General features: G+C 45.3%; 3 protein-coding genes across 3 annotated transcripts; 1 reads left to right on the top strand and 2 right to left on the bottom strand.

The window, feature by feature from the left end:
- Positions 1 to 19,227: 19,227 nt before the first annotated feature.
- Positions 19,228 to 21,287, top strand: B3GNT9 (UDP-GlcNAc:betaGal beta-1,3-N-acetylglucosaminyltransferase 9). Its single transcript, XM_063313011.1, has one exon. It carries the CDS (start codon positions 19,425 to 19,427, stop codon positions 20,670 to 20,672), a length of 1,248 nt encoding a protein of 415 aa, XP_063169081.1. The 5' UTR covers positions 19,228 to 19,424; the 3' UTR covers positions 20,673 to 21,287.
- A 22,402-nt stretch (positions 21,288 to 43,689) lies between these two features.
- On the bottom strand, positions 43,690 to 48,890 carry LOC134503942 (zinc finger protein 850-like). The gene is made up of 2 exons (XM_063312916.1): positions 44,828 to 48,890; positions 43,690 to 44,208 (listed from the first exon to the last, which is right to left on the bottom strand). The coding sequence occupies exon 1, from the start codon at positions 48,782 to 48,784 to the stop codon at positions 45,857 to 45,859; it is 2,928 nt and encodes a 975-aa protein (XP_063168986.1). The 5' UTR covers positions 48,785 to 48,890; the 3' UTR covers positions 43,690 to 44,208; positions 44,828 to 45,856.
- A 3,274-nt stretch (positions 48,891 to 52,164) lies between these two features.
- On the bottom strand, positions 52,165 to 95,545 carry PHAF1 (phagosome assembly factor 1). Its single transcript, XM_063313031.1, has 17 exons — positions 95,460 to 95,545; positions 93,780 to 93,905; positions 82,112 to 82,194; positions 75,914 to 75,997; positions 74,435 to 74,478; positions 73,392 to 73,471; positions 69,798 to 69,892; positions 69,084 to 69,181; positions 67,883 to 67,995; positions 66,184 to 66,317; positions 64,923 to 65,006; positions 62,790 to 62,872; positions 61,815 to 61,858; positions 56,866 to 56,909; positions 56,417 to 56,475; positions 55,878 to 55,950; positions 52,165 to 54,541 (listed from the first exon to the last, which is right to left on the bottom strand). The coding sequence occupies exons 2-17, from the start codon at positions 93,841 to 93,843 to the stop codon at positions 54,452 to 54,454; spliced, it is 1,272 nt and encodes a 423-aa protein (XP_063169101.1). The 5' UTR covers positions 93,844 to 93,905; positions 95,460 to 95,545; the 3' UTR covers positions 52,165 to 54,451.
- Between the last annotated feature and the right edge of the window lie 25,791 nt (positions 95,546 to 121,336).

Here is a 121,336-nt window from a genome sequence, read left to right on the forward strand (position 1 = left end):
AGCTGTAGCACTGTTTGTTCTAATTAAAAGTGATTAAAAGGCAATAGTATCAATATTAAAGAGAAGATAACCTGGGTGCCCACTAGAGATTTTAATAAAGGTGTGCTAATATTCAAAATACCAGGGATGCGGTGGCGCTGCAGGTTAAACCGCTGAGCTGTCGATCGGAAGGTCGGTGGTTCGAAACCGCGCGGCGGGGTGAGCTCCCGTTGCTAGTCCCAGCTCCTGCTCACCTAGCAGTTCGAAAACATGCAAATGTGAGTAGATCAATAGGTACCGCTTCGGCGGGAAGGTAACGGCGTTCCGAGTCGTCATGACAGCCACATGACCCGGAAGTGTCTATGGACAGACGCCGGCTCTTCGGCTTTGAAACGGAGATGAGCACCGCCCCCTAGAGTCGGACTCGACTGGACTTTACGTCAAGGGAAACCTTTACCTTAATATTCAAAGTATCTTTTTACCCCCACCAAATCATGGACAGAATACAAGGAGGAAGAGCATAAAAACAGAATGAAACACCCTCATGGCGTAGAAAAATCAATTATAATTCTGCTTGTAGCTCAACAGTGGAAGAATTATTACTTAGAATTATTTATTATCCCCAGCTGGAAGGTTCAACAATTCTCTTCCAGCTGAGTTCCTTGCCACAGATGTGCAGCCTGGCACCCATGGGCATCAGCGTGCCTTGGGACATCTCCTTCCAAGCCCCACCAAATTTGGACTGAAAGAACGACAAGACAAAGATGTTCTTCATTAAAAGAAAGCGTAAATTGGAAGTTGGCCTGCCATAAGGAAAGGCTTCAACCACCAACTTCATTTCAATTTGCAAGATATCCTGTAGGTTGCAGAGCAAACACAGTGGGTCATTCCAGGGGCACATTGTATTGGAACAACCACTGCAGAAGCCATTTGGTGGTGGTGCTTGTAATTGTCTACCCTGTAAGATAGACCAGGTCAAGAATTAGACATGACAAGGATTTCAGGAATGCCACTTTACTGTTGGGTATAATAGAATTTGGAAAGCCTGTCCACTCTTATACTAAACATAATCAAGTGGAGTTATCTTGAGTCTCTTTCTCACACTCCCTCCTTCCTTGGGGCTGAACTGTCATTTACTTTCTCTCAACGGTTCCTGCATTCCTTCATCAAGGTTGTCTCCCCATTCCTCTACAATAACCTCATCAAAATTCAAGAGAACCCAAACTGTTTGGGTTAACTTATGGTCCCAGTATTGCACCAACCCAGAAACTAGGTCAATTTAAGAAGCCAAGTGAAGAGCATTATATGAACACAGTAAATATTCTGCAGAGAGCCAGTTTGGTCTAGTGGTTAAGGTTCTAGGCTAGAAAGCAGGAGTCTGTGAGTTCTAGTCCCGCCTTAGGCCTGAAAGCCAGCTGGGTGCCCTTGGGCCAGTCCCTCCCTCTCAGCCCAAGAGCCAATCAGGTGTGGTATGAGAGTTCTAGTCCCGCCTTAGGCACAAAAGCCGGCTGGGTGACCTTGGGCCAGTCCCTCCCTCTCAGCCCAAGAGCCAATCAGGTGTCGTAGGAGAGTTCTAGTCCCGCCTTAGGCCTGAAAGCCGGCTGGGTGACCTTGGGCCAGTCCCTCTCTCTCAGCCCAAGAGCCAACCAGGTGTGGTATGAGAGTTCTAGTCCCGCCTTAGGCACGAAAGCCAGCTGGGTGACCTTGGGCCAGTCCCTCCCTCTCAGCCCAAGAGCCAACTAGGTGTGGTATGAGAGTTCTAGTCCCGCCTTAGGCACGAAAGCCGGCTGGGTGACCTTGGGCCAGTCCCTCTCTCTCAGCCCAAGAGCCAACCAGGTGTGGTATGAGAGTTCTAGTCCCGCCTTAGGCACGAAAGCCAGCTGGGTGACCTTGGGCCAGTCCCTCCCTCTCAGCCCAAGAGCCAACCAGGTGTGGTATGAGAGTTCTAGTCCCGCCTTAGGCACGAAAGCCGGCTGGGTGACCTTGGGCCAGTCCCTCCCTCTCAGCCCAAGAGCCAACCAGGTGTGGTATGAGAGTTCTAGTCCCGCCTTAGGCACGAAAGCCGGCTGGGTGACCTTGGGCCAGTCCCTCCCTCTCAGCCCAACTCGGTGCGATGTAGACCAGCCTCCTTGTGGTGCACCCCGGGCAACGTGACAAGTCACGGCTAAATAGTCTACACATCTGGCTGCTGGACCTCCCAAGGATTTCCCAGCAAGAAAAAGCATGAACACCGAACTGCTATGCCATATGAAAAAAAAAGTAAGATTTTTTTTCTCATTTTTTTCTTTTCCTTCTTAGTTTGTATTTTTAGTTTGTACTTTTAATTTTTAAATTTTCTTTTATTTTCAGATTAAAGATTGTTTTATTACAAGAAAAAGATTATTAAAAAAAACCTAGACAACCTGTGACTCATTAGGTCATCTTCTCAGAGATATTTCCTTGCCAGATTCCTCAGTGCCTTCAACAATGTCAGAGCTTCCAATGCCCTGCCTTCACTGGAAAAATTCTTAAAAATTCAGGGAGATATTCAGAGATGTGTCTGCCTTGAAATTAGCCCATGTCATTCATACTGAACTGTATAGCACAGTCAAACATCAGGAGCTGATCACAAGAAATGTTGTATGACATTTAGTATGTCATAAAATGTTTTATGATAATTTTTATCTCATGTTTTATAAAATTTGCCAAATTTCTATTCCATAGGAGTCATGTGTCATGACCTCGTTGCAAGGCACAAAGAGCCTCACAACGTGGAGCATGATCATTAAGGAAAAGGGGGAAGGAGATAATCTTTCAGGAATTAAACCAAGCACCCAAGGACACCCACACCCATGATCCCATCAACACCTGAAAGGAGGGACGTCAGAGGAGTGAAGATAAGGAGCACATGGTGCCCCGGAGAACTCAACCGTTGCAGGAAGACAAAGAGGACACCGGGGAAAACGCCCACGCAGCCATCAAGGATCCCATCAAGAGGGATCGGGGCATTGAGGGGTGGGGAAGCCCGGGGCAATACAGGAGGGTATAAAAGGGGCACCCCCACCTACCTACCCCGTTCCCGTTTTTCGTTCTGTCAGCTATCATTCCAATAAACCAGAAATCCTTAATACCCATTAAGTGAGTCTGTGTCTTATTGCGAAGCGAGGCTGGCCCTGACATAAAAACGGGAACCCCAAAAAATTTTTTTCCACCTGGTACCTATCCAACTCGTTTGTGAGGGACCCAGCCAGGCATGGAGAACCAGGAACCGAGGAGGCGCAACCCTTCGGCGCCGGGCGACGAAGCCCCGCTCTCGCAGGGCGGGATGCAGCTGAGGTCCGGGCGATGCAACGCCCCGGTAAGTATGGGACCCAGCTGGGGGGAAGCAGCGGGGGAGGGACCCACCCCGGCGCCCCGGAGCCCGCGAGGCACCGGGGGCGAGACGGGGGGACCCCCTCCAAACCTACAGGCAACCCCGACGGAGGCGCGAGACGAACCGCCACCCTGGGCGCTCGAAGGCGAGGGCGCGCCTGGCACCGCGGCGGGATCGAGGGACGACCCGTCCTCTACCACGGCCAACGGCGAGGGCGAGCGGAGCGGCGAAAACCCCGGCGGGACGCCAGGGATGGCGGAGAGGCTCGGCGCGTTGGAGGAAGGGATGCAGGCGGTGCGGCAGATGCTCCAACAGCTGACGGTGGCACAGGGACCCCGCGACGGAGGAGGCGCAGAGGCAACCCCGGTCGAAAGGCGGCAGGGCGAGTGGGACGGCGGCGACGGCGGCACCCGACCCAAGGAGCCCAACCGACGACCTGAGGCGCACCGGGAGGCGAGGCGGGGTGGAGACCCAGCGGACGGCGGCGACCACGGCGGGACCCGACCCCAGGAGGCCATACAACGAGCGGAGGCGCGCCCGGACGTGAGACGGCGGGACAACCTCGGCGGCGGCGGCGTCCGGCCCCAGGAGCCCACCCCACGACGGGAGATACGCCAGGCTGAGAGGCGGAGGGACGACCAAGCGGGCGGCAACGGCGACGGCGGAGCCTGGATCCAGGAGCCCGACCGAGGGAGAACCCCCCGCCCTCCCCCCCGAGCGACGGGACGAGTACCTTGCGAGGAGACCCAGAGAGAGGCACCAATGCCGCAAGAGAACCGGAGACACCCCGACCCGCAGCAGCTCCGGCAAAACCCGAGGCACGACGCAGAGGGGGCCAGGAGCCAGACCAGGACACCCGCCAAAGACTTTGGCATAAAGTTCGATGGGGACCCCTCGAAACTTTCCTTCTTTTTAACTAACGCGAGGTACTACCTCGAAGAATGGGGTCCCTGCTTCAGAACTGAGCGGGGCAAAATCAATGCCCTGGCTATAAAACTAAAAGGGCGGGCCGCCGATTGGTACGTCCAATTGTGCCAATCCGGCGCCCGGGCGCTGCAGGACAGCACTGAATTCCTGCAGGCACTAGAAAGGCACTTCAGGGACCCCCTGGAGCAAGAAAAGGCAAAAAGGGCGCTAGAGACACTTAGACAAAGCCCGCGCTCCGTGGCTGAGTATGCCATGGAGTTCCAAGCCCTAGCCGGAAAAGTAGACACGTGGTCTCAATCGACATTGATTGAGAAGTTCAAACATGGACTCAATTTAAACGTCCTCCGGTGGGCACTTGGCCGCGACAACCCCAGCTCCCTCACGGGGTGGATCCAGCTGGCAGCGGAAGCGGAGAACGCCCACGACACGTTCCTCCACGCAAGGAGGGAAACGCAACAGATGGCGACGGCGAGACCCCCACGCACCAGCGCAAGGCAGGTGAGGGCGAGACCCCAACCCTGGAGGGAGGAACGGGACAGACGCTTCGCAAAAGGGCAATGTTTTACGTGCGGCAGGGAAGACCACAAAGCAGCCGCATGCCCCAAAGCGACGCCCAGAGAGAGCCCAAGGAGGGCACAAACAGCACCAACCCCAGCGCCGAGAAAGCGACCAGCAGCAAAGGGGGAGTACCGACGCAGACACGACCCCTACAGTTCGGAGGGGGAGGACAGCAACCCAGAAGAGGCGGCGGGAAACGACAACCACCTGGCCTAAGGGGCGCCGAAGGACAGGTGGAGAACACTGACAGGCGCTTCGACAAAGGGGTGAGTGAGGAATGCCCCACCCTCTACGTCCGTGTCACCCTCACCCATCGAAATAAAACCGAAAAGGTCTGGGCACTCATTGATTCAGGTTGCTCCAAAAGCCTCATGCACCCTGACCTAGCAGCCGCCCTCGACCTCCGCTGCTATCCACTTCAGCACCATTTGGTGTTCTCGCAGCTAGATGGATCTGCAGCGGGAGGGGGCCCGGTCACCCAATACACCGGAAAAACCGCGCTACGGCTCGGCAGCCACGAGGAAAAATTGGCTTTCATCGTGGCACCGGTGGGGCAACCCCGACTCATACTGGGGATCCCATGGCTCGTGCAGCAAAACCCAGTCATCAATTGGAGAACCAGAGAGATTAAGTTTGCTGACGGGTGCTACCAAGCACCGTCAGGGGACAAGGTTCCCCGAGCAGCCATGGGGGGGGCGACGACGACTGCAGAACACACAGAGACAGCTCTGCCAGAGGGACTGCCAACCAAATACGGGGAGTTCGCCGATGTTTTCGGTGAGAAAGAGGCGGACAAACTCCCCCCCCACAGAAAGACGGACTGTACCATTGAACTGGTCCCGGGGGTACCCCTACCCAAACCAAAAATATATGCTATGACCCAGCGAGAGCTAGCTACGTTAAGGGACTTCATAGACAAAAATCTGGCGAGAGGTTTCATTGAGCCAGCGAACTCTCCAGTGGGAGCGCCAGTCCTCTTTCGCGAGAAAAAGGATGGGACATTGCGGCTCTGTACAGACTACCGCGGGTTAAACGCAGCAAGCATTTCAAATAAATACCCCTTACCCTTAATAAAGGACATTTTGTCCCACTTGGTGAAGGGTAAGGTATTCTCCAAACTGGACATAAGGGAAGCCTACTACCGCATACGGATAAGGGAGGGGGATGAGTGGAAGACTGCTTTCAATTGCCCATTGGGGGCGTTTCAATATAAAGTACTCCCTTTCGGATTGGCGGGGGCACCGGGGGTATTCATGCAGTTAATTAATGAGGTCCTGCGTGACCACCTTTTTAAGGGGGTTTTGGTTTATCTGGATGATGTATTGATCTACACAGAAACAGAACGTGAGCACGAACGCTTGGTAAAGGACGTGCTCAAGAAACTTCGCAAGGCAGAGCTGTTTATAAAGCTCTCCAAGTGCGAGTTTCACAAAAAACAAATTGACTACCTAGGGTATAGGATTTCTGCTAAAGGGATAGAAATGGACCCCAGCAAGGTCCAAGCCATCCTGGCGTGGGAACGCCCACGCACAAGGAGACAGCTGCAAAGCCTCCTGGGATTCACTAATTTCTACAGGGGGTTCACGCCCAGGCTGGCAGAGACTATATTGCCCCTAACTAACCTGCTAAAAACTAAGGGCTTGGGGGACACGCGCAAATCGAGGAACCCGGGGGCGCTACTGAATTGGACAGCTGACTGTCAAACGGCTTTCGAGAGACTGAAAACCCTTTTCACAGCTGAGCCAGTGCTACAGCACCCCGACCCCACCAAGCCTTTTGTGGTGCAAGCAGATGCCTCCGACTTCGCCATCGGAGCCATCCTGCTCCAAAAGGACTCCGACAACCACCTAAAGCCCTGCGCCTACCTTTCCCGCAAATTCTCCGAGACGGAGCGGAGATGGCACGTATGGGAAAAGGAGGCGTTTGCAGTAAAAACAGCCTTGGAAACGTGGCGACACCTGCTGGAGGGGGCCTCCTGCCCTTTCGAGGTGTGGACGGACCACAAGAACCTGGAGGCACTCAGCACGCCAAAACGGCTCAGCCCGAAGCAGGTGCGATGGGCTCAGTTTTTCAGCCGGTTTAATTTCACGCTGAAATTCATACCGGGCAAGAAAAACTTCTTGGCAGACGCCCTCTCCCGACGACCACAAGACGACACGCAAGCCTCCGACATCGTAGGAACAGTATGGACCGAGAAACAGCTCGGCTGCCCAGCTGTCACGCGGAGCCAGACAAGGAATCAGCGCACGCCAGCACGAACGGCGGGGAGCGATCGGAGGGGACGCTCAATTTCACCGAACTGGCAACAAAGACTCACACAAGCACTACAGCAAGATACATGGTTGCAGAATAACCAACAACATGTATCTTTCAAAGACAATCTCGCCTGGAAGGAGAAAGCTTTGTACGTGCCCGAATCACTGCGGGGAGAAATTTTACACAGAGCACACGATGACAAATCTGCAGGGCATTTTGGGTTTGTAAAAACCCTCCACCTAACAAGGAGGCAATTTTGGTGGCCAAATCTTAGAAAGGACGTAAAAGACTACGTAAGCAACTGCCCCATATGTGCTACCACCAAACGTAAAGGAGGGAAACCCCACGGGCTGTTACAGGCGGTAGCCAGCCCCTCCCGGCCATGGGAAGAAATTTCCATGGATTTCATTGTGGACCTCCCACCCAGCCAAAGAAAAACTGTGATATGGGTGGTAAAAGACTATTTTTCGAAACAGGCACACTTCATCCCGTGCGCGACTATCCCCTCCGCACAACAGCTGGCACGTTTATTCCTAACACACATATACAGGATTCACGGCGCCCCCTACAGGTTGGTGACCGACAGAGGCACACAATTCACGTCAAAGTTTTGGCGGGAATTTTTAAAACTAATCGGAACCAAGCAAGCACTGTCCACTGCGTGGCATCCAAACACGGACGGATCAACAGAGATCCTTAACTCAACACTTGAACAGTTCCTAAGGGCATTCATAAATTATCAACAGGACAACTGGGTAGACCTACTACCTTTTGCAGAGGTGGCCTATAATAACGCAGTACACCAGAGTACTGGCCACACCCCTTTTAAGGTGGTCTATGGAAGAGATTTTGTACCGATACCAGAATTGCCGCAACCTGAAACCCTGCCCTGCTCACCAGACGATTGGGCGGCACAGCTGGCAACAACCTGGCCAGTCATCCAGACGGCTTTAGCAGACGCACAAACAACGTACAAAAAATATGCGGACAACCACAGGGCGGAGGCACCGAACTACAAAGTGGGAGATAGGGTCTACCTCTCCACTAAGTTCATAAAGACCTCACAACCATCGAAGAAATTGGCACCGAAATTCATTGGACCTTTTAAAATCATACAGGTAATCAACCCAGTTACGTTCAAACTGGAACTGCCTTACAATTTGAGACGGGTCCACCCAGTGTTTCATTGTGCACTACTGAAACCAACGAGCACATCCAAATGGCATGCGGAAGAACCTCCACCCCCACCCATAATGATAGACAATCAACAACATTTTGAAGTGAAAGAAATACTGGACTCAAGAAAACAAAGAGGAACACTACAATACCTCGTGAGATGGAAACATTTCTCACATCCAGAGTGGGTCCAGGCACGACACGTCATGGCTAGACACCTAACAAGACAGTTCCATGAGGCATACCCAGAGAAACCAGCACCATAGAACATCTTTGGGGGGGCAGTATGTCATGACCTCGTTGCAAGGCACAAAGAGCCTCACAACGTGGAGCATGATCATTAAGGAAAAGGGGGAAGGAGATAATCTTTCAGGAATTAAACCAAGCACCCAAGGACACCCACACCCATGATCCCATCAACACCTGAAAGGAGGGACGTCAGAGGAGTGAAGATAAGGAGCACATGGTGCCCCGGAGAACTCAACCGTTGCAGGAAGACAAAGAGGACACCGGGGAAAACGCCCACGCAGCCATCAAGGATCCCATCAAGAGGGATCGGGGCATTGAGGGGTGGGGAAGCCCGGGGCAATACAGGAGGGTATAAAAGGGGCACCCCCACCTACCTACCCCGTTCCCGTTTTTCGTTCTGTCAGCTATCATTCCAATAAACCAGAAATCCTTAATACCCATTAAGTGAGTCTGTGTCTTATTGCGAAGCGAGGCTGGCCCTGACATCATGGGTCCCAGATTTTGGATGCATTCTGTAAGTTAGCCCTTTTGAGAGACCTTGGTTCAAAAACTGTTGGCCTCCGACACACCGTTTTGCCCAGTTAAAGGTTACAAAGTATCAAACAGACACAAGAGTTTTAGTATATAGATGTTAAAGGGGAAAAAAAGAGGATTTATATTGCCCTTTGCATGAGAATAGGGTTTACTGTATTGTGGAAATCCGGAAAAGGAGTTCATGAATATTAGACAAACATAGGCAAAATGAAATAGACGTATAAATGTGCTTGTGTATGTAGGTACACCCTCCAACCGCAAATCTCAGTGCTGCCACCGAAGCCATGCTGTCAGGCTCTAACCATTTCCTTTCTGACAAGCAGCTACATTTACGTGATTTTTTAGAGAAAGAATAGCCGAATACTTTGTCCAACTTTGGCAAGGCAATCTAGCAGCAGGTCTGCACACAGAACAAGCCCCATCTGCACGCTCCTCCTGCCAAGTCTTGGTGCTGCTGGCAAACATCTGTACGGGGCAGGCTTCCGAGCACATACGAGCCTCTGGCCTGGAACATCTGCTCAGATGTCATGTGACCAGGAGTTGGAGGCCAGCTGAGCTGCCTGGCTCCAGGCAGAGCTGAGATTTCTTTCATCCGCACCAGGCAGAAAGGCCAGTCTTGGAAAGGCGACTTGGGCAGTGGGGGGGAGCGGGCGAGAGGAGGAGAACAAGCCATGTTTCCATGTAATCCCGCTTAGAGGAAGCAGATCCTTAGTGAACGAAGGAAAAAGAGGCTTTCTTGCTACTCAGCTACAATTCCCAAACTATACATTGAGAGGAATGCCAGGGCTAACAGGATCCAGATGTGCCGACTTGGCAAACTGTGGCCTGAGCGTTACCGAGCAGAGGGGCATGATGGACTTGCTGTAAAGGTAAGAATCAAGCCTTTGCGTCTGATTAGGAGGCTGTGCTCATACTGTGTGGTGGACAGGAGAAGCCCACAGTTTCGTGGACCCTCTGAGATGTCTTGGGAGGGCTTCTCCCCTTGCCTTTCCCCCATTGGCAAATGGGCTCAGAGATGCTACCACCCCCCCGCAAACATCGCCTTTCCCACAGCTTGTGTTTTCCCTTCAAGGGGTGGTGGGACTGAGCTGGTCTTCCACAGGGCAAAGAAAGAACGGTTTATTTTCCGAGCGTTTCCAGATTTTAAGAACACGCAGGCCCAAAGGCGCACCCCAAAACAGCCAGCCCACCCCCCTTGCGCCACAGATTCAAGAACATTGCGTTGCAAATAGCGGGACTGCAAAATAGGTTATACTTATTTCACTCTAATTTCAGCTATGCTAATTATCCTGGAAATTGATGCAAGCATATGCATACAATGGGACAGCTGGAAAAAAAAAGAAAAAAAATGCAGATGTGGCTTTTATGACCAATACTTTCCCCCATATTATCTCTCCTCCCCACCCCCCCATCCGGTCTGCAGGGAAGCAATAAGACACAGGCCTTGGTTTGTGAAAGCTCCCAGATGCAACTACATTAAATTGCAAGGTAAACCAACTCTTAGTTGAGCTGCTGCCAGGGAGAATAGAGTTAGGCATTTTTGGCTGCCCCTAGGACTGAAATTTGGTTTAGAGTAGCTTGTTTTACATTAATGGGACATAATCATGATTTATTCTGCAGATTCTGCTGAGCCTACTGTTTTTAAATGTGGCTGTATCTGGATCAAATTTTCAGGGTGTAGTCCAGCACACCCCTATCTTGCCTCCATTGAACTTGAGCAAAGGTAGACGTGCAAAGGCAGGACGATGTGAGTCCTGTTCAATAGTGTGCTAACACTTAGTCTGGAATCTCTGTTGAATTCCTTCGCTTGGCTCTACAGCGTGCTGAGTGTTCTGAAAGCTTGTGCAGAATATTTACTGTGTTCATATAATGCTCTTCACTTGGCTTCTTAAAATTGACCTATTTTGGGGGGTTGGTGCAATACTGGGACCATAAGTTAATGCAAATAGTTTGGGTTTGCAGAAAACAATCATAACACAATACAACGAACTTAACCTATGGTGTGAGCACAACTCACTGGGTCTAACCTGGTTGAGTGTTTTAAGCTAACCCCACCCCTTTGTAATGTATGGAGAAGCTGCACAGAAGATTGGGTCTGGTAAATAGGGAAGGGTAGTGAAGACAATCTGTGTCTGATGTAGTTTTCTTTACACTGTGTTTCTGAGCCCAGAGACAGCAAACAAAATGGCATCTCCTGAACATGCGTACTCAGCAGAATCTGGCCCCCGCCCAAGAAAAACATCAGAAGGAATTTGCTTTGTTTGGCTAAACATGGAGGGGGGAAAAATGGGCTTGAGGCTTAAAGCCAAGAACCTCTGAAATGAATCTCCACTTGGGGGAAGCATCTCTGTGACGTTGGTGGCCACCTGGCCCAGGTTACAGAGGACAACCCTCCATTTCAAGGCTGCCTCTATTTAGCGGTGGGAGATGCCCGGGGCTGATGGTAGCCACCTCTGGGATTTCAAAGGGATGTCTTGGGCCCTTTCACAAAATGGCTGCCAGGGGGACCTGCCTATTCAGAAAATGGTGGGCATTGTAGCAGCAAGTCATTAAACCAGTGTTTCTCAACCTTAGCAACTTTAAGATGTGTGGACTTCAACTCCCAGAATTCCCCAGCGGGGAGTCCACACATCTTAAAGTTGCCAAGGTTGAGAAACACTGCATTAAACGGTTACCTGCTAGAATGTAAAGGGGTGGGCTTACTCCCAACCACCCCCAGCACCTCTACCTGCCCAGGATATTCCTACCTTTCACAGCTTGTTTTTGTCCTTTTCCTGGGCACCCTTCAAACAAAACCTTGGATTTCAATCACCCCCATTTTTAATTTCTAGGGATTTCTAGCATATAGACGTAGGATTCAGAGCCAGGGTGCTAACTAAGACAATGGTGGAAGCTGATGCTTTGCAGTGTGCTGGTCACTCCTTTTCCATTTTTCAATAAACTTATTCCCACCCAAAGTGACAAGCCAGATGGGGAGCCTGAGAGCAAAAGGTCTTGGCCTAGGACTGGGGAGACCTCCCCAACTATGGAAGCTCCCTGGATGAGTATCTCTCTCAGTCCAACCTCCCAAGGTTGTTGGGAAAGAATAGAAGGAAGTAGTGCAATACTTCTGGTGGAGAATGATTCTAACAAATAAATAAAGCAAACCCCTGGGGCACATTAGTGCCTAGGGCTCCAAGTTGCCAACATCTGATCTAGTTGGAATACCGTCTAGTCCAAGCTTGGTTTACTCATGAATGACCCCAGAAAAGGAGACTAGGTCAAGAACTTCAACACTTAGCAGCATCCAGAGGGCAGGCTGAGCGTAGCTCACCAGTGGCTTCTTCACAGTCTTCCTTCCTGTGGTGGATTGTCCTTCCTTCCCTTTAAAATAGACTTGCTGTATTTAAACTGGGAGCTATACAGGTAGTCCTCGACTTACGACCACAGTTGGGACCGGAACTTTGGTCACTAAGCAATGCAGTCATTAAGTGAGGCATCATGTGACTGTGCCTGATATTACAACCTTTTTTGCCACAGTCATTAAGCAAATCACATGGTTGTTAAGCAAATCTGGCTTCCTCCATTGATTTTGCTTTTCGGAAACCGGCTTGGAAGGTCGCAAATGTTGATCACGTGACCCCGGGATGCTGCAACTGTCATATATACATGCCAGTTGCCAAGCGCATGAATTTTAATCAAGTGACTGTGGGGAAGCTGCAACAGTCATAAGAGCAAGGACTGGTTGTAAAGTCACTTTTTTCAGCACCATTGTAACTGAACAGTCGCTAAACAAATGGTCGTAAGTCGAAGACTACCTGTATATCTTCAAACTAGCAAATTAATGTATGCAAAAGTCATACAAATTGTGGCAGCTTCAGTCCTCTTTTCACGATGTGCTTTTTCCAGTGATGTGCAAATAGCTTCCTTTTGCCTTAGGCTGTGGAATTCTGTGTTCCCTGCCTCTCCCAAATATCTGAACAGCCCTAAAAAGCCGCTTATCCCTTTTTGCTGTCTGTGGATGTCTTTTTGCTATTAATGTTTGGAAATTCAAGGCAGAATTCCAACTGAAGACCCTGGGGACCAGCACTGGCCATCTTCTCTATTGTTGTTGTTAGTTGCCGTTGAGTCATTACCCCTTCATAATAAGCTTTGATTGAAAACAGCTAGAAAATGGGGGCACAGGCACAGATTGTCTTTCAAATTTGGCCTGAACTTGGCTTCCTGTTTTGCATAATCAGTGCAGATCTGGATCACTTTAAAGGTTGCATCAGATGCTCACCCTTCCATTCTTCCATTCACCAGATGGGCTCTCCCTTCCTTGATTATTTTAATGTGCAACATGGAAGGTTAGCATCCCTTCGCTCATTCTCGTCCTTTTCAAAAGAGAGAAGCATTTTTAGAAGGGGCAAGACAGCTCTACAAATGGAGGATTGTTGTGGCGGAGAACCTTATGAATGCTAGTCTGGCTTTCCCTGCAAAACGTTCCTATTTCTTTGATTTAGAAAACGCTTCGTTCTTCTCTCCTTTTCCATTATTCAAAACAAACCCAACTTCTTCAGGCAGAAACATAATTTGAAAGGAATAGGTGAACTTGTATCGTTCCAAACGGATCACAACCCACCAGCCCAGAGGAAAAAAACAACCTAAAATTATCAGGCAGCTGAAGTCATGCTAATACCTTTCACCCCACCTCCATTTAGAGCGGGTTTTTTTTTTTTGGGAAAAACATGGCACAGGTAAGCCTAATTTATACCTTGTGATTAAAACTGATAATAATTTCAGCCCACCAATCAGGCTGAAATTATTTGCCTCCACTCACATCATGTTGTCACCAGGACAGACCCACTTTGTCACATGGTGATATTTCTTCCCAGATGAGTATGGTCTCCCCCCATCTGAAAAACCTTGGCCACTTCAGTAGCATGGCTTGTTTTAACCATGTTTCATAAACTAAACCACCTTGGCTGGATTCACACCAGGAGTGCCTGTTTTTTGGGGGGGGGTCAAAACATTCAAGACACCTTTAACTTTGTCTATTTTTAGAATGGTTTTTAACCATCTTTTATTTGTAAGCCACTCAGAGTCACTTATATAGTAAGAGGGGCGGTGTATAAATTTGATTAATAAATAAACTAAATGACAGCTACAAGCACACAATGGAAGCTTAGCTCACCTTTTTTACATGTGACATTTTAAAAAAAGGTCAGGGCTTCAACTGCATGATTGCAGCTACGACCTTGATTTTTTTTTGATTCCCCTGTAGATGCTCCAGATTTGCACATCATAATAAGCCTCAATCTGCATTTTGCAAGCCACGATGCCTAGATTCATACACAGTGTAAAAGCAAAACCAAATCAACCAGCAACACAGAAGACATGGAAGACAAGATACACTAAGCCAAAAACGAAGTACATTGGCTAGATTATGCTAAATTATGCTAGATCTGAAGGTATATTTTGAAGGAGAGCCAGTTTGGTCTCGTGGTTAAGGCAACAGGCTAGAAACCAGGAGGCTGTGAGTTCTAGTCCCGCCTTGGGCATGAAAGCTGGCTGGGTGACCTTGGGCCAGTCACTCTCTCTCAGCTCAACCCACCTCACAGGGTTGTCATTTATAAAAAAACAATAAAGGTGGGATAGAAAATAAATAAACAAATATTTTCAACAAATGAGGATTAAAACACACTGTAGCTTAGCACCAGATTTCAACCAAATCTACAATTTATAACATGAATCAAGAAAATTGTTCCTGCTGTTCTTTTCCAACAGGAAGATTTCTAGTTTAGCCTTTTCTTTCTATTTGTTGGTCTTTGCTGATCTGTAAAGGTGGTCCTGGCCACGGGAGAGATTGTAGCCATGGAAAACACTAGGGGTTGGCTTGCTTTCCCACAGTCTCTGAGATATTGGCCAGCAAAATCAGTTAAATCATGGAAAAGTTGGAGTGTCATCTCACACAAAGTGGGTTCCAAGACCTGAGTTTACAGAACTGCACCATGAAGAGGGCCAGGAATCTTATCCAAAGCTGTCATTTGAGTCTTGAGCCAAGCCAAGACTCTGCATAAACATCCTCACTTAACAGGATCCAGGATTCAACATTGCTGGGCCTTGCAATCAGCTGAAAGCATCTTGTGCATTATATTCTCTGGCTGGACTGGAAAAAAAGTATAGGATCATATTCAGAATATTTCCCTTTCGTTAAACAGCGCAGCTCAAATAAGTCAGGACTGACTGGTGATTCCAAGGGTGGGACTCAGTTAATTGGGTGGACTCAAAAGATACTGAAGAAATAAGCAAATACACTTTTGCCTCTCTCTAAAAGTCAAGTCTTCAAGTCAAGCTTGACTTTGGTAAGCTGAAATGCATCATTGTTTTCTTGATATGGAAATAATTTGTGTTCCTGCAGGATGTTCTTTGACTTCTATTTGATCCTACAGCCCTGAGAATTCCTGGTGGTTGCCCTCCAAATGTTAACCACATCTAAACTTACTTAGCTTTTCAGATCAGCTAGATGCTGTCACCTAACTAGGAACATATATTGTACCAGAATGGAAAGTAGAAATAACAGACACACAGCTTTTGTTAGCAGGTAGGATGGGTGGAGTGGGGCATGAGATGTAATGGTATGTGGGAAAGACCTTGGGAGATGGAGCAAAGAGATGCTGCCAAGGGAACAATCAGATAAGAGAGGGCATAGCCCGCAGCTGCATAGGATGGGGTAAGAGGCTCAGAAGGGGCCCTCCCTGGTTTCTCAGGCTGTAAAGGAGATGGGAGAATTATATTTTCAGCCTTGCAAGATTCTGTTAATGTAGCCTTACAATAAACTAGAATTAGCTCACCTGGTTGTTTTTCCTGTCTGGTCTACCTGGTAAGGCTGACATCAGTCTTGCAAGTCTGAAAGTACAATTCTCCCATCTCCTTTATAGCTTGAGAAATTAGGAAGGGTCCCTTCTGAGCTTCTTGCCCTGCTCACTATCCAGCTGCAGGCTATGCCCTCTCTTATCTGACTGTTCCCTAGGCAGCGCCTCTTCATCCAGTCTTCCAAGGTCTTTCCCATATACCATAACGCTAAAGCAGGCAACTATAGTTAGGCTGCAGAAATCTAGCCAAGCAAGAGATGGCAACAAAAAGAGAAGAGTTCTACAATGCTTTGCTGCCACCTAGTGGTCATTTAACATCTTGCAGCCCTGAATTGGTAATCCAAAATTAAGATTAAAATGGACTTCTGTTGAGGATGCCAGAAACAAAAAAAATAAAAACACCCAAAACCCAAAAAAAGAAGAAGAAGCAAGGCCAAAACAATGTTTTTTGTTGTTTTCCTAAAATGTTTCCAATTTCTAAAATCCTAGGCAAAACCTTAATCTAATTTAAATTGAATTTCAGTTTATTTTGATAAATTGACATGATTTATTAAACAGCTGGCAAATCATTACTTTCCCTTTTTCTGTCACATTAAAAATTACAATTTGGCATACCATAAGTGATCAGTCCTAAAGAATCCAGAATTAAAGTCTATGCAGGGAAAAAACCCTCTACCCTGTTCCAATTTTAGTATATATGCTACACCATTTTTTAAAAAAACAACACTGGTTTTAAAAAAAGTCATTGTAGCAGGAGCATCCGCCAGCAGTCAGTCAAAAAAGTCAAGATGGCAGCTGCAAACATATGATTGAACCCATGCACCCTTTTTATGCCCACATGATGCATTTTAAAAAGAACAGGACTTCAGTTGCACAGCCCTAGCCTCCATCTCATAATTTTTTTCCCACCCTGTGGATATCCCATGTTGTAGTCAATCCAAACAGGCACTTTATTCAGATATGAATGTGAATATCTGTCTAGGCCAGTGTTCCTCAGCCTCAGCAACTTTAAGCTGTGTGGACTTCAACTCCCAGAATTCCCCAGCCAGCCCTGCTGGGGAGTTAAAGTCCACACAGCTTAAAGTTGCTGAGGCTGAGAAACACTGGCCTAGACAGTGAACAGTACACTTCCCTTGCAGACCAAGACAGGTAGAAGGGAAGGCCTTGGGTGAATCTTTGTCACTCACAAATCAGAAATTTTCAACAGACTTCATAATCCAGAGAAGCAATTCCCAAGTCCACATAGCTATCCTCATGCACTACTGTATTTTAGATGGGGGTAAGAACTGTAGGATGGCCATTTTGATAGACGACAGTGTTCCAGTTGAAGGTCATTTTGAATAGCAATTATGGGAGTTGAAGTTTTCTTGTCTTAGCAACATGGAAAAAGTACACACATGCACAATTTCTAATTTCCAGATTCCTGACATTCTCACAACATCTCTGACCACACATACCTTGCAATATGAATCCCAACAAGCAGGTGCAAGAAAACACTCTTAGATCTGGTCCATCTTTGTAGCTCCAACCTTGTTAAAGGAACTGTTAAGCAATTGTTCAATTGCTTAAAAACTTCTCCATCTTAATAGCTGTTTCAAAGATGAAGAGTGAGAATTTCAAGGTATGCTAGTAGTTGAGTAGAAATTCCAGGAAAACTGCCTACTCCAATTTGGTTGGTGGTAGATTAAGGAAACAGACCACATCTGAAGAAAACCACGTTGAGGAGGATTAGCACAGGACCTTCACAATAAAGTCATCCAGTTCTGATTCAGGTATTCAGGAGATCATCCCACCAGGTGGCTGCTGAACAAGGACAGACAGCCCACCCTTCCAACAGGATCAAGAATCCATCCAAGACTGATTTCCAAAAGTTCAAGGGCACCATTCATTAAAGACAGCCCTGGAGTGAAGGCCAAGAAGTCAACAAGGGTTGCTGCAATAAAGCAATCAACAACACAGTAGAATTGTCTCACACACCCTATACTCTCTCCAGAATTAAGAGCTTATAAAGCTCTTGGGATACCACCTACATTCCAGCTATCAACCATCCAACTGTTCATCAGAAGCTATGACTCAAGAGTATGGCTCTGTTCCTGAGTAATCCCTGTCTCCTGAGAATCCTGATCTTCAGGGATCTGCTACATTGGGGGCATGTTTTCAGAAGTCCCTAGGGCAGCAGCACATTTGAAAAAGGTGTGACTCATGATCCCACGACATCACTGGAATAGATGGTCCCTTGAATATTCAGCTGTTTCTTGGATTGGGGGTCTGTGGTGGCAGTATGAGGAGAGATTTGGCTGATTTACAGAAAATCTCACTCTAATAAATGAAAAAATAATCTACCACTCAAGCATTGGTTGAAGTCCCTCAAGCACACAACTATTCTTTCTGTGTTTTTAACAGTGGTACTGAAAATAAGTTTAATCTGCCTGATGTGCAAATCCTCTCCTTTAGGTTGCCCACCATATAGTGATCTTTTTTGTACCTGGGAATTTCCCAGAGGCATCTGGTTCCCTGTTTTGGGAAACAGGACATTGGTCTCACGTAAGAGGTCTATTTCTTATGTTCCAATGATGCCCAGATCGATTTCTTCCATCCCTGAAGGTATTTGTGTCTTGAGATTCCTAAGAACCAAAATCCTTTTCTAGAGTAGGGGCTTGTCAGCCCTTCAAGGTAGATCAGACTAGGAAACCAATGCCATGTAGGCCAGTACTACCATTATTGTAAAGCTATAGCAATAGAATCTTGCAAGACTGAATTGCGCATGCCCCTCCCTCTCTTTATCTTTGTGGGAATTAGGGAGGGTCTTGTCTGAGACGCTTTTTCAGGTTACAGTTCTGCCCTGGACTCAGATTTCTTTTATCTGACTGTCATCTTGGTTATGGCTCTTCCTCCTGTCCCTCAAGGCCATTCTCTACATCACTCTGCTATTGTGTATTGAGTACTGTGGACAATTACCCTGCTTCCCAATGATCAAACAGATGTACAGTGGACTCTCAGTTAACTGGCACCCATGGGGATTGGGAGATGCCGGATAAATGTACTTTCTGGTTGCTTGAGAGTTACTATTAAACCCTAATACCCACTAGATGGCAGCAGAGAGACAGATTTTTTTTCTTGAGAGTGCCGGGTTTTTTCCGGTTCAATTTTTTCTGCTGGTTGCTTGAGTTCTGGTTAACTGAGAGTCTACTGTAGTAACCATCAGATGAGTTTGACTTTTCTGTATTACCTATTGAATGTTCAGATGTGTAAATGGGGATAGATGAACTAACTAAAAAATGAAACGAAACTCTTACTTTAAAAAATGTACCTGCCTTTATTAAGTTATTGCTGCTAACTTAGCTCAGAGTCACTGGGAGATGGGCGGCATATCGATTTAATAAATTATTATTAAATTATTATTAATATTCCTGTCCTGAATGGAGGACCTTTTGTAGATTCTGAATGAAGCTGCAAAGCTTGTATTAACCTACAATGTCTCTATTTGCAGATGGACATAACCAGCAAAGTTTTCCCCTAGTACTATTTTGGATATTTCTTTGAAATTCCTGGAAACAATGAAAATTCAACTCAGGAGCGATGCTATCTGCACACTTTGCCTAGTGGTAGCTCTTTTCACCATGCTGTACTCCCAGTTGGGCCACACATCCCATAGAGAAGAAAAAGTAGAAGGCCAGAAGAAGACCTCAACAGCAACACACAGGGATTCCCGTGTTCTTGCCGTTCTCCAGAAAGAGTCAAATGTGCAGACTCAGGCATCGGAGCCTAGAATCATCTTGCCTATGAAAGATGCCAAGTTGGAAAGTCAAGAAGACCAAGTCACCCATCCAGCACTCTTGACACATTCCACATTTGATTTTGGACTTTACCTTAGGAATAAAGACAACAGGAAATTCAAACTTCTCATTAATCAGCCAAAGAAGTGCATGAGAAGCTCAGAAAGGCCTTTTTTGCTCATTGCCATAAAATCGCTGGTTGAGGAGTTTGACCACCGTGAGATTGTACGCAAAACATGGGGAAGAGAAGGCCTGGTAAATGGGATGCAGGTCCAAAGAGTTTTCCTCCTAGGAATTCCAAAGAATAAGACGGCATTGCCAACATGGGAGACCCTGGTGCACCAAGAGAGCCAGCTGTACCGGGACATTTTGCTGTGGGACTTCCTCGATACTTTCTTCAACTTGACCTTGAAAGAGATCCATTTCCTAAGCTGGGCTGATGAATTTTGTTCCAGGACCAAGTTCATATTCAAAGGTGATGCTGACGTTTTTGTCAACATGGAAAACATTGTCAATTTCCTTGAAAGCTGCAATCCTTCTGAGGACCTCTTCGTTGGGGATATCATCTACAACGCACAACCGATCCGAGTCCGCAAAAGCAAGTACTATATTCCAGAAACAATGTATGGACTAGGTATGTACCCAGCCTATGCTGGGGGTGGTGGGTTCTTATTGTCCATCAGTACCTTGAAGAAACTTGCTCAAGCTTGTACTCAAGTGGAACTCTTCCCAATTGATGACGTCTTCTTGGGCATGTGCTTGCAAAGAATCAACCTGAAGCCCACCTTGCATGAAGGGTTCAAGACTTTTGGAATACCCAAACCTTCTGCAGCTCCCAACCTGCAGACTTTTGACCCTTGCTTCTACAAAGATCTCATGGTAGTCCACGGTCTGAAGATAGCTGAAATCTGGCTCATGTGGAATCTCCTGCACAATCCACGGCTCTCTTGCACCCAAAACAAGCACATAAGGAAAGCTTTCCGGTGGAAGAGGAAAACTAAAGACACTGCCAAAAATTATGCTGCCTAAGGACTGGTGGACACCATGGCTGGGTTTTCACAGGGATATCGAATTACCCTTTTTCTGGGTCCATGCAATACATTGAACCATAAAGCAACCAGTGGGATTGATTTGGCACCATGTGCTAGCCCACAAACCAGCCAAGGTTAACACTAATCAAGCTTAGCATGTTGCGTGAAGGCAGGAGCTAAGTCCTCAACTGATCTGGTTCAGCCCTACAGTTTAACACTGAGCCTTGAGGGCTATTTAGTATAGTATCCACAGGGTGAGATATCTGAAACACAACCATCCCAGCTCATCTTTTCTAGCCAATGTCAGACACGAAGCCACCTAGTAATATGAACTCATCTATGCAATTCTTCCCAAAGTAATTTTATTAACCGGAAGTCCTTCTGATTACTCTTTTGGAGACATGACCATCATAAGAGAATTCCCAGAAGCAGACAACCACAAAATGCACCCTGTTGGGTCATTTTTTACCCAACACATTGGCTGGTTTTGTGTTCAATGGGTCTGCTGTTGCTATAGTACTTTATGATGTCTGATGTAATTTATTTGGTAAGCTTGCAGTGATGTGCTCGGGGAAAAGAGCCATGTTGCACAGCCATCATATGCCAGTGAAGAAAAAAAAGAGCAGTTTGCTTCCTACAGCTGCCCGCAAAGATATAGGTAGTCCTCGCTTAAGTGACATAAGAGACTTACAACAGCACTGAAAAACCTGACTTGCGACTGGTCCTCACACTTACGACCATCACGGTGTCCCTGAGGTCACATGACCACCATTTTTAACCTTCCCAGCCAGCTTCCCACAAGCAAAATCAATGCAGAACTGTGTGATTCACTGAATGACCATGTGGCTCACTTAACAACCATGTGATTCGCTTAACAATCATCACAAAACAATTGTAAAATCAGGTTGGATTCACTTAACGACTGCATCACTTAGCGACTTAAATTCCGGTCCCAATTGTGGTTCTTAAGTGAGGACTACTTGTAATTTCTATGCACCTACTATTACAATGGTCTAAAACACTGTGTTTTAACTGACCACCTTGTGCTGTCAACAGAGTAGTCACATTAACCAAATCTAGTTCTTCCTTGGTCAATTCTGCATGCTGCAAAAACCAAGACTCATTCCCAACTTATTTCACCAGGAAGAACAACCTTTTAATGGAGGTATTTATCATATTGTGGGTGCCCACAGTGATGGTGCAAAGTGGGTGGAATGAAAATTCTCTTTTTGTTCTGTTTTTTCTTGAGGGGTGATGAAGGGAAGTTTAGGGGTTTTCTTAAGCCAATTTTAGGGCTTACGCTATATTTTGCATATGGTTCCCACCTCAAAAGTGGCAGGAAGCCACATTACCAACTTCTGATGGCTGTTTCTGGTCCTTTGGATCCATGGACCTCAAGAAAAAGGGTGGGGTGGAAGGCTGCAGGCAGAAGTGTGTGTGTGTGCGAGCACAGATTGCCCAACCCTGATCAAATAAAGAAGCGTTACTCAGCATTGGGCCTTAAAAACAAAATGGGAGTTTATTATAGAACACCCTTCCTCACCCTTTTGACCCTGGAGGAACCCTTGAAATATTTTTCAGGCCTCGGGGAACCCCTGCACATTCAGGCTCAAATATAGGCCAGACGTTACAAAATTATTATATTTGTTTCATGGGTAGGCCTGTATCTATCCATTAACGGTGTTCTTAAACTAAAAATGAAGGATAAAACTTACCTCTTGAATGTGAAGTTGCCCAAATTTGAAATAATTTTTTAAATAAATTGTGATCTCCCAGGGAACCCCAGTGACCTCTCAAGGAACCCTGGTTGAGAAACCCTGGTATAGAAGGTCTACAATTTAGGTGAAGTTAAAAGTGATTTTAAACCTGGGGGAATCTCTCTGGGTATTGGAAAGAGCAGTTTTAAAGAAACGTGTCTGAATGTTGGACCAACCCCCCTTTTGGATCACAGTCTTTGGTCATTTACATCAAAGCATCAGCTTCAAAGCATCAGCTGGGTTCTTCTTTTTTTAAAAAATAATTTTATTAAGAATTACAAATAAAAAATATAAAAACTAATACAAACTACAAAAAAATAGAAATACAAATAAAGGAAAAAAGTGTAGAAAAGAAAAAAAGGAAAAAAAGAAGTAACTTCCCCCTTCATCCCAGCAAGTAAAAACAAAATTTCAATAGCTTATCACCACCTCTTAATACAACATATACCCTCTTCACCCCTTTAATTCATCTCTTAACCAAAAAATGAAATCCAAAAGCCTTGCCATTCATTCTTTGTCAGCAGAAGTCCAATAAGGGAAACCAGATATAACTAATTTTATATTTTAACCTTGATCAAATAAGCCAACCCTGTATCCCTTCCCTGAATTTTTAACAATCTTAATTTTTAACCCCTTCAAATATAGTCCCAGAGTTTGTTTTCTGCTCGTTTTTTTTTTAGCACAAGAATCTTTCAAAACTTTAACAGACCTCTTTTTGTACAGTTGAGTTCTGAGTAATCAGATGCTGCATACACTCACTGGCTGAATCATGCTTTATTAAATAAGCCACAATTGGTTGGGCTCACATAGTCAAATAAATCACAACTGGTTGTATGAAACTCAAGTTAAAACCAAATCTAATTTGGTTTGGCCTGGTGTAGTGTGTGAAATTTTTCAGGACTGTGTGGGATGGATAAGGTGGCTTCCCACATTCTCGTCTTAGTTGCTTCAAGAAGAGGTTTATAATCAAACCTTCAAATTGGGGCAATATATTAGGGAGCTGGTAGTATTCATGACACTGCTTGGCACTGATTAGATTCTGGGTTCCAGAGGAAAGTGATGGAAAATGTGGCAGGTGGACAAAACAGTTGCATCATTGTAAAGATGTCACATCACCAAAGAAGCCCTTTTGAACATTTGCAGAGTCTTCTAGGCCTCTCAGTTGGCGATACCATCCAGTTTTCGCTCAGTTTTAAATTATAAGTAAAATGCTTTTCAGTCACTCAAAATAAAAACCTACCTACCTTTACATCAAGAATTGTATATGAGTCAAAATAAAATCCAGGATTTTCCAGCACAATTGTTTTTCCCTTTGAAATAATGAACTGGAGACACCTAAATAAGACTTTGGGGTGCCATGATTCCTGAGAATACCTCCCTTGGAGCTGGCTGGTTTCTGACCCACTTAATATTTTTTAAACAACTAAGTTTAGGTGTTTTTAATAACCACCACCACCAATTAGTACCTGGGAAGCCGGCAAAGCTGTAGCAACCTTAGAAAATCAGTACTAATTGCTTGAAGCTCAGGGCTTTGTAAGGAAATGTGTCCACCGGCTTTCCCAAGAAACAGAAACAGGCAACATCATGTGGAGAAGGGAAACTAGATTCAGTGGTTAGAAGCAGCTTCACCAGTTTGCCTGGTAGTAAAGGGGTGTGTGAGCATGAGAGTGTTGAAATTGCTCTCCAAATTTCGGTTGTAAACCCCAACTCATGGTAGTTGAGGATTCTGGGCTCAGATGTCATATAGGAGGGAAGTGAGAAAGAGGGGAGAATGGGCATCGTTTGATGCCCACCTCGCTCACAAAGGTATGAGGGATTTATTCCACCACATGGGCCTCCTGCAAGCACGCTATCAAGTGGTACATCCTCCTGTCCAAAATAACATTAATTTACAAAGAAAGAAAGAAATGGACATGGTCATAATCTCAAGGAATAGCAAATTCCTGGAAGGCCTCCTGTGTTCTCAAGTGATATCTCAAGAGGTTTTAGCCAATCTTATTTTAAATTAAAAATAATGTAAATGGTATTATATCAAAAATATTTTGGAAATAAAAATAAACATACTTTGGCAGCTTTGACATTGTGTGTGAAATTACAAGCTGGAACTCCCAACTCGAAAACATTGCTGCCCCATGCTTCATTCTATCTATTGTTATGCTATCTATAACTAGGTAACCTCATTCTTGGTGAACGGAACCATCTCCAGACCAGACCAGACAGCTTGTCCACACACTCAAGGCTTAGAACATCCTGAGGTTTGCTGGCTCGGACTATCTGCCCATCTACTTTTATTTCCTCCACCCATACATCTCTACTTTGTCTATATTCTATCATTTGTCTCTCCATCCTTCTTTCTTCTACTTGTCTTACTATCTCTCTCTCTCTCCATCCTCTCTGTCCATCCATCCATCTTCTATCTACTTTGTTCTATCACCTACCTACCTGCCTACCTACCTACCATATCTATCTCTCTACCTCTCTACCTCTATCTCTCTTTTTTCTATCACCTACCTACCTACCTATCATCTCTCTCATTCTCTCCATCTATCTCTATCTCTACCTACCTACCATCTACAGTATCTCTCCCCACTTTTAACACCTACATGAAACTGCTGAGGGAGATCATCCATCAGCATGAGATTAGGTACCATTGCTATGCTGACAATATCCACCTATGCCTTTCAGCCCCGGGCTAACCAGGTGATGCAATAAAGTGTCTGCATGGAGAGGAACAGAGACTGAATCCTGTCAAGAGAGTTGCTTTGAGTAATCCCTTCTCTAATGGGGTTGTACTTGGAGATGGTTTGTGACTTGGCGGTCCTGCTGGAGTCACAGCTCCTGCTCAAGGAACAGATAGGAGCTGTGACCAGGAGAACTTATGAGCAGCTACATCTTAGGCACCATCTGCAAGCATTCCTGGATCAGGACACCTTGCTCAGGGTCACTCATGCCGTGGTCACCTCCTGCTTGGACTACTGTAATGCGTTCTACATGGGCTTCCCTCAAAAAACATTCAGAAGCTGCAGTAGGTGCAAAATGCTGGAAGGTGTCAACCCTGTTTGATCTGGTTGCCTGGGCAGCAATGAGTATATCCTGGTATCCTGGGTGACCGCACTGCTAAGGGACCTGCATTGGCTGCTGGTTGGCTTGGGGGTGCAATTCAAGGTGCTGGTTTCTACATGACCTGGTTATCTGAGAGACCACCTTCTTTCATCCAACTGGATCCAGTAGGGTCAACTCTCCAGATCCCATCCCTCTGTGACTGCCACCTGATGGGGCCTCAGAAGGAGCAGGCTTTTTCAATAGCCACCCCCACACCTTGGAACTTCTTTCCCCCCGAGATTGGGTCATCTATGCCCCTCCTGTGTGTGCCTTCAAGTTGGTGCTGACTCCTGGTGACTGCCTGGACTAGTCCCTGCAGTTTTCTTGGCAAGGTTTTTTGGAAGTGGTTTGCCATTGCCTCCTTCCTAGGGCTGAGAGAGAATGACTGGCCCAAGGTCACCCAGCTGGCTTTGTGCCTAAGGCAGGACTAGAACTCATGGTCTCCCTGTTTCTAGCCTGGTGTCTTAACCACAACACCAGACTGGCCCTCCTAGGCTTTGGGAAAGTCATCAAGACCCACTTGTTCTGCCTAGCACAGGAAGGGATCCTTGATTGGCAGTGGAGTTGCAAGCAGGTGATTGCCGTGATTTGCTGTTAGTTAGTTTTTAAAATTTTAATTGGCATTTTAATGTATTGTGTCTTTTTCTTCTTTTTAATAGATTTTTAAAATTTTTATGATGAGATTGTTAGCTGCCTAGAACCTTTTGAGACTGGGCAGTATACAAAGAAAACTAATCATCTTCCTTCCTTCCTGAACTCTCTCCTGAAGATGGGGGACTTTTTAAAAATGACCAAATAAACACTGCTCAAACTGGTTGTGTGTGTGTGTGTGTGTGTGCACGCCAGAAAAAAATTGGGGGCAGAATTAAATTATCCTGGAAGAAAACATTATGGTCCTTTTTTTTTTCAAGGTCCCCTCTGATCAGAATTCTTTAAAGAATCATATGATTTTTGTTTTGATTAGCATTTAACAAAAAGGGGGGGAAACTTTAAAATGAAAACTTATTATTTGGCCTTTAAAGGCATGGAAAAGCTGAGTTCACCAGTTTTTGGGAGAAGAGGTTACAGCAAAGGTTTCGTTTTAAGCAGGGCAAGGAGGAAGAAAGAGGAAAGAAAGTTAAAATCACTCTTTGCAAATCAGATCACATCATCTGATTACTTTACTGCAGAAAACAATCTGTTTCAAATTAAGAAGGAACAGACAAGACAGTTATTGTATGGTGCTGATAGAGAGCATTTCTCCAGAGAAATAAACACTGGAGCTGGAAAAAGATTTTCCTCTTTTCATGGCTAGCCTGACCAACTAGTTTAGGAGAAAAAAATGGCAGTATGCGCGAGAAAGTAAGTTTTATTTCCCTTTGTACTTCAGAATGCATGCCATTAATTTACGACCCTTGGTGCTTATATCCAGTTCACATAACCTGGTTCATATATTGTGCCAAGCCACAATGCTTTGGTTCACACCATACCAAAAGGGGTGCGTCATTCAGATCCAAATTTGAGCAATGCCTCAAATTCAGTGCGACACAGGCAGAGTGCCTGCACCAGATCTGAGCACTCTTGCATGCTTCAGCTCTGAAAACCAAACCAACAAGCCACATTACAACTCAGTGCACGGTGATAACTTAGCCAAATTTGTCTTCTTCCAAATGCTTATGTAAATAAGCTGCAGCTTAGCACAATGCATAGCTCCAAAGCAATAAATCAATGCATCATCTTGGGCCAAAGCCAAACAAAGAATATGTTTTGATGCAATGAGTGAATGACAGTCACAGTAAACTTATAGTGAAGGGATTAAAGATGCCCTCTTATCAAGGTCTGTAAATCAAAGGAAAACTGAAGTCAGATCAAAAACACAGTCGCTGTTCCACATAGCAGTTGTTTCACTTAATGACCAAGTTGCTGGTCCCAACTGTGGTCGCTAAATGAGGATGACCTGTATAATTTTCTTGAAATGGAAGTACTTTGGCCCATTAAACTTCCAGAATGCCTTTTCTCACTTCCCAGTTTAGCCTATAAGAGCCAGTTTGGTGTAGCGGTTAAGGCGCCAGGCTAGAAACCGGGAGACCATGAGTTCTAATCCCGCCAAAGGCACAAAACCAACTGGGTGTCCTTGGGCCAGTCACTTTTTCTCAGCCCCAGGAAGGAGGCAATGGCAAACCATTTCTGAAAAACCTTGCCAAGAAAACTTGCGAGGATCGTGGGTTCAGATATCCCAATAGTAAGAAATCTCTCTGGAACCAGTTAGGTTTCAGTAAAGTATTTCATTTATTGAAAGATACAGTACCATCACCCTCTGCATATAAAGACTCAAGTAATTGTATTTCCCCGTCCTCTTCTTTTATCAGACCCAAGTCCCTGCCTTTGTTTGAAATTGAATATTTATAACGGCCTTCGGTTTTACAACATGGGCTTCTGCAACATTCTTCACTGCCCATTGGCAAATAACACTTTAGCCACAGCATTCTGGTGTCAACTTGCCGAATCTGTGAAGTTTCTAATTCTTGCTGGCTCTGTTATGTTTCCAACTCTCACTCACATCAATCAAGTCTCCCCCCCTCCATCCTTTACAACCCATGAAAGAGGAAAAGGCCCAGAAGGGGGTTTTATGACTTCTGGGGTCAAACTTTTGACATACCACCCCGCTCCCTGAAAACAAATCTCCCTCCTCCTGACATACTTCTAGAAGAGAAAAGAAAGAAAGGTTATATAATGTAAACATGTACAGATAAAATGATAAAATGGTTCTCTCCCTACTTTACTACTTTGGCTTATCAGGGTATGTGTTGTGGAAGCCTCTTGTGAGTTTCTTAGCTCTTACATCCTTACTATTAACCCATTCTGATTGAGCAGGAGGGAAATGCTTCCACCTAATTAGATATTATAGCTGACTTCTATGAATTCTGGAATCAAGTATGGAATGTATTTCAAAGTGTTGCTCTCCTTCTATCATGATTTGGGGTGGGGGTTGGTTCAGGATGCCATTGGTTGGACTCTTGGAAAGGTTTCAATAGGCTGCAGTGAAATACTGGTTGGATTTGTTTTAAATTCTTTGGTAGATCCAATCGCACTGTTACAGTATTAATGATTCTCACAATTGGAAAACGGTCCAATATACTGAGGCCCCAGTTTCTTTGATGGCTGGGTTGATCTCAGATGTTTCATGGACACATAAACTTTGTGCCCCACCTTCATTTTCTACTCCGGGTCTTGTTTATGATCAGCATATTTTTTGTAATCTTCCTTCACTTCCTGTAATGCTTTTTGAATGTTATTCCAGCTATCATTTAGTTGTTTGATCCAGCCCTCCATGGACAGTTCCGTAGGTGGTTCTGACGGAAGCTCTGGTATGGCTACAAACTCTTGGCCTGTGGCAACATGGAAGGGGGCAAATCCAGTACTCTAACTCACTGCGTTGTTGTACGCCACTTCCGCAAATGGTAGCAAGTCAACCCAATTATTTTGTTGGAAATTTACATAGCATCTTAGGTATTGTTCCAGTATCTGGTTCCGTCATTCCGTCGCCTTCTCTGTCTGAGGATGGTGGGAGGAGCTTAATGCTAGCTCCACCCCAATCAACTTTAGAAAGGCATGCCAGAATTTGGAAGTGAATTGTGTGCCACGATCAGAGATCACATTTTCGTGACATCCGTGCAAACAATACACGTGTTGGATGAAGAGTCTGGCTAGGTGGGGGGCTGAGGGTAGTGTGCGGCATGCAATGAAATCGGTCTGCTTTGAAAATAGATCAGTCACTACCCAAATGACAGTTTTCTTTTTGCTTTCAGGAAGTTCTACTATAAAATCTATTGCTATTTGCTTCCAAGGGCGACTAGGGGCTGCCACCTCTAGGAGTAGTCCTTTTGGTTTTCCCCCCATGTGTTTTGCTGTAGTGCACACAGGGCAGCTAGCAATGTACGACTCAACGTCTTTTCGCACTGTGGGCCACCAAAATTGCTTACGTACTAAGTGCAACATTTTTTACAAATCCAAAGTGCCCAGAGGCTTTTGCATCATGACAGCATTCTAGTATTTTCTTCCTAAGGGTTTAGGCATAAAAAGTCTCTCTTTCTTCCACCATAAGCTTTGTTGCTCTTTTAACAGTGTGTTTTGTTTCCCACAGGCCATCCAACTGTTTTCAAAGCCTCTTGCAGCTGTGTTAGTAAACCCCCCTCAGTCTCTAAAGGCTTACTGAGACATCTTGTTTGGCTGCGTGTCATCAAGCAAGCTTACATGGGATGATCATGTCAATGACTTCCTCCCGTTGGCTATTATGTTGTGGTTGTTGTTTATTCGTTCAGTTGCTTCCGACTCTTCATGACTTCATGGACCAGTCCACGCCAGAGCTTCCTGTCGGTCATCAACACCCCCAGCTCCCCCAGGGACGAGTCTGTCACCTCTAGAATATCATCCATCCACCTTGCCCTCGGTCGGCCCCTCTTCCTTTTGCCCTCCACTCTCCCTAGCATCAGCATCTTCTCCAGGGTGTCCTGTCTTCTCATTATGTGGCCAAAGTATTTCAGTTTTGCCTTTAATATCATTCCCTCAAGTGAGCAGTCTGGCTTTATTTCCTGGAGGATGGACTGGTTTGATCTTCTTGCAGTCCAAGGCACTCAGAATTTTCCTCCAACACCACAGTTCAAAAGCATCAATCTTCCTTCTCTCAGCCTTCCTTATGGTCCAGCTCTCACAGCCATATGTTACTACGGGGAACACCATTGCTTTAACTATGCGGACCTTTGTTGTCAGTGTGATGTCTCTGCTCTTAACTATTTTATCGAGATTTGTCATTGCTCTTCTCCCAAGGATTAAACGTCTTCTGATTTCCTGGCTGCAGTCAGCATCTGCAGTAATCTTTGTGCCTAGAAATAGAAAGTCTCTCACTGCTTCTACGTTTTCTCCCTCTATTTGCCAGTTATCAGTCAAGCTGGTTGCCATAATCTTGGTTTTTTTTAGGTTTAGCTGCAAGCCAGCTTTTGCACTTTCTTCTTTCACCTTCATCATCAGGTGTAATGATTGCCCTAGCCCAAATACTCAGACTCACAAGAGGCTGCTTTATGAATTCTGATTTATTAAGGAACTAAAGGCAAATACAGAGAAAGCTGAGAATGAGCAAAAGCGCGCCAAATACAAACTTAAACCCTTGGTGCAAACGTATCCCGCCTCCCTCGTAACAGCCCCGCCCGGCACAGGTGCTAGCAATCGTCAGAGTTGCTAGCCTGGGAAAGTAACCTTGAGCGCAGTAGATAATGTAAATACATTCCAAAGCAAAGCCAAAAGATAACTACTCCCATCCTCCCGAGAAAGATGAAACACGCATCCAGCTAATGACATGCGAAACGTTACGATGTATCAAAGACATTGAAACGGCGAACATGACATACCGCCCCCCTAAAAATACCCTTAGGGACCCGGTTTAGCGGGATAGGCTGAGTGGAAACGGGCAACTAGAACAGGGGAAGCCACATCTGGTGCAGCGACCCACTCAGGATGAGGAAAATGTTTCCAGCGAACTAAGTATTGGAGAGTATTGCGAAGGTGTCTAGAGTCCAAAATTTCTTTAACTTCAAAGTGTTGCTGACCGTCAATCATGATGGGGGTTGGAGGTGGAGGTTGGCGGTGCCAGCGGTCAGAAGGAATAGTCGGTTTGAGCAAACTGCAATGAAAAACAGGGTGTAAGCGTTTGAGGTTATGAGGCAAGTCAAGTTTAAAAGTCACAGGGTTAATTTGAGCGGTAATTGGGAAAGGACCCACAAATTTAGGAGCCAGTTTCTTGGAAGGTTGTGAGGACTTTATGAACTTGGTGGAAAGGTAAACCGAGTCCCCTACTTGAAATGCCGGCTGAGGAGCCCGCTTCCGATCAGCGTACTGTTTATAATCCAATTGTGCATCAGCTAGTGCCTTTTGAATCATTGGCCAGGATTCTGCCAATTGCGTTGCCCAATTATCCGGAGTGGCCGATCCGCCGGTAGGTTGCTGTAGATCAGGGATAGGGACAAAGTCTCTGCCTTGGGCCACACGAAATGGGGTTTGGCCAGTGCTTTGATGCACTGCATTGTTATACGCAACTTCAGCAAAAGGGAGGAGGTCTACCCAGTTGTCCTGTTGGTAATTCACAAAAGCTCGGAGGTATTGCTCCAGCGTAGAATTTAAAGCCTCAGTGGCCCCGTCCGTTTGAGGATGCCAAGCCGTGGACAGGGCTTGCTTCGTGCCTAACAATTTAAGGAATGCCCGCCAAAATTGTGAAGTAAATTGTGTGCCCCTGTCCGAAATCAAACGTGAGGGACATCCGTGTAGCCTGTACACGTGTACAAGAAATAGGCGGGCCAACTGACGTGCCGACGGAATGGACACGCAAGGGATGAAGTGAGCTTGTTTTGAGAAATAGTCTTTGACCACCCAAATGACTGTTTTGCGTTGACTGGGTAGTAGCTCAACAATAAAGTCCATGGAGATTTCATCCCAGGGGCAAGAAGGAGCAGCCACCGGCTGCAGCAGTCCCTGGGGTTTGCCCACCTTGCATTTAGACATGGCATAAACAGTGCAGGAGGCAATGTAGTCTTTAACATCCTTACGTAATGTGGGCCACCAAAACTGTCTCCGAACCAGGTGCAAGGTTTTGACAAACCCGAAGTGACCTGCCAGTTTGTCATCGTGTGAACGTAGTAACACGTCTTTTCTGAGGCTTTCAGGGACATAGAGGCGATTAGATTTCCAAGCGAAGCCTCGGTCGAAAGTAACATTGTCTTTATTCGCAAGCAACCAAGTATCCATTTTCAGTTCTTTTAGAAACTTTTGTTGCAACTGGGAGGGAATTGACAAAGCGTTTGGCTGGGCGGCGTCCGCAGTGGGAGGCTGCTGCGCGCGTGTTTGGCTACGCGTCACAGCCTGCATACCCAATTGGGGCGCTGTCCACAGGGTGCTGACCACTTCTGGCGCTGCCCCGGAGTCCTGAGGTTGCCTGGACAACGCATCAGCCAAGAAATTCCTTTTCCCCGGAATAAATTTCAACTGAAAATTGAATCGATTGAAAAATTGAGCCCACCGAACCTGTTTGGGGCTCAGTTTTCGAGGGGTACTAAGAGCCTCTAAGTTTTTGTGATCAGTCCATACTTCAAAGGGATGATTCGCCCCCTCCAACAGATGCCGCCAGGCTTCTAATGCGGCTTTTACTGCAAATGCCTCCTTTTCCCATACATGCCAACGTCTCTCAGTCTCAGAGAACTTGCGGGACAAGTAGGCACATGGCTTGAGGCACCCTGTCCCGTCTTGTTGCATCAACAATGCCCCAATGGAATAATCGGAGGCATCCGCCTGCACCACAAAAGGTTTTGAGGGATCAGGATGTTGTAAAATGGGCTCTTGGACAAAAGCTGCTTTTAGCCGCTCGAACGCCGTTTGACAAGCAGGTGTCCAGCGCAACAGTGCCCCTGGATTCTTTACTCTCCGAGTATCTCCCACACCCTTGGTTCGAAGCAGTTCGGTGAGTGGCAAGGCAATTTCAGCGAACCCCCTTATGAACAATCTGTAGTAGTTGCTGAACCCCAGGAAACTTTGAAGTTGCCTGCGGGTGCGGGGGCTTTCCCAGTCCATGATAGCCTGCACCTTGGCAGGGTCCATTTCTATGCCTTTATCTGAAATTCTATATCCCAAGTAGTCAATTTGGGTCTGGTGAAATGCACATTTAGACAGTTTGGCATACAATTCTGCTGATCTGAGTTTACTCAGTACTCTTTTTACCAGAGCCACATGCTCTTCCATGGTTTCAGTATAAATCAATACATCATCCAAATACACCAATACCCCTTTAAACAGATGTTCATGCAGTACTTCATTGATCAATTGCATAAATACCCCAGGGGCCCCAGCCAACCCAAAAGGTAACACTTTATATTGGAAGGCTCCCAACGGGCAATTGAATGCGGTTTTCCACTCATCCCCCTCCTTGATTCGTACACGATAGTATGCTTCTCTTAAATCAAGTTTAGAGAAGATCTTTCCCTTAGCCAGATGTGACAACATGTCTTTGATCAATGGCAAGGGATATTTGTTGGAAATTGAGACGGCATTTAATCCGCGGAAATCGGTACAAAGTCTCAATGTCCCATCCTTTTTTGGGCGAAATAGAACTGGCGCCCCCACCGGTGAATTCGCCGGCTCGATGAATCCGCGCGCCAAATTTTTGTCCACAAAGTCTCTCAACAAAGTCAACTCCTTTTGTGTCATGGAATAAATCTTTGGCTTGGGCAATTGGGTGTTGGGAAGCAGCTCGATGGCACAGTCCGTCTTTCTATGGGGAGGCAACTGGTCGGCTTCCTTTTCGCCGAACACATCAGCAAAAGTCCTGTAATCCGCCGGCAAGCCTTCCAGAGGAGGGGCCGGGCAATGCGGAGTCGCAGCTGCCGCAACCCCCACCATCTCCTCTGGGGCCCCCTTCCCCTCAGTCGCTTGGTAGAACCCATCCCTAAACGTGATAGTCCGGTAAACCCAGTTGATTTGGGGGTTTTGCTGCACCAACCAGGGCACCCCCAACACCACCAAGGGACCCCCTACTGGAGCCACGACGAAGGACAAATCTTCCCGATGGCTGCCCAGCTGCAAGGCTACCCGCCCTGTGAACTGGGTGACCGGTTTGCCCCCTGCCATGGACCCATCCAGCTGTGTAAAGGCGATGGGTTGCTGTAAAGGGAAAGTAGGTAGCTCCAAAGCCGCTACCACATCGGGGTGCATTAGACACCGGGAACACCCCGAATCAATCATGGCCCATACTTCTACAGTCTTGGTTTGGGAGCCCAACTTCAATTTCACCGTGAGAATGCGGTAACTACCACTCACCGATGAAGGCTCGCGCCCTTCTTCCACCACCTGCCCTGCGGCGCCCTTTAAAGCAGGTGGCTGGCGTTTCCCACCGGCTGCAGGATTTCGGGCTCACCCTCCTCCTCGTAGAACATCGCATCGTCTCCCTCAGTTTCAGCCACCGCGGCTTTCTGCTTCCTCGGCAAGGCAGGGGACTTCGCCGGCGGTTTTCCAAGCCGTTCCTCTCCCTTTGCCTTCGGGCACGCCGCCACTCGATGCCCCTCTTTACCACATCTCAGACACAGGCCTTTCGCATACCGCTTCTCTCGCTCCTCGTCCCAGGGTCGTTGTCCTGGTTTTCCCCCGGTGCTCGATGGGCGGCTGGGCTTCACCTCCCGCCCCGATTTGGCGGTCTTTCGATGGGCGAAGATCTCATGGGCATGTTCAGCCCTCCCCGCCAGCAGGATCCATTCGTACAGCGTATATGGGTCGTCCCTCCCCAAGGACCAGCGCAGCACCTCTGTATTCAGGCCATCCTTGAATAGCTCGATAATGGTGGCTTGGGACCAGTCATCCACCTTCCCAGCCAGCGCTTTAAACTCCAAAGCATAATCCGCCACGGATCTGAACCCCTGCTTAAGTTCCTTCAGGGCTCGCTTTGCCCTCTCTTTCGCCAAAGGATCCTCGAAGTGTTGTTTCAATGCCCAGAGGAACTCATCGAATTTTTCCAGTTCAGGCGCTTCCGACTGGCACATCTGGACATACCAGTCTGCCGCCTTCCCCTTCAGTTTGGTGGCAATGGTAATGATCTTTGCCTTTTCCGATTGGAAAAGCGACCCCCATTCCTCCATGTAGGCTTTAGCATTCGTCAAGAAAAATGAGAGTTTGGTCGGGTCCCCATCAAACTTGACCGGGAAGTCTCTCATCCCGCCTCGCGCCGGGCTGCGCCCCGCCGCCGGTGCTGCAGGGGTTTGTGCTTCCCTGTCTCGCGGCGGCGCGGGGGCCCGGGGCGGTCGCCCTGGCGATGCCGCGATTTCCATCTGGACCGACTGGTCCCCTTCGCGTCTCCGCACTGGCCGTCGCTGCTCCGGGGACTGCACATGGGACGAAGGGGTTGAATACCGTTGGCTTGACTCTTCCCGGACTTCCCGCAACGAGGTCACATCTAAGCTCAGCTGTTTCAGGATAGCTTCTAACGAGTCCATTTTTGACTCCAGCACTCGGATCCGATCCGGGGTGGGAGAGCCCTCCGTTGGCTGCACCTGCACCACGTTGGGGGATAATGGGTATCTCTGCCTCCAGGATGGGCCCCCCGCCACCGTGGCATCCCCTTGGGTCTCATCCCAGGTGACCAGCTCGCCCGGAGAATTTACGGTAGTCTCCGGGGCGGTTTTCAGACCCTCGGCTTCACCCTCCGACTCGGAGCTCGCCTCTTCTAGGATGGCGGACAGCTCCCCTCCCTGGGACGTTCGGTCAGGCCGCCTCACGGTCGAGTCCGGTTCCCCTTCTTCCATCCTCATGATGTCGGGTTCGGTCATCGCTGGCGCTCTCCCTCACAGGGTTAGACAACTTGTCTTTTCCTGGACAGGGGCCAGCGGAGTTAGGATCTTAGATTCTCAGGTTTATGTAATGATTGCCCTAGCCCAAATACTCAGACTCACAAGAGGCTGCTTTATGAATTCTGATTTATTAAGGAACTAAAGGCAAATACAGAGAAAGCTGAGAATGAGCAAAAGCGCGCCAAATACAAACTTAAACCCTTGGTGCAAACGTATCCCGCCTCCCTCGTAACAGCCCCGCCCGGCACAGGTGCTAGCAATCGTCAGAGTTGCTAGCCTGGGAAAGTAACCTTGAGCGCAGTAGATAATGTAAATACATTCCAAAGCAAAGCCAAAAGATAACTACTCCCATCCTCCCGAGAAAGATGAAACACGCATCCAGCTAATGACATGCGAAACGTTACGATGTATCAAAGACATTGAAACGGCGAACATGACATCAGGCTCCTCAGTTCCTCTTCGCTTTCAGCCATCAAAGTGGTATCATCTGCATATCTGAGATTGTTAATGTTTCTTCCAGCGATTTTAACTCCAGCCTTGGATTCCTCAAGCCCAGCATGTCGCATGATGTGTTCTGCGTACAAGTTGAATAGGTAGGGTGAGAGTATAGAGCCCTGCCATACTCCTTTCCCAATCTTAAACCAGTCTGTTGTTCCATGGTCTGTTCTTACCATTGCTACTTGGTTGTTATAGATTCCTCAGGAGGCAGACAAGATGACTTGGTATCCCCATACCGCTAAGAACTTGCCACAATTTGTTATGGTCCACACAGTCAAAGGCTTTAGAATAGTCAATAAAACACAAATAGATGTTTTTAGTGCCACTGTTCAATAGTTTGAGCATTCTTTAGTGTTTCCCTTTTTTGGTATGGGGATATAAGTTGATTTTTCCAATCTGATGGCCATTCTTGTGTTTTCCAAATTTGCTGGCATATAGCATGCATTACCTTGACAGCATCGTTTCGCAAGATTTTGAACAGTTCAGCTGGGATACTGTCGTCTCCTGCTGCCTTGTTATTAGCAATGCTTCTTAAGGCCCATTCAACCTCACTCTTCAGGATGTCTGGCTCTAATTCACTGCCACACCATCAAACCTATCCCTGATCTTTCCTATACATGTCTTCCGTATATTCTTGCCACCTTTTCTTGATCTCTTCTTCTGTTAGGTCCTTGCCATCTTTGTTTTTGATCATACCCATTTTTGCCTGAAATTTACCTCCGATGTTTCTAATTTTCTGGAAGAGGTCTCTTGTCCTTCCTATTCTATTGTCTTCTTCCACTTCCATGCATTGCTTGTTTAAAAATAATTCCTTGTCTTTTCTGGCTAACCTCTGGAATTTTGCATTTAATTGGGCATATCTCCCCCTATCACTGTTGCCTTTTGCTTTCCTTCTTTCTTGGGCTACTTCTAGTGTCTCAGCAGACAGCCATTTTGCCTTCTTGGTTTTCTCTTTCTTTGGGATGTATTTTGTTGCTGCCTCCTGGACAATGTTGCGAACTTCTGTCCATGGTTCTTCCGGGACCCTATCTACTAAGTCCAGTTCCTTAAATCTACTTTTCACCTCCACTGCATATTCCTTAGGGATATTAGTGAGCTCATATCTAGCTGATCTGTGGGTCTTCCCTAATCTCTTTAGTCTGATCCTAAATTGTGCAAGAAGAAGTTCGTGATCTGAACTACAGTCAGCTCCAGGTCTTGTTTTTACCGACTGTATAGATGTCCGCCACCTCTGGCTGCAAAGGATGTAGTCAATCTGATTTCGGTGTTGTCCATCTGGTGAAGTCCATGTATAAAGCCATCTCTTAGGTTGTCGGAAGAGAGTGTTTGTTATGCAGAGTGAGTTGTCTTGGCAAAATTCTATCAGCCTATGTCCTGCTTCGTTTTGTTCTCCCAGGCCATTTGACTGCCCAACTTAGCATTCCAGTCTTCTGTGATGAAAATAACATCTCTTTTTGGCATGTTGTCCAGTAGGTGCTGCAGATCCTCATAGAACTGCTCTACTTCAGCTTCTTCAGCATCTGTGGTTGGGGCGTATATTTGGATCACTGTGATGTTAGATGGCTTGCCCTGAATTCAAATTGAGATCATTCTATCATTTTTTGGATTGTATCCAAGCACTGCTTTAGCCACTTGACTATTAATTATGAAGGCTACTCCATTTCTTCTGTGGTCCTCTTGTCCACAGTAGTAGATCTGGTGGTCATTTGATGTGAAGTGGCCCATTCCAGTCCATTTCAGTTCACTGACGCCCAAAATGTCTGTCTTTAATCTTGACATCTCACCAATAACCACATCCAATTTGCCCTGGCTCATAGATCTTACATTCCAAGTTCCAATGGTGTGTTGACCCTCAGAACATCGGATTCGCCGTTCACCACCAGCACCGTCGGCTGCTAGCTGTCCTTTTGGCTTTGAGCTAGCTTCGTTGTCACATCTGGGGCTAGTTGAACTCATCCTCTGTTCCTCCCCAGTAGCATTTTGACCATCTTCCAACCTGGGGGTCTCATCTTCCAATGGTATACCAACATATCTCTGGTTGCACTGATCCATTTAGTTTTCACGGCAAGAATACTGGGGTGTGTTGCCATTACCTTCCCCAGGGATCGCATTTAGTCTGACCTCTCTGTCACGACCTTCCCATCTTGGGTGGCCCTTCACGGTTTAGCTCATGGCATCATTGAGGTGCTCAAGCTCCAGCACAAGGTAATGATCCTTTGCTGAAGATTATGTTTTGTAGATGGGACAAAGCATCTGCCAGAAAATTCCTCCCTCCTGGAAGGTACTTTAATGTGAATCTCTGAAAGAAATGAGCCCATCTAATTTGATTTGGGTTCAATTTCCTTGGGGAGTTTAATGCCACTAGATTTTTATGGTTGGTCCAGACCTCAAATGGGTGGGGTGCTCCTTCTAGTAAGTGGCGCCATGGGGTTAAGGCCCATTTCAGTGCAAATCCCTCCTTTTCCCACACATGCCACCGCCTCTCAGTCTCTGAGAATTTAAGTAACAGATATATGCAAGGCTGTAATGTCCCTTCGTCCTCTTTCTGTAGCAAAATGGTGCCAATTGCTACGTCTGAAGCTATGAATGGTTGTTGGGGATCGGGGTGTTTTAGTACTGGTTTGGATGTAAATAGCTCTTTTAGGGATTAAAATGCCTCTTGGCACTCAGTGTTTCAACTCAGCCCAGCCCCCGGTCATTTTGCTGCTCTCTGGTCAGTTTTACCATTGGTTTTTAGCAGGTCAGTTAGGGGCAGTGCCATTTCCACAAAATTAGGTATGAACTGGTGGTAAAAATTAGCGAACCCCATGAAGCTGCCTCTGTGTCTTAGGGGCTTCCCACCCCACCACATCCTTGATTTTTGCAGGGTCCATTTCTATTCCTTTACTCGATACTCCGTAGCCTAAATAGTCCAACTTTTCTTTGTGGAATTCACACTTAGACAACTTTACATATAATTGGTTATTCAACAGTCTCGTCAAAACTTCTCTCACTAGGGTTACACGTTCTGCCGTGTTGGCAGTGTAGATTAGAATATCGTCCAGATACACCAATACTCCGTGGTATAGAAATTCATGAAGCACCTCATTTATTAACTGCATAAACACACCTGACACCCCCTGCAGGCCAAACGGCATCACAAGGTACTCAGAGGACCCCAACTGGCAGTTAAAAGCAGTCTTCCACTCATCCCCCTCAAGAATTCTGACGCAAAAGTATGCTTCTCTTAAGTCCAATTTTGTGAATATTTTCCCTTTTGAGAGGTGAGCTAATAAATCTTTCATCAGGGGTATAGGATATTTGTTGGAAGTACACACTGCATTGAGACCCCGATAGTCTGTACACAATCTCAACGACCCATCTTCTTCCGAAACAGTACCGGGGCTGCCATTGATGATGATGACACGGTTCAGATGAAACTGTGCGCCAAATTCTTATCTATGAACTCTCACAAGGCCTCCGTTTCTGCCTGGGTCATGGGATATAGTCTGGTTTTCCATAATTTGGCTCCCGGTATTAGTTCTGTAGCACAATTGGAGCCTCTATGGGGGACAGTTGATCACAGTCGGTTTCACTAAATACTGCTTTTAAGTCTTTGTATTGTGGTGGAATGCTGACTTTCGCCTCTTTGGTCACGCCACCCACAGTCTCCATTAGCCATCCTGTTTGCTCCTTTTTCTTGGGCTGTTCAATTGGTCTCAACCCCGACTAAGTCCCATCCACAAACACCATTTCTCCCAACTTCAATTTGGGGTTGCGATCCCATAGCCACACTAGCTCTAGTACAACTGATTGGCTTTCTATGGGTGCTACCAAGAATCACAGAGTGTCTTTGTGTGTCCCTATTCTCATCTCCACCGGTTTAGTGTAGAACTTAACAGGGCCCCCCTGCATGTGGGATCCATCCAGTTGGGTGAACATTATGGGCTCGAGTTTCCCCACCTTTAGCCCCAGCTCTGTTAGCAGTGAGTGCATCCACAGTCCACCATGCCTACTAGATCTGCTAACCCACCCTGTTAAGAGACTGAATTCTCAATTCTACAGCAATGAGGGGGCAGTGTCCACTTACCAATGGCTCTTTGTGCCCATTGAACCAAGCCTGGCCTTGGGCGCAACTTAGGACAGGCTCCCTTCATTTCCCACCAGTGGATGACTCTCCTCACCCGAGTTCTCAGAGTCACTGCAACAGTTCTTGCAGCTTGCCTCCACGAGGGACGGAGCTGTTCCTTGGCTTTTTCGTGCTAGTGGCTTCGGGTGGTTGCTCTTGGCTTTTGGCTTGGGTGTGGCTGTTAGTCCTGGACACACTCCTATTCAATGTCCCTCCTTCCTTGAAACATAGTCCTCTCTTTGCTCTTCGCTCCTTTTCCACTTCTCAGCCTTGACTAGACTTCCTTGGCGGTTGGAGACCTTTCAGGGGCTGCTGGCTTCCTCCATTCTGGCTGCATGTGCGAGTGGTGCTTGAGTTGGCACTGGGTGTCCTCTACGCCCCTGGCCAAGCAGATCCATGCTTTCAATGTTTCTGGATCTCAGTGCTCCAAGGCCCAACGGAGAATCTCTGGCTGTAGCCCTGCCTTGAAGTAGTCCACTTTCAGCAACTCAGGCCAGCCTGATAGTTTCCCCACTAGTGCTTTAAATTCCATGGCGTATTCCAATACTGACTTCAATCCCTGCTTGATGTGCTGCAAGCTGGCTTTCACCCGGAGTTTCGCAAGGGGGTCCTCGAACTGGTCTCTCAGCATGAACATCAATTTGTCAAGGGCATCTAGCTCCAGGGCTTCTGCATCGCGTAGTTGAATGTACCAGTTGGCTGCTGTGCCTTTCAGCCATTGCCCTACAAATCACACATTTGCCTGCTCTGTGGCAAAAGTGTTCTCATGCTCCTCCATAAACGCCTCGACATTGGTTAGGAAGAATGCCAACCACTGGGGGTCTCCATCAAACTTTATGGGGAAGTCTCAGGAACTTCCCACTTCTGGGTGGCTTGGGGACATTCCTCAGCCTCTTGGGGTGAAACTCCCAACCGAAGCTTGTACATCCGACACCAAGTGCCATTCATAACCTGGCCTCTGTTCTCTCTCTTCATCCAGGTCTCCCCTCACTACTGGGGAGGGTTGCCCGGGCACTGGCTTTGGGATTAGCTGCAGTCGAAGTAGCTGTAGCGATCTCGACACCTGCTGCAGCATTGGTTCCATGCCAGTCACTCTCTCTGTCAGCATGGAAATGGCATGGTCTAGTCGATCCATCCTATCTCGTGATCAGCCCCTCACCCCTCTTGGCTGCAGGTTTACCCATTGTCTGATGGCCGGCTCCATGCCTTCCCCAACTCCTGCTGATAATCTGTATCTGCATCAGCCGGCATCGCCTGGTGGTCTCCATTCCCTCTCTGCTGGCTCGCTGAGGAACCTTGGAGAGATAGGGGACAACACTGGCCCTTGGCTGGAAGTCCCTGCCTGAGGGTTCTGGTGAGCAGCAGGCTCCGTGTCTGTAGAATCAATGAGCGAAACCCCGGGCTCTCCCTGGGGATCCCATGCTGGGCTCTGTCGCTCCTCTTTGCCTTCTTCAGAGGCATAATCCGCATAACCCTCTGAGTCCAAGATTGTTACTTTAAGTTGCAAAGGTTGTGCGGGTGCGTGCTCCTGGGGGGAGGGTGAGCCCTCCAGTGTAGCTGCCACTCTGACTTTCCTCATTGATCAATTAATCAGAGGGTAAAGTTGCCATGGTAGACTTGAGTCTTTCTGTGAGGATTGTGGGTTCGGATATCCCAATAGTAAGAAATCTCTCTGGAACCAGTTAGGTCTCAGTAAAGTACTTCATTTATTGAAAGATACAGTACCATCGCCCTCTGCATCTAAAGACTCAAGTAATTGTATTTCCCCGTCCTCTTCTTTTATCAGACCCAAGTCCCTGCCTTCATTTGAAATTGAATATTTATAACGGCCTTCGGTTTTACACCATGGGCTTCTGCAACATTCTTCACTGCCCGCTGGCAGATAACACTTTAGCCACAGCATTCTGGTGTCAACTTGCCGAGTCTGTGAAGTTTCTAATTCTTGCTGGCTCTGTGATGTTTCCAACTCTCACTCACATCAATCAAGTCTCCCCCCCCCATCCTTTACAACCCATGAAAGAGGAAAAGGCCCAGAAGGGGGTTTTATGACTTCTGGGGTCAAACTTTTGACATATCACCCTGCTCCCTGAAAACAAATCTCCCTCCTCCTGACATACTTCTAGAAGAGAAAGGAAAGGTTATATAATTTAAAGTTAAAGTTCTCTATTTCATTAACTGATTGTACAGAACCAACTACACTGTATCCTTTTAAAGAAAACTAAAAAAAACTATAAAACTCTGAATGTAAACATCCTATTTATCATTACTCCAAGGATAAATGCACATAATCCCATAAAAAAGAAGAAAAAGAAAAATCAATGAACACATTAAGAAATTACTTGGTTTTAAATTTTCTCCCATCATACCCTCATTAAAATTGGTCATGGCTGGCTGGGGAATTCTGGGAGCTGAAGTCCACACATCTTCACATTGCCCAGGTTGAGAAACACTGCCTCCGACAGTCTCTCATAATGGGTTTTGCTAAAACGCCTGAAACACTAAGGGAACCATTGAGAGGGGATCCAACTGACAAATTAAGAGTTTCAAGTATCTGGGATGGTCTGACATGCTACTGGCATTTGGAAAACCTATACAGATATGAAACCATTAGGTCGGAGGAGCTCTTTCACGCCCAAGACAAGGACTATAACCCTGCAGCACTCAAGGTGTTTGAGGCAAAGGCTATGCCCACGTGCTTTACCAAGCACCGCCACACTGTTCTGATCATTGATTGAATAAATCTGGGATGATATTAGTATGGTGAATTGAATACAGTTGCACTCATAAGTTTCTAGACCCATGCAGAATTTGTAAGATGTGGACTATTTTGTAAGAAAACTTTTAAACTTGTTTTAATCTTGTTAGTTTTATTGTAAACCACCCAGATCCCTCTTCTGGGGTGAGATGGGTGGTGGCAAAATTTGAAAAAACAAACCAATCAATCAATCAATAAAAACATGAGCGTCATACAAAACACTTTTTAAAAATGTGTAACGTTTCAAATTAAACAATGAAACAAACCTTAGCAATAAAGAAAATAGGAAAATGGTCGTGTTTAGAATTCTGTATACCCTTGAATTTTGAAAAATAAAAACTTTGTTTTTTTCAAGATATACTTAAGATACAAAGGGAATATAGAACAGATAGAAAACAGAACTAAAGAAAAAAGAACTATAAAAGTGTCAGTAGAAAGAAAACAGAAAAGGAAAGTGAATTCCAACTTTCTCCGATACAGATATACATTTACAAATCTAACCTTACAATGAATTAACCTATCTTAACATTATTTGTATTAAAGCAAACCACTGAATCCCTAAAACCCAAAATGAAAACTTCATTTTTTTCTATTACAAGCAAGTAGTCCAAAAGGGGTTGCCAAATTGATATAGATACAGAAACAGAATGATCTCTTATTAAAGCTGGTAATTTAGCCATCTGAGCCAAGTCCATCAGTTTAACAATCCAATCTTCAACCGTAGGTATTTGTGGATCTTTGCATCGTTGTGCATATAACAATCTTGCAGCTGTGATTACGTATAACAGCAACACTCCGTGTTGTTTCTCTAATTCCTTTTCCATCAATCCCAAAAGAAAAAGTTCTGGTTTTCTTTGTATATTTACTTTAAGAATCTTTTGAACAGTAATACATACTTGATCCCCGAACTTTTTAGCCTTCTCACAGGCCCACCAAAGATGGTAAAAGGTACCTTCACCCTGTAAACATTTCCAAGATGTTAGTACACCATTATACATTTTTGACAACTTATCAGGAGTTAAATACCAATGATACATCATCTGATAGTTTTCTTTCAAATTATCATTCAGCATAAATTTCAAACCTTTCATCCACATATTCTCCCATTGATCCCACACGATACTATATCCAAAATTCTTAGCCCATTTAGTCATGCAGTCCTTAACTTGTTCATCTTCCATACTCATCTGTAACAAAATCTTACGTATCTTAATAACAACATGATCATCATTTATACAAAGATCCATTTCAAACTGAGTTGTTTCATTAACAAATTTATAGTTCTTTTTGTCCAATTTGAAATGCTCTCCCAGTTGCATATAGGTGAACCCATAACATGTATATCCTTCCAACTCTCCCTTGTTTTAATTTTTGGTTCACCCTCCTCACACTTTAACAAATCTTTACATCTTAACCGACTTGTAACTCCCATGTTTTCTCTTCTAACAAATGCTTCCTGAGGTGACAACCATAAAGGTACATTTGGAGTTAGCCATACCTTACATTTGTTTCAGATTCTCAGTATGGCACTCCTGATAATGATTTTTAAAATCCTTGTTAACTTTAACTTTGTCGTACCATAAATAGGCATGCAATCCAAATCTTAATTCCTGTACTTCAAGATGTAGTAGTTTCTTGTTCTCCAAGGTAATCCATTCCTTCATCCAAAGCAAACAACAGGCATCAAAGTACAATTTCAAATTAGGCAGGCCCAAACTGCCTCCTTCTTTGGCATCTTGAAACAGTTTATATTTGATTCTTGGTTTCTTGCCTTGCCAAACGAGTTTAGAAATATCTCCCTGCCATTCTTGAAATGGTGAATCTGTTGACAAAATTGGTAAAGCCTGGAAAAGAAACAACATCCTAGGCAAAACATTCATCTTAATCACAGATAATTCTTCCCATGAAAGACAACTACAATCTTACCAAATCTTTTTGCACGTCATTCCAGATTTTAACATAATTATTTTGGAATAACATACTATTTTAATTGACAAAATTACCCCGATATCTGACCTTCTTTTCGATCTGAAATCCCGTCTTACCCATCAATAAGTCTTGATTGGACAGGGTCTTATTTTTAGTTAAAATTTTCGTTTTTTATTTACTTTAAGACCCGCCAAGGACGCAAATTCCTTCAGTTTCTTCATCAGATGTTCTGCAGTTCCCAGGGGATCCTGTAATATTAAAACTAAATCAGCAGCAAAGCCTCTTAATTTGAATTCCTCTGGTTTAATTTTTAGTCCCTTTATTTGTTCATCACTTCTAATCCCTCTGTTTAAAACTTCCAATACGAAGATAAATAACGAAGGTGATAGAGGACACCCTTGTCTTGTTCCTTTTTGTATCAGACATGGTTCACTTAATTCATCATTCACAATGGTATTTCCCTTTTGTGGTATATAAATTGCCTTAATTCCTTGAATAAGATCCTTGAATGTTTGAATAAAGGGAAAGTATCCACATCTGTGCCTTACTGGATTGTAATTAGTGTCTGTGCATAAACAGTTGTTGAGTTTCTTAGCCCTTGAAAAACCCTTGCGCATTTCATCCAGGGTTGCCCTGATTTTGCTGGTTACTGAAGCACTTTAGCCACGCTGTATCCATTTATACTGTCTTCTGTCCCATGTGGATTCTCTGATGCTGATGGAAATCTCCACCCTCAGTAAACCTCTCTCCACACTCCAGGCATTTATAGGGTTTCTTTCCTGAATGGATTCTTTGATGTCTATAAAGGCTTCCCCTCTGACTGAAGCTCTGTCCACACTCCAGGCATTTATACGGTTTTTCACCTGTGTGAATTCTTTGATGTACGTTAAGCCTTTCCCTCCGACTGAAGCTTTTTCCACACTCCAGGCATTCATATCGCTTTTCATCTGTGTGAATTCTTTCATGTCGACAAAGGTGTCCACCTTCAGGAAAGCCCTTTGCACACTCCAGGCATTTATAGGATTTTTCACCTGTGTGAATTCTTTGATGTTTAGAAAGGTTTCCCCTCTGACTGAAGGTCTGTCCACACTCCAAGCATTTATAGGGTTTCTCTCCTGAATGGATGCTTTGATGTTTAGAAAGGCTTCCCCTACTACTGAAGCCCCTTCCACACTTCAGGCATTTATATGGCTTTTTTCCTGAATGGATTATTTGATGTGTATAAAGGCTTCCCCTCCGACTAAAGCTTTTTCCACACTCCAGGCATTTACATGGTTTTTCACCTGTGTGAATTTTCTGATGTCGAAGGAGGTATTGATTCCCAGCAAAGCTCCTTCCACACTCCAGGCATTTATAGGGTTTTTCACCTGTGTGAATTCTTTGATGTACATTAAGGCTTCCTCTCCGACTGAAGCTTTTTCCACACTCCAGGCATTTATAGGGTTTTGCACCTGTGTGAATTCTCTGATGTCGATGGAGGGATCCATCTTCAGAAAAGCTCTTTCCACACTCCAGGCATTTATAGGGTTTTTCAACAATGTGAATTCTTTGATGTCTATAAAGGTTTCCCCTCAGACTGAAGCTCCTTCCACACTCCAGGCATTTATAGGGTTTCTCTCCTGAATGGATTCTTTGATGTCTAGAAAGACTTTCCCTCTCACTGAAGCTCCTTCCACACTCCAGGCATTTATAGGGTTTTTCACCTGTGTGAATTCTTTGATGTTGATGGAGGTTTCCGCCAAGAAGGAAGCTCTTTCCACACTCCAGGCATTTATACGGTTTTTCACCTGTGTGAATTCTTTTATGTACATTAAGGCTTCCACACTGACTGAAGCTCTTCCCACACTCCAGGCATTTATAGGGTTTCTCTCCTGAATGGATTCTTTGATGTCTAGAAAGGCTTTCCCTCAGGCTGAAAGTCTTTGCACAATCCAGGCATTTATAGGGTTTTTCATCTGTGTGAATTCTTCGATGTATATAAAGGCTTCCCCTCTCACTGAAGCTCTTTCCACACTCCAGGCATTTATAGGGTTTTTCAATAATGTGAATTCTTCGATGTATATAAAGGCTTCCACACTGATTGAAGCTCCTTCCACACTCCAGGCATTTATAGGGTTTTTCACCTGTGTGAATTCTCTGATGTACATTAAGTTGTCCCTTGTGAAGGAAGCTCTTTCCACACTCCAGGCATTTATAGGGTTTTTCATCTGTGTGAATTTTTTGATGCATACGAAGGGATTCCCTCTCCCTAAAACTCTTTCCGCACTCCAGGCATTTATAGGGTTTTTCACCTGTGTGAATTCTTTGATGTACATTAAGCCTTTCCCTCCGACTGAAGCTCTTTCCACACTCCAGGCATTTAAATGGTTTTTCATCTGTGTGAATTGTCTGATGTCGATGGAGTTGTCCACCATCAGAAAAGCTCTTTCCACACTCCAGGCATTTATAGGATTTTACTCCTGAATGGATTCTTTGATGTCTTAAAAGGTTTCCCCCATGACTGAAGGTCTGTCCACACTCCAAGCATTTATAGGGTTTCTCTCCTGAATGGACTCTTTGATGTCTAGAAAGGGTTCCCCTCTCACTGAAGCTCCTTCCACACTCCAGGCATTTGTAGGGTTTCTCTCCCGAATGGATACTTTGGTGATGCTTGAGAGTTCCATTGGTGGTGAAGGATTTTCCACACTCCAGGCATTGATACGGTTTTTCACCTGTGTGAATTCTCTGATGTCGAAGGAGGTATTGATTCCCAGCAAAGCTCCTTCCACACTCCAGGCATTTGTAGGGTTTCTCTCCCGAATGGATTATTTGGTGATGCTTGAGAGTTCCATTGGTGGTGAAGGATTTTCCACACTCCAGGCATTGATACGGTTTTTCACCTGTGTGAATTCTCTGATGTCGAAGGAGGTATTGATTCCGAGCAAAGCTCCTTCCACACTCCAGGCATTTATAGGGTTTCTCTCCTGAATGGATTCTTTGATGCAGATCAAGGCTTCCCTTCTGTCTGAAACTTTTTCCACATTCCATGCATTTATAGGGCTTCTCTCCTGAATGGATTCTTTGATGTACATTAAGGCTTCCACTCTCACAAAAGCTCTTTCCACACTCCAGGCATTTATAGAGTTTCTCTCCTGAATGGATTCTTCGATGGACATTAAGGCTTCCCTTCCGGCTGAAACTTTTTCCACACTCCAGGCACTGATATGGTTTTTCACCTGTGTGAATTCTCTGATGTCGAAGGAGGTATTGATTCTCAGCAAAGCTCCTTCCACACTCCAGGCATTTATAGGGTTTCTCTTCTGAATGGATTCTCTGATGCAGATCAAGGCTTCCCTTCTCTCTGAAACTTTTTCCACATTCCAGGCATTGATATGGTTTTTCTCCTGTGTGAACTCTATGATGTCGACGGAGATTTCCAGGCGCAGCAAAGCTCCTTCCACACTCCAGGCATTTGTAGGGTTTCTCTCCCGCATGGATTCTTTGGTGACGCTTGAGAATTCCGTTTGTGGCGAAGGATTTCCCGCCACTTTCGTCCACGTCTTCCGGCCTGCTGCGTCTCCGTCCAGGCGCCCCCCTTTCGCGGGGCCCCGCTCTGCTCCGGATCATCTCCTTTGGGGGCGACCCTTCCGCAGCCCCGCAGCGTCCACGCCCGTCCCCGCCGCCTCTCGGGGAAGCTGCGCCCGGGATCCGGCAAGGCTCCTCCGCCGGGCTCCCTCCTATCCGCCGGGCTCGGCCGTCCTCCTGAGGGGGCGAAGACGGGAAGAGGGAAGGGGGGGGGCGGCTCGAGGCTTCCGTTCCCTTCGCTGGAGGGGAGTCCGAGGCCCGCCAGGGGAGGAAGGCCGCAGCCTCTGGTCCCTCGCGGCCCCTTTCGGGCGGGCGGGCGGGCGGGCGGCGGACCCTGGCCTCCCGCCCCGCAGCGCCGAGCCTGGCGGACCAGACCTCGGGCTCCCCGCCACTCCCGGGGCCTCCCTTCGCGGGGAGAGGCCCGCAGACCCGCCCCGGACCGCCACGCCCACCATCCCCGGGGCCGTACCTGCATCCGGGAACTTTCTCCGCCGCGAAACACGGCGCTCATTCGGTCACCTGCCGCAATCCGGAAGCGAAAGCGGACCCTCCCGACGCGCCCCTTCCAAGTTCCTCTTCTTCCAGCCCAGGACCCGCCCACAAGGGTACACCCGCCAATCGCCGCCGTTGGAGGGCGAGAGTGGCAGCGCTCTCTGCAATGACCCGCCCCCGCCTCCTCCTCCTGGGAGCGTTGGGGGCAGTCACGTGGCCCCGGGTAGCCGCGCGGGAACCCTGTTTCCTTTCTCCGCCTCGGTTGCCTAGAAACGCCTCGTCGGAGAGACGCTCGCGGGGAGGCCGGGCCGAGCGGCGCCTCGGTGGGGAGCCGCGGAGCCGCCCTTCCTTCGGGCGGGTCTGCCCCTCTGCGCGAGGGATTCGCATCGGGGGCGGCCCTTCCTGGGCTCCGGCGGGGCCTCGCTGCGGCTTCGACCGTCCCCGAGGGATTTCCGGCCTGCCGGGGGGGGGGAAGGGGGTCTTCCCGGGCAGGGCCTGGCGGGGAGGGCGCGCCACCGTGGCCGGCCGCCCCCGCTCAGCCCCGGGAAGGAGGCAACGGCCAGCCGCCTGCGGAACCCCTGGCCGAGGACAGCGCGGGACTCGTCCGGCCGGTCTCCAGGAGTCCGCCCGGACTCGAAGGCGCCAAAAGGAGCCGCCCTGCTTGCTCGGTCTTTTGCTCGTCCTCCCCCCCCCCCTCTCTCTCGTGACCTGTGCTGCGAACGCGGCGCCAGCCGGGTGCCCGAAAGAGACGCCGCTCGTCGTAGCTACGGAAAGCGCTTTCTCCGGCCAGGCTACTCCAGACAGTCCCCATCTACGGCAGAATCCGCTGGGAAGCTGCGCGGATGCAGAATTAGAGTGAGTTCCCAGGGAGGCTTGTAGCGCTTGTTGGGGTTTCCCAAAGCTCTTCGTCCAAATCTTTATTCTTTGCTTGGACTGGCGTGGCCCGCTTGAAGTTCCAGCCTAGGCTTCCTGAAGGTGCTGTTCTCCAGCTGTACTGGACTATCCCACTAGCTGGGGATGATGGGAATTGTAGCTGGAAGATCCGAAAGCAGCAGCATGAAGGCTAGGAAGCCTTGCAACTGTCGACAAATAGGTGGTGGCGGTGAGATCTTGGATTTCGTACTTCTGGCCACAAGCAGGAGCTGTATCAAAACCACATGATGCTCATTTTATTGGCTGGCTTCAGACATTGTGCTAAGCCGTTAACCACGGCTTACAACCCACAAAGGCTGACCTCGCTCCGGGTGTGCTGCGGCATTTCCCAAGCTGGCGCTGGCAGATGTGTTGGCCAGGTGGAAGCTGGAGGCCCAAGACTGGAGGAAGGCAAAGACAGTGTGGTTTTATGACAGTGCAGATATAAAGTTGAAAAAGGAATAATAGCACGCTGGCATGTCAGTGAGAGCGGACCTGCAGGCAAGCACGGTCTTCTGTTTTTAAATGCTTTAAATTTTTACTGTAAAGAGACTCTTCAACTGAACTCTTTTCTTGTGACTTCATGCATGCATCCACTACTTTCTTCTGGAACAGTATTTCCCAACGTTGGCAATTTCCAGGTGTGTGTGTGTGTGTATGAATGATGAATAAGTGATAAAGAATATTGAGAATTACTTGCCTTTTATATGGGAATGCAGCACTGGGCTGAGCTGTGTCAAGAGCCCATCTTTAAAAAAATATGCGAATTGAGGGTAGGTAAAGGGTAAAGGTTTCCCTCGACATTAAGTCCAGTTGTGTCCGACTCTAGGGGACGGTGCTCATCTCCGTTTCAAAGCCGAAGAGCCGGCGTTTGTCTGTAGACACTTCTGTGGTCATGTGGCCGGCATGACTAAGCAGAACGCTGTTACCTTCCCGCCGAAGCGGTGCCTATTGATCTACTCACATTTGCATGTTTTCGAACTGCTAGGTTGGCAGGAGCTGGGACTGGCAATGGGAGCTCACCCCGCCAGGCAGATTCGAACTGCCGACCTTCCAATCCGCAAGCTCAGCAGCTCAGCGGTTTAACTTGCAGCGCCATGTCCCTTATTGATTGAGGGTATGCTAGGTCAAATAATTCAGTGGGGAAATTCCATTGCAGGAAAAAGTTTTAAGCATGAGAAAGTACAGACCCCTGTGGCAGAAACATGGATTCCTGGAATAATTCTGCAGATAGGCAACCTTTCAACGTTTCCTCCCGCCCCATGTTTTTCTTAATTTTTTAAATCTTTCCTCTTGGTTTTCTGAATATATGGCAACTACCGCTGACTTCACTTCTTTATTTTCATTTTACAAGTCAGGACATATTTTTCTAGATTATAAAACCTAATGATCTCTTAAAAGGCTAATACAGGTAGTCCTCAATTTAGGATCATTCGTTTAGCGACTGTTTGAAGTTACGATGGCACAGGAAAAAGTGACGGTCCTCATGCTTACGACTGTCACAGAGTTGCCATGGTCACGTGATCAAAATTCAGGCATTTGGCAACTGCCGCTATGAGTTTATGACAGTTGCAGTGTCCTGGGGTCACATAATCTCCATTTGCGACGTTCCCAGCCGGCTTCCAACAAGCAAAATCAATGGGGGAGCCAGATTTGCTTAACAACCATGTGGTTCACTTAATGACTGGCAGAAGTCATAAAATTGGTGACTCAATGACCACCCTGCTTGGAAACTGGTTGTAGGTCGAGGAGTACCTGCTAGCAATATGGAGATTGATGCAGGGGTCACGATTCACTGCCTACTAAGATATTCCCCAGATGTTTAATAAGTAGAGTGCATACACGTGAGCTCACAGAATGTATTAAGCTATTCCTGGTATTAAAGAGACTTACCTTTGAGTGCTAGGCAAAAAGATTACTCATCCCAACCCTCTTACAAGCTAATCTACTTTACAAGGTAACTGTAAGGGGGAAATAAAGGAATAACCACATCTGCAGGATCTAGATGGCAAGACAAATCAGAGACTCAACCATTTATTGCAAAATACAGATACCCAGCAACTGTACCTGAACACAGCAACTGAGATTTATTTATCCTTTCAAGGTACATGCTAGATTTTAACGCGTTTCAGAGAATTTACAGCAGTTATGAAAACAGAAATTCATGGGGTAAAAAAAACTCTCAGCAAGCAACGGTCCAAGGAAAGACAGGACTTGGAATAACATTTAAGAGTAAAGGAAAACCCTTAAACTTTTTTTTCTTTCCCATTATCCATTTCCTTTTCAGTGGGGCTTCCTTGATTTAATTATTTATTAGTCCAAGAATGTACAGAGGACTAGATGGCAAAAAGAAGGGACACACAAATGCACACTACATTTATCCTGCCACCGGTCCAGGCTTCATAACTTTTCACCCTCTAAAATTCCCCCCCCCTCCATTTGTGGATAAATTTATACCCGCTTTTGCTATACACAGAGTTAAAATTACAAAATGCTTTTGTATTTACAAAATCTGTATTTACACACAGTTTTAAAACTCACAAAAATCATCTCTAATTTATATCACAGGTTGCTACACCAGAATATTAAAAAGGGGATAAAATTATAAACTCTCTCTGTGGGTTTTTTTTTTTTTGAATTCTCTCCGCTGTTGTAAAAAGGATCATCACTGAAAGAAAGCAAGGCCATTTATCATTTTTCAGACAAAAGGCGACAAGAGAATCACATGCGTCCCTTAACCCTTCTTGAAATAATGAGCGTTAAGCAACTTCTCTTTAACTAGAAGCCACTGGATTTGTTTTCCCTGCTGCAGATGGAGGAAGTGGTTCTGCCAAATAATGATCTCTGTCAGTATACCTATCTCTACATGTAGAAATGTTGAAACTAGATTAAAGATCTCTTTGGCTAATAATTTGGCATTAAATTATAAAAAAAAAAAAAAGGCAATCCTCCTCCTGCTGTGCTAAAGGTAGACAACGCAGAAAATTCTCCGGGGCTGGTGTTCCAGCAAAAGTCCTTGGGGAACTCTCTGTGCATTAAGGCTACATGATTTCCATTTCATCCCAGCAGGATATGTGTGAAAAACAGAACCTGGTAGAAATACCCCCAATTTCCCTGCTAACCTTGCTTATAAGACAAGGAAGAGGAAATCAGATGTTCTAATCAGATCCACATCACATTGCGGTTGAGATAAGCCATGACGACGACTCTTCCAAGAATGCATATCGTTACCTGTTTTGCATACAAAGAAAAAAAACGGTATCCAAGCCCCTCCTAAAAGCATCATTCATAGGAATCATCTACTTTGAGTTTTGTTCCTACCCCCCACGCCCCGGAAACGGGGGTTTAGTTAACATGGCCGGAAACAAAAGTTGCTTCCTTGCATCAAGTAAAGGTTAGTGCAGAAAAAGACAAGGTTCTCCCCCACCGTGGTGAACACTTAACTCAGCTGCTGCGTTCCCCACTCGCGCCCAGCACACAGATGCGCCTTAGTAAAGTTCAAAAGGTCTTATCAAGTAATTAAAGTGTATGTAGTGCAAAAAAATATACTAGTCTTTATGTTGCTTTGCCTGTTGTTTCCAACGTAGGATGTCTGAAATTATGGACATGTCTCTGTCTGCTAGTTGAGCCTGGTCAAGGCTCCCAAGCCACTGAAATGCCCATGTCCTTTATTTTATGCGTACGCCTGTACATGAGCTCTGTGTGAGTACACATCCGCCCATATCCTTGTCTTAATTCTTTTTTTCCCCAGAAACAAGACGAAACAAATGAGCACTGTTCTCAATACATTTAACGCAAACACAGATGGGAAAGAAAACAAAATCATACGTATACATACAGATATATATATATATATATATAGGTACAGATATATATAGAGAGACCTGCTTCCAGATGCCCAAGGCTGAGAAACTTCTGCTTCGAAGTCGTGCAGTCCTTGCTGAGCCCTCTCTTCGGAAGCTCATCCTCTGTCCAGCCCAGCAAAGCCGGACCAGTCTTTTTGCATTTATACCGCGCAATCCAAGGGCAAGCGAGATGGGGCATCAATGGGAGAGCCGCCTACTGGGTGCGCCTCCACCACTGGCTCCAAGTCCTGCAACGCACAGTTGCAGAGGATTTCCAGCCTGCGCCATGCAAGCAGCAGATGCCAAGGGGCAGGTTTCCTTATACGCTGGTTTTCTCTCTGCGTCACGCCCCCGCACACCCCACACACTCTCCATCATACGGTGCTTTTCCATACTAAAAGTGGCAGCAACTCAAGGCACGCTGAACTAATTGTGTTGTGCTGTGTTCAATGGATATTGCTCACTGGGGAAGATCCAAGGTCTTGGTCTGGCTGTTGGGTCTCGCTGGGCCGTAGAGGGTGACCGAGGCTATGTGGTTGTTCTGCATCACCTGTGGGAAGAGATGGCCCAGCAGCTTGAAAAAGGATTTGGAGCCAGAGAACGCATCACCTGAAGATCACCCCAGAACCCCCAGGGAAGGGAGGTCTCAGCCAACCCCATGGAAAGAACATGTCAGCCTTGTGAGGTTGTCCAGACAGGAAGCATGCCCAGATGAACTACAGGCAGTCCTCCTCTAGTGACCATTCATTCAGTGACTGTTCGAAGTTACGATGGTGCTGAACAATTGGTACTTATGACCGGTGCTTGAAGTTCTGGCTGTCCCAGCCTCCCCATGGGGATGTGACTGCGATCCAGGTGCTAGGCAACCGGCTCATGCTGATGACGGTTGCAGCATCCCACGGTCACATGATTGCTATTTGCAACCTTCCCTGCCGGCTTCCCACAAACAAAGTCAATGGGAAACCAGCAGGGAAGGGCGCAAGTTGCTTCTTTAAGTCCCTTGCGTTCCCCCACCCCCCACCGGCAGCAGCCAGCCCTGGTCCCACAACACTCACACTATGCCTCCCTGGCCAACCATGCACCCTTCCCCGCCTGGCAGCAGCCAACTTGCCTGCCTTCTGGGTTGCTTGCAAGCCGCCTGGGACTTGCTTAATCACCTGCGATCCTGAGTTAACAATGGCAATGGGGCATTCCATCGCTTAGGGATGGAAATTCCAGTCCCAATTACTCTTGTTACTGGGGGCTACCTGCAATTCTACTTTAGTGTAAGGTTACATCAACAGAATCTTGCAAGTCTGAGAGTACATTTCTCCCCCGTTGCTTTTACAGACAGGCAACTAGGGAGGGTCCCTCCTGAGGCATTTGCCACCCCCCATTCTTTCTGCAGGCTCAGCTGCCTCTTCTCCGACCAGTCCCCTGGCTGTGGCTATTCCTCCTGTCTGCCAAGGTCACGCCCACGTACCATCGCAGAACAAGATTTCTGCTTTCAACTGTAGTCCAAAGGGGTGGGAGAAGAGAGCAAAGCATTTCACTACAGCAACAGCATATTCAACCCAACCCAACCCAACTCTAATTTATTTATTTATTTATTTATTTAATCAAATTGATCACCGCCCATCTCCCAAAAGGGACTCTGGGCGGTTTACAATAAAACATAAATACGAAAAATATAAAACTGTAAAATACTGTAATACAGAATAAAATAAATATGATAAAACCCAATGGCTGAAAGTTCTCTGTGATTTGCAAGCAGAGCAGGGTCCTTCTAAGAGACTAGCCATCCCCAGGAATGGCTACTCTCTCTCCCACCCCTGGCATGATAACAGAACCAGGTCTTTAGCCATTTCCTAAAGTCCAAGAGGTACTTTAATTCTTGTTTTCCTAACCTCAAAGATCATCCGTTGTAATCCGAAACAAAATGTTGACCCGAATGGGTTTGTGTTGTTTGGAGAAGATGACCTGTAAAAAATAAAGAAGCAACTATGTTTACCATTCATTTTGAAGCAAACCTCAGCGAGAATTAGAAAGCCCCCTTTTAGGAACGCTGAATCCGGTTTTTCCACAGGCACTGCTTTTTCACAATGTGTTCTGCTGGCCTTGAACAGGTGTTGTGGACTTGCAAAAATGAAGATGCTTAAATTCTTTGCCATGCTATACATTATTCAACAAGCAATAAATTCTGTCATGATACATGTTACTCAACAAGCCAAGCAATGGTGAAGATGGATTCCCAACAAAGTAATGATGATTACTTTAGGGGTCTCTCCATGACACCCCCCAACCAAGAGTTAGCCTTGCATGACACAAACGAATGCAGAGCAGAATTCTGCAACAGCATTAAATAATTTAGCAGGTCCTTAGCATCATCTTCGGAGCTGCTTTTTTTCCATACCAACTATTTCTTCCCAAAGGACAGCATTTTTACCTGTGAAGAACTACAGGTTTTTCTACTGGATGTCCAAGAAGGTCTTGAATATTATCCCACTACAAGCAAAAGGAAATTAGAGAATGAAGCACTCTGTGAATGTCATTATTTAAAAAAAAATCCAGAAGGTTCTGTGCGCATCTCGTTTTCCAGAATTCAGGTGCCAAGTTGTGTTTTGGAACAGCTGCAAACATGTATAGGTGGTGACCAAAGAGCAGGTCTTCCTTCCCGTGGGCCTCATTTCTGGATGAATCATGAGGCCTGCTCTTTGTTTGACTCTACTGGAAGCTTAAAACTGCGAAGATCCTGGCATGAATCCATCAACCCCAAATTCTTCATAGAGCCCACACAAAAGAGTCCTGCAGCACCCCCTTCCTATCACCCTGGACAGAAAACAGAACGCCTGCAAATATCAGGGCTGTTCTAACAAGCTCCTCTTTGTGATTTACCTTGCTATAAGTTGTGCAGGTTTCCATCTGTGAATCGGTGCTTTCTAGTTTGGGGGAAAAAAATAACAAATATTCTATAAGATTACAATTTCAGTGGAACACCCCTTCTGCAGAATGCCTAAGTAACACCAACAGGCTGGGTTCTGCCTGGACCATAAAAGGAATGTATTTTCGAGAAAGTTCGTAAGGATTTCTTTAGATGAGTGTTTCCTGAAGTTCTGGTTGAGCTGTGGCACATTTTTCTCTGGAAGAGATTTAGGATGCCTAAGAGTGACAATGCCTCATTTTCTACGCAAATCACGCTTCGGGGCAAGACACTTATTGCGAGACGGTTCAACTGGGTCTCAAACAACAAGTGTCTTTGATAACCCTTTAATCACCCAGAATGCAAAAACAGGGCCAAATTAAACACAGAGAAATTGTGCTGACTTTTTATTCATTGTGTTGTGTGTTCTGGCAAATCTGGCTGGGAGGCTCCACTGAGGTCTTGGGTTTATTCCCAAAAGGTGACCCGGGTAAGCCAAACTGGTGATACTACAAGGAAGGAAAACGTTTTGGTTGCTATTCCAGTATATTTAGGTGCCCTAATACAACACACCAGAGCTTGTTGTTGTTGTTGTTGTTGTACTGTTTTTTGGATTTTTAACCTTGTTAGCCACCCAGGGTCATGGCAGTGAGCTGGGTGGCCATATAAATTTAATGAATAAAATAAATAATAGCATAAATAAAATAGAATTGGTAGGTAGCGGCCCGGTTCAGAACCCAGCCGTTGGGTGCTGTTATCCTGGACTTCAGGTTCAAGCATGTGATATAAGCCCACCAATTTTATCTTCAGTAATTAAACTGAAAGCAGACAACAGGACTTTGCGCTGCATATTTCCCATTAAGGTCACCACCTCAATAGTAAGCAACCTGGGATAAAGCTGGGAGGATAACATTTGGTCATCCAAGTTAATTAATTTCTAATAGAAGAGAATCTCGGGAGCTCAGGGATGAACTGTGGAGTCCTTGGTGCTCTCTGAGCTTGGTGGGTGGCTTGCAGACCTTTCATGACCCGAATAGCTAACATCGTAAGTGTGAGGGAGTGCGGGGTTTGCTCCCTGTTTATATATACAGTAGACTCTCAGTTAACCAGAACTCAAGCAACTGGCACAAAAATCAAACTGGGAAAAATCCGGCACTCTCAAGCAACCAGAAAAAAAATATCTGTGTCTCTCTGCTGCCATCTAGTGGGTATTAGGGTTTAATAGTAACTCTCAAGCAACCAGAAAGTACATTTATCCGGCATCTACCAATCCCCATGGGTGCCGGTTAACTGAGAGTCCACTGTAGTAGCTTACCCTGCCAGTTTGGGGGCGGGGGGAGGATTAATGAATTTCTTTTGGGTAGTTGCTGTAATGAGAAATATGGATTCGTTATCCCAATACATTTGATAATGCACAGTATTTGTTTATTATTGGAGAGTATTTAGTACGCAAGTATGTTTTGATCAACCACATTTCCTACCCTAAAAACAGATATGAAATTAATTCAGCCTTGTAGAAGGACTAGCAATTTGCTCGAACTGGAAGGTTAGAAAGAGAGAGAGAGAAAAAAAAAAGGGAGCGGGAGGTGGGCGAGGGGAGAGGCGAAATGTAGAGAAGCTATCGGAAAACAAAGAACAGGTATTTCTAGGGTGATTACCAAAAATACGGGTTTTGAGAAGAGCTTTAGAAAGAAGAGCTATGCTGAAATTTGCCATACATAAGTGAAGCATAACGAACGTGTAAGCAATTTCTTAACATTTCTTAATTAAAAATAAAAATCAAAAGCTGAGATGATGCAAAGCAACACACAAACGTCCAGCATCATTACTTTCAAAACAGTCCTAAAACAGAATGGCATCTCTAGAACCCCTGAATTAAATAAAATATGTAATTAAAAAAAAAGTAAAATGGCTAAAATCGTGCATGTTCTCCAGGTTTTATTATAGGTAGTCCTTGCTTACCGACTGCCCTGTTCAGCTACAGTTTGAAGTTACGATGGCACTGAAAAAGTAGGTTTACGACCAGTCCTCAAACTTATGGCCGTCGCAGCATCCCCACGGTCACGTGATCACCATTTACAAGCTTCACTGCCAGCTTCCCTGAAGCAAAGTCAATGGGGAAGCTGGCAGGAGGTTGCAAGCCGCGGTTATGTGGCATTGCACTTAATGACCTCAGATGATTTGCTTAATGACCACAGAGGAAGTGAGGTCGTAAGTATGACGCAGTCATGTGGTGTTTCACTTTTTTTTAAAAAATAGTCAAGGATTTTATTAAGCTAACTCTGCCACAATAAAGACAATCAGCTGCCTTCATTGTTTAGCTCTGGCAACATCAGCAGTGAAATTTCTCCCCATGAGAACAAGCTTTGGGGATGAAGAATGAATTTACAATGGGATGCAAAGATGTTTAATTAACATTTAAAAAAAAATCTTCCATTGTTTTGAAAACAATTGCTACTCATAGATCCTAAACATGAACTCATGTGATGCTTCACTTAATGACCACATTGCTTAGCGATGGAGTTGCTGGTCCCAACTGCGGTCATTAGGTGAGGACTACCTGTACATTTCTGCAAGATTCCTGCTGAGAGTCCCCAAATCTCATCAGAACTGCTCAACCAGGGCCCCTACTGCAGCATGAGATGTTGTGATCACAGCCGAGACCAGAGGATGCGGATTTGGGGTTTCATAAAGATCCCTTAATCCTCCTTAGGAAAGAAATGGCAGTTGACAGACTTACTGTTTAGAGCTGTTCCCACCTGTCCAGAAGAAGGACAAAGGTGAACTGGGGCGGGTAGAAAGAATCTGCAGAGGTGGGATGTAGAGAACATGGCAGGAAACCTGAACGCTCAGGAGTTGGGTGTCAAGAAAGTCAACACAGCAGCCACAACCATGTTGTGTGTAAAAAGGGGGTGTGACTTTCATCGCGCAGCTCTTGACTTTTTTGAGACCCCTGGAAACCCCTGGGCAGGAAGTAAATGGGTGTGGTAACCATATCCTGTGGCAGCCACGCTCGGACGTGCTCTCCAAACTCCAAATTTGCCCACTGGCTCAAAATACTTCCGTTTATTCTTTAAAAAAAAAGGGGGAGAGCAAAAGGAGTCGCAAAATAATGCCGTGGGTGAGAATGCTCTAGCAGAGCCAAGGCAAATGCAGCCCGTGCTTGCTTACGGCGGTCAGGTTTTATTTTAGAAAATAACACTTTTATGGCTGGGAAAAGATGCGATGCCCGCATGTGCGTGGGCTTGGGTGCTGAAGGGCGAGAAAGCGGTGGCAGGAGTTTGGGTGGGCTTGCCGTGCGAGCAATCCGCAAGAACAGGACCAATTACAACACAGAAATGAGCTGCTGGAGATTAAACGATGTGAAAGAAAATTAAAATGAAGCTGCTCAGATTGTGCAAGTCTGCAGGACAGAATTTACCCAGGCCCAGTTCTTCAAGATGCAGCATAAAGAAAATTTATCCTTGGCAACAGGAAGTGAATTGAACTTAGCAGAGCATCCCTTGGTGTGTGGGGGGGTGTTGGAAACAGGATAATAAAGGAACAGGAAATGAAGGAAAACAGCAGCAAAACAAATTTGGAGTGAAAGAGAAAAAAGAGGACAAGCTATTGTTCAGAATAAAAATATTCTCAAAAGAGACAAATTCTGAACTTCTTAAGTTTAAAAGAGGGGTCCGAGAGTATGTACTGGGGCCAAACATCTGTTTTTCCTTATTTTTCCAGAAACTACTGGAACAGGGCAAGACTGATTTTTTTCTCTCTCTCACTTTCTTGTCTCGTTAAGACAAGTCTCTTCTAATGACTTTGTAAAAGGATTTCTATCAAACCTGGAATCAATTAGAATTCTTTTGTCTTCTGTGCCAGAGAATATTTAATAATTTCCAAGAAATCTGCTCTGAAATAAGAAACTCGCAAGTAGTCTCAGCCTCCCTCCCTCCCTCTCCCCCCCCCTCTCTCTCTCACACACACACACACACACAAATACAAATATAACCAGAGATAAGAGAATCTGAAGTAGCATTAGAGAGCTTTGGGTCAAAGACAACAGGATTCTGTCTTCCCTTTTTTAAATTTCACTTGGGTTGCCTAGAAAATATTTGGATAATAAGTCTATTTCTTCATGTAAAAAAGGGCTAAAATTAGCACTAAGAACTTCAAAATTAAAATTATGACAATAGGTTATTTTAGTAACCAGTTTCCTTTTCTTAATAAATTTAAAGGTTTATTTTTGCTGGTTGTCTGCCTTTCACTGCCCTCTAACAAATAAGAGGTTTGCCAGTACTTAGCCTACTTCTTGAATCACCATATTTGAGTCTAGGCCCTTGGATAATCCATGACTTTTGAATTTTTTAATGCAGAATTCGAACTGAAACAGCATCACCTGCCATTCATTCATTCATTCATTCATTCATTCATTCATTCATTCATTCATTCATTCTCTTCCACAATTTCTTTCTACAAATCCAAATTCTGTCAATCACACTCCTAATAACAAAGCAGCAACTTCTTCAGATTTATAACTTGCTCAGTGAGTAGGTAAGTGGGATTCTCTTCCTATTCATATGCCCACAACAACCTGCTGAGGTAGGCCACTGATATCACTAAAAAGAAAAACTCTTTCCTGCCCCTAAACCATATTTCAGCTTCACTGTTCTGTAGCTGCTCCACATAATCTATTCAATTCTAGTATTTCTCTGTTTCTTTTCCCTTAATCTTACGTAAATCTACCCATTTTATTGGCCATCTTGAGCCTAAAAGCATCAGCTTAATATCCTGTAACTTTGGGCTTTCTCTCAACTTTGGTTGGTTAAAACATTTTTAGAACACATCAGAAAATGTCCTAGAACACACAGGAAACCATAATTCATTCCTGTGAGATGTTTCCATTCACACATACCTTTTCGCAAATATTCCTCTTTCTTACCTCGTTTAATAACTAGTGGGATCTTGAATTCACAGCGGTGGTAACTGCAAGAGTGAAATTGCTCAGTTAAGAGAAAGTACAATCTCAAACAAGAATCCATTTCAAAAGTACTTGATTTTGAATGAATTATGAAATACTGTGCAGCAGAGCTGGGCACTGAGAAAGGAACAAAACCTGTTCTAAGTCGAGCTGTGCTGAATTCACAACACCTTGATTTTCAAGCTCATTCCAAAATGATCAAAACTGCCCATTTCACATTCAGAATTGCTGTTTCAGGCTTGAAAGTGTGTGTGCATAGTCTCACACTCGAAACGTATTTCAGTTTCAAAACGATTCAAATTTGAAATGCACATTCTATATTCTGCGGTCTTGCACAGGCCTTGTTAGATCATCCACTATGCTGATCAGCATCCCTTTTGCAGTAATATTAAGCTGCTTGGGGTTTGATCAGGATAATATCAAAAACTGGAGACAGCACCTGCATTAAATTTAATGTTCTGCTTTCTCCCGTCTGGTCAGAAATGACTTTTCCAAATTACAGACAATTTCTGTAATGGAAAAACGAAGCTTTGGAATTCCAGGTTCTGCAAACATTCAGGATTTACTGGATGCTGTTTGCCTTAGGAAAAGCAACTTCTAGTATTCTAGATGTTGATGAACTACAATTTCTAATTTCTTCTCCATTTCCTGTAGTTTAGCAACTACTGAAATGTCAGAGGCTGCCTACTGTCAAATCTCATATATTTCACAGAGGTAGAAGATAACACTTTTGACCATCTGAGAAAACTCTGGGAAGCTTATAATCCTCATCAAATGTTTGATGAAGCATTAGAAACAATAACTTAGGCACTGTGTTTTTCCACTAGTGAAAATCCAGCAAAGCACAAAGTTTCTGGGCCCTTGCATATCTACCCACTAGCTCATAATTTTTCAAACTGAAATGGAAGATGGGGCACATCAGAGCTCTTTACTCACATGTTGAAGTTATAATGACCAGGATAATTGGTATGCAAAACAAATTTCTTCACTCTATGGGTATTTGCATCAAAAAGGATGTCCTGTGGGAGAAAACAGAACAGGGAAAAGGTACATCCAGATAATACTAAGTTTAAGTGATGAAACAAGTTATCAGAAAGAAAGGTTCCAAAACTTTTTAAAGTGTGTGCAAATGTGGTCATATAACCTTAGAGAGATTATTTCAGGGATGATTTTGATCTGGAAGGAGGGAGAAAATATTTACAGGTAAGGGAATGTGAAGGTCCTGGTTTGGAGAAGTTTCCACGTTTCCTCAGGGAGGACTAGGCAATATTTTTTGCGTTTTGGGAATCCTCTGTTTTTTTTTATGTAGAACTAATGACTGCAAATGGAATACATTTTGGGGCAGCAGCGGCACAGGGATTGAATTTCTTAACGCCAAATAAAGTATTTAATATCATTAAGCACTTGCCATCTTTATCTTTTATTGATTTTATTGTAATTTCTTAGTTCGACTGTTGTGAGCCACCCAGAGTCATTGAAAGTTGAGTGGCACACAAGTTTAATGATGATGATGATGATGATGATGATGATCATCATCATCATCATCTCTGTGGTTTATTAATTTACTATTAAATAAACAGCACCCCCCAAAACTGGCAATTTACTGATGCTGCAGTTGCATAATCCTGGGAGGCTTCAAGGTTGCTAAATGGTGCGGAGAAGTGATCTGCAGATCCCCCAATCCTGCCCTACAGATCAAGTGATTGCATGTACTCTTGGATTGGTTTCTGAGTATTTGGTAACTCTGAATGCCATTTTTCAACTTAAGTCGACTATTAGTGACAGCCCTGCAACACACGTTCCTATTTTAGTTCCCTTCTCTTCAAATTCAATCCAGAGTTCTCATGGCACAAATCAGCAGGCTTAAATTATCCTACTTTGGACACACTATGTGAAGATTCAACTCTCTGGAGAAGGCTCTGATGCTGGGAAAGGTGGAAGGAAAGAGAGGAAGGGGACAACCAGCAGTAAGGGGGATGGACTCAGCTGCAGTGATGGATGTACAGGTGGAAAACCTGAGGGACCAGACCTTCATGAAAAAAGTCTGTCCGTGTGGTCTCCAATTGATGGTACTTCATCCATCTGCCTGTCTGTCCGTCTCTCCTGGACACACAATGCAAAGGTCCTGCTCTCTGGAGAAGGCTCTAATGGTGGGAAAGGTCGAAGGAAGGGGAAGAAGAGGACAACCAGCAGTAAGGGGGATGGACTCAGATACAGTAGCGATGGGTGCACCACTGGAAGACCTGAAGACCAGGCTGGCGACAGATTTTCCAGGAGAACATCTATCTATGTGGTCGCTAAGAGTCAACACCAACTTGATGGCACATAATTAATCAAATGATCCCTTCAAATTACTGCAACGCCCCACATGTGGGGACAGCCTGGAAATTTCAGCTAATTCAAAAATGAGCAGCCAGATCAGGAATCTGCTTTTTCAAGCAGCTGGCATGTTATTTCACACAGTGTCATGGATGGCACCTCCCTTCCTTCCTTCCTAAATTAAAACTACAAAGATCTTACAAGAGCTTTTGCTCTCTCATGGAAGGACCAACTCTTCTTATTTATTTAATGAGTTTATGGAGGCCCTTGAGTGCCATCTAGTGGCACTGCAGACCCTACATCAGCCTTTCTCAACCTTTTGACCCTGGAGGAACCCTTGAAATATTTTTCAGGCCTTGGGGAACCCCTGCACGTTCAGGTTCAAACGTAGGCCAGAAGTTACAAAACTATCATATTCGTTTCATGGGTAGGCCTGTATATATGCATGAACAGAGTTCTTAAGCTAAAAATAAAGAATGAAACTTACCTCTTTCATGTGAAGTTGCCTGAATTTGAAATATTTTTTTTAAGTAAATTGTGATCTCCCAGGGAACCCCTAGGGACCTCTCGCGGAACACTAGTTGAGAAACCCTGCACTAGATTGTGGCCCTGGGACTTTGACCAGATAGGCTGATATGCTGCCAGCGCTCAGGTGACATGGTTCAGCATGTTGGGTGACGCTGGCCAATTGTGTTTTATGGTTAAACAAACATGGCTTAGTGCAGTGCACTAACCCAATCTTTAACTCACCACTCCAAGCGTGAAGTAGTTGAAGAAAAAATCATTGCACTTCGAAGGGACTTGCTTGTGAGGCGAGGGTGAATGAATTTTCATCTGTTTTCAAAAATAAGCAAGAGACACCTGACACTTTGTTTTCAAATTTAACAGTGGTTGGCATTCATTTAAAAAAAGGCCCCCTAAGTTTTGAATGGATTAAGTGACCTCTATGAGAGAAATCAGGAACCGATTCAGCCCCAGCACTCATTTTTGTCCCTGGATAATGGGAGATGCCCAATGAAGATCATCGGGCTGAAGCGGTCTGCAGTTCTGGGGATGAATTTCCTTTGCAATTCTAGGACTCTGGAAAACTCAGAATAAACAACTCAGGATAAACTCTGAATGCAGAAAATTAGCATAGGTGAAAGGCTTTTCTTTTTCAGGAAGACAATGATGTCTAATTTATTTAATTTAATACAGTTAATATAATTAATTCTTCCTCCTCCTCCTGCCAATTACACTCCTTGCAAATCCTGAAGTTGTGCATTCCAGAAATGATTTCCTATCTCTTCTATGGTTTCTCAGAACGACAGCATATATGTGGACAACACATGAGTTTGGGGATCAAAAATATAAGACGCAAAACAAACCAAGCAAGGCAAATTAAACTAAAACAACTATTGGGGTTGGAGAGGAAGATGAGATCTGCCTTGAGTGTTCAGTAGGAAACATCAAGCAATGGAAGGTATTACTTAATATATTTCTATGCCCCTTTCTGTACAGTCATGGTTTACAGTTAAAACCCCCACAAGACTCAATAAATTAAAAACATTTCATTGATCAATGCAAGCAGGAAAAATAAACAAAACAGAGTAATTTATCCAACATTAATATGAGAAAGTCCAGAGTGAAGGCCTCTGCATGCTGCAATTTGGCCAGGCTGCTTATAAAAATGATCTGCATGGATTTTGCAGAGCCTCATGTGGCGCAGAGCGGGAGGTGGCAGCATTGCAACCGAAACTCTCCCCACGACCCGAGTTCGATCCTGGCGGAAGCTGGATTCTCTCTCAGGCAGCCGGCTCAGGTCGACTCAGCCTTCCGTCCTTCCGAGGTCGGTAAAACGAGCACCCGGCTTGCTGGGGGAGGTGACAACTGGGGAAGGCAATGGCAAACCACCCCGCTCTATAGTCTGCCAAGAAAACGTCCTGAAAGCAGTGTCCCACCAAAGGGTCAGACATGACTCGGTGCTGGCACAGGGGACCTTTCACCTTTCACACCATGGATTTTGCCTAACCTTATCTTCTGATTTGTAGAAAACCTTGTGAGGGGACCCCAAAGTGCTCAGTACGTCTTGGCACGAATCGCCGAAATTCACACAGCGTTCAGATACCCGCATCTTGGCATCGGCTAACACGCCAGGACCGCAACCTCAAAAGCAAAGGAGAAAGGAAGATACAATAACTTCAGGGTAATGTTATAGCTCACGTTATAGCTCTGAAGCCTTGAGCAGCTAATACAAAAGTGAAATCTGACAGCAAGAAGAATGATGATGATTCTGGGGCAGGTTTTAGGAATCTTCAGATAAGGAAGCAACTTCGCAAGAGGTTGACGCCACAAAGCAAACAGCGTTGATCCCAACAGTCTTAGAAAATAAAAATGGTTGGTCAGAGAAAAAACAACAAAAACTTTTCTGAAAGACTGGAAACCTGGTATGGACTTTTTGCTGAAAGAAGAAAGAAATGAATTTATGGATTTGTTGGTTGAGAAAGACGTGGATTAAATGAACGACTGAAGGGACTTGTGTAACATCTAAGGGGGACAATAAGATTGTAATTATCTGTTGAACAGAAGGTCAGACATAATTCACATCTATCTACCTGTCATGAGTAAGGATGGCGAGCAGGGGGCTCTCATCCAGACTGTCAAGCGCATGCGTAGCACTGATGAATTGTTCAGCCATTCAAAGAGACACAGATCGGGACCGCCTTAACCCTTGGGGGTTATATGTCTGGGTTTTCCCCACGCTTCTTCAGTTTGTTAGGATTCCTGTTAAGTACTAGCAATAAATATTAGAGACCAGTTCATTGTCTCAGTGTGTTTCCTGGTTGTTAGGACACTACCTTTCTTTTGGTTTCTTTTATTCTATGGATTCTTAATAAATATAATAAAAAGAAGAAAAAAATGGAAAACTGAGTGCGTTCTTTGAAAAACTGCCTACATATCCGGAGAAAACAGCCAAAGGTATCAGGCCTGCTTGACTAACAAGGCCAAACATGGCACAAATATATTTTCCAGGGCATGAAAGCTCCAATAAATAGATTAATTACAGCAAAACTACGAAGCCCTCACGAAAGAACGCCACAACCGCTGCACGTCAAACGCAAGCTTTATTGTAACGGTCAATGTTCAAACCTCTTGTGCCTGCTTCTCCAGCCTACTCTACATAAAGGGCTAGAAGCAAATCTCTCCAGTGGAAGATACGGTTTCTGTTTGTTCCTGTTTTGGTCACAGCCTGATCGGGTTGTTTCCTTCTGACCATGTGAGTGGGCTAGAAAAGCTGGAAGAGACCAACCACACCAACTGGGCCACATCCATTTTCCTGTCTTAATCAATCAATCAATCAATCAATCAATCAATCTTTATTTACTGCCCACCTCATATACAACGACTCTAGGCGGTTTACAAACAATAAAAGATAAACATTTAAAGTATCATTAAAATAGTAAAACATAAATATAAATACATATAAATACAAAAAGTAAAATGTAAAATAGAGTCCAAGATGGTGAAAACGGTCTTATCATTGGCACCATCAAGGTGCCAACCACCCCCACGACTGGCTATTCCCCCTCCCACCCCAAGCAAGGTGGCACAACCAGGTCTTCACCCCCTTCCGGAAGGCCGGGAGAGTGGGGGCCTCCCTTGCCTCCGGAGGTAACTTATTCCAAAAAAACAGGAAAGCCGAGGATAAATATTTCCACCCAGAATTATACCTGCAGTGAGTAATCGTAGTCGTAAACCTGAGGGTCCAGCTCCATCTCGCAGAACATCAATGTATTCAGCATACACATTTCCAAGGAAACAGCTGAGGGGCATCATAGGTGCCCTGAAAAAAGTAAAATAAGGTAAATAAAACGTAATACACTCCTTTACTAATCCTGGATGCTCTATACCTCAAACTTCCTAACTCAAAATAGACACAACAATGGAAGGGCAGTTAAACTGACAGACACAGAAGCTGACTGGAGGATGATGGGAATTGTAGTCCAATACAGGAAAAGGGGAAGGCTCTGCTAAAGGATGGCTGAACTGACAAACCATGGATTGGAGTTTGCCAGCCAATGAAAGCCAGAAGCCATGGTCTACAGCAGTGTTTCTCAATCTTGGCAACTTGATGATGTGTGGACTTCAACTCCCAGAATTCCCCAGCTGGCTGGCTGGCTATTGGGGTTGGAGAAGAATGGCTGGCTGGGGAATTCTGGGAGTTGAAGTCCACACATCGTCAAGTTGCCAAGGTTGAGAAGCACTGGTCTACAGTTTGGTGTGATATTTGAACTGATCAACCAAGTTCTGGTTATTCAGTGTGTCCCCACAGACCACTGCATTTAGAAAAAAAGGCAGAATTTAGGGATGGTTTGCATGCCAAGAAATCAATGTGTGAGAGACTCTACTTTTTCAGCATGGAAACTGAAATAGTTTCCTGAACTAAACAGCCAGAAATACAGCTTAAGCACAAAAGAGAAGATGAAATACATCTCAGTGAAAGACTTAATGCAAAATATCCAATCACCCTCAGTATCACATCTAACAATTGATTCACTCTGCTGCCTTCACGATACATTTTCTCTTTTAAGAGCCCACATGCGTTCCTAAACACTATGTTCAGTAATAGTACTGCACACTCTTTTAATGGGTATGCACACTGTGTAGTTTTACTACTCACTCTTTTTGCTAAAAAAATTAACCGCTGCACAAAATTTAGGGGAGTACAAATATCAAAGGATACCTGATCTTTGGCTGCTTTTAGAAAGTATGACTGAAGTATGTTTTCCATTAAAATAAGAACAAACAAATTTCTCCTAAATCCCTATTATAAAATAGGGAATCCCTATTATAAAATAGGGATTATATTCCTGAAAAAGCAATGTTCACAATCAATCTGGGGATATTTTCCACATTATCAGAGTGACATACTTTGTATCCTGCAGACTGTTTCCGCTATAGATGTACATGCGTTTCACAGTTGCACCATGTGGAATTTGCAGAGAGGCCAAGCCGTGCGCAAAGTTTGGCTGTGGAAATTAAAATGAAGTTATTCTGAACACACAATCGACATTTATTTCTTCACACTCCCAAACCAGCATAACTATCTCCACAAAGTGTTTGGCGGAAAATTTAATCGGTCTCTAGCAAAACCAGGATCTGCTTCGTATATCTTGGTGAGCCATAACATGATTTACTTCGGTTCTGGCTTAGGTTACCACGAGAATGCAGCCACCGTGTCTCTAAAATCAAGGTTTATCGTTTAGTGTATAATGTAAACCTGGCAACTGTGGTTTATTCAACAAAACATGGATAAACATGCCATAGTTTGTTGACATGACGCCTACAGCTATGGCTTGGGGGTTGAGCCTCCTGAAGCGGGGCATTTGCTGGGCAGGGGTGAAAAGGTTTCCAGAAGTTCAAGATGGTGGCCACAAGGGCATGATCAAAAGCCCACCTCTTTTTACACACGTCATGCATTCATATGAAAGTATGTATGGTTTCAATTGTGGCCTCCATCTTGGCTCTTTTTACCCTTCCTCTGCTATGTAGTCTCAACCACACATTTTACAATCAAGGAAACGGAGAGAGAAGAAACGAGTCAATTATTTCATTTCGCATCTGTTTATTACTAAGACAGCTGACCTCATACTTTGGAGTTTCAGTCCATGAGTCCAACTGAAAGGAAAAGGACAGTCCCCTGAAGTTTAGATGGAAAAGCTGCTCAGCAGAGTTGTACACTGAAGAAAAACAACACGGCAGCATATAAAAACAGTAACTCTTTTAATAAAATGGAATATGCTTTAATACTAATACAACCAAATATCGCATTCACTACACTCCCATATAATAATCTAAACCAGCCTTTCTCAACCTTTTCACCCTGGAGGAACACTTGAAATATTTTTCAGGCCTGGGGGAACCCCTGCACATTCAGGCTCAAAGATAGGCCAGAAGTTTCAAAATTATTATATTGGTTTCCTGTGTAGGTCTGTATCTATGCACAAACACTGTTCTTAAACTAAAAATAAAGAATGAAACTTACCTCTTTCCTGTGAAGTTGCCTGAATTTGAAATGATTTTTTAAATAAATCCTGATCTCCCAGGGAGCCCCTAGGGACCTCTCGCGGAAGCCTAGGGTGCCACAGAACCCTGGTCGAGAAACCCAGATCTAAACATTTTCCTTCCCAATCTATCCCAGTCTTGAGTGTCTAAAATTTCCAGATCATCTGGTAAAGCAGTAGGAGCTTTAAGATATTGTAGGAAAATTAAATATATGCAGTGAAAAACCCAAGGGGGGGGGCAAGAAAAGTTGTCGTTCATGGGATCACACTATGCATTTTTAGTCTGATGAGAAAGTAGATGCCTCCATTTCTGGATTCTTGGGGCACTGTTTCCTGTGGTGTGCAAGTCAGACAGGATCTGCAATTTTCTACAGTACTAACACAACCTGCCTAACCTGTTTGGCTGTACGTTATAATGGGGCTAAAGACAAAGAAGAAAACAAGGAAAAGACACAGGGAAACACACTACAGGATGTCAGTGGCCAACTCAGTTAAGAAATAAGATATGATGAATAAACAGATATGAGTTTCTGGGCTGAATCAAAACATTCTTCTTGATTTCCTGTCTCCTACAAATGCTGAATCCTTGGAAGAAAAATAGTCTTTAGATGTATTTTTTCCATCCTGGCTTTTAAATCCTCTTGAGTTTTCTTTTGTTGATCAGCTTCTTACACTTTATATCTGGTTCATAATTGACAATGGCACATGTTTAGAGCTTTTTTGCATTTTGACTTTGAAATTTACACCTTTTTTATTGTGAAGAACGGTATACAAATTTAGTAACTGCATAAATTGGATGGTTCACCTTTTAGTAGAACGTTCAGCTTGGTGACTAAGAAAAATACCTTTATCAGTAATTAAAGCAGATTAAACGTGTTTTTTTTTAATCTGTTCAATTGTGTCTGATTCCCGGAGACTGCCTGGACTAGTCCCTGCAGTTTTCTTGGCAAGGTTTTTCAGACATGGTTTGTTTCTTTGAAGAATCTGGTCCACTCAAAAACCACTAAACAAAAGACCACTTCTACTGCAGGACCATGGGAGGTATGAAGCAGCGGGACAGACTGCCTCCCGGAGTGATGGAGGCTTCATCACTGGAAGTTTTCAGAGAGAAGTTGGACAGTATGCTTGTCATGAGTAAGGATGGCGAGCGGGGGGCTCCCATCCAGGGAATGCTAGAAAGCTTCCTGCCCTGGGCAGAGGATTGGACTTGAAGACCTCCAAAGTCCCTTCCCACTCTAGGATTCTATGAACATTGCCAAGAAAAGTTCTGGGGGGTGAGGTAGGGAAAAACAGCAGCAGGGAGTGCCATGTAGGCCACCTTGAGCTCCTGAACAAAAAGGTGGGTCAAGCTCAAACAAGCCAGCAAGACAGCAAGCAAACAAATAAATGTGAATAGATGCAGTCACAGAAGATAAGCCTGACTCCAGGGCATCTTTACCTTCAAAGGAAATCTCACCTAGTACAATATTGCAGTAATCCAGGTAAGAAGTCATCATTGCATGAATTACTATAGTCCACAGGTCTGTAACTTTTCCATCCTGAGGCAACCTTCTCTTTATGTCCTGTCTGGGAGCTGCAGGGAGTCTGAAAGTACAGTTCTCCCCCACTTCTCCTTCACAGACCAAGAACCTAGGGAGGGTCTCTTCTGAGCCTCTTGCCCCGCCCACTCTCCAGTTGCAGGTTATGATGTCTCTTATCTGAGCATTCCCTTGGCAGCGTCTCTTTGCCCAGTCTCCCAAGGCCTTTCCCACACATTACATCCACAGAGATTATGCTCTAGGCAGGCTCTTTGCATTGTAGCAGACCAGCCTCTCAGTTAACTTCTTTTCAGATTAGAAGAATTTTAAAATCAAAGTCAGATGGGACACCAAGGGAGGTGGCTTGGGCTGGGGACCCTGGGAGGCACTCTGGGGGCAACAGTATCAAAAGTCACTAAGAGGTCTACTGTAGGAGAGGCAATGGAAATAAATTCTTCCCATGATGTCAGCCCATTGAGGGAGGCTAAGTCAAGACACAGTCATAGCAGAGATCCCAGGAAGGCAACTTGGTTGTTGTAGGGTCGATTAACAGAATCTTGGAAGTCTCTCTAAAACCTTCCCTGCTCCTTTTTACGGACCACGTGGTCAAGACAGGGCTGTTCTGAGACTCTTTCTCATACTTCCTGCTTTCCCAGGGCTGAGCAACAGTTTTCTCTCTCCACATCCTAAATTCCTCTGCTTGTTAGCCCTTTGAAGTAGGCCAGGTTGGGAATCAGAAACAAAGAATACTAGAACTCTACTTTATTGATACAGGCTAGAACAGTCTTGAAAGCCTGACAGAGTTTCCCCCTCCCTTTCTCTTATGCCAAAGAGAATCAAGGAGAAGCAACCTTGAGTTCCAACAGAAGAGAATCTCTGTAGCTCAGGGTTGAACTGTGGAGTCCTTGGTGCTCTCTGAGCTTGGTGATTTCCTTACAGACGTTTCATGACCCATCTAGGTAACATCATCAGTGCAGTGCAGTCGGGTCATGAAACGTCTGCAAGGAAACCACCAAGCTCAGAGAGCACCAAGGACTCCACAGCCTTGAGTTTTTTTCTCATCCTTTCCTGTTTTCCTGGGCTAACTTCATGTTCTACTAAGTCTCTGCATACCTTCTCCAAAGTCATCTCTGTACTCTTCTATATCTACACATGGTTTTGTCCTGCCCAAGGTCATCTCACAGAGAAACCAAGGGACTCTCCAGCCCATAAAACCCTATTTAAACCCATTACTTTGTGGTCAATCTGAATCTGAAATTAAATGGAAGGAGAAACTCTTTGGGTTCTTCTGGACCAGTCTTTCTCAACTTTTTGACCCTGGAGGAACCCTTAAAATATTTTTCAGGCCTTGGGGAACCCCTGCACACTCAGGCTCTAATAGAGGCCAGATGTTACAAAATTATTATATTCGTTTCATGGGTAGGCCTGGAAATATGCACTAACAGTGTTCTTAAACTAAAAATAAAGAACGAAACTTTCCTCTTGAATGTGAAGGTGCCCGAATTTGAAATAATTTTTAAAATAAATTGTGATCTCCCAGGGTACCCCTCGTGACCTCCTGTGGAACCCAAGGGTGCTACAGAACCCTGGTTGGGAAACCCTGTTCTGGACATAGCCCACAAAGCAAGTTTTGCATCTTCCTAATGCCCCAAACGCACCTCCTGGATGGGTGGCTCCAAAAGACTGATCAATTTGTTCAATGGTGGGAGCGATAGCTTGAGAGTTAAAATGAACACCACTAGGAAAAAAGAAAGGAAGATTAAAACCCATAAATCAAATTCAAAGCTTCCCATACATTCACAAACTGCTACAAGATCCTTTTGTTTTCACTGTTTTTCTGATTTCCACAACCTAAAAAAGTAGAATGTTCCCATTTTTGCAGAGTGGAAACTTGCAGCCAAGACTAACTACCTTGCCTAAAGCTATTTGTGATCTGGGGTTTCAAGTTAAATACTGCATTCTACCCTCGCTTCTAACCAAATATTCTCAAATGTGAAATTCTTGGGCAGAGGTCTCCCGGTAAAAGGCTCAACAGCATATTTAATGACATGTACAAAACGCTTTGATTGCAATGACTTGCTTCAATGGGATGAGAAACGGAATGGTTTTTCGAGCCAAATCTATATTTTCTTATTTTCATCAGATCTTCTGCAATTCCAGTTCTAAATTTGTAAAAATGCGTTTAGAAGTCCAAAGCATTAAAATGCATTGCTGCCAGCTTCTCATCAGATTTAAACCCATTTAACAGCCATTTCTCCCCTGCACCCCCCAAATGTCATTCAAACGTAACACTCAGTATTTTGACCAAGTTTTAAGGTGAGGAGAGCAATCTGTGATCCCAGAAACCTTGTTGATTACTAATGACTGAAATGGGTGGCACGATTTCCTGCCATTCTGAGATTGTGCAAATGCTAAAGCAGATTTATCATGGTTTAAAAAGCCAAGGACTAAGCCTTGCTCCCCAAAATGCAGGAGAGAAAAATCCTAAACAAATCCAGCTCTGCCTGCGTACCGCAACCATGTGACTTGGGCGTGGCGATACGCATAAAAATGGGCAGGGGTTCGGTCATACAGTTGTGGGCGTGATCTTGACTTTTTTGACACACTCCTCCTGTAGACAGCCCAGCTGCAGCAGAATAGCGAATTTTTTAACAAGCATTTTTCATGGCCAACATAGAGACTGCCTGGTCGAGCTACTTACCAGTACTTTAACTTCACTTTAGTCAAGTCATAAACTTCAATCACCTAAACAGAGGAACAAATTGTAAAAACGATGAAAGACTAATCACTGGCCCTTGGAATTACAGGAACGCTCAATTTCTCTCTGTAAGGGAGTTAGTCAGTCAAACAAAAACTCAAATTTAGGATTACATTTGAATAAAACAGAGGAAAAGAATGGTATTTAGTCCCAGTTACTACTATATTTTACTTCAGATATGCTTTTAATGCAGAGTTTTTCAACCTTGGCAACTTTTAAGATGCATGGACTTCAACTCCCAGAATTCCCCAGCCAGCAAGTCCACACATCTTGCCAAGGTTGAAAAACACAGTTTTCATGCCTGGAGCTATGGCCTGGAGATGTGTTATGGAAAGCAGGAAGAATACAAGAAAGAGGAAGAGAAAAGCATGGGTTGGAATGGCAAAGACGCAGAGAAGAAGACAGAAGAAATGAAAGCACAGCCATGGTAGAGGAACACAAAGCTGCAGAGCTGAGCAGAACATCAGCAGAAGGTGACCAGTAGAGACCAAGAACCCTTATGGAGAGTCAGGGCAGAAATGGTGATCACGTGACTGCAGGACACTGCAACAGTCATAAATGTGAACTGGTTGCCAAGCACTTGAATCTTGATCATGTGACTGTGGGGACGTTGCAACAGTTGTAAGTGTGAGGACCAGTTGCAAGTTGGTTTTTTAGCGCCATTGTTAAGTCTGAACGTCGCTAAACCAATGATCGTTAAGTGAGGATTACCTGTATACCTTAACCGCTCCATCTTGCTGGCTCTCTGTCTATATTGGAGTTAATTTTATTAATTATATCTAATACATTTTTGCCCTGGCCCTGCCTGTGTCTGGGGGAAATGCACACTAGATCAGCCCTAAGAAGGCTGGACTCTCCTGGCTGATGGCCTGCTTAAGTCACAAAGTCCCTGTGCTTCTGTTCAATATCAAGACTACCAAACGGAGAATAGCAAAACAGGGCTTGAGGAAAAGAGGGAGCTGTCCAAGGTGCGCAGGAGATGGTGGACATGCTCCACCAGCCAGAATTTGGGGAAGGGAACTCAAGGCAGGTGCTCACCCACCCCCTTCTTTATATTTAACGAATTTGGGAGGCGTCTTCTTTCGATCATCCCCGAAGCTGCTTATCCGAAAGCTGTCAGGTATTCTAGCTGAAACAGCACGTTCAAACCTTGCACAGTGATCTAAAACCAAGACGTTAAATCAAGACTAAAAAAAAAAAAATGTGGATATCAGCATCACTACATGCTTCAGCAGCAGCCAGCCCCATAAACGCACAAGATCTAAATACCAGGAGAAGCAGTAGCCATGGAGACACAGCTGCACAGTTGCTGCTCAGAACATGGTTGGTGTCAGCTTTGCGATAATCCACTTTGGCAATGTGCAGGGACTCTTTGGGTAGGGTGGAGAAAGACAGAACTGCAACTTCTGAATGTGAGATTACCTTCAGTCTTTGATTGAAAGCATCAAATAGCAGTTTGATTCCGTCCTGAGTCAGGTTAAGGATGAGGTCATGGCTAAGAGGAGACTGGAAAACAAATCAAAGAAATTCATTTTTAAATAGCTGGCAGAGAATTTCTGGGGTCATGTTTTCTGAAAGCCAAAAGAAAGAACCTTGACATTGGCTTCTTTCAGTTGGCACAAGGAAAGGTTGCATATTCAGTCGAGGCCACCAAAAAACAGCCACGCCAAGAACTGCAGTTGCCAAATTTCTCTTCCCAGTATTGTTTAAATGAAATATAGGGGCACGAGGCAAGATTCACATTACATTTAAATTCAAAGAAAACTGCTTTCACAGAAGAGGAATATCAGCCAAGTCTCAAGTTTCTGGCTGAGGATGAACAACCAAAACGCACACAAGAGAGACACTTTTATCATACTAGCAACACAACTGCAACGACTGCTTTGAGAAATAAAAAGCTGGAATTCTGCTCCTTTACATCAACTTTTAAATTCCACTTAAAATTTCAAATCCATTCTTATCATTATGATTAATAAGCAGCCACTGCTATTCCATGGCCAACTAAAATGAGGGAGAATGATTCATCAAACTCCTTCCCAGCTTCTGAGGGGAACTGATGGAAGAATGGAGGGTTGACACATGCATGCTAATAGTTTGAAAATCAGAACATCCTTCCAGGTAGTTTGCAAGGAGAATGATGTAATGCTCTTCCCCAGGAACAGAACTGTCAGATCACGCCAAAGCAAAATGTCAGTCCAGTGGGGTGACTGTTTACAGCAGCTGTTCCCAACCAGATGCTCTCCTGAGATACTCGCCTTCAATTTCTATCATTCCCCATCAGGACGGGCCCTCTTGGCTGAGCATTATGAGAGTTGAAGTTTTAACCAAGTCCCCTATAATGAACGTGTTTGTGGAGCTCCAGAAGTAGATGACACACACGTTATGTGAATGTCAATTGTATAAGGAAGACAGAGATCATTATCTAGGACCGCACATTAGACAAACGGCCTATTGGGATCTTTATATTAAAACAACATACTTCATCTGCAGACAGAATCCAAAAATTACACATAATACAGCCCTTTATTTGAATAAGACAGTTCAGTTGAGGTCTGCCTATGTGAGCCTGACTGGGGTAAACTTTAGGGGTGATTCAGAAATATGATTTATATTTTTATTCCTTTTCTTATCTAATTTGCTTCTTTTATTCTATTTTTACACACGGTCTTATTGTTGTTTTATGTTTTATATCCTGTACTATGGCCTGATGGCTAATAATAAGGTATTAATAATACTTTAGTAATAATGTGGAATATGTTGAATATGGAACAGTAAGTCAACCAACACAACTGGTGTTCATATCTTAGATTACTTCAATAATTAACTCCAGATGCCTGCTGGTTAGAAGCAGTCCATCACTCACGATGCTCACAATGCATTAACTTCCACCTCTGGAATCAATTCCTACCAACTCTTGTGCAAGCTGAAAGTGTGAGCAGTATATTTTGGGTACCTTGTAGATCCCCACTGTATCTATTGCTCTGAAGAGCGTCTATTCCTCCCAATGAGTTAAAAACTGCACAGCCGATTTCAGGCAGATTTCTAAGCTCACTTTCTGGGTCAGATTCGCTTAATGACTGCTTTGCTCAGCAACCGAAATTCTGGTCCCCACTGTGGCCATTAAGCAAGGACTACCTGTACTCTACTTCACCAAAAGCAAAGGATCTTGTGCCTTCTTAAAGCCTAACAAGTATGTAGCGGCACCAGGTCTCGAGGACAATATAGGAAAAATGAAATGCATTTACATCTTGCGTTTGAGTTAGTCATGGATGTGCTCCCCATGGTAGGCAGCAGAGAATAGTCAATATTCATGTTAGAAGGAAGAGAAAGGCAGGACAGGGAACATTAGCTTCTTAGCAGGACAGATATTCACGGGCATATTTCTGCTCACTTGTAATTCCTGTGGTACTTTTTTTACAGCATTAAGTTCTTGTGTTGTATCCACCATAAACAGCAATTTGGGGTGTCTGCTTTTCTGAAAATAACACTTCTCCCATAATATAAACATTTTTCTAAGTGTTCTTTGAGCAGCCATTCCGTGCGGGAACTCTTCAACCTCTGAATTTGGGCACGGAGAACAATTTGCATTTTTCCTATTTATATTAAAAATGCTCACGAAATGCATTTTAAATCTAATTTCTCACGTGACCATTTTTTCAGCAGTGCCTAAGTTTAGTTGAGGCCTAGGTTACTACAGGACAGCCCAAAATAGTTTTGGATTTATCATCACTAATTGACAGCTAACAGAAGTATAGGAGGATCAGAGTCAAGAAAACATGTTCAAATGAAGCTTGTTAGATCCTTCAAAACAGTGTTTCTCAATCTTTTTTTCACCTGTACCCCCTTCTAACCTTATTTTTCTCCTGTGCATCCCCTGCCAGGTCCCATTATTGGATAGGGACCTGGGACAGTAACTGGTGTATTTTCTGATGTCAAGAACAGTATTTGCAATACAACATACTTTGCTTCTCTGTGCCCCCCTCGGTATGTGCCGTGGCGCCCTTGTTACATATTTTCCACCTGTGGCCCCCTTGAAATAGCCTAGGTACCCCTAAGGGGCCATATGTCCCCTGGTTGAGAACTGTTACTTTAAAATCTTAAGTGTATCTGGATCAAATTTATACAACCTGTACATCCACTCCCAGAAGCTGGTTGTGGAGCCCAGAGCCTATGTGTAATTTATTTATTTATTTATTTTTCAAATTTCTATTACCGCCCATCTCTCCCAAAAAGGGGACTCTGGGCGGTTTACAATAAAATCACAGTTAAAACATATAAATTACAATATAAATAGTTCAGTAAAAAGATAAAATGGATATAATAAAATCCAAGCAGCGCAGATCTTGTTTGTTGGGGAAAGATCTATGGTGCCAGCCACCCCCAAGATGAACTGGTGCCCCTGCCACCCTTTCTTCCGGAAGTCCAGGAGCGAATGGGCCTGTCTCACCTCCGGGGGCAGAATGTTCCAGAGGGCGGGTGCCACTGCAGTGAAGGCCCGCCTCCTTGACCCCGCCAGGTGGAATTCCCTTACCGGCGGGGTTCGTAGCATACCCTCTCTGCATGACCGGGTGGGACGGGTCGATGTTAGGGGGGTGAGGCGGTAATATTTGAATTTATATAAACTTAAATTGTACTGGCCTTCCCATATCCCTCAAAAGTCAATGTCCCTGAATATCTAGCTCAAGGGGAACCCACATCTTTTGGGGCTGGTGGAGATACTTTGATTCTTTAGGTCACCCTCTGAGTGATCTTACAAAACAGCTGATGGGAGTTTTGTAAGATACTCTCCAGCAGCCAACACCCAGATAAGCAGGGATTAACACTAGCTAAACAATCAAGCAGGAAACAATACCCTAATCAAGGAACTGTCAAGGAGAAAACCACACCCCATCACGCCTGGTAAGGTGTAATGGAATGTGGGAAAGGCCTTGGCAGACGGGGCGAAGTGATGCTGCCTAGGGAATGGTCATATATTAGGGAACACAGCCCGCAGCTGCATAGTGGGCAGGGCAAGAGGCTAAGCTACCCTCCCTAATTTCTTGGGCTGTAAAGGTGACAGTGAAAGAATTGTACTTTCAGACTTGCAAGTTTCTGTTAATGTAGCTTTACAATAAAGTAGAATTAGTTCATCTGGTCCTGTTTCCTGTCTGGTCGACCTGGTAAGTCTGACATAGGGCAAGCTATGGTATATAAACAGGGAGCAAACCCCACACTCACTAGCACTGATTATGTTACCTAGTCAGGTAATGATTTTATGTTACTTTTCTCTTTAAGACTAACTTAAGTCATCTTAAACCACCTAGCGCAGGGTTTCTCAACCAGGGCTCCATGGCACCCTCAGGTTCTGTGAGAGATCAAAATTTACTTAAAACATTATTTCAAATTCGGGCAGCTTCACATGAAAGAGGTAAGTTTCATTCTTTATTTTTAGTTTAAGAACACTGTTGATGCATATCTACAGGCCTACCCGTGAAACAAATATAATAATTTTGCAATTAATCTGGCCTATATTTGAGCCTGAATGTGCAGGGGCTCCCTGAGGCCTGAAAAATATTTCAAGGTTTCCTCCAGGGTCAAAAGGTTGAGAAAGGCTGATCTGAAATAAATACCTCTACTAAATATTTTGATTCCAAGCCTGTCTTCCTCTGTACCTGCCTGCCTTCCTATCAAATGTTTTCTAACTAGTTTATGGGCTTTTCTATGAGAACCAAGAAGTAACCTGATTGTTTCAACCATAAATAATTTTTGTTTGGTCCTATTAACAGATTTTGCATCTGTACCACTGCTTAGGTAAAGGTAAAGGTTTCCCTTGACATTAAGTCCAGTCGTGTCCGACTCTAGGGGGCGGTGCTCATCTCCATTTCAAAGCCGAAGAGCCGGCGTTTGTCCGTAGACACTTCCTCTGTGGTCATGTGGCCGGCATGACTAAACGGAACACCGTTACCTGCCCGCCGAAGCGGTACCTATTAATCTACTCACATTGGCATGTTTTCGAACTGCTAGGTGGGCAGGAGCTGGGACTAGCAACGGGCGCTCAGCCCGTCACGCGGATTCGAACCGCCGACCTTCCGATCGGCAAGTTCAGCAGCTCAGCGGTTTAACCCGCAGTGCCACCACGTCCCTAAGCGTCACCACTGCTTAGGAATCACAAAATTAGAAACAAGTAGCCGTATTTTCTTGTACTCACAATTTAATTTAATTTAATTTAATTTAATTTAATTTAATTTAATTTAATTTAATTTAATTTAATTTAATTAATGCCCTTCAACAGGCATGGGACAAACCAGAAATAAGTGACCTCTCCAAATTCTGATCAGAGGAAGCAAGAAGTATACTACAATGCAATCATGTGAGAATTGGTTGCTATCCTAAGTCAAAATGTTAAATGATGTAAGAATCCCTGAAATATTTTACATTTCACAATAGGAGGAACATTTGCAGAATTCTCCTGTGAAACAAACTATGTGTGATAAAGATCCTGATTTGTTTTTCATATTAACAATTATGGACATACACTGTTAATTAAACAGCTATTCATGTGAACTGGAATAAAGGAAAATATATTAATTAAGAGAGTATAAACAGGGCAAAAAAAAAAAATTAAATTTACAATAGTCATGTTAACAACCGTATATATTTGAGGCCCAAATCAGCCAGATACTGAGCACTGACAAAAATTGTGATTATCTATGGATAAGAACATATGCCCTTTTTAGTTCATTTCTTTCTAAAAAGCAACATCCATGCCACAAGGTAATCAGTGATTCCTAAGTATTTCTTTTTAAAATCCTCACTGCCTTTCTTTACCAAAAATATAACAGAGTGCAAAACAAAGGCACTCTCCAGTGCTGATGAATTAACATATTATGATTTTAGACTGCAAAGCGTGAATCTGAAAAACAGGGATTACAGTAACGCTGAATGAGATTTTAATCATGTATTAGCAGTTGTTTGTTTAAAGCGTCAGTATGTCTTAAATCCTGCTTTATTCCAGGAGAATTAATTGATTTTGATTAGATCTGTTCCCTGATGCAACTCAGGATAAATGTAAGGTGGGAGCACATTATCTGCGAAAATCCATCACAATCTCTCGAAGCCGTTAAACATCTTTTTTCCCAATCCGAAAGGATTAGGGAGGTCAACAATCCGTCTCAGAGATCTGACTGGGATACTCAGGGATTTGATGGAACCGAATTACTAAATTGTTTTGATATGTGCAAAACTCCTTTCTTATTTCCAAATGATCCAAATCAAAGTGACCTCATTCAGTTCAGCTCTCTGAATCCAATGCATTTTTGATTGGATAAAGATTTTGTGAAAAGCTAAAATATGTCAGCGGTCCCTTGGCACTGCAAGCTATGGTAAGGTCAGCAAATATTCTTGAGTAAAACATCATACACACACTCACACAGAGGACATCTGACAGAATGTGAAAGCCACTGTTTTTTTCAAAACTACATTCCTCAGGATGTAGCAACAGCCAAGAATGTTTAGACATTGTATGGACCAACACACACAGACAGTAGTATCACAAACACAGTATTGACACATCCTCCCATTCCTTGCAGGGTATTTATTGCACATAAAAACAAAAGTAAAGCAAGCTTCAGCAACACTTACTTGTTCACTGTAGAGAACCTGGACATTTTTGATGATACGACAGTGTTTCTGAACAACTGCGACAGCCTGAGCCAATGGCATTCCTGAAAAAAAAAGACAGAGCGCGTTGCAGATGTTGCTTGAACGTTGGTGAAAAGGTGTTTGCTCAGCACAGTTCTTGTGGGGCAATATCTGGTCAATGGTGAAGAACAAGTTGACCTGCACGAACACTTCCAGCCAGTGAGCAAATTCTGCTCCAAATCAAATCAGGAAAAGTAACCGGTGTTTTCAGAACAGAAACGAGCCATAAAAGTGGGAACGTTTTCTAAGCTGGGCAAAACCAGTGAGCAGGAATTTTCTGATTTAAAAAAAGGACCCTTGCACCCTCCACCGTATCTAGGAACTACAATTTAAGCATTCCTTCCATCTATGAAGTAGTAAAGTAAGTACACCGAGCATACGTTTTTCTCTTTGGTGGCACCCATAATTTTGGTTTCATGGATCCAGAGACTGGCAAGTTGTCGAGCCAGTGGGCATGCTTGGAAATTGGAGTGTGTGTCCTAAAGCCCTTCAGGAAATGGCCACCCCCATGGAAGCCATTTTGTGAGAGCTCCCACAACACACCCTCAAAACTCTTGGGCCAAGGAAGTTGTCTGTGCCTGCTTTAAAGCCTTTGAAGACAAATGTGTGTTTGCCAAAATGTGCATTTATCAAACTGATTGACATAACAGGATATCTTCATCATAATGCAAGGCCTTCTAGGAACATTTTAACACACATTCAAATCACGCAAATTATACTGTGGTTTTGTATCCGCTATATTCCATGACATTCTAAGTGCTTGACAAGTTTATCTTTATAGTTCCAACTGTACAATTATTAATTATCTATACAGCACTGGACAAAATCTTTGTTTTCAGCAGCAAAACAGGCCACCAAGTTGTTCATCTTCATGTTGTTTAGCAGAAGCTAGCTTGAATAAACTAGCTGCTGATTCTGATTTCTTTTAAGTCAGTTCAAATGTCCTCTTGATAGCCAAAACAGTCTTCTCTAAAGTTCAGTTCTAACTTTAAGATAACAGCAATGACTGCTTAGGGTGGGCATGTGAAGTGCTGTAAATCAACAAGTATACCTTGGTGTAAAATAATCCCCCCCCCCATTTCTGTCTATTCCCTCGTCAGAAATCTCTCTGGAAGGGTGACCACCTGCTTTTATAGTTGTAAGGACAAGAAGGCTTCTCTTTCCCATGTCTCGTGTCTGATGGATAATCTTGGGTGCCATCACAAGATGGCTTCTGCAAAGCAAGCATCTATTCTGAAAAGGCGCTGCAACAGTTGTGGCCAACCAACCTCAGATGGGTGAGGTGAACAGACAAATGACTTGCCCAAGATCTGAGTATCAGGCAGACAGAAGACAGAGTCTCAAAGTATAAATCAGCTGGATCCACACAGCACACTAAACCTGAAACCCAGGTAAACAACCACCACCACAATGCCCAAGCAAATCAATCCTATTATGGCATAAGATGATGGCCTGGTTCAGACAACCTACTGAGATGAAGGTTGGGTTCTCACAACACAACACAACCACACACCATAAACTATCAAATTCCATTTCAGATGCTAACATCTTGTGCATACATTCTCCTTTTCAATGTCACCCTCCCCAGTTGTGTCTCCCAACACACATTTTTTCTGTCTCTCTTTCAAGATCATTTCCCTAAAACTATGTGTGTTGGGAGACACAACTCTATATTCCTCTTGCATCATAACCCTCTCCCATTCTAGGTGAGGCCAGATCAACCCAGCCTTCCCACAGAACATCAGATTTTTGACTCTTCTAGACCCACTGTCACCTTTCCCTCTCCTACGATGTCTCCAACTCTTCCTCTTTGCTCCCCCTTCCTGTCACATTTGGCCATGACTGTTGATCCTTCCATGCTGAATCACCCCAACCCTTCCCACCCAAAGGCTGGAAACTCCAGGCCTCAAGAATTCTGAATTATGATCCACTTTCTGACGAGTCTCTGTTTCTTGCTTCACTTTTAATGTCTCCTCATGAGACAGAAAATCTGTGGCTGCTCAGATGGATGACCTTGTTTGGTTTCTTAGCTTAGCGTAAAGCCTTCCATTATTTGATGGCTCTTTTGTTCACTGCTATTTCTATCTTTCGCTTCTTTAGAAGATTATAACCCTTCGTTCCTCCTTCTTCCATTTACGTCTGCTTTCTCTGTTTCTTTGGGGCTACTGCGATCTGGATTTAGGACTCTGTAAAGGGTTTACTTTTTCAAACTTGTTGTGGTTAGTTGCTTACAGGCCCAACATTGGGACATTCCGTCCTTGTGATCAGTCAGTGTTCGCAACTTGAGGAAATCCTTCTTATGCTTGGACGCTCCACCATTCTCCATCCAGACTCCATGTGAAAGTTAAACTCAGACTGATAACTGGATTTTAACAAATTTATACCCAAAGTATTACATCCAGCTGAAAGCAGTGTTTCCACATTCTTCCATATTTCTTTTAATTCTTCATTAAAACTGTCCATAACTTGCACCTTTAGAATATACCCGTGCTTCTCTGTTCCCCCTTTCTTTTAATATACGGGCAATTGCTTAAATCAGTATTTCTTGACCTTGGCAACTTTAAGACGCGTGGACTTCAACTCCCAGAATTCCCTAGCCAGTAAATACATGCCGGTTGCAAAGTGCCTGAATTTTGATCACGTGCCCGTCGTAAGTGCAAGGACTGGTCGTAAGTCGGTTTTTCCAGCGCTGTCATAACTTCGAACGGTCGTTAAACGGTCGTAAGTCGAGGACTACCTGTAATAAGGTGACCTATATTGTTGGTTCATATTTGTGTGTTGGCCTGCTTAAGCCATTTGACATTCAGCAAATGAATGCAGTCTTTGCTGCAAGCTGGTTTTTTTGTCCAAGACTATAAGAGACAAGCGATGAGTGAGAAAACTGTTTAAAACAATTCCTATATGATGACAGTCTTACCCTCCTTGACTTTCCACTGCCATCTTCAAATCTATCTCTCTATTGGATGGAAGCAACAGAGCCATCGTTCTTTTTCCTTTCCTTTCCTTTCCTTTCCTTTCCTTTCCTTTCCAGGCCTGGGAACCCTAGCCGTCAACTGCCTGTGATGAACTGCAAGCAACTGGGTTCAGCCAACATGTAAACCATAGCTTACAAATTCCATGGGTGGCTGCACATCTACACACTAAGCCAGAAATCCTGGTTATAAACCCTGATGGCTGGATTCTCACAGGTTGGGCTGGCTTCATAGAATACACAAAGCCAAAACCCGTGGCTTACAAACCACACTGCCTGGATTCATAGCCTGTGCCAAGCTGTGAATCATGGTTTATAAACTGAAATGCCTGGATCAATGCTGCATGTGAACCTGCAAAGGTGCACAGTGCCTGTGCACAACAGGTAATCCCATACATGCTGTGGAATAAAATGGCCCTCCCAGCCCGCTGGGAAAAAAAATAAATATGAAATAGGAATGTCAGTAGGATACTAACTGAAAACAAAAGTAGATGCCTTACAAGGAGCGGTTAATCTGCTTTGGGACAAGCAGCCTGTGGGTGTATTATGTGCTAAGAGGCACACAGGCCCACATATCATTGTAATATTGCACGCACATGTCTATTCACAGCACACAGCCAGCAAGAGTGCCATATATCTAATGATCCAGCCTTCCCCAGGGCTGGCCAAATGCAATTACGGCTGTGTCCTAGGGTTATCAATCTCAGAATCCTCAGTCAGTACAAACTCTTCAAAACTAACCCATCATTATTAGGTGGGGGACAGGCTCATATTCTGATTTTACAGCAGCAGTGGAAAGTTACAGCAACCCCAAGAAGCCCCACAGGTTTTACAGCTTTATCTCCCAAGACTGCCCTACAGAACTGTTTATCAGCCCAAAGAAAAACAAATGCATCAGGCAGAACTGATCATAGGCTGTGAATTTATTGCCAGAGTTACCGGGTAACTGATGAAATATAAATGAAGGAGAGGAGAAAAAAGAAATGGTGCAGGAATCAAGAATTTCTCTGGAAATGTCACATGGCATAAAAGCAAGAAGAAGTCAGTTTTTCTGGCAGGGGGAAGAATCGGTCAGTGTCCTCCCATCTTAAGCAAACTGGTTCTGAAAATAAGTTTGTGCAGCTCAGGCATCAGATCCGGATCTTATTGAGCCCCCCCATTGACTTTGCTTGCCAGAAGCCAGCTGGGAAGGACACAAATGGCGATCACGTGACCCCGAGATGCTGCAACTGTCGTAAATACATGCCAGTTGCCAAGCGCCCAAATTCTGATCACGTGACTGCAGGGATGCTGCAACAATCGTAAGTGCGAGGACTGGCCATAAGTCACTCTTTTCAGTGCTGTTGTAACTTTGAACAGTCACTAAACAAATGGTCATAAGTCAAGGACTACCTATTGGCATATATAATCATTTGAAAGCAAAAGAAAGCCATAGGTGGACAAGACCAGATTGAGTTAAAGATCTCCTACAACACCAGCAACCCCCCCCCCCCTAATATCCAACTTTTAAAAAATATTCTCTGAGGGTCCAATAAAAACAAATGAGTATTTTCTGATCAGGTAATTTCATTTTTAAATCATAAGAAGCATATCTTGTATTCTTTACACCTGGACCCACTGATTTTCCAAAACTAGATATACCAATTCTTCATGCCACAATATTTAGTGGACTAATATTAACCTTCATTTTACTTTTAATTTCTCATAAAATTGGGCAGTTGGCTTTCGCTTAAGCACTGCTTCTCTTAAGGATCTTAAAACTGCAGGTATCTCGGAGGCTGCTAAAGCATCCAGGCCACACTGTTTAGTTTGCACATATTTCAGTTGCATAATTGTCAAGGAAATGCTGCATATAAATCATATTCAAAATGCAATCTTAAGCTCTTTAAAACGACCATTAACAGACCAAATGATTTAAAGTATTGATCCCTCGTTTGGCCCAAGCACTCCAGTAAAATATCTTCCCCACTATTTTCAAATCTGGATGGTTCCACAATGTTAATTTCTCATGTCATTTGGAATCAAACCATATCTCCTTACCTATTAACGACCAAATACGTCTGACAATCTCCAAGCCGGAAACTGTTTGATATACCTGGACTCTAAACTTCCAAGATTTCTCTCCAGATAGGCCTAAGAGGGGAATATTCATAAAATATTTTGGCTTTACTTTGGCCAAGGATATTTAAGCTTACCCTAAGATTTTTCTCACTAAATTATGTTTTTAAAGTATCTTACGGGGATTAATACTTTAAAAGTTTGAAGACATCTGTGTGTGTTATGCTCGAAAGTACGAACCAGAGATATTGGTGAACAGTTTCTCTTAAAAAGTGTGTGCACAGTGGATTTGTGGGAAACAAACAACCCTCTTTAAGATCAAGTGTTGGCCAATGCATCTTGAGCAAAGCTTGTACGCAACCCTCATTAGCCAAACCCAGTTCAAGGATTAAGAAAAATACTTTTCCTAACTTGACTAAGTCATTTAGTCAGCTGCAACTTCCTGGTGTGATGCCCCCATTTCTCAATGAAGGGTTTCATTGTGATGTGTGCAAGATGCAACTTTGGCAACAACACACAGCATTCTGGTTGGCTCGGCTTTGTGTTAAGGCATGGTATGCTAGAGTATCGTTTGCTGATCAAGCCAGAACTGGCTGGATTCACAGGCTGCCCCAAACATACAAAGCATATCATGGCTTCTAAGCCCAGGTCCCCACCCTGCTTGGCATACTTGGATTTTTGAGAGCATGTAACGGGCCCATTCCTAAAATGGCTGTCATGGTGATTGTGGCCAACCACGAAACATCCCTGAGACAATCTGGAAGGACTGTTTTCCGCTACTTTTCTAACTTTTGAAGATACTGCCTTTGTGAGGATCCTGATCCTTGTTATTAATCCAGCAGTTCTTAACCACAAGACATTGTAGCATATGAAAGAAATCTTTATTAATACAAAGTGATCGGCTCCAGTTCAAAGACCAGTCTGGTCAAAAATCTGCCAATTACGAATACAAAAAGCCACTTTTGCCCCTCCTTATTTTCTAGCAGCTTTCTACATTACCTACTAGCAGCTGTGCATTCTTTCTAACAACTCCTGATAATGTAGGTTACCTGGCCTTGAAGCATAGGCACTGCCATCTCAGTGATTTACAACTGCATTCCTAACTGCTACCTCAAGCATGCTGGCTAATCTACTTACTACATATCCCATCCTTATGCTGGCAGGATTCCACATCCTGAAAGTCTTCTACCTGCCTGAGTTCCTTCCTTTTCCTGAGCATGGTGTCATGTTTCTAACCAAAGAACTGGGCTATTTTTATTTTTCAAGATGCCTCCAAAGCATACAAGGGCCCCAGAAGATAGCCTACACTTTGCAGTATGGAAACTTCCCATTTGATCCTCTTTTTTTTAAACTAAAAAATCAGGTGGGGCATAGAACTTTGCAGATGTGAACATCCACAGGCATAGTTAGGATTCAGACTCTATGCCAGTGTTTCTCAGCCTTGGCAACTCTCAGATGTGTGGACTTCAACTCCCAGAATTCCCCAGCCAGCCATGCTCTTTGTATGCTGGCTGGGGAATTCTGGGAGTTGAGGTCCACACATCTTAGAGTTGCCAAGGCTGAGAAACACTGCTCTATGCTTTTCAAGAAGAAAAGCTAGGAAATATTGCTGTGTCCGTGAGGAAACCTCATGCCAACTGGAAACCACTACCCATTTTCTTTTATATTGCACTCTCTGTAAGAACATCCATACACGTTACATAAATCCATTAACAGTTAATTTTCCAGGGCACTTACTTAGATCTTCCATGCCTATTGTCAGATCAGAATGACTTAATTTCTCTAAATGCCTCTAAATTCTACCATAATTCCTGCAGAATTTATAGAGGGTCGACGGGCTAGAATGAATATTTTATTGACCTTGTCAGTTTTAGTAACTGTATTAATGTTCTGTTAATATTTTTGGTCTTTGACCGCCATAAAAAACTACTGCTGAAGCTACTCTTGTTATGATAAAGTCAAGAGCTCGCAGGCTTTTAAAAGCGGCTACGGTGGCAGGGAATTATGAGCTATCTCCATTCCAAGCAGGCGCAATTCAGGCCACCAACAGTGGCACCCATTCACATAAGGAGGAAAAAGCAGAATTTTTTTCCTTTTGGGGAAGGTGGGCGGTGATAGAAATTTGAAAAAGAAATAAATAAATAAAAAACAAATTTGCAGATACCATCTGAGTAAGGATTCAGTTTGTTTCTGTGGCCTAGTCCCCAATCCACTCCCTTTCTATATTCACCCTGGGTTTGACTTAGTGCTCCTTTCGTAACAGAGTTCCCAAAACTGGTTCCTTCCAGATGTTTTGCACTATATCCCCACCATGCCATGCCCTCTTGATCTGGAAAGCACTAAATGGTGGATTACAGCCAAGAAAACAAACAAATGGATCATAAATAAATCAACCCAGAGTTCTCACTTGAGGCACAAATGACCAGGCTTAAATTATCTTACTTCAGACACTTTATGCAAGGACACTCAGCTTTCTGGAGTAGGCTCTGATGCTGGGAGTTGAATTCTGGGAGTTGAAGTCCACAATCTTAAAACTTCCATGGTTGAGAAACACTGACTTAAAGCAATGATGGATGACAGAGCTACGCTACGTTTTCGGTTCAAAGGCAACCAGGTGCTCCAGAGCACATGGCCAGATTCTTTCTGCAATTCCTTAAACTACATGATCCAGAGATTGTGCAGCAGTTGTGGAGAGCAGCACGCAATCCCAAGGAAAGATACAAATGCTTTGAGTTGCTAACAGGTGCTTCTTACGTGTTGCATGCCCCTGAAGCATCTCTTTCTCTCTGAATCCCCAGTGTTGCGTAGTCCTAAAAGACAACATATTGCTGTCTAGCTATTGTTTAACTCAAGTTCCTCAAACTGGTTTTTGAGAAACTTCCCATTACTTAGTAGAGGGGCCCCAACAGGAAAACTCAGCAAAAGTTGAAAAAAATACTCCAATAGTAAAACTTTTCTACCATTTATTTACTTATATATTTATCACCCCATCAACCTTGAGATAATCCAAGGCCTTCCAGGTTTTGCTGGACTATGTCTCCAAGACAACTTTTCTTTCTGTTTTGCTGGAGTCTATGCAAGATATAAAGCTCTGCTTAAAATATGCCCTTTGATGCATGGTTCTCTGCTGGTTTCCTTGAAAAAACACACTGAGTGGAAAAAGTTCACCAAAGGCTGGCCAGTTTAGAACCACAGCAGAACCAAAATCAAGGCTTTGTATTTTATAACTGTCTTGCAAAGGGATCAACCCCAAATCAGCATTGTTTATTTACTGTGCATCTATGCTACTCACCACAGAGGAAGAAAAGAACATGCTTAAAATGCAGGTAAAAATAGAACAATAACTATGAAATTAAAATAGGAGCATAGGAATGCTAAACAAATAAATGACTTTCTCTGGAGCTGAAGACACCAATGAGTAGGAACCAGGAAATCACCCCATTCTGACATTTGAAGAAAAGCTCTAAGTAGATGAATATGAGAGAGGGTTATCCGTTAGATCAGTGATGGCTGGGGAATTCTGGGAGTTGAAGTCCACACATCTTCAAGTTGCTGAGGTTGAGAAACACTGTCCTAATGAAAGCATCATTAACCAACCCAAAGCTACAGCTGGGTGGGAGAATTTCACAACTATACAGCACTTCCTCCACCTTCTGCTGACAAAGTGAAGAAATCTATGGGTTTAAGGTAGCCTTCATTAAGAATCTGCGCAAGGGGTAAGAGAACACATGCATCTAACCCATGTGCTTGTCATGTTCACCGTTTCAATGCGCACTGTACATCGTAACGTTTCGCATGCCAAGGCGCTGACGCGCGTTTCTGGTTGGGAGGGAGCTGCTGTGGGACCTTGTACCGAGCTCTCTATCTGTGTTCAGGTTGATGGAATGTGTTTGGGTTATCTTCTCTGCTCAAGGTCTTTTCCCACTGATCAGCAGAACTCGGTAGGAGCACCTGGGATTGTGAATTTGAGACGATTGTACGGGGGGGTGGGACTTCATTTGTACTGGGGGTTTTTAGTTTGTATTTGGTGCGCTTTTGCTCATTCTCAGCTTTCTTTGTACTTGCTTACTATTCTTAAATAAACCAGATATTATTAAGCTCCTGCTTGTGAGTCTGAGAGTGTTTTAGAATAGGCAACCATCACAGTACTAGATTACGAAAGCACCTAGAACAGGGTTCCTTCACCAGGGTTCCGTGGCACCCTCGGGTTCCACGAGAGGTCCCTAGGGGTTTCCTGGGAGATCAAAATTTATTTAAAAACTTATTTCAAATTCAGGCAACTTCACGTTAAAGAGGCAAGTTTCATTCTTTATTTTCAGTTTAAGAACACTGATAATGCATATGTATATGTATATAGGCCTAGCCATGAAACAAAGATAATCATTTTGTAACTTCCGGCCTATATTTGAGCCTGGATGGGCAGGGGTTCCCCGAGGCCTGAAAAATATTTCAAGGGTTCCTCCAGGGTCAAAAGGTTGAGAAAGACTGACCTAGAGTGTGGAGAAAGAGTACAGCGACCACAATGGGGACTGGCAACTCAGTTAAATGAAGTGGTTGCTAAGTGAAACAGTGACTGTGCTTATGATCTTCCTTCAGGTTTCCTTTGCTTTACAGCAGTGTTTCTCAATCTCAGCAACTTTAAGATGTATGGACTTCAACCCTGCTGGCTGGGGAATTCTGGGAGTTGAAGCCCATACATCTTAAAAGCCACTGAGATTGAGAAACACTGCTTTACAGACCTGCGAAGGTCGTAAATGTGACAACTGATCACAAAGTTACTTTTTCACCAGCATAACAACTGTCAGGATGTGACATTTTAAAGGTTAGAGATTTTGACATGGGATTTGTCGTAATTGTATTAGGAGCAATGGGGCTGAGTATTTGCAGGGGAGTGAAGAGGGCCTGAGCATCTGCAAGGTCAGGAGTGTGAAGTTATCAGTGCTTGTTAGTGTGGAATGTGAAAAAGAGGAGGAGAACTGGCAGAAGAGGGAATGGAATTTTACCCTTAGTTAGATAAGCAGGAAAGGGTTTTTTTCGCTGTTTCATGTATGGAGATGTGTGCAGGCTTTGGGAGGGGCGAGGACTGTAAGGAAGATTTTTCTCAGACTGATCTCTGAATTGAATTAGAGTGCATATCTGTATTAATAAAGGACTTCTGTACCTCACCTGTTGGTGCGTGGCTGTAAGTTCTTGGATTAATAACCAAGAATCAGTTCATCACAATAACTGCAAGCGGTCACGAAACAGGGCAGTCACTAAATGAGGACTACCTGTATTAAACTAAAGCCACAAAGGTGGCTAGTATTTCACATCATCTAAATCAATTCCACAGGGGACACTGCTGGGCACGAAAATAGCCCAGGTTTCAAAGCAACACAGTAAGAGAGCCCGGCAATGCAAATTCAGTACTGAAACCAAGACAAAATTATATCCGATTCTTCAGTTCAGTACTGCTGGTTGTTTTTAAAATTATTTTTGGCCTCTTCTTCCCTCTAACAAGCTGTGCATAAGGCTATTCTGTTTCCTCTTTTAAAGAGCCCTAAGGAGCTAAGGAACTGGATCAGGCCAAGAATACTCAGCATAAAGGAGGATTTGAAGTGGTGTCTTTTGGGTTCAAGAGCAACGATCTCTCTCTAGGTCTTCTTCAAAGACACGTCTTCTGCCTTTCCAACCCTCCAGAAAGCTGGTGGCAAATACTGACTAAAACTGAGCCTTGCTGAGGACTCCAGGCCAAACAGCCGTCACACAAACTGCTTCCCAGCCCGTTCCCATCTCCTGTTGGCATCCTCCCTGCCAGCTCTACTCCAAAATACGGCACCCAGACCAGAATCTGGAAAAACACCCCATCCCTTGTCATCCCAGCTTTCTACAAGGCCAAATGCCAGGTGTTCTGAGCAATGACCATGTGATTGCTGATGCATGTTGCTAAACACACCAGAGCCAAACCAAAACAGAACACGACCCCTTTTAAGGACACTCAAGAGAATGCGGGAAGCCTTATTCAAATACTTCACAGAGTTTTGCAAAAAATAAAATGGAAATTAAAAGAAGCCTAGCCTTATCCTGGAGGCGGCTTTGCTAAACCTCTCCTTGAGGTGCTAATTTACTACATGCAGGGAAGCTATCAAATTACCTCCATCTCAGCTTTCCAAAGCATTAAAAATGGGGAGTTTAAAGGAAAGTTTCTTAAGCTCAGCCACTTTAAGCCATGTGGACTTCCACTCCCAGAAGTCCCCAGACAGCCGTGCTATGAATTCTGGGAGTGGAAGTCCACACGGCTTAAAGCAGCTGAGATTGATAAACACTGGTTTAAAGGCTCCCTATTAATCGCATGCTTCTGTGTCCCCAAATTCACCGCATTCCAAGTCCTTGAAACAAATCTTCCCCAGAACAGATGGGATGGTTCAGACTGAGATTCCCATCCTCCTCAGCCAGGGCTATGCTGGCGGTGGAGGATGATGGGGCCGAAGCCCAATCCCGTGGGGAAAGATGACCACACGGGATCAAATGAACGTTCCTTCCCACTTTCCTCCTAATTCCGGAAGGAAGGCTCCCGAGAGGAGGTGGCCTGGCACTTACCCAGGGTGAATTCCCATTGTTCATTCCCAAGAGACCTTTCCGGAAGTACTTCTAAATCTAGCATTGGTTTAAGCAGAATGGCCCGGCTGCCCCTTTGCTGGTTCCCGATGTGAACCGTGGTTCGTCCTGGAGATGGAGAGAACGTGGGGGTTATTCCTTCTCAACTCAGGTCTGACCGCGAAGCAAAGTTAGCCCCCTCCCCAGCCCAAAGAGGGTCCCCGAGGACCCTCCTCCTATCATGGGAATCCTGTTGTTTCTTTATTCAGAATAATCCTCCTTTTTTCCTTGGGCCTCCATCCAAGGCACTGTTTCTGAACCTTGGCAACTTTTAAGATGGGTGGACTTCACCGCCCAGAATTCCCCAGCCAAGGCTGGCTGGGGAATTCTGGGAGTTGAAGTCCACCCATCTTGAAGTGGCCAAGGTTGAGAAACACCGATCCGATATGTGATATCTTGCGGCAGGCAGGCGAATCCCATATTCCTCTTGCTCTGCTTCCTTGATACTCAGCCACACAGATTGCTTTCAGAAGTGACAGGCGGACAAGCTGGCCTGTCCCCTCTCTCCTCTGCCCCCCCTTCACCCCACTTTGTCCCTCTGCCAGGAATAAAAGTGAGTCTTATTGATCCCTTGCCTGCCTGCCAAAGTTTGGGATAATTTCTTCTCCTGAAACAAGAGAGGGCTTCCCTAAGAGAAAACACCTTCCCCCAAGTTCCTAAAAGGCTTGGCGGTGATGTTCGCACAACCGCCTGAATTACAGGCTGGTCGTGTGAACCTCCAGTCCACGTATCGTGCAAAGGGGCGGATTCAACACCACCTGGTGATGTTTAGCGTGAAGGAGCGTGAGGACCCAGCCCCTCTTCAAAAAGTCTTGCAACGCCCCCCCCTCAAAGAAAAAAGGGATGGTGCTGGAATAAGGTTCCCAGCAGCCTGGCCAAGAGAGAGAAGGATGCTGGGAATTGTAGTTTTCCCACATCTGGAGGACCACCCTTTTTGCACGGCCTCCCCCCCCCCCATCAGAGGACTCTGGGGGGCAGTCCCCCCCACTCATTCTGTCTCAGCAAGAGACACAGCCCCCCCCCTCACGACGATGGGCACAGGCTGCCCTTTGTTATTCTGAGCGTTGGGCTGCTCCCCCCAGGAGACCCCCGCCCCAAACGGAGGGTCTGCCAAATACACTCCCCCACAGTGAGGAGGGGGCGGCTTCGGATCCGGGAGGACCCCCCCCAGCCGGTTTTCCTCCCCGGAAAGAGCACCGCGAGCCCGAAGCGCCGCGCTCCTCTGCCTCGCCCCCCACCCGGCCCGGCGTTCTCCAACCTGGTGCCCTCCAGAGGCGCGGGGCGGCTGGGAGCGATGGGAGGTGTAGTGCCGGGCTTGGGGGAGCCCCCGCCAGCCCCGACGCGCAAGGCTTTTCCCCGCGGGGCCGAAAGGCGCAGCCCCCGGGGGGCCACTGCGCCCCCAGCCCACGGGGCAGAAAGGGGGGGGCTGCTTTCCAGCAGCCCGAGCGCCCCCCGCCCCGAAGACCCTCTTTCCTCGGGGGTCCCTTTCGCGGGAGGGGCGCCTGGGCACCCCGCAGGGGAGGAGGGGCGCAGGCGGGACCCCCGCCGGGAGGGGCGCCCCGCTCTCTCGCTCGCCCCCGGGGGCGCTGCTGCCCGGGAGGGGGCGGCGGGGCCGCGACTCACCTCACTTGCGGCTGCCGCAAAAAGCATGAAAATCGCCGCCGCCGCCGCCGCCGCCGCCAGCCCGGGAGGGGAGGGGAGGGGAGGGGGAAGGGGAGGGCGGGGCCGCGCCTGCGCACTGGGGGCCCGCCGCGGAGGGCGCCCTGCCCGTGCTCAGGGGCACCCCCTGCCGGAAGGGACGCCCGTTTTCCCTCCGGCCTCGAAGGGGGGAACTCTGCGCACGCTCAGAGGCACCCCCGCCTCTTCCCTCGAGGGAGAGAATTCTGCACACGCGCAGAGGCACCCTCGCCTCTTCCCTCGAGGAACTCTGCATCTGCTCAGAGGCACCGCGCCTCTTCTCCCCCCTCCCCTCCTGGAAAGGGCGCTCCTCTTTCCTGCAGTCTCGAAATGGGGCGCGAGGGGAGAAACCCTCTGCACGTGCTCGGAAGCCTTCCCTCGCTTCCCGGGGTCCCGCTCCCGCTCCCTGCGCCCGCAGGACAGGACAAGGGCGGGAGCGGTGGAACTCTGCACCCGCCCAGAGGCGCCCTCGCCCGTCTCCCTCCTTTGGGGCGGGGCGCCGGTCGGCGTTTGCGGAAGCCCCCTTCGAAGCCCCCCGGCTCGTCCGGAGGGCGGCCTGGGCCGCGCGGGGCGGCCTGTCCGCGGCCGGTTTCTTCGCCTTCGCCTCCCTTCCGCCCTTCCGCGTCTCGGGGTCCCCCGAAGAGCCGCGGTTTCTCGGGGCTCCGCGCATCGGTGTTTAACGGACGCCCCGTCCGCTGCCACTTCTCCGGACGGCTTGATGGCTTTGAACATCGCTTTGTTCTTCAGCCTAGGCTGGCCGGTCGCTTCGATTTTGCGGATCCTGGGAGGGCCTTGGGGGCCACCCGGGGTCCTCGGACCGCGCTTGAGACACTGGTCCGAGGGGATTTCTTGCAAGTGGACTCCGGAGCCAGCTCTAAACCGGTCCAGGTTCTCCCCTTTGCTCCCTCCCTCTTTTCTTTTCTTTTCTTCCTCCCCTCTAAGCTTGTTTCCTTTCCTCCCCACCCCAACTTGCAAAGCAAGGAAAGGCACTCTGCACATGCCCTGACATTTTCATGTTTTTTTTTTTAACCTCTTAAGGCACAAGACAGGCTGATTTAAGACACCCTCCCCACTTCCAAGTCTCAGTGACCCAAAGAGGAAAATGTAGGGGCACTCTGTACAGGTTCAGAGGTGCCTTTGATTTTCCATTTTCCGTCCTCCCTCCCCTGTTACTGAGTTTCAGGGGCGTAAGGTGTGGCTGAGCCTGGATGTTGGTTATGCAATTGCTTATTGATGAGTGTTTTCTCCCCTGCTGTGGCCAATAGGTATACTGTCATTTCTTGGTTTATATATTTTATGCTGTTTTTGAAATACTGTTCTCTGCCCGCCGTCATGAATTTGAGATGGATGGCTATATAAACGGAATGAATGAATGACGAATGAAGAAGTACCTTGCACATGCCCAGTGCAAACGAAGACCATCTTAACTTTTCCAGGTTGCTCTGCCATTTCTTGGTGCCCTTTCTGGGCGAGAGGGAAGAATGGCTGAGATGTTTTCATCCTGGGGCAATAAAAGCTAAGAGGCCTGTTGCCCAAATAGTATTTTGCAAAAAACATTGCTGAAGTATGGAATAGAAAGTAATTGATCTGGTGGAGAGGTTGCCCTTGGGATTAAGGCTGGAGGTACAGGCCCACGCCAAAGCTTTTGGGGCGCAGATTTGACCCCAGGGCTGCCCATTAGGAGCCCCTAAACCAGTGTTTCTCAACCTTGGCCCCTTTAAGATGTGTGGACTTCAAATCCCAGAATTCCCCAGCCAGCATGCAAAATACCATCAGCAGCAGCATTCAGACAGATTATTCAGAAATGTGGAATCAGGGACCTGGATTAGAAAGGGGAGGGAGAAGGCGTTACCGAAACTGTTTTTTTCATAATGTTTTTGCTTCATTTTATTAGTTGTTGCTTATCTTCTCCTTTGCTTTTGGTATCCTTATTCCTGTGCAGTTTCTGTTTAAATCATTTGTCAAAAGTTATGCAATAAAAAAGCTACGCCCTAATGCAGTAATTAAATTTGCAAGCACAGAGTGTGATAATTTTGTTTCAGTGGCCAGCGATTCAAAGTGAAGCTGCTGAGCCCCATATGTGGCATGCAGTGTTATGCTAATAAGGACATACAGGTAGTCCTTGCTTAATGACCATTTGTTTAGTGATGTTTTGGACTTAGGACGGTGCTGAAAAAAATAGACTTACAACTGGTCCTCGCACAACCTTCGCAGCGTCCTTGCGGTCATGTGATCACCATTTTCAACCTTCCCGTCCAGCTTCTGGCAAGCAAAAATCAATGGGGAACGGCATGATTCACTTAACAACCACACGATTCGCTTAATGCCCACAGTGATTCACTTAACAACAGCTGCAAAAAAGGTCATAAAATTGGGTTGGATTTGCTTAGCAATCGAAATTCCAGCCCCAATTGTCGTTAAGCAAGGACCGCCTGTATCTAAGCTAGAATCAGGCCAAGCCAGCTTCCTGAGAGCCTTGTTCTGTGCTGCCCACCCAGGGGCAAATGCATTTATCTGGCTAGACCTCGGCTGCCCCTCAACAGAGATCAGAGGACTTTGCCAATTCAAATCCATGCTGTATTTTCAAGGATTTTAAATCTAAGTCTGTGTACGTATTTTATAAATTGGAATTGCATCATAAAATGCAGTTGAATGGTAAAAATAACAGTTTTCACTGAAAATACAAAAGGGAAGATCAAAATAAATGGCTCCCTGTCCTGGGCCTTAATTAGAAGTGATGGGATGGGCATTAGAGTTCTTTTTAAAACTTATTCCCCAGAAATTGCTCCAGACCCATCGCAGTTAAGGCGTTCAGTCTGCAAGCAGCCTTCAGCCTGAACTTTTCACGCTGGACACACACTCCCATGTAATTGGATGAACGGGAATGCTTATAGCCCTGCAACAACAGAGAACCCCTTCTGTGTTTCTCTTTAAATATTTTTCCCTGCTCTTTAGGCAAAATGTGTTCTAAACACACACACACACACACTTTTTCGGCTTACTGCTGAAAAAGCGTGATACACAAAAGGATTTGGAAGGGAGAAGAGAAAAAAACCCAAATAATATAATGCACATTATCTTCTTGCTCAGATAAATGAAAATACACGTATTCTGGTTTGAAAGCTAAAGAGGTTATTTTTAAAAATTTTCTATCCCGCCTTTATTATTTTTATAAATAACTCAAGGCGGCGAACATTCCTAATGGTCCTTCCTCCTCCTATTTTCCCCACAACAACCACCCTGTGAGGTGGGTTGGGCTGAGAGGGACTGGCCCAAGGCCGCCCAGCCGGCTTTCATGCCTAAAGCGGGATTAGAAGAAAAACCACAACAGTGAGAATCTTTCAAAAACACTGATATCTTGAGCTGTTTCGCAGACACTCAGATCTGTCTGTGTGTGCACGCATGTGTGCATATTGTGCAGACAATATGATAACTATTGACACACTCCTTTTTAGCCTAGTGTAATGTACTGATCAAAGCCAGTCAATTCTTTAGAGTTCTTCTGGGTTTTATATTTGTCTCCTGGGACAATATACATTTTCCCATCTGAAATTTCAGTGAATCCTGGTGGCAGAAAGGGACCACCTTGAATAGAAGATAGGACAGGCCTGATTCATCACACATTCAGCATCTGGAAAGAGAAAGGAGTTAGAAATCCATTTCCACTTTAGAAGTTATGTGGTTCTTTAATAAATAACATCCCAGTGATCGTGTTTAGCTTCTGTTCCTTCATGCAGGAGTAAGACATTTGTGGCCTTGGGCGACACGCTACTTCCGACAGATTTTTGTGACCGCCAAGTCCGCGGGGACCAAAATTCAGCCATGGATCACCCTAAAAGAAGGCACAATTTGCAACTGACAGCAAACCAGTAAAGAGCAGGAAGCCATCTGCAGGACACTTAACCCACCTAAAAGATGTTGTGGTTGGGAGTTACTGATGACATCCTGCCCTCAATGGTCAAAGGGTCTCCAGGGGCACCATGTAGATCTTAACATGGGGAGAGCCCTGACCATGAGATTTCCAAAGGGCTGGTGTGCTGTCCCCGATGACCCCTGGCTGAACCACCACTTTGAGTAGGAGTGGAAGCAACCTAAACTATAGTGGTCCAGAAGGATGCCATGGCTATTGGTACTGAATACCGCTGCTGGCTGGAGAATTCTGGGAGTTGAAGTCCACACATCTTCCGGTTGCTAAGGTTGAGAAACACTGGTCTAATATAATGAAGAGGGGCACATGGGTCCTGATGAAGATCATCACCCTGAGGGCAATGCCATTTCTCTTGTATAACCAGGACTGAAAATAATCTAGATAACCTGTTTCATCTAGGATTCTCTGTAGCTCATTTATCACCACCTTCTCAACATCCTTTGCTAGAAAGGAAAGGATGGAAACTGGAGATAGTTACAAAAGACAGAAGGGTCTACAAGATGGCACTATGCTTGCACCATCCCCCAGGGAGGTGTTAATTACCTCCTGGATCCAACCTCTGGTTATCCAAGGAAGCCAGAAGAGGTCCAGATCGAGCCCACTGGTCTCCAGATTCAAACTGTAGAGGACCCTACCCACTTCCTCCTTCTCCATAAGAGGAAAAGAATCCCAGGTGACAACACAGGACACTGCTTTGCTCATTACAGTGCAACCCAGGGTGGATATTGGTGACTTTATGTGCCAAGAAAGCTGCAAATTCATCCAGTATTGGGTTTTGCTTGTCTGCAGGAGAAGGAAATCCCAAACTTTAAAAGCAGCCAGCAGGAAGGCCAAGCTGGTTTCTAAAAGTAGTGATTGACCCTTTGGGCAGGGGTAATATCTTCCCTGGAGGGAGAGGGAGGGAGGGAGGAAGGAAGGAAGGTGGATATCACCTTTTAGATGCTTTTAGAAATCAACTTGGCCTTCTTGCTGGCTGGCTGGCTGGCTGGCTGGCTGGAAGGGAGGGAGGGAGGGAGGGAATGATGATGTAAATGCATGCAATAAGAGTTTCACTAAAGGAAAATGTGGAGTCATTGAAAAAAACTAGAGAACTTTGGATGTCTGGGAAGCTTACGGAGAGAAAGTCTTGAATATGAGTGACATCAGAGTGATAAAGAAGGAAGAGCTCTGAAACTGTACCTATGCATACCTACTGAATTAACCCATGTTCTGGGTTCATGCAACACATCTAACCATCAGTTTTCCAGATTGGCTGCTTGCCGTACCCCGGTGTTTTTCCAACTTGGCCACTTTAAGATGTGGGGACTTCAACTGGAGTTCGACTCTGGGATTTGAAGTCCATACATCTTGAAATGGTCAAGTTGGGAAAATCACTGCTGTATGCTAAGCCGGAATGCAACCAAACCACAGAAAATTAATCAAGATTAAAGCTTTACAGGTTACATCAACCCTGACACTGTCTAGGAAAGGCGGTGAGAAATACAAACACGACCTACCAAGGTTTTGGGTTTCTCCCGCAGTTTCAAAAAGTAAAAGAAGATTGCCATCTAGTGGCCATTGGGAATTGGCATATGACTTGTATTATGACTTGCTGTTTCTTTTTATTATTCCTTGAACTACTACAAAATCCACCTGCCACCAGATTCAAAAGTGGGGGCCATAGATTTCTCGCTCTTTTCCCTTCCCAAGGACCTAATGAGGTAGCATTCAGTGAGAATGGGTATTTCAGGGACATGCTGCACATCTGAACCAGGTTGGGGTCAATGCAGCCTTCCATTCCCCCACTATGCAAGCTTCATTAAACTTGTGAAAGGTGAAAGGCCCCCTGTGCAAACACTGAGTCATGTCTGACCCTTTGGGGGGACACTGCTTTCAGGACATTTTCTTGGCAGACTATAGAGCGGGGTGGTTTGCCGTTGCCTTCCCCAGTTGTCACCTCCCCCAGCAAGCTGGGTGGATGGAAGGCTGAGTCGACCTGAGCTAGCGACCCGAGAGAGAAGCCAGATTCCGCTGGGATCGAACTCGGGTCATGGGGAGAGTTTTCGGTTGCAACACTGCCACCCTACCCCTCTGCGCCTGCGCCACACGAGGCTCTTCATTAAACCTAACCCTTATTTATTTACCAGCTTGCTGTGTTGGGGGACCCCAGGCCACTGGAATAGTTTAGGCGTATTGTTTTTTTGATGCATGTGAAAAATGCAGGCAAGGCTTTAATTGCATGGTCTCCAGCCGCCACGTTGACCCTTTTGACCCCATCTGCCAGCAGATTCCCAAGCAGATAGACCACCTGATGGGTTACGACGATGACCAGGTTTACCCATCATTCTTAAACAATGGTTGAGTTCCCCTGTACTCCTCAGTCCCATTTTAGTGTCGCCCACGTGTCATTCCAGGCTGTTTAGTCACTTCCCAGTGCTGCACCTCCTGGAATGGAATTTGGGATGGAGAAGATTTGCCGTCAAAACTGGATGATTTCCTCAAGAGTTGTAGGAGAAGAACCACATTAGCTTCTGCTGGCCCCAACTCAGGTAGCCCCACAGTGGAGGAAGGGTTGGTGAAGATGATGGAACTTCCTGAGATGGCCAAATTGACTTCTCTGATCAGGGAAAAGACAGTGTCTACATTTATTGCTGATTGGAAACCCCTTATGGACTCTTTGTGTGAAACAGAAAAAAATGAACTAATGATTTTTGGGGAAATCCTAAGTTCTATCCAGCTTCTGTTTGAAAACCTCCACTGATGGGGAAGAAAGCACTCTGTGCGGTAACCTGTTCTCCTGATTGACAGCTCTTCCTGTCAAGAAGGCCTTCCTCATGTCTCATCTGTATCTACGTCCTTGAAGTTTCATCTCATTCATTCTGGTCTTACCCCATGGGCTGAGTGAGAAGTCCGAACCCTCCACAACGTGATGGGCCTTCATGTATTTGAAGACAACCATCACGTTCTCTCTCAACCTTCTCTTCTATGAGCTAAACGTACCCAGGTCTTTTCACTGTTTCTCATAGGACTTGGGTGTCCAGTCCTTCACCATCTTGGTAGCTCTTCTCTGGACCTGCTCCCATCATCGATGCTCCAGAAGACAATAGGGTCCTACAAAGTGATGACTCCCAGGGCATATTACCTCTGGGAAGCGCATGGGCCATTTCAAAGATACTCTTTGTACCTCTGCATTGGGGGTGTCCACAGGGTGTGGTCAAAAAAGTCAAGATGGTGGCCTCAACAGTGCCACCAAAGCTTCACCTGTTTTTTAGCCACACACGTAAAAAACATGTAGAGCTTCAATCACACTGTCACAGCTACCATTTTGACTTTTTTGACATATCCTGCATATACCCCTGCTATGTGCCTAGTGATGTTCCAGATGATGAATTAAACAACAACCTAACCATGCACACCTCCAGATTTTGGGGCTAACTCTAGTGTTTCAATTACTCAGGCTCTGGAGTCACCTGCATCAAAAGATTTCAGGCAATCTTAGAAGGTCTCAACACACACCGTGGGTTTTTAACACATTGCAATTGTTAATTGATAAGGTCCTTGTAACCCATGTTTCAGAAACTTGGCAACTTTAAGATGTGTGGACTTCAGCTCCCAGAATTCCCCAGCCAGCATGCTGACTGGGGAATTCTGGGAGCTGAAGTCCGCACATCTTAAAGTTGATCGGGTGGAGAAACACTATTGTAACCTGTCTCATGTGTCACCTGCATCTCCGCAGCCAACCCATCTTCCCCCTCCAGACATAAACAGACAACATATCAGAGAGTTTATTAGTAGTTTATTTCATAAACAGAAGTTCAGTCCAGCTTGCAAGAAGCCCGAGAAGAAAAAATGAAAATATTCAGAGACTCTGCTTTAATGAACCCGCTATAAGGGAACAGTTTGTTTTCTACTTGCAGACCAGAAAATTGTGCCATCACCAATAGAGCTGCTATGTTTTTCTCTGCAGTGATTTCCAAAAGAAGGCACAAAGGTCTGAATCTTGCAGTGATGGCCCTGTGAAGACTGTCTTTCTTACTGTAGTTTTCTTTTATTCAATTTCTATTGCGTTACTGCATTTCATTCTGTTTTTTCCTCACTCTGGTTTTTAAATCTTTCTTTAGGTGTAACACAATCATGACACTGGCTTTGTTGTGTTTGGCTCCTGCTTCAGTGCAGTGTTTCTCAACCTTGGCAGCTTGAAGATGTGTGGACTTCAACTCCCAGAATTCCCCAGAAGATGTGTGGACTTCAACTCCCAGAATTCCTTCAGTGTGTTTATGCCTTGCTGGTCATTGATCCCATCAAATACATTGGATTTGATTCTGAACTTACTAATAAAAGAGGGCTGGAGGTTGCGATCCCAATTTCCCAGATTCCGGACTTGGTGCATAATCCTTGCATCGAACTCCTTACTGAGGTGTCCTCAGCGGGTGGTCAAAAAAGTCACAATGGCAGCCGATGGTGCAATGTAAACTCTGCTCGCTTTTTATATGCACTGCATGTTCCTAAGCTCATGTTTCCTGGATTGAAAGGAATAAATACAACCAGTGGAGCGCTGCTGAGGATTGGTGCAAGAAAACGGCTTCTAAGCATGCTTCTTCCCCCCTCCGAAAGATGCCGGAAGGCGTGCAAACGCATTGGTGGCCTTCCAACAACCAGCTGCGTTGCACACACCCAGGGTTGTTACAGTGGCGAGGGCAGCCATTTGTCTCTGGTTATTCACAATTTTGGAACTCAGTCATCCCACTTTTGAAGAGCTGCGCTGGCATCCCGCCCTCTCCCTTTCTCCGCTTCTTCCTCCCTGGCGCTTTCCCACAGCTTGTCTGTGTTTGGAGTTGGGTGGCCAAGCTGGGCTTGAAGGACACACATGTGTCGGGGGGGGAATAAAGCATGTTCTGAATGAAGGAATGAAAAGGGGCAGGCGGGGCAGCGGGGAGAGAGATTCTGCTTTTCTGAGTCTTCTAGAAGAAAAGTGACAATTAGTTTTCTCCTTTGGCTCCACCTTGTGGACAATTCCGGCCCCTTTGTGGAACGCTGCTGCTGAGTTCCTGCTCCACGCGGCTTGTTAATTTCATCTGGTCAACGAATGGTTCGTTTTAGCCATCTGATTTTCTATTTTTGGCGTTGTCACATGGTTTTCCTTTAATGCACCACCTCGGAGTGCCTTTTGTGAGCAGAGTTACAGGACTTTGGAATGATAGGACAACCTTCTCCAGCCTGGACTCCTCCAGATGTCTTGGTGCGCAGACCGACATCAGTTTGTGAAAGGTGTGTGTGGGAGAAAGAGACCAAGACATCGGTTGTGGAATATGTTTCGATTGAGAAACCGCTTAACGAAGGGGGCAGGGGTGTCCACAGTGGAAAAGAATCAAGATGGTGGCCACAACGGTGTGATCAAAGCTCCGCCCATATTTTATATCTGTTGTACACTCAAGGGGCATCTTGGCAAGGGACAAAAAAGTCAAGACTGTCTCCAACTGTGCAATCACACACACAATGCATATAAAAAAGAGATGGAGCTGTGATTGCACAAGAACACCCATCATCTTGACTTTCTGGGCCCTCCTGCAGATGATTTGGAATTTGATCTGAGGAAAAAATGTGCCATATCAAAGTAGTTAGTTGTATCTCCTTCTGGTTTACCTGGAAGGGCTGACAGCTGGTCGCTCTTTCTCCACCCTGGGAAGGAGGCAATGGCAAACCACTTCTGAAAAACCTTGCCAAGAAAACTGCAGGGACTTGGCCAGGCAGTCTTCGAGAATCGGACAGGATTGAATGAATTAGAAAAAAATTAATGCCCCGAAGCCCGGAATAGCTGAGTGGTTTGCACATTTGACACCCTTGACTGAAGTTAACCCTGGTTCACATATTCTTTTACCATGTGCCTTCTTTACCTTTCTCCTTCACTAGCATACATAATACTCCATTTTCAGAACTACCTGCCATGCGTCCAGTGAAATGGCTGAAATTTATGCAATAGTAAATGGATCTTTAAATCTTCAAGGTGTTCCCTTGCTAGGGGAAAAATATCAATTCTGGATATTTTAGCCTGGAAATTCCTGTTCAAGTGGGTTGAAGCAAACATCTGGCTTCTCAGAGGCCAAAGCTATTCTCTTTTAAAAATGAACAAGAATATAAGAACAGCCAAGGATTTTGTCCCTAAGCAAACCTCATTCTTTCATACTCCACCAAGCCTGCAGTGTCTTCCTCTCTCAGCAAAGCCATCAAAACAGGATTCAGTACTCAGCCTCCTTTTAAAATGCCATTTATAATCATATTAATAAAAAACAAAAAGCGGTTTCTCTTCCCCACCCTCAAATGTACATATATTTTCCTTCCAGACTGTCAGCCACTTCATTAATTCCCTGGAGAATGAGGTCCAAATTTAGCAGGGGAGGGGTAGCATGGCCGGACGCATACAACGTGCTTAACCCAGGTGGGCGTGCTAGGCTCACAACATTCATAGGCCGGTCTGACACGACAGCCGATTTCCACAGCTTGTTAAGACAGTGGTTGGGATTCCTCAGCATAGGGAATGCGAACCATCCAACTCTCTGAGCCTAACCTGGAATCTTGTCAAAATCCAGCTGGCATTCTCCTTTCAAGGGCTGTGTCATTCTGGGGGAAGCACAAGCTTCTAGCCCTCTACGTAGAAAAAGAGGGAGGAAAGTGATATCTCTTGCTTTCAACTGCCTCTCTACAGAGGTGTCACTTGAAAATAGAAGACTTGCTGGGTTTCCCGTGTGGCTACCTAACCTCCCTTCCAATAGATACTATGAATTAGAGCTCTTGAATAATCTTCCTTTGTGTGGTCTATGCCAATGTTCCTCGAGTTTAGCCACTTTAAGACGTGTGGACTTCAACTCCCAGCCATGCTGGCTGGGGAATTCTGGGAGTTGAAGTCCACACGTCTTGAAGTTCCCAAGGTTGAGAAACACTGCTATAACAAAATACAGTAAACAACACAGAGAGAAATGAAGAATGTGTGTTCAGAATTCAGACAGCAGTGTTATCCAAACTATGAGATTTTTAAGAAGCGAAGTATTCTGGGAAAATGAAAAGGGGTCTCTGCAACATAGGCTTTTTCATCTGATTTGCTCAACCTTCCAGATGTGCAGGACTACAGCTCCCATCACGCCCTGTCCACACACCTGTGCATACATCCAGTTTGACTCCCTGTGGCTTCCTTCTTAGGAGCTACGGAGTGGTGCCCTCCAAAAAGGCACCATCACCGAAAAGTCCCGGCTGTCCAACCGTTACCTACTGGGGACAACATTTACCACATCTGGCTGATTCATCTGAGAACTGGTGACCCTCCTCTGGGAAGTCAGATGGGTTGGGAATGATGGGGCCTGTGGTTCAGCACTCTGGCAGGCTGTGGTTTGGAGAAAGCTGCTCCCAAGATTGACACTGCTTCCTTTCTCCATCCTCAATCAAATCAAAGGTCCTCTGAGGTTTCCAGCAATAAATCCTGCTGCAGAGGAAGAACATTGTGCCTGGGCGATACTAAAGACCCGGAGTGCCACCAACCCAGTGGCTTCCCTGCTACCGTTCCTTTCCTAGGTGTTCTGAATGGATCTGCTGTTTAATGGCCCTTTTGATGAAAGCCCAGCGTGGAGCAAGGAAGCTAGCTGGGAAACTTGACAAACAACTTTAAGCCGGCTGAGCTCAGCAGCAGCCCCACCAATCTGGTTTTCATTTGGGGCGGCCTCCGTCCCACCCGCCAAGCCAGGGGAGGGGGGGGGCTCACTTGGTTGCTCGGTAGCTTTGACAGGCTGTTTGTGGCACTTTGCAGATCCATCATTCCTTCCGGGTACGGGGTGGGTCTCCAAGGCCTTGCCCAGATGTGGGTCGGCGAAGAAAGAGGGGAGGGAGGGAACGGGTCCCGCACATGGCAGGAACATGAGGTCACCCACTCGCCCCGGGTGGGGCCGTCAACCACAAAGTAGCAGTTCCTCTCAGCGTTCACCCCGGCACACCCCGTTTCTCCCGATGTGCTTCCCCATTCAGGCTCATTACAATGGCATCAATGTAAGAAAACTTGGCCCTGCCAGATATATTTCAAGCCGTGATTCATGCCGAGTTAGGTCTAAATTTGTACTTCTCATTAGAAACAGATGCACCCGCTTTGCCTGGTTTTTCAAAGTCAGGGGCTTACTTTCCTGATAATACATCTTGCATGTCACATCAGAGGCCCTGCACGCTGGGCTGCACATTAAAGGGAGCCTGTGCTCAGCTGCTTCTCATCTCCGAGTTTCAGGCCCGTAAAGGAAGACCGGCTTGTGTTACTGCTTGGGGGGAGAGGAGTGTGGGATACAGCGGGGCGGGGGTCCGCAGGGAGGGGGTCCAGAAAGTCAAGATGGTGGCCTCAACCATGTGTGTGAAGCCCTGGCCTTTTTTACATGCATAAAAGATACTCAGCTCTTCAACCCCACAGGCCCATATCAACAGCCAGACACTGCATGACTCTGAACTTTCTCCTCCCTAAAATATGACTAATTGTATGCAGTAACTCCCGGTTACAAAAGAGATGCGCACCTCTTTGGAAAACAAATCCATCACTTTCTCCCAAAGTCCTTGGGATGTGTGGAGATGATAATTCCCATAACTGCCACACTTTTTTTGAAGCTGTACTTCCGAGGCAAGGGACGCGGTGGCACTGCGGGTTACACCGCTGAGCTGCTGAGCTTGCCGATTGGAAGGTCGGCGGTTCGAAACCGCGCGGCGGGGTGAGCTCCCGTTGCTAGTCCCAGCTCCTGCCCACCTAGCAGTTCGAAAACATGCAAATGTGAGTAGATTAATAGGTACTGCTTTGGCAGGCAGGTAACGGTGTTCCGCTTAGTCATGCCGGCCACATGACCAGGGAAGTGTCTACGGACAAACGCCGGCTCTTCGGCTTTGAAACGGAGATGAGCACCGCCCCCTAGAGTCGGACACGACTGGACTTAATGTTACCTTTACCTACTTCTCAGGCATCCTGTAGACACCATCTTGGAGAACGCTGTTTTCGTTTACATGGTAGCCGCTGAGTGGGTTTCTAGAAGATGCTTCTCTGCTTCTAACCATCGGCAGGAAAGGATATCATCACCTCAAGGGTTGATGTGTAGCCCACCAGACCCAGCTGTATTCTGGTTCCCCCTCCGCATATATTGAAGGGAGATTTTGTAAGCTCCCTGTCGAACAACGCCTCTGTCCTTGTGGTGGTGGTCAAGTGGAGGACATTATCCCTTATGTCTTCCACTGCCCCATTTACAACAAGATCAGGGCCAAATTATTAATAGCAGATGAACTCAAGGGCTCTGACCTTGAAAAACTGATTTATCTTCTTGCAGACCGGTTTCCAACTGTTAGCAACCAAGTTGCTACTTTTGCTCTGCTCTCACTTAAACTTGGGAAGAAATATTTAATAAGTGCTTAAATAAGTATTTAAGTTCTTAGTTGTAGCTCTGGCTCTATTCTGTTGTAACCTTTTCTATTTAACCCTTCTTTTATTATTTTATTTTATAATTTCATTATTTTATTCTTTTATTGTTACTATATTTTACTGTATTTTATTCCATTCTTATGTTATGACCTGTGGTTATTGCACTAAACTTTACTTCTACTTCCTGGTTCCACAACTTTGGACTGCACAAAACGTTCAAATGGTGTGAGTGCACCTGGCAGGCCACGCAGAGCCTGACTCGTCCTGCTTTGGCTCTGAACATCTGACATGTTGCCTGATACTCAGGGAGTCTCCCAGGTTGGTGTTCAGACGTTTTGGTCCATAACTCCCATGGTTGTTGTAGAGGCGATACTTGAACATTGGTAGATCAAGTCCTGCCCCATTGAAAGGCAGCCCCCAGGCATCCACATCATCTCTTTAAAATGCTGAACCCCCCTAAAAATGTGGGCCAGTTTTTTGCATTTGGGGGAATGGGTTAAAGGGGCAAGATGGTTGTTACTATTGTCATGGACAACTGCTTTATTATTATAAACCTGTATTATTATGATCCTGCCCTTCTGCTTTATTGTTATATTATTGCAGTGGGCTGACTGTTACAATGTTGCTCTGCTTTAAGATCTGTGGACTTCAACTCCCAGAATTCCCCAGCCAGCAGGCTGGCTGGGGGATTCTGGGAGTTGAAGTCCACACATCTTAACACTGCTGGGGTTGAGAAACACTGCACAGCTTGCTCTTTTTAGACTGAAGCCATCTACAAACTTTATAGAGACATAAATAAGCCATGCAAATGCAGCCTTGTGGTTGTCACATCATACTAAGCCAGGTTTATTAAACTGGTTGTATTCCTAGTACATGCTAAGCCATAAATCATGGCTTACCATACAATGACTGGGCTCATGCTAGGGATAGCAGCCTTACAATTACCCAATTCTTTACTTTCTAACACTGGGATTCTTCTTAAGGGGGATTTGATTCAACAGACAAACCATCTTAAAAACCAAAACACCCTCCATCTGGAATTTCCTTGTATTCCTACGGAAGTCAATGCTAATATTACCAATTGCTCAATTAAAACTCAGGCAATCCATTGGCAAAGGTTTTTTTTTAATTTTAAATTTAGCTCTGTCTTTTGTCATGTTCCTTCTGATTATTTTAGAGACTGCACGTTTTGCACAACTGAAAGCCACACGTCCTTTTGAGTGGGCTAGGATACCAAAAACTGCAAATAAAGAAATACTTGAAGGAGACTTTATTTACATTTTAATTTTCCTCTTGGTCCTTCCCAAGTTTGGAAGGGTTTTTTTCCTCAGTGACTTCAAAATGCATCCCAAAACAATAGGATGTTATTGTTGCTTTAAAAAAAATCCAAAACATTTGCAAACCGATGGAAAACCACAATAACAATTCCAAATCCAGGACCATTTTTACTGACTGCACCCAACTCAGACAGGTCAACAGGCACTCAAAGCAACCCAGAGAAACCTTCTGATCTGAAATATTTTATAAAAAGATAACAGGGTTGAGGCCATTCGGATCTCCAGAGGAAATTGTTCCTGGAGGAAGGGCTGCCTAGCCCCACCCTGGTTGGTCTCCTGGAGGGAAGGAACTACGTCAACTCCTCCTGGATCAGACCAACAGGTGGGCACGTACCGTTGGAAGTGGCTAGCCCTGGAAATACCTAGGTAAAGGTAAAGGTTTCCCTTGACATTACGTCCGGTTGTGTCCGACTCTAGGGGGCGGTGCTCATCTCCGTTTCAAAGCCGAAGACCCGGCGTTTGTCCGAAGACACTTCCTCCATGGTCATGTGGCCAGCATGACTGAACAGAACGCCGTCACCTGCCCACCGAAGCGGTACCTATTAATCTACTCACATTGGCGTGTTTTCGAGCTGCTAGGTTGGCAGGAGCTGGGACTAGCAACGGGAGTTCACCCCGTCATGCGGATTCGAACCGCCGACCTTCCAATCGGCAAGCTCAGCAGTTCAGCGGTTTAACCCACAGTGCCACCGCGTCCCCTGGAAATACCTAGCAGCCCATTATTTAGGGCAGCGTTTCTTGACCTTGGCAATTTTAGGATGTTTTAAGCCATGCTGGCTGGGGATTTCTGGGAGTTGAAGTCCACATGTCTTAAGTTGCCAATGTTGAGAAACACTGATTTAGGGATTTTTAGGTTAAAACCAGGACTTTGAACTGAACCTGGAACCTTACCAGGAACCAAAGCAGCATCTGCAGAACCAGTGTGACATGGCTAGAATATTTTTGATCCACCAGCAGGTGGATTAGCACATTCTAGACCAATCTCCATTTCCAAATCATCTCCAAGGGCAGCCCCATGTGAAGTGCACAGCAGTAATCCAACTGAGTGGTGAGAAGATCATGAACCGCCATTGCCCAGGGCTCCAAACAGAGCTGCAGCTGAAACACAGGCCAACTCCTGGTGACTCCATGGATGCTTCCATGTTGTTTTATTGGCAGCATGAAATGCTTTTCCACTGTCTTCCTCCAAGATTTTTCTGTTTTTACTTCCATTTGTTCAGTGGCCATTCAGTTACGACAGCGCTGAAAACGTGACTTGTGACCGGTCCTCACACTTACAACTGTTGCAGCCTCCCCACGGTCATGGGATCAAAATTTGGGTTCTTGACAACCGGCTCACACTTACAACAGTTGCAGTATCCCTGGGTCACGCGATCACCATTTGCAACCTTTTCAGCCGTCTTCCAACAAGCAAAATCAATGGGGGAAGCTGGATTCACTTAAGAACTGCAGTGATTTGCTTAACAACCACGGTGATTGCTTAACGAGCATGGCAAAAAAGGTTGGCATAAATAAAGCACCGCATAAAATCGGGTGTGACTCACTTAACAACTGCCTCACTTAGCAGTGGAAGTTCCAGTCCCAATCGTGGTTGTAAGTTGAAGACTGCCTGTACCACTCTAAGATATCCTAGTGGGTCCCCATCCCAATCCTAACCAGGTCTATCTCTCCTTAACTTTAATGCCCAGGCACTGCAACTCACTGAAGAATGCAGTTCTGACAAACACAACGACAGTCCACCTGGTTACCTACCTGCGTGATACTAAATATTTTTCCTCATTTATTGCATTAGGAAGTTACAATTTGGTGGCAACTTAAGAATGGCACCTTAAGCTTTCAGGGGCTGCTCCTTGCCTTTATCTATCTATCTATCTATCTATCTATCTATCTATCTATCTATCTATCTATCTATCTATCAAATTTATCACTGCCCATCTCCCAAAAGGGATTCTGGGCGGTTTACAATAAAACATAAATAAAAATATAAAACTGTAAAGCACTATAATACATAATACAATCAATATAATAGAAACCTCGATGGCTGGAAGTTCTTTATGATTTGCAGGCAGAGCTGGGTCCTGCTAAGAAACTAACCATCCCCAAAAATGGCTACCCTCCCTCCCACCCCAGGCATGATTACAGAACCAGGTCTTCAGCTGTTTCCTAAAGTCCAGGAGGGAGGGAGCCAACCTCACTTCCGGGGGAAGGATATTCCAAAGGGCAGGTGCTATTGCAGAGAAGGCCCACCTCCTGGACCCCGCCAGATGGAATTCTCTTGCAGATGAGGTCCGTAGCATGCCCTCTCTGCACGACCTGGTGGGACGGGTTGATGTGATGGGGAGGAGACAGTCTCTTAGGTAACCTGGACCCGTGCCATGCAGGGCTTTAAAGGTGATAACCAACACCTTGAATTGGACCCAGAAACTGGCAACCAATGCAGCTCACGGAGCAAAGGAGTGATGTGTGCTGATCTTGGGAAACCCAAAATCATCTGCGCGGCTGCATTTTGCACCAGCTGTAGTTTCCAGATACTCTTCAAGGGTAGCCCCATGTAGAGCACATTGCAGTAGTCTATATGGGAGATAACCAGGGCATGAGTGACCGTTTGAAGGGCCTCTCGCTCCAGGAAGGGGAGTAACTGGCGCACAACACGAAGTTGCACAAAGGCCCTCCTAGCCACAGCTGCCACCTGCTCTTTGAGCAGGAGCCGTGAGTCCAGGAGGACCCCCAAGTTACATACCAGGTCTGTCTGGGGCAGTGCAACCCCATCCAGAACTAAAGATGACAATTTGCCAGAAATTGAGGAGCCATTAATCCACAGCCACTCTGGCTTACCCGGGTTCAGCCACAACCTGTTGTCCCCCATCCAGGCCCCCACAGCCCCCAGGCACTCGGAGAGGGTGGCCACAGCATCACTTACTTCACCTGGGATGGAGATGTATAATTGGGTATCATCTGCATATTGATGATACCTCACCCCGTAGTGACGGATGATCTTGCCTAGTGGTTTCACGTAGATGTTAAAAAGGAGTGGAGAGTACTGAACCCTGCGGCACCCCACAAAGGAGGGGTCGAGGGTCGGATCTCTCCCCCCCTATCAACACCGACTGGAACCAACCCTGGAGGAAGGAGGTGAACCAGTGCAGAACCACGCCGCCCACCCCCAACTCCCTAAGTCGGTCCAAAAGGATTCCATGGTCGATGGTATCGAAAGCCGCTGAGAGATCAAGGAGAGTGAGGATGGATGCACTGCCTCCAACCCCCTGCCACCAGAGGTCATCCATAAGTGTGACCAATGCCGTTTCCGTCCCATATCCTGGCCTGAAACCTGACTGAAAGGGGTCTAGATAATCCGTTTCCTCCAGGACCCTCTGGAGCTGCAAAGCCACCACTTTCTCAACCACCTTCCCCAGAAAGGGGAGGTGGGAGACTGGGTGAAAATTGTCCAGTATAGTAGGGTCCAGCGATGGTTTCTTCAGGAGGGGGCGCACCAGCGTTTCCTTAAAGGCTGCTGGGAACACCCCCTCTCTCAAGGATGTGTTCACCATCGCCTGGACCCAACCACATGTCACCTCCCGTGCTGCTTTCACCAGCCAGGAGGGGCATGGGTCTAATTGGCACGTGGTAGCATTTACAGTCCAAAGGATCCTGTCCACTTCCTTGGGTTCAACAGGATCAAACTGGTCCCAGATAACCTGGTAAGTACATTCCCTGGGTATCTCCTCTGACTCTATCTCACGCTTGGAGTCCAACTCGGTCCAGATCCAAGTGATTTTATCCTGCAGGTGCCCCGAAAATTCCTCCGCACGGCCCTGTAGATGGATGTCTGACTCTCCTTTCCCTAAAAGGGATCGGGTAATCTTAAACAGGGCCGCCAGGTGGCATTCTGCGGACGCAATAAGAGCGGAGAAGTACTGGCGCTTCGCCGCTCTTACCGCCACAAGGTAGGCCTTAATCGCGGCTCTAGCTTGTGTTTGGCAGATTTGGTCTTCGTCTTCCTCCAGCGACGCTCTAGGCGTCTCTTAACCCTCTTCAAAACCCTCAGCTCCTTCGTGAACCACGGGGAGTGCTGGGTTGGATGAGGCAAGAGAGGCCGCACAGGCGCGATCCTGTCCAAGGCTCCGGCCGCCTCCCTATTCCAGGCAGCACCCAGGGCCTCCGCTGGACCGTGCAGCAGATCACCAGGTATAACCCCCAGCTCCCTCTGAAACCCAGCCGGGTCCATCAGTTGCCGGGGGCAGACCAATCGAATGGGTCCAGCCTCCCTGTGGAGGGGGGCGGCACGAGAGAATCTCAAGGCCACCAGGGCATGATCTGGCCATGACAATGGGGACAGCTGTAATTCTCCCCTCAGGTCACATTGCCACTGCTCCAACAAGAAAACTAGGCCCGGGGTGAGGCCACTGTCTCTAGTCAGGTCCTGAATAATCTGGAACAGGCCCATGGCTGCCATGGTAGCCATGAACTCCTGGGCTGCTTCCAAGGCCCACCCCAGGGTAGGCAGATTGAAGCCCCCCAACACCATAAGCCTGGGGAACTCCACTGCCAAACCTGAGACGGCCTCCAGCAGCTCAGGCAGGGAGGTTGCCATGCAGCAGGGAGGCTGGTACAGCAGCAGAACCCCCAACTGTTCTCGGGAACCCAGCTTGAAGAACAGGGTCTCACAGCCAGCCACTTGTGGAGCAGGACCCCTGAAGGCCACAAGAGACTCTCGGATGACAACAGCCACCCCTCCTCCCCTGCCCTGAGGTCGCGGCTAATGCCAGACTCGAAACCCAGCTGGGCATATTTCCGAAAGAGCAACACCTCCTTCAACGCCCAGCCAGGTTTCAGTAATACACGCCAGGTCTTCCCCCTCTTCTGTGATCAAGTCACATATGAAGGGGGCCTTATACATAGTTTTATAGCATCATTAATAGCATGGCCAATCTAAAATACCTCTAAGATTGAAGTCTACGTCATCCTCTGCTGCCTGAAGTTATTCTCAGCAAGCTACAAGTCAGTTTATTACAAATGCAAGTGTCCTTCCATGTGGGGTCAAAGGAATCATTCAGGAAGTGCTCCTGCAGATAAAAAGGTCTCTGTGTGAAGACTGCATTTTTCCCACATAGCATGCTTTATTCCCAGAATGATCTTGGAACCACACCCAGCATCACACAGTCATCTGATCAATCTCTGAAGCTGTCCTGATTCTAAAGCTGAAGGAACAAAGCTTCGTGAGAACCCCCAAGGCATTTTTAGCGTAAAGTCAGTTGCCTTGCAGATTGCAATTTTATTTGCCTTATCCCATTGTTCATTTTGGAAGAAATCCTTCCAATTTTTGCAAAAAAACTCTGAGCTGGAAGGAAAGGCATTTGCAGAGAGCAAAGAAACTTTTCAAAAGTAGGGGACAGCTTTCTATGCTACTGTGGTAGAGTTGTGAGAATCGACAGTGTCTTTGAAGCTGGGAGATGGGGACACCCTATGCTTTATCATTCCCTCCCCTTGAGCAATATATAAGGGTTTCTCCCTCTTGAGTGGTCTGACATGAAGAATCCATATGAGACTTCACAAAAGGGTGAGTGGCTACAAACCATTGGAAGAGAAGGCTAGGATGGACTCAACAGGTCTCCTCAGGCAAAGAGAAAACTGGGAGGACACGTCTTAACAGTTAGGACCTGCCTTGGTGAGACCCAGCAACAGTGCTGAGCCAGGAGTTGGTTCCATTGTTCCTGCTCTGAACTCAGCAGACTCTGGCCCACCCAACCCCTGGGGATATCAACATCTGAAGGAAAGCATCAAAACCAGAGAGGTGGAGGAGTGCTTGGCAATGGCAAGACACAGCTGGATGGGGAGTAGGAGATACAGGAGTAGCCTGCAGAAGGAAGCCAGACCTGACCGGGACCAGTTGTGGTTGGGTGTGTTCAGAGGCTGCTGTTCTTTAGGAGGCAATTGGACTTGGTGAAGTGACTGGATTGCCCATCTGTAGTACCTTGGTGACTGGCTTCTCTCATCTGCTCCTTCTGACGCTGGCTTTCTCTGAGTTGGCTTGCGAGGGTGCCGAACCTGGACTGAATTTAGGATGAGACAGGCCTGATGGATTTGCTACAGTGACAAACTCGAGTTTATGGGACCAGAATAGGGATGGAACCACAGGGAGAGGTCATTCATCAGCTCAATATGCTGAGGATACTGTTTTACACCTCTACCCTGGCTGATCCTGTGCTTGGAGGCTGTTGAGGTCTGGATGGACTGGGGGCTGAAGGAAAAGGAGAATGAAGGAGTTACTGTTTATGCTGAAGAGCCCTCTGCCAGCTCTGGTGATAACTCTGGACAGGGTGACTCTCCTCTTGAAGGATCCTCCTGGATTCACTTCCATAGGTGGAGGCCATGGCGAAGGCACCTTGCCTCTTGTTAGCTTGTGCACGAGTCGAGGTACCACCTAGACCAAGAAGCCCTGACAGGCTTGATTCAGGCACTTATGACTAGTGATCTGGATCACCACAAGGTGTTCTACGTGGCTCTTCCCTTGAGGATTACCCAGAAATCATTGATTCAACATGCAACGGCTTGCATAAAACTCCTATGCTGCTGTTGAGGCATTAGTTACCTGCTGGCTCTTGGGTACAGTTCCAAATCCTGGTTTTAACCTATAAAGCCTGCAAGGCTTGACACTGAAGAATAAGTCGTCCTCATTTAGCGACTACAATTGGGATCGGCAACTTGGCTGTTATGCGAAAGGGTTGCTAAGGGAAAGCATGACTGGGCTTACCACCTGACTTCAGCTTTTCTTTGCCTTACGGACCCACGAAGGTCATAAACACAAGGGTTGGTTGTAAAGTTACTTTTTCATCAGTCGTAACTGGTTGCTAAATGAGGCAGTTGCTAATGAGGACTTGTACTTATAGGATCATCTTCTCTTTTAACAAGTGGCCAATTCAACCCATCTGGTCCATACACACCAGCTAAAGCTTCTGGTTGTCTCCTGCTTTTCTGAGGTGAAGGGACAAGGCCCAACAATGTTTTCCAGTTGCAGCCCTCATATTGGAATGTCACCATTATCCTTACTGTACCTCTGTGTATTTTTATGAACTTTTAATTGTTTATTATTACTGATACTATTTTAGTATTTTAGCATGTGTACTTTTTTATACATAGTCCTCAGATTACAACCACAATGGGACTAGAGCTTGTCGCTAAGCAGGGCAGCCATTGAGTGAGTCATGCCCAATTTTATGAATGTTTTTGCCATGGCTGTTAAGTGAATCACATGGTCGTTAAGCAAATCTGGCTTCCCCCACTGACTTCGCTTGTCAGAAGCTGGCTGGGAAGTTGCAAATGGCGATCATGTGACCCTGGGACACTGCAACCGTCATAAAATACATGCTGGTTGCTAAGCGCCTGAATTTCGATCACGTGACTGCAGGGATGCTGCAACGGCCATAAGTGCAAGGACAGGTTGTAAGTCACTTTTTTCAGCGCCGTCATAACTTTGAATGGTCACTAAACAAATGGTTGTACGTTGAGGACTACCTGTAAGTGCAAACAGCTGGGAGTTGATGTAGAGCATGGGGGTAGAACACGCAAGCAAGCAAGCAAGCGAACAATAGATGAAATGTTTTGGTATGTAGAAAGAAGAAAAATAAATTACAGATTGGCTGGTGAGATTGTCAGTAACGTTTTCAGTGTTTATGGAAAACGAAACGAAGGGGAGAATTTCATTAAGTTTCACGGAACTATGGCTCCTGTCAGTCCTGAAACTTTATGAGCATCATATGATCCAAGTTCCTTTTCCTTCTCACTATGCAGGCATTTGGCCAGCATGACTTAAAAAAAAAAAGGGGGGGGGGGATCTAGAACTTTTTCCTGCAGTTCTATGCCAATTAATAAACTCTTGGTCCTTTGCTCTTGCTAAATGCATTTCTTACTACTCCCTGCTGGTTTTGACAGTTACTACCATAAAAATTTGCTGAGGAGAGGCATGAATAGTAGAACAGTTTACATTATCAGGATGTAAACTGTATTATATTGCAAGCAAATAAAAAAGCAGCTGTATGTACGAATCTCCAAGGACGTTTCTGCCCATTCAAAGCCTTTCCAAGAGGCTTTTGTGAAAACGGTGTAAAGGATCTCTGCACCTGCTTCTCCCTTGCAATCCACTTCACCTGCTTTCTTTGTTCCAACCGTATCACAGATTTCCCCAAGGTATGAAATGGCATCAACCAGACCTCCTTGAAAGCAGAAGACATGGATAATTCAAATTACAAATCCCCAAACAGCAAGGCAAAGTTTGTACTCTTCCCTTTGCTCTGTTATAGAATAAATGCATCTAACAAGCCAGAAGAAAATCACAGGTGTACGTGGCTTGCTCCTGGCATGTCCAACAGCAGCAGTTACAGTTGTCTAAGCCAGGAAGTTTAGTAGTTCCATCTTTGTTAGTTTAGCCATGAATTCATTAGGTAGCCTTTGACCCTGTTGAAGGATTTGTGCAGCCTCGGAACACATTCCCCAGGCAACTTTACACATCCTGTGCCAAGGCAGAACAGCTGAACCGAGCTTTCTCAGGAGTTGGGTCATAGCTCTGGAAGACACCCCTTTTGTTTGTATTCTCCCACCTCTTTTAACAGCATTTATGTTGCAAAGGAGTTGTTTGAATTAAACGTAACTGAGTAGTTTGTGTATTAAAGATTTTAAACAGTAGGCTTTGCAAACTTTTCCAGGAAAACGTGCATTGGAAATACTTCAACGAATCAACGTTGCTCAGTAAAATCCTTATCCACCAGTTTGTCAGTAAGAATTCCCACCAAGTTCAATGTGGCTTGTTTCAGTATCAGCTGGGGAGTCTTCTTTCTAGGGGAAAGATGTGTGACCTTGCAGAGACTGAGACATAAAAAACAATCCCAGCTGTATTGACCCAGGAAGAAAATATCTCAAATCTACAGTCAGTGCAGACCTTTCTTTGGAGCAACCAAACTGGCACACCATCAGGCAGGGCTGTGAAAACAAGGGAGTCTGAACATTCAGCCCAGTATTTCAGCCATGGGTTTCACTAGTCAGTCTGCAGATCTCAGGTTGTATCTCGTTTCCAGTGGAAAGGGAAAGGTTACACTCTCTCTCTGAAGAGGCCTTTTCTCCTGCCATGGGTGAAGCTCAGAGGCACCTGGTCTGGCAGAAGCCACCATTAAGGCTTTGCATCAATGGAGGAACCTAGTAATGCACTTGGTAAAAAGTGCACTGAAGTAAAGAATCCAGTGCGTGAGATTACCCAGTTGGAAACTGAGGAATCAATTTCCCAGACTCTGGTTAAGAACTGTATCAATTTGAGGGTTAAAAATGGTAACCCAGAAAGTATCCCAAGTATTTCTACAGATGTGGCCACATGTGAGAACACACTGCAGTGGTGGGGCCAGAAAAAAAGAGAAAATATGTGAACACCTCCCATGTGGTCATCTAGCTCTCCCTCTCTTGGACGGCAAAGAACCAGAGAGGGAAGGCACGTTGGCTTCACGTGTGCTAACTTAGCACCAGGCAAGCCACATTATGGCTTAGTGGAATGTGGGAATCCAGTCACAGAAACCTCCCACCGTGGAAGAGAAGAGGATCCTTGTATGCTTATCGGGATCTTCTTCATGAGAAAGTGGCTGTGTATGTGGACCATGTCCAAGACGCGAAGATGTAAGACAATTTTCATTAAAAAGTATTTCAGAACTGGTTTCTGTATTTTCCAGAAACTAATGAAAAGTATGTACTATGAGATGTTATGGATGACTTAAGTAAAACCTGAAACTTCTATCTTTTCAACTATATACTGAGAATCCATTAAAAATTCAACAAAATAATGATCACATCTCAGGAATATTGCTTAGGAAAGGTCAGTAACGTGCCCAATTCTTCTTTTAAAAAAGTCAATTTTGTCTTCTGTTCCTAAACACATGACTGCCTGCATTACTTCTGAATATTGTTACAAAGAAATGGACAGCCACTTGGTTTCACTACACAGAAGTTTATTATGAACATAACAGAGAAAAAGACAGTAAAAGCAGTCTTGATGCTTTAAGGCAACTCTTAAGAGATGTTCTGTGAAGATGATGCAACTTCTGTTTAAATAGAAATTATGAAAAAATATCAAATTGCATCAATAACTTAATGTTTAAGTTCAATAGATCTGCACTAACTAGCGAAGGAAAACACTTGTTGATCTTAATGCCAGCATTAAGATATAGTGGCCTATTCTGACAATCATACCTTGGTTTAAAAAACCTTTGCATCACAAGCCATTAAATCAGGAAATTCCTAATTAACCATAGTTTCACATATAATCCAAACCAGGAAATAATAAACTTCAGGACAAGGACAAGCTAGTTTGTAAAATCTTGCTTGAAGTTTTTCATGTTCTGGTTTATTCTCTAAATAATTGGAAGTTGAAAACTATGATCTTTTTTAGATATCTTGATTTAATTGTTTCCACCATGAAGTGCCTACAAATATGGGCAAAGGCCCTTTATATCCCACCATATTAAACCAAGCTGTGATCAATGGAATTGACCATAAGTAGCATAGTTCAAAGGAACAGGAAAAAAATATTTACACACAAAGGTTAATATGCAATAATATAGTTTGCATATGTAAGGTCCCCCCCGCCCAATTGTATTTGAAACAACCAGGTAACACCATGCTATTTGCAAATAAAAGGGAAGAGAACATTATGGATGATAACAGCAGCTAGAAAACTCTTTGAACCATTATTTCTTGAGGAAAATAAAAACACACTGAAAAAGAAGAGTATTAAAATTTAAAAAATGAAATGTGACAGCAATAACTGTTTGTTTAGTCACTTGCCTGGGAAAAGTACCAACAATCAACCGTTACAGTACAGACACTATCCAGGGCTGTCACGTGCAGGAAATTTCACCAGCTTTTACATAAATCTGTAGTTGTTTCTAATCCAGCTCCCATTATTAAGAAATAATGCATCATAGTTATTCTACTGGGATCAGCAGAACCTTTTGGGGGAGAGGGACGAGGAGTATATACAAATATAAATGCGAAAAATAATGGATAGGAAACAATTAGACGAGATGATTGCAGTTGTAACATCTATGACATCCTCAAAGCTATTCAGCAGAATTTTAAAATCCTGAGGTTCAAATGATGTGTAGCCTTAACTACCAGCTTT

Source organism: Candoia aspera, chromosome 11 (assembly GCF_035149785.1).
Source record: "Candoia aspera isolate rCanAsp1 chromosome 11, rCanAsp1.hap2, whole genome shotgun sequence".
NCBI lineage: Eukaryota > Metazoa > Chordata > Lepidosauria > Squamata > Boidae > Candoia > Candoia aspera.

Excerpts from the sequence above, each read along its gene's own strand:
- B3GNT9 (XM_063313011.1), top strand. The coding sequence starts at position 19,425 with ATGAAAATTCAACTCAGGAGCGATGCTATCTGCACACTTTGCCTAGTG.
- LOC134503942 (XM_063312916.1), bottom strand. The coding sequence starts at position 48,784 with ATGATCCGGAGCAGAGCGGGGCCCCGCGAAAGGGGGGCGCCTGGACGG.
- PHAF1 (XM_063313031.1), bottom strand. The coding sequence starts at position 93,843 with ATGCTAGATTTAGAAGTACTTCCGGAAAGGTCTCTTGGGAATGAACAA. Across the intron at positions 74,479-75,913 it reads CTTTCAATCAAAGACTGAAG|GTGATTGAAGTTTATGACTT; the intron begins GTAATCTCACAT and ends TCCTCTGTTTAG. Across the intron at positions 54,542-55,877 it reads TACAACGGATGATCTTTGAG|GTGATGCAGAACAACCACAT; the intron begins GTTAGGAAAACA and ends CTCTTCCCACAG.